The sequence below is a fragment of the Odontesthes bonariensis genome, chromosome 1 (genome assembly GCF_027942865.1).
Source record: "Odontesthes bonariensis isolate fOdoBon6 chromosome 1, fOdoBon6.hap1, whole genome shotgun sequence".
NCBI classification, from domain to species: Eukaryota; Metazoa; Chordata; class Actinopteri; order Atheriniformes; family Atherinopsidae; genus Odontesthes; species Odontesthes bonariensis.
The window spans coordinates 30,820,378-30,964,556 of NC_134506.1; the positions used below are offsets into that span (position 1 = coordinate 30,820,378).

The 144,179-nt window shown below is 39.6% G+C and overlaps 1 protein-coding gene across 2 annotated transcripts; it reads right to left on the reverse strand.

The window, feature by feature from the left end:
- Nucleotides 1-42,243: 42,243 nt before the first annotated feature.
- insyn1 (inhibitory synaptic factor 1) lies at nucleotides 42,244-93,430 on the reverse strand. 2 transcript variants are annotated; one of them, XM_075464191.1, is made up of 3 exons: nucleotides 92,877-93,430; nucleotides 90,766-92,402; nucleotides 42,244-43,176 (listed from the first exon to the last, which is right to left on the reverse strand). In XM_075464191.1, the coding sequence occupies exons 2-3, from the start codon at nucleotides 90,907-90,909 to the stop codon at nucleotides 42,352-42,354; spliced, it is 969 nt and encodes a 322-aa protein (XP_075320306.1). In that variant the 5' UTR covers nucleotides 90,910-92,402; nucleotides 92,877-93,430; the 3' UTR covers nucleotides 42,244-42,351. The 2 variants fall into 2 exon arrangements, with proteins under 2 accessions (XP_075320306.1, XP_075320314.1); XM_075464199.1 differs by lacking the exon at nucleotides 92,877-93,430 and adding an exon at nucleotides 92,663-92,760.
- Between the last annotated feature and the right edge of the window lie 50,749 nt (nucleotides 93,431-144,179).

Genomic DNA, 144,179 nt, shown 5'->3' on the forward strand with positions numbered 1-144,179 from the left:
CACAAAATAGAAGGCAACAAGATCTACAGTTCGCAATATTATGCTGTATGTTCTCACATGAGTCAAAATTCTCCAGATCTGCTCATGGCCATGATTCTCTCCTGCTGAGGAGAGGAAGAAGGAAAAAAAAAAAAAAGAATCTGATACGATTATTCAGATTCAGAGTGACATGTTACATCTGCTCCATATTACTGAATGTGACAGGGCTAACGTCAATGCTGTCTTGAGGTCAGTCTAAATAAAAAAGAGAGATTACTTAGAGAGGAGGATAAATTCTATTCTTTGGGTCGTCCTGCTATTATACCAAAATGAAGCAGTCTTTAAACCATTTAAAATTGATCCAATTAGGAGAAAGCTTTTTGTCAACACTCGTGTAACTGTGTAACCCTAATTTTCTATGAATGGATGCTCTGACAGAGTTCTGTCATTTTCCCTAAGCCTCTTCTTTCAAGCAAGATGTTGAAATTAGATTTAGTCTGAGCTGATGAAATGCTGAAAGTACTATAATGGACACCAAGAGACAAAATCACCTTCTTCCAGTGAAATCCCTTTTAGCTTCTACATCGCAACTTGTTTCTCAGCTGACATGTTGCAGTAAAAAGGGCTGTGGGATACCTACTCAGGCGGCTACCTTCCAGAAGAAAGATGTTTAGCTCTCACAACGCTGAATTAATTTCATGTCATCATATGATTTTGTTTTTAAATATTATTTGCTTAATTTGTAGGCTTACGTGTTAAGAAAAGGCTGAAAACGTTTAAATACTAATGTAGAGTATTTAAATTCAACCAGTATGTGTGCCTGCCATCCCCCCCACCCCCCCACCACCCCCCCCCCCCCCCCCCCCCTCGACCTCATAAGCAGCATCTGCAGTCTAAAGCCCCATAAATGTTTTACAGCAAGGCATGAAAATGTAGTGACGTCTGGCTATTCCATTTGAACCTTGACTCATGCCACAGACAGAGACTGAAACATGTTGTTCTTCAGCCAATGTCTGGGAATTTATATAAACACTGTCTTACAGTGTTTTACACTTTGTTTTCTTCTTACAATGAAATCTGTACGGTAACATGAAAGAGTCGGTTTAGTTTTCCTTGTCTTCATCAGTGACAAAAAGAGGGCATTTTAATTTCACCGATGTGATCATCTGTGATGAACATGAATTGTTTTGAATTCTAAGCATAAAAAACTGGATTAAGGGAGGATGAATGTTGAAGAGTGTGTGCGTGTGTGTGTGTGTGTAGGGGCAGGGGGGTTCTGAAATTACTGCAGATAGAGGCAAATCTCTTGCCTTTGATCTTTGCAACCATCAAAGAGATCCGTGCCCCCAAAGTCAGACACCAAGCTACATGCGGTGCTGCCTTTCTGAAGCCTTGAGAGACCAGCGAACAAGCATCTCTTCATTTCTTCCTCACTGCCCAGTAATCTCTGTTTAGAAACACTGTGATGCTACCTACATCAGACTGCCAGCCACAAGCATTTAGGTAGCACAATGGCAGATGTAAAAGCAAGCACTACATACAGCAATTAGTGTGTGGATATCACAACAGAATCATTGTTTAGTTTTTACATATACTCCTTATGATACATCAAACAGTAAATCCATTTTTCACATGTAATCTTTTCAGTCGAGAGATTTCTTCATGTCTTTGTGCTGTTGTACCGTTGATTCAAAAGACTAAACATTTTGGGCAAATCAGTCTACAACCCATCTCTCAAATATCCTTGCATTTATTTTTTAGACACCTCACCTTTCTAATATTGTACAACTTGTAAAAAGCTCACAATTTAAAAAAAGCACAAACGGACACAAACCTTTAGGAGTCCAGCTGATCACTATCTTGATAATCCAACAATCTTCTAATTATTTATAACAATTTGGATTTCATAATCTAGTACATTACTATTTCTGGTATCAACGCAGTTAGCAGTTAGCAGTATTTTCAGCAATTTGTAGCTTGCGCTCCTGACTGCTGAAATGATATCACTGTCTCTGCAATTGCTCCATAAAATATTCCTCATCTTATGATACAGGGATTCTTTCGTGGTGTAGCAGTATCTGTAAACATGCATTACATGACCTCTTTAGATACTCTAGGTTAGTTTTGTGTGACGCATTTAATTGGCCCTTGGTCTGCATTTTATTCTAAATGATAGTTTTGGAGAGGCAGCATGGAATTGACATATTTCAGCCACATCAGCCTTTTTGTCAGTCCTTGTTTAACTGAATAGAGGGCATTCATGCCTATCAGTGACATTTAGATGGCAAGAGTGTCAGCTTTTCAACTCAACAGCACACAATAACTGAACATTATTGTCTCACTGCACCCACAACCACCATCGACCCATCTTCTGTTTCTGAGATTTCTTGAAACATTGTTCTGCAGCTCTCTCGAGGCAATGGCTCCAGCTTCCTGCTAATGGCACGCCGTATGAACTGTAGACAGCGATTGGTTATTTTTTCCATAAAGGAAGAGACGACTAAGTGAAAGGACATTTAGAATTGATCTGTTTGCTAAGTATGGGAAATTGAGTCCACTGCAGGGTTCAGTTGGTTACCTTGTTTAGCTCTTGTGCTCCATACAAGACACACAAATCTGAAGATATTCATGTTTGTGTTATATTTTCATAACCTCAATCTGGGGTAGTTGTTTTGATCCTAGGGGTAAAACTTGACAGTTTAACACCATTAAAGTAGCTCTGATTCTGAATGTAGTTTTTCAAACATATCAGCTGGCAGATTGTGGCATTTTTGCTCGCCATGCATTCTCTGTTTGTAATATTTAACACTGCATGATTATCAGTATAAAGTTGCCCTGTAGCCTGTTTGTTATTTATCAGATAGCATTTGATTTATTAAGACATACATGTGTTCTGTTTACATTTAAAGTTAGAAATATATGTGGTGGATTTTTCAGATCCAACACGGAACCTCTAACAAAAAACAACAAATAGATTATATTGTTTACATGCATATTCGCAAACATGCAGTTTTCTTACTCCCTTGTTTTTGCTTTATTGCCGCATTTCCTTGTTTGTCACGGTCACATGTTGTGGCATACATCTCCCCCTGATTAAAAAGGGACAAACATCTATCAGCAGTGACTAAATCTCTTGGTAAAGGAGAATAAATAAATGTAAATTCAATTACCCCCCTATGCTTTTGCAGGCATTCGTGCGATATTGGGCGAGTACATGTGGGGATTTGTCGTTCAGGAGACATTGATTAATTATGCCACACACAATTAGCCCATCAAATCGAGTGTGTCCTCCTCTCCTGTGGAAAGGTGATGTCAGAATGTTATGGGGCATTAAGCAGTAATGCTCCTTGTTTTCCTCACAGAGCGCCAGAGAGGAAGAGCTCCGGGGGAGAAGTGCATGTGGAGGCTGTTTTGTATGAAGAGGGAATTATGAGGCCTACAGGGTAAAGAGAGGGCTAACCGATCCTTTTAGACTAATGTCAATACTGATACCCATCACTGTTTGCACTCCCAGCAGGGTTCATGGCCTGCCTGTAATGTCTGTGGCATCGCAGTGATTGAGAGAATAAATGACAGTGAGACAAATGAGAGAGCAGGCAGAGATGGCTGCCCTTGCAGCTCCTCGGTACTGAATGCAAATAATCTCTTAATACTCCCCGTTTAGGCATTTCATAGAGACAGAGCTAATAATTATTACTAAAAGTCTAGTGTGTAACATTCTGCTGGCAGAAATGTGATAGAATTGTGGTGTCATGTCATATGATATTCATTACTATATTTATGGGTACCCAGTAGTCTTCTGCTTACAGCTGATGCTCATAGATGTCCCATAATCTTATACTCCTTTTAGTGTAAAGGTTCTAACATTGTTTTCAGAACTTGATAGTACAGTCTCCATGTATAATTACCGGTAAGCTTTATGGCTTCATGTAGGGTGCTGAAAGGAAAGAATATAACAATTGTTGTCATAAACAGACATCACAACCACTGCTCACTAAATGGAAGAACTATTTACCTGTTTCTCTGCTTTTGCCAAACATTTCTGTATGGAATATCCAATGTCTGTTTGTGGGAGTTGCCAACATGTTAGCTCATCAGTTTAAAAAGTCTTTGGGAAGTTGTAATCTGCTAAATTATTTAAAATGTCTTTCATCTTAGTGATGAACCATGGTGGCTTCACCCTGCGGAGACCAGTTGTCAGTCATACAGTGGAGTGAAGACATGTGGATCCCTGGATTTTCTGCTTTTCCCCCTTATGGCTTAGTGTGATGGCCACTGCCTTATGCTAAATTACATACTCTTCCTTGGCTGCCCTCTCCGGGGGAGCCTCTCTCCCCCGGTCTTCTAGACACCCATACCCCTCTCCCTTCTGGCTCCTGTACACAGCACACATTCACACACGTAGGGTTTGAGGGCAGGTGTGCTCTGTGGGGGGCAGCGGATGGATCCCCTTTGCTGCACTCTGCAGCCCCCCGCCCTTGTTTTAATTACACCTTAGACATTACTAATCATGAGACACACACACACACACACACACACACACACACACATTAGGTTTTGGGGGGTGATAGCACTGAGTGGTATCTGGTGGGCGGGGCTCTTTGGGTATGTAGGCTGCCCGGAGGGCCACGCTCCCAGTTCCACAAGGTTGCTTGGCCCTCAATTTTAAATGCTCACTATTAGAAAATATCAAAGAGCCGGAGGGGGGTGTCTTCCTGGACCCCTGTTGCCTGGTTGCTGCCTGGGGCGGGGGGGGCCAGGAGGAGGAGTTGTCCTGCTGGTTCGGGGTCTGTGGTGGCTGGGGGGCTGGGGGGCTGGGGGGCTGCTGGCCCCCGGATGTGCCCGCTACGCCACACTCCAGCGGAGTTGGGGGATGGATGCATGTGCTGTGCGAGTGTTTGTGGATGTGTTTTATTTATTTATTTATTTTTTTATATTAATGTATGTATGTATTTATTTATTTATTGATTTATTCTTATATGATTTATGGGGTGACTGGGTCTGGGTCCTGGGTCCTGCTGTCCTCTGGCCTGCTTGTGCTGTTCCTGATGGGGGGGGGGGCATTGCTTCTCCCCGCTGCTCGCAGCCTCACCCACCTGTGGGCACGTCTTGACTCCCGGGGCACTTGCCCGTGCGCTGGCCCACTGCGGTTGGCTGTCTGGGGCGCCTGGCCCTCTCGGGTGTTAGGCGGGGCCACTGCCGGGAGGTTTGGTGGCGCTCGGGCTCACGGGGGCCGGTTCCGGCGCGCGGCCCATGTCTGGGTGGCGGGGGCCTGGCGGGGCTGGTAAGCTGCCACCTCTGGTCGCTGAGGGGGCTCTGCCCGATGCTTGTGGGGGCTCTGTCCGGGGGCTTCCTCTGCTGTCTTCTGGGGGGATGCGTGGTCGTCCCTATGGTGGGCTTCCTGGGTTCTGTGCTCCTTGGGGGGCTGTTGGTGGCCTGGGTCTGGGGGCCCTCTCAGCCTGCTTCTGATTGCTGGGGGGGGTTATGGCCCTATACACTGATATTTAAGCATGGTTATTTATGTGGGACCATCTATGTGTATTGCATGTTCATGCACACACACACACACACACACACACACACACACACACACACACACACACACACACACACACATTCATTAGCCCAGTAGCATGTTCACTAAGCAGTTGTTGTGCTGTCCTGTGGTTTAAGGTCACCTGTGTATTATATGAGATTGCTGCTGCTTGTGTTTTTTTTTTTTTTTTGGTTTGTTTGTTTGTTTGTGTGTTTGTTCTCTGCTTGTCTGCTTACAGGTGCTCCTGGTGCTTCTAAGGCTGGATTCCCCACAAAAGCCGTGAATCGTCTTCAGTTTTGTTTTTACAGGTGTAGCAGCTGGTTGTCTGATTTTTCATTGTTTTTTATGTTTGTCTCTTCATGTTTCTGTTCCTTTTTTCTCTTCTTCGCTCTCCCTCTCTCTCTGTCCCCCGGTCCGGTTCGGCACTATTATCATATCATGTTAAATATTGTAACAAAAATAAATAAATAAAAATGAGGAGTTGATGGGCATCAAGGGGAGCTTTATATTCATAAAGCTTCCCTCGGCATAGCAAATGTGTTTAGCATAAACGTTATTCAGATTACAATTCTGCTTCCATAATGCTGGACAGGACAAGGGAAAAAATAAATAGATAAATAAATAAATTACATACTCTTTGATCTATTCAAAAAGTTATTGTTCTTCTACATGAAATGCAAAAACTCATCCCTGAAGCATGAGATGTCTTCCCGATTCCCACACCAGCTGTGTCCAATAGGGTTGTAAATGTAAAATTGCTGGGCAGAGCAGATGCAAATGTGCTATACTCAAAGTATGATAATGGCCATTTTTCAAGTGTTGAATTGCTGCAGTGTTTATGTTATAGCATTAAAGTAAGTTTAATTCTGAAGTCCCAGTGGCTCTTTACTTGTTAGATTTTTACGAGCACAGTTATGAATCACTAGTGGGATTCATTCTGGATTATAAATGTATATATATTTTACTTCAAATGACTACTGTAAGCAACTTTTCCATATTTATGTGTTATCTACCAATGAGGATGCCATAAAAGAGCACCATAAAGTTTCAAATAAATTTCTTCAGGAGCTCATAACAAAGCTCATTCAGGCAGCTTTAGGGCTTTTGTCTTTGTTTTTGCCACAGCAGATGTTTTGAGTTCTCAATCCAAAAAATGTGCTGCAACGTCATATTTGTGTAAAAGAGCCTTTTTTAACAGAAATTCAGTTTTTAAGAAAAGAAAACTAAAAGAAAGAAACACCGTTTTGGGATGCACTTGTGTTGTTCATTCATCGTTTCCCCCTTTTAGTTTGAAAATCAATGCCAATCAAAAGTCAATCGGTACAGGTTGTGTCCTGAAAAGCCAAGAATTTCCATGACAACGATTTGCTAAGCAACCGACTATGAATACACAGAACAAGTCAGAAATGTGTTGTTCATAAAAGAATGTAGCTGGTGAAAGTAAAAGAAAATTCAGCCCTTTCAGTGAGTTTGAAAAAAGAAAGAAAGGAAACATTTTCAGGAACATCAGCTGGTGATCAGCCAGGCAGTTGAGCTGTCTCAGAATGAGCTTTAGCTATCCACCCGCTTTACTGGGATCACTTTAAGGAAAAAGAAAAAAAAGCTCAGTGTATGGTCTCTGTGCAAACATGTGTAATTTAGTCCATTAAACATATTTATATCTTTGTACGTATTATACATTTGGATGCAGGGTACATACTTCAGGCTTTTTAGTTCTGTCATTTAAAAAGTTAGATACTTATATGAAAAAGGTGCATTGTAAACTAGACTTGGTGTACCATCACAGCCTGTAGCATTCTTGTGGGAAACTATTGATTTCCCCTTTAATGTGAAACATGGATCTACACCTTTCAATGTGGTCAAGGATAATGGCTTTATAAAGTGTGTATAAATACTTGCCAAGCTACCTCTTAGAGAGCCGTGCTAAAAGTTCATGTGCATCCACAGCAGGATCCTACATGAGCTGCCCAACATGGGTAATCTTTACAATGGTATTAAATTACATGCTCAGATGAACGTTGGATTTTATGGTCACTCTGTGCATGGTGCTTTCTCTTGTGCAAATGGCTTGGAGGGATAAGGTCTGCTCTGGTGTCAGGGAGGGGAATAGTTATTTCACGTGATAAATGTTACTCTCTTTGCCATTATTATTCTGCCTCTTTCCAGAATATAACAATAACTCCCTGAGGCTAATGCATGTGCGCACACACGTCTGCTCATGCTTGCATACACACACCCTTATTCCATAGAGCATCAAAACACTAAAAGGCCTTCCTGGATAATTTTAAGTAAAGCAGTCATTCTTTGCTGTAAAGCTTTACAAGATGTGATTACACCAGAGTGAATCTGATTCCTCCTGGATAACTATTGATTTTATATAGAATATAGTGTCCAAAGGGGAGCTGAATTAATGTACACTTGGTGTTGACAACAGGAGACGTATGATCATATTTAATTATAAGATTTTCCAGAAAAAGGGTCACTCTTTCTTTTGTTGATAAGACGCTGCATTTACCTCTACTTTGCTTTGACTTCAGTGGTAAGTGATGAAGGTCTGATGTACTATTTATTTGTCCAGTCCCCCCAGGCAGACTGTGTATAAGCTGTGCCTGTAGCCTGAAGTAAAGCCCTGTCTAATCCTCATCCTGTGCCTCCAGTCAAGTTCCTCTTCTTCCTCAGTCACAGAGAACGGAGCTTTTTACTATTAATCCCTGCACCTAGAACACATCATTATTTAATACCAGCAGCTTTGCACTTTGAGCTTCAGTTAATATGTGGGGATGTATAACAGACTGGCTGTAACCTTTCTTAGACAGTGTGTAAGAAATAGCAAAAATACTTATTATCTTATCCGTCATTAGCGATTATACATGCATTTGTGTCTTCGCGTTTGGACTATTGTAATAGTCTGTTTTCATGTCTGAACAAGAAGGAGCTGTCTCGCCTGCAGTTGGTGCAAAACTCTGTTGTGAGAATTCTGACCCGCTCATATAGGAGGACTCACATAACTCCTGTTCTTAAAGCTCTTCATTGGCTACCAGTTTCCTCTAGGATAAATTTTCAAATTTTGGTTTTAACATTCCGAGCATTGCATGGTCAGGCTCCACCCTACATCAGAGATCTGATCCAGTCTTACACCCCAGCTATGGTTCTGAGGTCTGTGGATCAGAATCTTCTGATGGCGCCACGCACGCGTTTCCGGACCAGAGGAGACCGATCCTTCCAGGCTGTTGCTCCCAGGCTTTGGAACGATCTTCCGCTCTCTCTGCGCTCGATGGAGTCTGTTGACGCCTTCAAAAGGCAACTTAAGACCTTTTTATTTGTTCAGGTTTTTTCTTAATTTTCTTAACTTTCTTAATTTTCTTTATTGTCTTGGGCTGCTATGATTGTCACTGAGTTGCTTTGGCCTTTTTAAACTTATACTTTTATGTACTCCTTAAACTGTGTGTTTTTTTTTTTTTTTTTTTTTTTCTATTGTACCTGTAAAGCGCTTGGTGACCCTGGTCTGTGAAAGGCGCTGTACAAATAAAAATGACTTACTTACTTACTTACTTACTAGCGTGTTTATTTTTGATTAATTTTTGATGAATCTTTTTAGCAATTAATTTCAGCTTTTGCTTCGATATCAAAAGTTAATGTTGTGGGATCTACTTCACCCTGCCTTAATTCAGTGTGTGTCTTCACAGTCTGCTTCCTCTAGCCTCCTTTTTCAGATAGCAGGCAATAAATGTGTCACTCTGCAACCAAGGCATGGCTCTATGGGAAGTCTGAAATCCCTCACAAATCATCCGTTATAGAGACAGAGAGGTCAGTGAATTCACAAAGGTTGTTTTGTGTTTTTTCTATGTCCCCCACTCACCCACATCCATCTGCCCCACAGCCCAACCCACTAAACTAAAAGCCTGTAGGAGAAGGAGTGGGCCTGCAGTTGTAGGTGTCAAGCTGCAGCCTCTTATTCTGTATTATCAAGAGTCCTCTAGTTTCAGTCTAAGTCAATACACTCACCTGTAGAAATCAATGTGAGGTGTAAAAATGATCAACATGAACAAAGACCAAGCAAATAAAAAAAAATTCAAAAAAGCTAAACAACAAAAACTCTTCTCCGTTTTAAGAGGGAAGAATATTTTAAATGTTTACCGTTTTTTACGCACATTCATTGTTGGAAAAGATCAAGCATGTTGGAATTTTTCTTGAAGTATTCCCACTTTACTAAAGAATTAAAAAAAATTTGCTGCAGCAGCATTTACAGTACAATTAATGGTCATCACCAAGGAGGGAGTTTGTGAGGCTTTGCTGGACTTAACTGCTGGTGTCTTCAGTTAATGTTTGCTCGTGGATCTTTCTGTGAAATTAAACTGTCAGGTTGGCTCATCTATTCAGATGGCCATGTAGCTAGATCCCTCTGTATCAACCATGGCAATGTTTTTGTGTATTCTAATCGTCCAAAAAAAAACTTTTGTATTAGAAGAAAAACTTTACATGAGGTTGGGTAAAAAAACAAAATCACATATTAGAACCTTTCCGATTATATCATGGAGACATTTGAATGATAGGTAAACAAAAAGGAACCACCTGACCGTTAACTTGCCTCCATACGATTCTCTTAAATGCATTTAGTTTTTGAGAAGCTGACAGCCTTTCGGCAAACACAAAGGATGTAACATCTTTAATCTAGCAAAACCAAAGTGAAGGTTTCTATCTTTTTGTTTCTGTCATTCAAATCAAACTGAGGATGAACTGCATTTCCATCTATTAGCTGACTCGCTCAGCTTTATCCAAATCTTACCTTTTACACATGGGAACTCTGTAAATTTAAACCACTTTCAAAGACATACTGATTGCATTCAGATGTAATTTCCAGTAGCAAGTCATATATTTTGTTTGACTACAGTCATCTATAGTTTGATTAGACAAAAGCTTTGTTTGCCAACTGAATTTTGGTTCGGCGAGGTAATCAAATTCAGTAAGGCAGACGTACAGAAATATCTCAGACAGGTCTTGTGACTTTGTTTGTGTTGTTATATGATTATTAAAGCTTTTATTACAGGGATTTGGTGGCACTTCAGCTGCTCTCAAGACTCCTGTCAAAAAAGCACCTCGTGTGTAAAATTCCAGCCTGCTTGCAAAAAATTTGTCCTTTTGGATCACGACAAATTCACCGTCTGGAACACACTGAAATAGCAGCACATATGTCAACCATGGCTCCTAGTACATTGTGGCTCAGGCCCACTCCTGTTAGCCCATACAACTCAAAAGTATGTTTCCCACAGTTTCGTTTTGGTTCCATCTGTTCTGACTCAGTGAGGGGTTTGAGATATTATTTGACACCCAAGGTTAGAGAAACAGACTGCCGACCTTTGTGAAATGCTGGATGTGTGCCGTACAAATATAAAGAGCTAAATGTGGAGCTTCTAACAATGAAGCTGCAGACTGCGAACTACTATGATACCAGCAAACTTAAATATCCTGTAGATTCCTTAAAAGAGGGGACTTTAATTCAAGGCAGTACAGTGCTTTTTCAAAGGCAACCAACCAGATTGTGTTGCATTCATCGTTACCTATTACTGGCATACTTGTCCACTGTTTTACAGACTTTTGACGATCAAATTGTACTTTCAAGTACCTGTAATACTTCAGAACAAGATAACCACAAGTGCTTCACTAATAATACATCAAAGTGATCGGCAATCATTAGATGAGTTGGAGCTGTAGTTCAGAATGCCAAAAGAGGACGTATTTCCAGTTTACTCCTTGAACTTACCACCAGTTGGGCTGCAATCTGTCTTTTCTCTTCTCACCACTTTTGTGAGAAAATAATCAGGGATAAAATTAAAATGTGCCACTTATTGGACTTCTTTGTGAGAATAGTCTCCACTTTCCAATAACCTTATTTCAATAAACAGAATAAATACTGCATGACATCCAGAGTTAGCGCTAAACATGCGTAAGCAAAGCCTGGCAGATATCCAATGTTGTAACTCTTTTTACAAAAGTGATATCAAAAGCTGAGTACAACAATGAGAACTGTAAATTTATTGAGCTTAGACATCACAAAGTAATGAGTTAAGCTGATAGGAGAGTGATGTGGCTGTTTCAAATGTATACGATTTTAAGTCTTTAAGGAATTAAAAGCTTATATTTGCTGGCAGAAGAATGCTCTTGGCCTCTTGTGCCGTTTTTCAAATTAGTTCTGTCATGAAGTGATGCCCGAAAGTAAAACTGGTGTCTTTAGCGTGAAGACACAACCTGAGATTTTGAAATCAGAATTTTTATTTTTTATTTTTCGTATGGCTTGCAGGCTCCAAAATATGTGCTGACTTTTAGACTTCGGGGGCCACCACACTGAGACACTAGGAAGACGTAAGATGATTGAGTCAGACCTTGAAGAGTTGCAAATATCTACTGAAGTGTTGCCTACTTATGTACTTTGGTCTCAGTGGTGGTAGCTCAGGTGCTGTTTGCAGTTTCTGATGCGCTGAACAGGGGAGAGAGTGCGGGAGAGCTGTCGTGAAAGGCTGATGGATTCATTTCTCTCAGTTTACCCTGGATCTGTGCCAGAAATAGTCCTGTCTTTAATTTCATAACCACTCTTTAGTATATCTGTTTATTAAGTGACATCAGGGCTGGAGTTTCCTCACTGTGCAAGCATGAGACATTGGTTCTAACTCTGATCTTTAATAAGTTGTGCACTCAGTTCTGTAGTATTTAGCATCACGCCGAAGCCGACTACTGCATGTTCGAGCTGGCATGTGTATATAATGTAAGATTACAGATTTTAATAAAAGATGCCTCATTTCCACTGATCACCAGCTGTTGGGTCAATGGAATAATTAAGAATTGAATTAAGCTTAATTTTGGATTGCAATCTCCTAATAAAGTCTAGCCTTGTAGCCTAAGCATCTGTACCAGGGATCAAATAGGAAAGGGATGATGTTCCAAGGAGGAATTTAGAGATGTGAGCTCTATAATACACTGAAATGGAAAGGTCTGAAGTGGCTTATCTATTTGATCTCTGAATCCTCTGGTTCCACTCCACAGAGTTGGGCTGGTATTTTTCAGCTTGCCCATATTATACTGCAGATTCCAGGGCAACCCTCAAAGGTATGCAGCATTTCAGCATGTTTTTGTTTTTTTCCCCTTGGACTGCTGTCCTCATCATTGCCAGCATGTAATACAATACTTGCTATCGACTTTTTGGGAAGCTGCTCTCACGCTGAATTGACTTTGGTGCTATGGCGTTAAAGTAGGTTAATTTAACTCAGTGGTACATGGGTAAATATTACATGAAGCTACTGAACCCTGCAATATGAGAATATTGCTGGCCAAGGTATGTGTCCCCATATGTTAGCTCAAATGTCTCAATGTTTGTGCAGAACTGCTCATCCTTTGGGGTTTTTGACTGTGGCTTTATATTAAAACGGAGTGTCCCAGCCCAGGTATGCAGGTTGCTCAACTAAAAAGTAAGCCATATATCATCATGTCTTAATTCATCCATGCATCTTACTGCATTCTTATCAAATCTCCAAAAACACATTGATGTTTGAGAAGACCCCACAGGACAGTGTCAGCTATATTTACATAATCCTGAAAAAAACAAAAAAAAGCTATAGACACATGTATATAGATATCTATATGTATGTGTATGTACAGTATTGCAGCAGTAACTCATTGTTCCTACGGCTGTGGTGGGCACTGCAATAATTCACAATTTTCATCAACACAATGCTGCTAAGATGCCTTGAAACAAAATTAATCCTGTTTACATGAAAGGACTTCAGGATATCTATTATGTAGGCTGTTAATTTAATAAAAAGCTATAATCGGGGCTTCCACAATGAAAGAATTTCCCCAGCAGTGATTTCTGGTGCTCCAGTAGTGCTGCTTTCAATATTAGCCATGGTTTATTCATTTGTTTGTTTATCTATATTTTTAAGATTCTGAATTCTGAGTGGATTGCTGTACAAGCAAGCTTTATTTTTAGGCTGATTTTAGGTTTGTTTTTGCTTTTTATTTCACAAAGATGACGCATTGGGGATAGCATAAAGCAGTGAGGCGTCTCTTGAACAAACTTTTCTTCTTTACAAAAAACCCCATAAACATTGAGCTTAGGTTAGATGTAAGACTTTCGAACAAAAGCAAAGTAAGATATAAATTTCATGTAATAAAATGCTGATCGACATATTGTTATGAAACACATGTTCTTACTTTACTTTTGCGAATAAGTGTAGGATTTAGTTGTCTTTAAATACAACAGCTTTTCAGGATAAATCTTTTTACCTACTTGTAGTCCCACTGCTTGCGCCGAAGACTCTTTGGCCCTGATTTACTAAGCATAAAGACATAAAAGCATCCGTGTTAGTCTGTGTTAGTTTAAATAGGCATAAGTATTTAACAGAACATGATATAGATGAGAAGACATAGTTTATGTGTGTGAAAACAGCATTATGTTGGGAATAAAATAACTGCACAGTCAAATAGCCACTTAATATTTACTTTACAGTGTAAAACATGATCAAAATGAGGAACCTCCATGCCGAGGTCTCACCTGTTTGAACAATGTTTTTATATTTCATCTGAAGCTACTGCCAGGGTGCCTTCTCCCCCGCGAGATTGCACCTAAATGAAATAAATGAATGGGCTACCATTCAAGCAGTTTCCCTGTAATATTATTGTGATTGCAAAGGAATACATTTAAACTTACACTTTTGCTGCTGCAGCGGTGTTGCACTTATTTCTAAAAACGTATTGAAACTCGCCTTGTGAGCGCATTAAGATTTACAATTCGAGGTTGGTGAAAAACGTAGCCCCTCCTCTTCCCCGTTGCCATGGTGACACGTCGAATCGGGGCTCCATTGATGCTGGCTTTTTAAAGTTGTGGTGCACACGCAAAACTCAAGGTGAAACCAGGGCCGGTTCTAGCCCATTGGCTGCCCTAGGCGAGATTGAGATTTTGCGCGCCATTCAGCATACATATATTCAGTATTACATTTTGCAATTTTTCTTTTGAGCAGCAATCCCACCCCCCACCCTTAAAGGGATAAGCCAACAAAACACACAAACGTAAAAGTACAATTATGAAAATGAAAAAGGGAAAAAGCAAAAGAGAAAATACATGTAATCATTCTGATATAGGTACACTATGTTATATGTATTATATGCTGTACATTTATATTTGATACATGAACTACAAGCAAGGTAATGGTCTCAGAACAACCAACTGCTCACAATGAAACACGCCTAGCCTTCCTAATCGCAAATTCATCAATGGTGTCATCGAATGATATCTGGCTTGACACGTCTTGGTTTACACTTATAAGAGCAAGCCCATTGAGACGTTCTTGGCTCATTGTTGACCTCAGATATGTTTTTTATCAACTTTAACTTGGAAAAGCTTCTCTCTGCAGAAGCTACTGTTACTGGAAGGGTAGCAGCAACTCTGAGGGCGACCCACATGTTTGGAAAGATTTCTCCTAATTTCTTCTCGTATAAGAAAGTTAGAAGATCCATAGTGGTCATGCTAGCTTTTGACAAATCAGGGAATTAGTTTTACAATGACTGGAAGTGTGAGTTCATATTTTGACTGTATTAACATACTCCTATAATAGATGATTATAGCTTTATTATGTATAGCCCACTACTACTAAAACGAATGCTATTATTACCAAAAACTATAATAAATAAACTTACAAGATTCAGAGAGAGGTGAACCTGGGAGATCGGCTGAGCTTTCTTCAGGTGAAGGTCTCTGCAAAAATCTCTGGAGTGCACCTAGACATTTTAAAATATAAAATAATATGAGCATAACACACCACTCACCAACACAATCACATTTATTACAATTGTGTATTCACATGTATCTACTATTTACATGACCGTAGCAGATTCAACCAAATATGTCTGTAGATCCTTATCTCTAAAAGGTGACTCAGATTTGGTCATTCTCTTCCTTCTTCCGAAGTTAACCATGATTTATTCATTCTTCACTGATAAATTTGGATAGCTGTGTTACCACAATAATTGTTATTGTTATTATTATTATTATTCCTATTATTATTATTATAATTATTTCTTTTTTCTTCTTCTTTTCGTTGTTGTTTATGCTTCAAATATTTGATAATGTTCTGTCATGGTTCAGATCTGCATTGAAATGCATCTTAGAATTGAGAAATTTGACTGTCATTGAATTGATCGGATAAAAGTGGTATTAACTTAAATTGTTCGTTGTTGATACGCACACTTTATTGGCAGGTAGGCTGCTTTTTACTCGTCTTTAAGTTCGACCTCTGTTTTACTCTTGTTTACCCCAGCTCCTGTCATTATGAGAGGCCCATCGTTTAACTGAATAATGGGTTTTTATTTGAGAATGACCTATAAGGGATTTAAAAAAAAAGAAGGTGGGAAGAAAATAAAGAAAAAAGCATGAAGAACTGTAAAAAGAGCTGTCTTCTTCTGGCATTCCACATGTGTTATAAATTTACATACTCTTTTGTAAATGTATCTCTTTACATAGATGTAAATGCTGTCTTGTCCATGTGAGCATTGTGATTCCACTTACATTTTGGGTCTTACATCTGGGACCAAAAGTTTGTGAAAGGCAGTTTATACTTATTCTTCAGCTTTTCTTTAAAGTCTATATAAAGGAGTCCACGTAATGAAGTACTTGAATATCTTGGATACAAATTAATTTACAAGACAATTAAAAGTTTTTTGCAAATATGTAGTTCTCAAATGTGCAATAAGTGCTTCCGTTTTTCTTTCAGATAAGCTCATTGTAGTCAAATGTGTCCCATAGTGTGTTCCCTTCTTAATGAACCCATCATCTCTTTTTATTTTGGACCTTATTAGTAATTTTGTTATGGAATGTTTTATAAAGTGCAAGTTATTGTTAAGCAAATTAACGCTGCCCTGTCTTCCTCTACAACAGAAACTGGTCGATTTGTAATTTCATCGTCTGTTTCAACCTAATGTCAGTGGTAGCTCTGATCTGTGGAAAAGTACAAACATCTCTTCAGATGCACAAAAACACACACGCATGAGCATAAAGCCTGTCTGATTTACTGCTTTCTACACATTGTGCTGACACTGAAAATCACACTATGCATCACAGCACCTGATAAATAGACCCAGTGAGAAATGATGGTTAGGTTGTAACCTTATGATGTATGCAGGTTACAAAGCTGCATGAAGGCTGCTTATGCATAAAGCACTATTTCTGGAGCAGAGGCACAACTTTACAGCCCTGGGGTCTTGTAATCAACACTCAGATGGCAGCTCCAGGGGCTGGATGTCAAAAACGGTGTCTCTGACCAGTTGAGATAATATAACAGACCTCTTGTTAAAAATACCGTGATCATTTTTAGATGACTCAACTGAAACTGTTAAAATTCTAAAATCGGTTCTTAACCTTTTTAAACATCTCATTCTAAGCCCAACCCAAAAACATTTATGTCTGACAACACACTTTGCAAACTTTAGATGCAGTCAGAGCAGTCCAAACTGCTTAGAGCTTTGCTGGTGGTTGTCTGACACCTCCTTACATCTCAACTATATATTCTAATTACCGGTATTGACCCACATAAACTATGTTATACATGGTAATTCTTTAGTTTGATGCAAAACCTTAAACCTTATAATATAAAATATGGTATGTATTGAAATACTACCACCCTACCCTTTTATCTACTTTTTTGTTGATTATTTATCCTGTTACCAACAGACCAAAGGGTTTCCTGCAGGCTGGGCTCAGTTTATACAGTGGGAGTTTTTAAAGTTTTGTCTGATTCTGGGCTTTTATCATGTATGCACACACAGACAACAACATGAAAATCAGTGACTATCTGTTCTCAAATAGTGCACATACTTGAACTGCAAGATTTGAAGATGGCAGCACATGGCAGGCTACAGGATATTACAAAGATTATCTCACCAGCAGGGGTACGCACTACCTAACAGGCTCATGTGTCTTTCCCTCCTCCTTTTTCTAACTCAGTCACAGATGTAGACACACAGACTTTCCTCATGTTTTTTTTTCTTTCTCATCACAAAATCGTTTTACCTGCCAGTCATCCTCACTTATTTATATTCAAACTGCAGCAAAATTGAAGCTGGCAGTTTTGGCCACATTTCTGCTAGTCTCTAACTAAACTGTGCTTCTCCTCATTGTTTTCATCTACAACATTCCTTCATTGTCCTTCTTTTTGTATTTTTACTGATTGTCAAATGAGTCCATTGAGTGATGTTAGACTTTGTGAGCAGTAAGCCTGTGGACCATGAAATCTTATGATGAAAACAGCACGAGTCATATGTCAAACTGTAAAACAGAAATAAAAAAATTACTGGAAAATGAAATCGTTTCAGCCAAACAACTTTATACAAGTAAATGGAAACAACTCTAAGAACTGAGTAAAATGATAATGGGTAAGTAAACACTATCAGGAAGTAATATGATAATTATATGAATATTTCTTAATTTCCTGTGGCTTGCTTGTAGCCTAACAACTTGTAGCCAGCTGCCAAACCTCTGTGCAGTTTCATGAATAAAACTTTGAATGTATAAAGGCAGAGGAGCGCATATGCATTCTATAAAAACTGTGCTTATACTCGGTGTCGTGTAAAAATCTCAGTCATCGTAAAACTCTACGCACGCACACGGCCCAGATTTCCACTCTCTTCTTTCTACATTAAAGGGTGCAATTCTCTAATTATTTAAAACATTGTTTGTACCACAAATGAATATATATGACAATGAAAACACAGCAGAGAAGGAAGTGCAGTTTTACTGAATGTGAATTAAGACACTTATCAGTGAAGCAGATAAGATAATCTTTTTTTGGTGATTTTAGTTCTTAAATCTATATTTATTTGTTTAAATCTGCTAAATGGACTAGATTAACAGAAGCTATCAAGCCAAAAAGTTCAAAGGACACTCTGGACAAGTTGTAAAAGAAATGGTTGGATCAACAAACTGACTAATTTGTTAAATTCTTTTATGTTAAATCCTCTCACCTTTTTTTTGGATTTCCTTTACATTTTACCATATCAGATGAAAATTGTTCAAAGAATGTGTTGATGGTCTATACAATGCACTGTGAGAATGTGCACACTTTCTTATAGCACATTGATTATTATTATTTTATATATATATATATATATATAAATGCCAGTTTTTGTGTAGCAAAAAGCATATGCATGTTTTTAGTGTGTGCCAAAGAAATTCTTTATCCCACAATTATGCACGCTCACACTCACTCCTTTGGACAATTTAGTTTCACCAATTAACAGAATCAAATCTGATCAGATCAAGAGCTGTTTCTATGGTAGAGCTTTGTGAATGGCTGATAAAGTCAATAAGATAGCAACAGATATGCATTGCTGAGCAACATGTGGAATTTCTTTCTAAAGCTCTGACAAGTTTCATTGCAGCAGTCTTTAAGAGTCAGTTTTGGAGCTTGTTATTATTACATTTTATTCACTTTCTGTGTATGTGCATGTAAGTGTTTCTGTGCCAATAATTGAAATGAACTACAACACGTCAACTTGTGAACATGTATAACAGGCACAAGGCCAACATATGGTTATTAATGCATCTAATTTTCAGTAGGATGCCAGCAAGACACGAGCACAAGGGAAAAGAAATAATTGAAAAGTTTGCTCAGTGTTATTCTGTAAGGTATTCAACCAGTAGATGAATCAGGAAAAAAACTTAACCATATATAAAAACCAGGGGAATAATAGCCTATATATCCCTGTTAAACTGGCAAGAAGCCATTACTCTCAAAGCAACAAAAAAAAAAAGCCAGATTACAGTTTCCAAATGCACACAGGGGCAAAAAACTTAATGTCCTCTGGTCAGATTAAACTAAAATTGAACTGTTTGACCATAATGACCATCGTTACATTTGGAGGGAAAAGAGGGAAGCTTGAAAGCCTGAGAATACCATAACAGCAGTGAAGTACGGGGGTGGCAGCATCGTGTTGTGGAAGTGTTTTGCTGCAGGAGGGACTGGTGCACTCTACAAAATGCATGACATCATTTCAGTTTGATTGAATTATGAGCAAAGAACATTTTGTGGAAATATTGAAAAAAAAATCTCAAGACATCAGCCAGGAAGTTAAAGCTTGGGTACAAATGGGTCTTCCAATTGGACAATGACTCTAAGCATACTGCCAAAATCATTTACAAAGTGGCTTGAGAACAACAAAGTCAATGTTTTGGAGAGGCGTTTACAAAGCCCTGATCTTCTATGGGATCTGATCTCAATCCCATAGAAGATTTGTGGGTAGAGCTGAAACAGTGTGTGTGAGCAAGGCAGCCTGTCAGGGTTCTGTCAGGCAAAATGGGACAAAATTCCAGCAAACCTTTATATATACCCAAAACGTTTGACCCAAGTCAGTTTAAAGGCAATGCTACCAAGTACGATGGGAATGTATGTAAACTTGGGACTCTGAAGAAAGTTGTAAAAAATTCTCTCTTTCATTATTCTAGCATTTAGGAAATATGAATAATTTTGTTAACAGACCTAAAACAGGGAACGGTTTAGTCTGGCTTAATGTCAGACAGTGTGGAAAAAAAGGGTGTCTTTTTATTATATGTTTTTTCAACAGAAACAGTTTTATTTTTACACTTCATTGTCAATAAAAAATATATATATATAATCGCTACTACTGCATATTAGTGCTAACAAATTACAAACAGTGTGCACAATCTTTATAGTAGCACTTTTCTGAAAACTTGCATGGATAAAAGAGCAGTGCGTTGGATTTGGAAACATCAAGCAGCAAAGTTGTAGATTGCATGCAGCACCTGAACTACAGCGCCCTCTCCTTACAAGTGTCAAAGAGAAATTATGGATGTAGCCTTAAACATTATCAAAGGGATGTGGCTCAGCTAACTAACGCAAAGAATGGTCTTTAATTTGTATGTTTAAATGTTTATTTAAAGAAGCTTGGTTTCATATCAACCAAACATTAATATTATAAGATCATCCAAAATGTACATATGTATTTTCTAATCATAGTTTACCCTGCTTGGAATGCCTAAAAGTTAAGGTTAGCTCTGAAGCTTACCTGAATTTTTGAAACGATGAAAGCAGTTTATGTAATGTTTTATTACCAATAAATTTGAGAAATTTTATTGAGGAAAAGAAAATCCTCACTTTGAGGCAATGTATAAATGCACGCCCCAGTCATGTAAAAAAAACAAGCTGAAATAACACATATAACCCATTTCCTCACAATTAGACATGCTTCTCAGCCGCTAAAGGGATTTAAGACATGATAATAAAGATAAAAAGAGACAATAATGATTTTTTTGTTATGTTAATTAAAGGCAAGAGGATTAACAACAACATAGGAGCCTTGTAAAGCAATAAAAAGACAGGGCTCTGTTTTTTTTCCAAAACCATTAATAATAGATGAATTTGGTCCCTGCTGCGATCAAACAAAATATATTGGACAAGTTGAAAAAAAATATCATTGTTACTTGACTAGAGGGGCACTTTAAATTAGAATTAGTAGTGTCAGTATATAGTAACTCCGAGCTAATTTTTTTGCTGTACTTTAGCTGTTAGAACATTTGACATGCCAGCTTTAGGTAGCCATCAGCAACAACACTGTATTTATCTAAAGACACTTCTCTTACCTCCAAAGAAAACAATAAACATGCAGTATTCTGACTCATTTCACTGTTTTATTCAACCTTCTTTCATCTAAGGGTGTATTTGCCACAGTGGTACAGCTTGAATCTGGCCTCAAATGCAGGTCAAATCTCTGCATTCTTAAACATTTGCCTCCAAGAATGTAATGGGAACAGTAGAATAATTTCTGCAGCATGTGATTATTTTCCTCCTTGGACCGTAAGCCTCGGTGCCGAACATAAAACAGACATTTTGCTTAATTTCAATCTGCATCTATCGCTCTTCAGCCGAAACAGATGGAACTGCAACCCTGATCATGTTCAGTTGTGGACTTGTTTAAAAATAAATTATGTTCATTAAGTAAGGAAATGATTACAACCCATTAGTGAGGCTGCTAATCAGCCAGCCCTTTACTGTAACCTGCAGCTGCGCCTCCCTGCCTGCCTGAGCTGCTCTCTCCCGCTCGGGCCATATTCCAGTTCAGATTCACCCATATACATTTTCAGATGTAGTAAAACACTACATAACCTTTATACACAGCATAGCTTTTACAAGCTCTAGCTTGTAAACCGTCTTGACATCATTGTGTGAAGAAAACCACAAACCAAAGTTTTTGTTGTTTTTTCTTTTCTCTCTACCTTTGGAATTGAGCACCTTATGACTGCCACATACAAACTGAACACAATTACCATCACTGCCTCAAATTGTTCTTGCCATGCTTTTCTTAGACACATTACTGTAGGCAGCTGTGGTGAATACCCTGCGTTTTCCCACCGAGAGTCGCATCATGTCTTGAATCTGTTTAATTTTTCTGCCCTTTTTATTTCAACAACTTAGTAGTTACTGCACTAGAATTAGCCCTGATTTGACCTGAACACACCTTTCTACTCGAGCAATGCTCTACTTTGGTCATGCCTTCTTTGATTTACTCTGTTTGAGGTTACTCTGACATTTGTGTTGTAAATTGACTTGTCAAACATGGCCAGTTTTGACACATTAGGTAATTTAAGTGACAGGGCCTCAGTGTTGTGAATGTTGACTCGCTGTCATGGCTTTCACACAGACACGTACACACCTTAGTGTAATAGAGCCATCGTTGTCATTAGTTATACCTGTGCCTTTCCTGCAGGTCAAAATGTCTGCCATGAGAAAAGGCCTTTTGGGTGTTTAAAGGTTAATGAGTGTAGAGACATAGATGCTTTCATGGACACACAGCCTGTGGGTTTTACAACAGCATACTCCTCTTCATGGTCACTGATTTGTAGACAAATGTCATGGAGAGCTGCGGACAAATTGAAATGGTAGCTGCTGGAAAATTGCAGACAGTGTGAAATAGACAGAGGAGTGAACAATGTTAAGTGTAGTTGTTGTGGTCACTTCTTTTTGCATGTAGGAGTGTGACATTTGCACCAGCTATGTGTGCTTGAGGGGGTGTAGCCTGTTCGATGCATGAGCCTGTGTTGGATGATGGGCTCTCAGATGACCCCACTGTTGGAGGGGTTTTTGGATCTAGGTTAAAGGTTTATCTTGATCAGAGCATGTTGATTTATTAGCATTGATTTAGCATTTGTTAGCATAATGAAATGGCCAGGCTGAAAATATATTTGTTGACAGCTCATGCTGCTCATGAAATTATAGGTGTATAAGTGATTTTTGCTGACCCCCACCAACCTATTGGGGATTACATAAAGACCCCAAAGCTTCCCTGTGGAGAGCCTTATAAGTTGCATAACTTGTAAGTATGATAATAACATTTTGCATGAATTAGGAGTTCTTAGTTTCCTTTAATGCTCAAGCAGAAAGCATTGGGGTTTCTTTGAAGGTGTGTGCTGTTGTGCAATTGATTTGATCTTTATCCTCTGCTTTTGTGGGTGTTTAAAGCTTATTAGTTTCTATGCTCTCAGAAAAAGAATCGCGCCATGTGTCTTGCACCATGTCTTGAGTGCAAAATCATAGCTGCGCATCAGAACAGCTGTGCTTATTTCTGAGAAGAAAGCATTATTAAAATCACATTCGCACCTGGGCAGTGGGCGTCTCTCGCAGTTTAAATGATTCTAATTTCCCAACAATTTGAATTAATGTCTAACGCTATATTCAGTTTTAGGATTGGCTGCCTGCAACAGCTGGCATAGAGCTGCTTGTCAAACAGCCATGGCTGATTGTGCCTATGCTCCTGGTCTCATTCAGTTTTTCCCTTCTCCTTTTCATTTTGGAGAAAGCAATTTCTGCTTTCCACCTCACCATATCTAGCTTTTCCACAATGAGGAAATGTGAGGTTCTCTCCAATTCTATCAGAAGCAGGTGGTTGGACCTGCAGGAAACGACTACTGAGGTCTTGGTATCACAGATGGTCACAGAGCATGACATGCTTATTGACTGAAAAGATTGGAAACGACTTTTTGTTTTCTGTGAATTCTGTGTGCTTGTAGGAAGTGGTGAAAAGGGCATGGAAAGGAGATGGCTACTGGGATGACCCTCTGGGGAATCACATACCACCCAGAGCATACCCATAAAATATATGAAAAATGATTAGGCTGTTAATAATTACCCGTTTAGTGCCGCTGAAAGTTGTTAAACAGACCATTGACTTTTAATACCTAAAGTAAGGAATGGGATTAATTAAGCAGAAATGTATTCTTCTACTCTGCCAAGTCTCTTTCTCACTTTCTCTAAAAACACTGTGTGATGGGGTTTGCACCTCGGGGAATGGTCGGCAATGGTCTGAGAGAGGGATATCCTCTCCACAAGTCAGAAACTCTGTTTGGGTGACTGAAGGAATGAAGAAGTACACGAGCAGCTGCTGCTATAAAATGGAAGGCAGAGGGGAAAAAAGTTTAGCAGGCAAAGGATTTATGACTGCATTACTGTTCCTTCCAAATGCACGATGGTTTAATGGAAAATCCATAATGGTTTTTAATAAATACATCATTAAAATAAACACAGTATATATGGTTGAGAGTAATGAAACACACACACACACACAAACATTACAAAAAAAATTTGATCAAATTGTATCAAGACCACAACTAGATCCAGTGTTTGTTTTGTCTATGCTGGGCTTATGGTAGAACCATGATGATATAACATGGTGGACATATCAGAGGTCCGTTTCACGTAGCAGGTTTAGTGAAAACTCTGAGTTGGTTAACCCTGAAATGAGGGAAACCCTGAGTTTTCCGTTTCACAAAGGGAGGTAACTCAACCCCGAGAAAGAGGGGTAACTCTAGCCTGTTTCACAAAGAGAGGTAACTTAACCTCACGGTCAGTTACCGGAGTAACAGACTCTCTGAACCTAACCTGGTCGGGACCAGGTTTTATTCAAGAAACCTCGAGTTTATCTCTGTCTCCGCCCTCTTTCAGCCACACATACCATTTGATTTCCTCATTCATTCAGTCAGCAGAGCGAGTTCTTCTACTTCTAGAAGTCCATTAGGCACAGTAGGAGACGACTATTTTCACGAACATGTCCTTTTGACAACGATCCCATGGATGAAGGTGCAGCATTATTGCGCAGAGAAATAAATATTCGTCGGAGATGGTTATCAGACCGCGCATAGATGTTTACATTTACAGATAATTATCTTTTTGAGCGGCACCATCAGAATGTGTTGGGACAAAAGAAAAAAAAACATAAAAGACAAATAAATATTTGTATGAATAGGCTTAAAAAAGACATAGGCTTATTATATTTTATAAAGGCACTTGTGTCTTGGGGGTGGATTCCCTCAGCCACTGCCCTCCCGTTAGAGGTGGTGGTGCTGGGCACCACCCGTTTTACGGGCATCTGCCTTCTTTCTGTTGGCTGAGTAGAAGTCTGTGTTAGTTTAAATAGGCTTAAAGGGGAACTCCGGGGCATTTGAAGCGCATTTCCATTGCTAGAGGTTGTCAAATACTCACGGTAGGACACAGACCGGTGCAAATCGGCGCTCCCTGTGCGGCGATTACGCTGTTTGCGCAGCCTGTCATGCTAACCAAATACGTGGTGGCTAAGGGGCAAGAGCTAAACCTTCCACGTAAAACAACAACTTGCACACTGCAGAAATGTCACACCACTTTATAAACCATCCGACAATAAAGTCACAAGCCTTACCATTAAAACCATACGCATGGTTCTCACATTACTGGCATGGGGACGTTACAAAACAACTTTATAAACAGCATGTCACTTACCTCTTGTCGGTAGGCGCGCGCATGTTGAAGCCCAAAACAGTCAATGGACGATACTCTTCAATACAAAGCAATTATCTTCTCTAGAAAAACTGCGTTCAAGTATTTAAAACATTACAACAATATTACTGGGCATGTATTTTTGTAATGTTTTAAATACTTGAACGCAGTTTTTCTAGAGAAGATAATTGTTTTGTATATGGGATTATCGTCCATTGACTGTTTTGGGCTTTCACATGCGCGTGCCTACCGACAAGAGGTAAGTGACATGCTGTTTATAAAGTTGTTTTGTAACGTCCCCATGCCAGTAATGTGAGAACCATGCATATGGTTTTGATGGTAAGGCTTGTGACTTTATTGTCGGATGGTTTATAAAGTGGTGTGACGTTTCTGCAGTGTGCAAGTTGTTGTTTTACGTGGAAGGTTTAGCGCTTGCCCCTAGCCACCACGTATTTGGTTAGCAGGCTACGCAAACAGCGCAATCGCCGCACAGGGAGCGCCGATTTGCACCGGTCTGTGTCCTACTGTCAGTATTTGACAACCTCTAGCAATGGAAATGCACTTCAAATGCCCCGGAGTTCCCCTTTAATTATTTAACAGAACATGATATAGATGATGACTCTAAATTGTCCTTAGGAGTGAGTGTGAGTGTGCATGGTTGTTTGTCTCGTTTGTCTCTATGTGGCCCTGTGATGGACTGGCGGCCTGTCCAGGGTGTACCCAGCCTCTTGCCCATTGACCGCTGGGATAGGCTCCAGCCCCCCCGCGACCCGACTGACGGATTCAGCGGTATAGATAATGGATGGATGGATGATATAGATGAGAAGACATAGTTTATGTGTGTGAAAACAGCATTATGTTGGGAATAAAATAACTGCACAGTCAAATAGCCACTTAATATTTACTTTACAGTGTAAAACATGATCAAAATGAGGAACCTCCATGCCGAGGTCTCACCTGTTTGAACAATGTTTTTATATTTCATCTTAAACTGGTGCCAAGTGCGCTTCTCCCCTGCGGGATTGCACCTAAATGAAATAAATGAATGGGCTACCATTCAAGCAGTTTCCCCTGTAATATTATTGTGATTGCAAAGGACTACATTTAAACTTACACTTTTGCTGCTGCAGCGGTGTTGTACTTATTTCTAAAAACGTATTGAAACTCGCCGTATTAGCGCAGATTTCCAATTCGAGGTTGGTGAAAAACGTAGCCCCTCCTCTTCCCCGTTGCCATGGTGACTCGTCGAATCGGGGCTCCATTGATGCTGGCTTTTTAAAGTTGTGGTGCACGCGCTAAACTCAAGGTGAACCTACTCAGAGTTGATTAACCTCACTCAAATCAGCGTTTCTGGAACCGAAAACTCAGAGTTTTCTATCTCAGAGTAGATCAACTCAGAGATCAGGAATAGACTCAGAGTTGATTGAACCTGCTTTGTGAAACAGACCCCAGGAGTGAGATCCAATTGTTTTTGTTTTTTTTAGTTATAAGTTAATGTAAAGAAAAACACAATAATTCTTGTTTTCAAGCAATTTAATTGAGCAATCATTAATATTCTAGCCTTCCATGACCAACATGGATCAGATATCATCCCATTCTTGTCTTCCATAAGGCCTGTCACTTTATCCAGAAATCAAGTTTGAACAAATTTGAAATTAACGTGCAATTCTTCAGATGTGTGGAAAGTTGTCACCTCATGGAAGTTAAATTCATCCCATGTTTTCTTCAATATTTAAGGCTATGTGGCTGGGACTGTGGCTGTGTGGGCTCCTTAGTTCAGAGTACATAAAGCAAGCCTCGCTGAAGGGGCCTGATATAAGAATATCCAAATATCAGGCTGTAAGTTAATGTTCAACACCTGAATCCTGACATGCTTCTGTTGTGGTACTCCCACCTCAGTCAGGTGGCAAGCTAGCAGGTGAGTCTGAAGATTTGTTTTTGAGTTGCTTTGGATTGTGTCTATTGTCGTCCTATCCTCCACATTTTCCAGAACTTTTCATATGCATGAAAATATGTTACATATACCCCCCACCACCCAAAAAAAGAACAAACAAATAAATAGATTACAGAAAATCTTATCTAATTATTCAAGATTTGCATTTGGCAACCATGGCAACACTCATGTATTTGTCAGTGTGTGTGAAAGAGGATCAAATTGACTGTGTGTATCATACTGTGAATAATTGTCTGCTCCTCATTAAAAGTTTGTAAAACCTAAGCAGAAACCGCTTTCATTATTGGACAGTTTCTTAAAAAGTGCCTCGGGCATTGTATTTTTAATTGAAATATAAATAGGCTGATTGCTGTTACAGAAATTATATGGTGCTACAGTATCATCCCAGTATATTGACTGTCTTCGAAATTCAGCAATTATAAGGAAATTGTTGCTTTTAAGAAGTAGTTCATGTAAATAAAAAAAAAGATGCTTGAAGCCATTTCTAATGACCCATTTTCCAAAAAACTATCTACACTGTCCACATTTTAAGTTTAGTTTTCATAGAAATCTCATGACAACAGACAATATGCTCTCCACTGCACTGTCTCAATTAAAATGTGTAATTTCATCCATTATACAGGGGGTGTTGTTGTTGTTGTGTCTTGGTGAGATATTCACAACAGTGTTTATTATTTGTGCCATTTTTATGCACCTGGAAAATGTGACTTGGAGTGTTTTTTTTGTTTTGTTTTTCTATTTTTAAGCCAAAGTGTTTGTGTAAAAAAATGATAAATTTAGGGTGGAAATCTGTTTTAACTGTGGTCTGCTGCTCTTTGACTGCATTAAGTCCAAGGGCGTCAGTTTGGTTTTAGAAGTGGTGGGGACAAAAAACGTAATGCATTCTATGCCCCCCACGGACCACCCACCATCCAGCACATTAAAAAGTAACGCATTCTAGATCTCTTCCAGCGTCATGTTTAATAAGCGGCCCTTTTTTTGATGAACGCATACAGAGTTTATAAATGATATCCTTTAATTTCATGTTTCCATATCATTATGATCTGATTTGAAATTATGTATTTATTCATGAATTAATTACTGTTAATTAATTACGCTACTGTACTGTTTGTAAGAAAGAACAGTGAAAATGATCTGAACAACAGAAAAAGGGGAAAAGTACAACTGCAACTGCAGTTGTTAGTCCGGACAGACTATCAAAACAAACACAGACTTCGGCCAACGGGCCCTATAACTAAGCAGAAACCTGTAGTCTGTGGGGCTCCTCATTCCTCCTCATCGAGCCTCTCACTATCACCTTTCCATCAACTACATTTGACACTGAGCATATACAGAATGTTATTTTCAGGAGTTGCCAAAAAAAACAAGCAAATAACTAGCTTAACGTTTCCTTGGATAACCTAAAATGCTAACGCTGCACACGGACACTTCATAGCCACCATGGCAAATTATATTCATAATATTATATTCTACACATAATAACAAATATTTTACACACATTTCACACACAGACAATATTTCAGATGATTTCTATGGATCGTATATTTGCTTATCATTACAAAACATGAATGTGCAAGGCTATTGAGTAGCCTACTGATAAAAATAAAACGTTAGACAATTTACCTTGATAACTGTGTATATACTCCACAAAGAACTTGTACCCTTTCCTCAGCCTGGACTGTGGTGTTGGTGAGTGTGACTCCACGATCCTGTGTATATCCTCAAAAGTTATCCTTGGAAGAACCACCAGCGAAGTTGCGAAGAAACGCTGCATTTTTGTTTGTGTAGAAGTAGCGCTAAATGAGTTTCGCCGGGAAAGCGGTTTACCAGGGGTCCGTTTCACAAAGCAGGTTCAACATACTCTGAGTCTGTTCCTGAACTCTGAGTTGATCTACTCTGAGATAGAAAACTCTGAGTTTTCGGTTCCAGAAACGCTGATTTGAGTGAGTTTAGTCAACTCTGAGTAGGTTCATCTTGAGTTTAGTGCGTGCGCCACAACTTTAAAAAGCCACCATCAATGGAGCCCCGATTCGATGAGTCACCATGGCAACGGGGAAGAGGAGGGGCTACGTTTTTCACCAACCTCGAATTGGAAATCTTAATGCGCTCATAAGGCGAGTTTCATAACGTTTTTAGAAATAAGTGCAACACCGCTGCAGCAGCAAAAGTGTAAGTTTAAATGTATTCCTTTGCAATCACAATAATATTACAGGGAAACTGCTTGAATGGTAGCCCATTCATTTATTTCATTTAGGTGCAATCCCGCGGGGGAGAAGCGCACTTGGCAGCAGTTTAAGATGAAATATAAAAACATTGTTCAAACAGGTGAGACCTCGGCATGGAGGTACCTCATTCTGATCATGTTTTACACTGTAAAGTAAATAGGCAATGCAAGGCAAGGCATCTATTTATATAGCGCATTTCATACTACAGGCAACTCAATGTGCTATATTTAAATATTAAGTGGCTATTTGACTGTGCAGTTATTTTATTCCCAACATAATGCTGTTTTCACACACATAAACTATGTCTTCTCATCTATATCATGTTCTGTTAAATACTTATGCCTATTTAAACTAACACAGACTTCTACTGAGCCAACAGAAAGAGGGCAGATTCCCGTAAAACGGGTGCTGCACAGCACCGCTGGGGAGGGCAGTGGCTGAGGGAGTCCCTGGAGGGAGTGCACCCCCAAGACACGAGTGTCTTTATAAAATATAATAGGCCTATATAATTTTTTTTTTAAGCCTATTCATACAAATATTTATTTGTCTTTTATGTCTTTTTTTTCTTTTGTCCCAACACATTCTTATGGTGCCGCTCAAAGAGATAATTGTCTGTAAATGCAAAAATCTATGCGCGGTCTGATAACCATCTCCGACGAATATTTATTTCTCTGCACAATAATGCTGCACCTTCATCCACGGGATCGTTGTCAAAAGGACATGTTCGTGGAAACAGTCGCCTCCTGCTGTGCCTGATGGACTTCTATAAGTAGAAGAACTCCCTCTGCTGACTGAATGAATGAGGAAATAAAATGGCTGAAAGAGGGCGGAGACAGAGAGAAACTCAAGGTTTCTTGAGTAAAAGTTTCCCTCATTTCAGGGTTAATCAACTCAGAGTTTTCACTAAACCTGCTTCGTGAAACGGACCTCTGGTGTGACGTCATTGGAATGCACCGACTCCGCTGTCATTTTACAACTTCATGTTTCTACAGTGGCTCACAGTCGGCAAATTAAACGACTAAATACCAAATTGGGGTTTTCACATGTTCGTGCGCGCCTATCGCATGATTTAGACTCGACGATTTCGGTTGAGTATGTGGGGATTTTTTTTCGGTCACATCAGAGCACATTTTTAAAAGTCGTGGGGACAAAATTCAAATCATAGATAGTGGGGGGGACATGTCCCCACCGTCCCGCCCGTAATCGACGCCTATGATTAAGTCAGTTAATAAAGACAAGTTGATTCCAAAGTTATAAGAATATATAAGAACCTATATTTTAATCCTGTCTTTACTACTTTTTTATTATTGATGAAGTGGAATTAATTTGCAGAAATAGCTCTCATTGTGCTGACAAAAACCTAATTTTACAAATGGGAAACATTAAACTGCAGACTGACCTTCTGTCTCTGAGTCATAAGAATGTAATTTTCCTGTTTAGGTCCTGGTGATGTACGTTTACAACCCCAACCTTCGTGTTCACGAGTTCAACCTGTCATGTTCGCAGACGTCTGATCTTTTACCAGATCAAATAATTCAAACTTTATGTGTTAAAACACACTTTCAAGATTTATTCATAACGAGCATTTATACTTGTAATTATAATAAGATTGACTATGGCTCTGCGATACGACTGTGGTATTCTGACCACTGGTGCACAGACTGAAGCCTTCACTGTCTTTAAGAGGAATTAGTCTGGACTCCCCACTCATACAACCGTGAGTTACCATGTTACCATTTATGTAACAGCAGAGTCTTAAAATATCCAACTCAGAAGAAAGAGTTGCAGTGTAGGTTCGATTTCAACTGTTTCTTTTTTTTTTTTTTGTCTAAACTTGGGATGAAAAAAATAACAATGTCTACCTCCATTTATTATATAGTACTTTCCAAGGGTCTTAAGCCACTCCTAATTTCTTTATGTATTTCCAGGAGTACAGAAAAAGCTGGTCTTCAGGAATAGTTATTCAGGAATAGTTCTCCAGGCTTCTTGAAGGACATTTGAAAGCGCTACCTTGGATGTTGGTAGCCTTTTGTTCTGTAATGTCAAGATGATCCCAAACTGCTTCAATCATGTTGACGCCCAGGCTCTGGGGAGGATTCATCCCTCCATAAGACCCTTTGCCACTCATTTTCAGTCCAGTTCTTGTGTCATTTGGCATACCTCAGCCTTTTCTCCCTGTTTCACTTCCTTAAGAATGGCTTCTTGACAGCCACTCTCAACTGTAGATCGATCAACTGAAGGGCCAGATACATCTCTCAGGCCCTGTGTCAGGTCTTTGTTGAATTTTTTTCCTAGTTCTTCAGGACATCACTTTCAGAAATAGTTGATCTCGTGTAGATAGTTTTCAGACCTGTCGCTTCTTCTGCCTGTTTTTATGTTTTATATATATATTATTTATTTTTTCACCCTGCGCACACTGTGCTGAGATATGCCAAGTATTCAGCTAAGAGTTGTTTTGGGAATCACCCTGTCTGTCCAAAAATATAATGTCCTACCTGCTAAACTGTGTTGCCTTTGATATTTATTGTAAATAGAGCAAAACAGGAACTAATAATACAGTATGTCTCTGTGACACGGTGCTAGTACTTAAAGTGATAGTTCGGAGTAGATTCAACCTGGGGTCATTTGAACCGTGATATCCAGCCAAGTAGCCCACCCGAAGTTTTTTCGATATTGGCTGAACATCAGCTGAGTTACTGAGTTATCCCGAATAGCTTCCTACAAGCGTTAATGGAACCTGGTCCGTATCTCCAAAATTACCACACTAAAATCACATGCCATGACACCAAACTTTTACAGTAGTACAAATATGGTCTGTACTCACAAAACGATACATTTGGAAGTTTGAAAATAGTCCAGGAGTTTATTATTATCAACACAAGCCTGATAGCTTCTCTGCTGCTAAAGCTGCGTCGATGTCACTTCTGGGAGCTGGGAGCTTCAAAGTAAGATGAGGGTTGATCTACTACTGTAGACAACAAAGTATATGCTATATTCTACATGTTTTTTTATGAATTTTTATGTTGTAGAGTTGTGAATTTATTTTGTCAATGGAGAAATTGAGCAGCCTTGCTTTGTTGTCATCATAGGTGTCTTAATTTTAATTAAAAAATTTTCTTTGGGCCTTATTGACCTTCACATTCAACCATTGGAGAGATGGGAGAGAGGGGGACATGACATCCAAGTTCCGCACACATCAGAACTTGAACATGATACAGCTGTGATGAGGATATAAGCCTCCATGTCGCCCTAGATGTCTTCAATTGTTTGGGTATCTGGGTGTTCCTTTGCCTGCTTGAACTATAACAGGTAAACATATTGATGCATTTTGTTCTATTTGCGTGTGACCTGATTCAAGCATGTGAACAGCAGACAGAACAAAGTGCAGGGCAGTCTTGCTTTGCTGGAAGGTTGAGTCGCCAAAACATCTGTGTGGTTCATATGTGATCAGATATGTCCCGACAACAGCAAAATGTAACTCCATAGCTGGACAATTTTGGAATTTGACTATTAGTAGATTGGCAGGCAAATTTGGACTAAATGTTTGTGGAATATTTTCTATTTGGAAATTATGTACACTGGTCATTCCAATGGTGGGCTGCCATTTCAACTGTCATTGAAAAGCTTTCCCTGATTTCTAATTTCTTCATGTCAATAGGATTCTGGTATGGTTGGCTTCTAACAGACCTAAACAAGGTGGTAAACTCAGTGTAGAGATGTCACGTCCATAGGGTTTTCCCCATGTTTTTAGTTTTATGTTTTATTATGTTTTAGGTTGTTTTATGTCTTGGTTTTTGAGTTCATGTTTTGCCATTGTTTTTTCCCCTCACTTCCTATGCCAGGTTATTAGTTCCACTCACGTCACCTGTTTGTCATTGTCCCCAGCTGCACTCACTCACCAATCACTCCCAGTTCCCTATTTAGTTTCCAGGCTCCCCTTTCAGTTTGTGATTTCTTTCCACGATCTCACCATTCCCTTGCCACACCACGCGTCGCTTCGCCTTGCCTTTAAGATAAGTGTTTTTTCTATGTCATGCCAAGTCTTTTGTTTTCTTTAGTCATGTTCATGTTCTTGTCCCATAGTTTAAGTTTTTTTGTCATCCGGCTCAGCCGCTCTTTTTGTTTTGTCTTAAGTTGAAGAATAAACCAAGTTTGCTTTCTCACCTCTTGAGTCCGCATCCGTGTCCTGCCAACCCAACACCACACGACAAGAGACAACAGAGATAATTCTGTCAGCTGCAAGATTTGCACTTTACATTGTCTTGAAGTCATGTTTCAATACCAAAGGTGCCGGAAAGCCCTGCCAGATAGCCAGACACCCGGCCAGCGGTGAGCCTTTTTACTGCTTTGGATGCAAGGACACAAGAAAAAAATAAACCTTGATTGAGCACTTGAACAAGGCCAAGATCCCCACCTTAAAACTATGGGCTGATGATTTAAGTGACAATATAGGCCTTTTTCTTCCTTAGGGCCAATTTTGATTCGAAGGATTTTGTTTGTTTATGATGGGTAATTACAATGTTGCAGGAGTTGTTTTATATGTATATATATGTACGTAATTTTGTATTTAATATATTTTTATATTTCTAATCTTGTATAAAATTTCTTTGGGATAAATAAAGTATTTTGTTTCGTCATTTTCCAGCATCATGTTTGCAATCTACTTGAAATTAGATTTTGTTCAAATATAGCAGTCGTCATGTTTCAGTTTAATTTTTTACTTCATTTGAAGAAAACTATTGAAGTGTCACTTGAAGAAAAAAAAACTAATTTGGCACAATTCCAAAACCAGGTTTGGAGTAAATAGACTTGTAGTTTACCTTGCAAACAAAACCTCAAAGAAAAAAATATGAGAGCCATTCTGGATCTCAGTACCCTTAACCACCATTTGAGTAAATACAAATTCAAGATGCTGACGCACGCCTCTTTACTGCGGTTTGTGCTGGAAGGCGTTTGGTTCACATTAATTGACCTGAGGGACGCTTATATCACATTCAAGACATCGAAAATATCAGCGACTCACTTTCCAGGGGATATTCTAAGCACAATATCAGTGAATGGGAGATGATCTCACATCTATTCCAGCTGTTGACTGAGCACCTGGCTCTGAAGCATTTCCTTCCCTGGCTGAGAGGTCATCATGCCTTCGGTGAGGTCAGACAATTGCACAGCCATCACCTACAATAAGGGGGACTGAGGTCCACCCAGTTGCACACTAGCACACAGACTGATAGTCTGGAGCAGTACACACCTTCAGTTTCTAAAGGCAACTCATGTAGCCTACCAGTTGTTCAAAATTATGGTTAAGACCTGTTATTCAGGGCCAACCCATTCTACGCGTATTGGAGGCTACACCAGATTTGGTTGAGATTCGGTCAGGCCGCCCTGGTCGTGTATGTGTCAGTAGAGAATTCTTGCTTCTCTTTACAGTGTTTTTACAAGCTGGATGTTACAGCTTCATCCCTGGTGCAGTCTGTCGTTGAGGCAGGCACTCAGGACGTGACCCTTACCTTAGCGATGACTGGAATCAGTTGTCTTCTTAACAGGCATACTTCGCAATTCAGGAGTCAGTAGCCCCTTTCACACTGCGACCCGCTACCTTAGCGGGTCCAAATTGCACCTTCGACCCGCGTCGAGCAATGTGAACGCTTGGCGTGTCAAGGTCACCCGTGTCGCCTGAAGCCGAGTTCAGGGGGCGTTGCCTAGTGGCAGAGCGTCACACGAAACACATAAAATGCTGGGCGTGTACAATGACGTAGGCACAAGCCATGCGTCGGTGGTAGGGTTAAATACACCTTGAGGACTCGTTTTTGCAATTGTATATGCAGTTCATGGAGATGTTATTTTACGGGGTGTGGATGGTTACAACGTGGGATGCCGCCGAAGAACATATGCGGAGAATACAAGAGCACTATAGTCCCCGAAATGTGGCGGTAAATAACGTCCTCTGCTCGGAGGCTGAGGAGCTCGCAGACCTCCTTGTCTCCCCAGTTGGCCATGTTAAAAAATGTCTCGAACTTGATGTAGGCTAAAACAGAGTAAAACTTGTCCTCACCTGTCGCTGTTGTTCTGAATCAGCTGTCCATTCTGTCTTTTAAACTCCTCACGTCACGCCACGCCCACTTCCGACCCGCGTCGATTGCGTTCACACCAAACTCGGCTCGGCAAAAAGACTAGGGTCCGACGCGGGTCGAAAGGTGAGTCGAGTTGACGCGGCAGCCCGGGTCGGCAGTGTGAACGCAACAGCGGACACGCTAAATTCGCGGATTAAACGCGGGTTATTCGTCAGTGTGAAAGGGGCTAGTGACTCACTCCATAGTGAGACATGAAACAAATGCCATGTAAGAGAACTTAAGGTTATGAATATAACCACGGTTCTCTGATTAGCAGGAGTGTATTTCTCATGTGAGACACAAGGGTCATTCCTTGCAAAAGTGAGGCAGAGTTGAGCTCGTTTTGAATGATGTTTGATTCTATATCAGCCCTATATATAGGGTGAAAGTTAAGGCCCCTCCTGACATAGACATTATTAGTGCCAGCCACTCAGGGCTGGCGTAATGGCACTTGAGCTTCTGACGAGGTCACGCAGGAGGTGTTCCCTATAGTGAAGCACTCACTTGTGCTAATCAGATAATGCGGTTATATTCACAACCTTAAGTTTTTATGGGTTGAAACAGATTAAATGTCCTTGTTGCCAAAACCTATTTTTAGGTACAATGTCACCAGTTAATTTATAAAAGGCATTTTGCATGCATATGATAGATCAATGTGTTAATGCTAGTTTGATTTGATGTCTATTATTGAACTTGAAATGCTGAGCTTATTCTCATTTTATCTTGACTTTGAAGCATTTTGACTTTGTCATTGACATTTCAATTTTGTTGAATTTTCCCTTCTCTCAGTGACTTCAATACTCCATTTAACAAATTATGGCTTGGCCACACATTATTAAAAAAAAAAAAAAAGTTCTTCAGGAACATTTTTAAATTTAGTATTTTTATAATAATAATTATAATATAATAGTAATATTAGTTATTTTTTCATACCTGCTCTTAATGGGTATGTTTCTTCTCTAGAAGTTGTTAAATCGATCAATCATTCTTTTTTTTTATTGCATCACAGTTTACTTGCAGTATCCATACATTAATTGTTTCTCAAAAACAACAACAAAAAGGAAATGATCTCAAGCCAGATTGAGGATTATTTTTGAGAAATTGAGTAAAGCTTTTTAGAATTTTGCCATTTTGCTAAATCACTTCAACATGCACAAAAAAAAAGTTGGAAACAGTTGAAAGCTATTGTCAGCTGGGTCTGTATTACTGAATAAAATGGGCACTTTTTGACGACCATGCCTGACTATTGGCCAAATCTAAAAAAGGAAGCAAGTTTTTATTAATTTGCACTCCGTCCTCCAGTTACTTTGCAGCACTTTTTCTAATGAAATCGCGCAGCTATTAATCTTTTGACTTAACTCCGAGCCACTTTGTCAGCAGACCACCGTGAGTGCAAAACCCAAGCCTGACATTTGACAAATTGTGGTAATTTGAGAATGATCTATGCTATAATCTATTGTAAACACACAACAGCTTAAGATAACATGTAGGCACCCCTCTACAGCGTACGCCTGGTGACCCACTTTGTAGCTAGAGTAAAGAGGAAGCTGAAGACATTCTGGAAAACTCAACTAATTGGAGCAAGGTAAGTACAGTGGAAATGATTGTAATTAGAGCTTTTTTTTTTTTTTTTACATGTTTCAATTTGAGCAGAGCTTCTGCTGGAACAACCATTGGCAGAAGTCTGCTGCATAAAGTGAACTCCACCTTATTCCCCTCATCTCTGCTCCACAGAGGAGGCACCGAGGATTGACTCTTACCTGTCCTTGCCACCTTCCAAATGGCTGATTTTGATGAAGACCTCTGTCACAGCCTCCTGAGCACGGGTGAAGAGCTCACTACAGCCAGAGGAAAGCATCAGAAGGAATGAATAGAGGAAACTGAGCATGTAGGTGTGTGTATGAGAGCGTGTATAGGGTGTGCACCGTGGAGAAAGTAGTAAATATGAGTGATGGGGAAAGCCCTTTGTAAGGTGAAATAAGGCGCACTTGGGGACTCACTGTTAACATAGCACCTGTCTTATCATCATTTAACTTTTATTTGTTGGCCTAACTAAACTGTCAGCAATTCCCTACCTTCTTGGCCTTTACCTGTACAATGCCATGGAAATGCTGACAGGCTGCCAAGCCAGAGTGGCCTGGAAAGGACTGCTGCTGCTTTTTATTGACTTCTACATTTTGTCAGAATTAAATGTACGTGCAAAGAGGCTCACTTAGCTGTATTTGTATTCCACAGATTATCTATCAAATGCAAATCCATTTAACAATGGCTCCTCTAATTGATTATTTCCTTCCTCAACTCATGAGGAACTTTGTAATACCTGTTTTCTGAACATTTCGTTCACTGGTTACATGCTCTTCCTATTCCTGCTGTCTGTCAGCAATGTTTCCTGTAATTGTATATTTTTCTGGACCGATTCAATTGTGTAGTGATGTATTCCTCGCTCAGCTGAGCATGTCATTACACACATCATTTGTGTGCAATTGAATGCAGGATACAACAAGGTTCAATTTCAAAGGTTCAGTTTGAAGCCTCAAAGCATTTCAGCCACAAACATTTCTCTCTCAGTCTGTCATTTTCACCCTTCCTGAGAAATTACTTTAGCACTGATTCTGCACTCCTCTGTATCACCTGGTCATGCCACATTATAACTTCACATTTAGAACTGTTCCAATTATAGTCAGGCAATGTGATAAAAATGGTAACACTTTCTCTCTTTAGCTTGGGCTTGCTGATAAATTCTTCTCAAGGGCACCACATCATGAAATGATTATGTTTGTTATTTTATGTCAGTTTAACAGATGTAACACTTTGGGTATTTGTACATTTTTCATTTACATATGAGCTGTGACTGTTATTAGAGAGTGTTTCTGGTTTCTGGTGAACTTAAATGTGAAGAACTTCAGTTCTCCCTGGGTCATAAATCATTATCTGCTTAATTTTTGTGGTTAATTCTACCTTTCATTGGCAACAAAGGGACAGTTTATTTTTTGTGTCTGGTATGAAAACAACATTTTCCAACAGACCTGTCATACAGTAATTATTCTCTTGTGTTGTGTTTCATGTTTTTCTGAATTCACTGTTGAGTTATACCACTATGTTGTGTGAAAGTGATGAGGTTCTCATTACCTTTAATTACAGTGCCAGACATCTGAAGGCATTGTGTTGTCCCAGGAGTCACTGGGTCCCCCCCCACTGCTAGCCACAGGCCCTGCCCCTTCATCACCTGTGAAGGTCTAATCTTATCTGCAGCTGTTTCATGGCTCTTCATTAATCACTCCCCAAACTAATCAAATGGTGACCGATAGTTGATCTGGCCTTGTCCGGCCATCTCTTGGGTGCTGGGGGTCTCTGTTTGGTTGGCTGGGGCATTATGTCTTATAGATCTTGTAGCCGATTTTGACTGCTGCCTGTGTTTGCAGAAATGCAGCAGTGTCCTCTACGTGGGCACACCATATGCAATGTAACCCTGCTCCAACTGTCCAGTGCACCAAAGGTTCAGGACATTATTTTGCTGCTGCTGACTCTGGCTCATCAGGAGCAGCGAGCTCAGAGACTGACTTTGCCAGAGTTTGCAGTATTATTATGGTACCATACATTTTTGCTCAATGACAGGACACTTTTTAGTTGTTTGAATGGAAACTGAGACACTAAGTTACCCTTCAACCTCTTGAAAAGGGTCAGTGTAAGATGTGCAAGGAACCATAAGGAGTGTATGCACTAAAAGGAGATGGGGTAGTAGGCTACTGTATGGGAGGCAGAACAAAAATAGTTTTCTCTTTTAGCAGCAGGATATAAATGGCCCAAAGCTGAAAAAAATCAACCTCAGGTACACTGGCTGTTAGCCAATCCATAGTAATCAGTGAGACTGTGTTGAGCTCTCCACTTCATGGACCCTTACCAATCAACAAAGAAAACAAAAATCTGTCATCTGTTTTCTTCTGCACACTGAAAGAGACAAAGGCCAAAAATTGGAGTGGAGTGATTATATATAAAGTGTAGGAAAGGAAACTGCTGGGTTTTTTTTCTTCTGCATTTTAGTACCACAATCACCCCTTTAAAGTAGTTTGTTAGTATCTCAACAGTGTCCCTCAGGCTGTTATTAGAGAATTGATTAAGGATGTGAACTAATACATGACCGGCACAGATGGCATGACTCACTTTGCAGCTTCTGAAAGAGATTTTGTATAATCTTCTCTTATGGACTAGTCTAGCCAAATGACTTACAGGGGGATGTGTTGCATCTATTTGTATCGATCTCCATTAATTGCAGTGACGATAAAATATGAGATTAAAACATGAGGGTGATAAATTCAGAAAATATCACTCATCACTACACACAACTTGCAGGAGCGACAGCAACGTTGACACAGACAAAAGAACATGCACATATGCTCATATCCACAAACAGAAAACATCTGTTTTGATTGCAGAGGCATCAGAAAATGATCTTTCTGTTTGGCAGATGATTTGGCATCGGTGTGCTCAGGTTTCCATAACCTTTGGATGCCTCCTCTCCTTGTCCTGTAGAGAACTGAGGACAAAGCTCTGCCTTATTAGAGATGAATAATGAGCCTGTTGGCAAAAGAGACATTGCTAATGTTTTGTCCAAATATCTCAAATCTGTCCCCAATGATAATGTATTCTGTGCCAGTGCCAAACAGCTATAAATTTGAGGAGGTGATTTCATTGCAAATATGACTTACAAAATCTTCAGAATGGAGAAGACCAAAATAAATTCCTCTTGCATTTTAATGTCTGGCGGCTGCATAGGCATCACAGTATAAGCATTGTTTGTTTTCCTGTAATTGATGCTTTGCCTGTGTGGTGGCATAGCTTTGTTTGTTTATGCTAATGGTTGTGATGACCCATTGGTCCCCAATCTAGCAGGGAAATGGCAGCCAATGCTTCAGGGAGGGAGCCATTGATCTCTCTTCAGTGCCTTTTTCTTCACAGGTACTTGGGATTAACTGAGGCAAAGCAACACAAAAGAAAACATTTCAAAACCAGAAAAAAACTAAAATTCCTAAATGACTTCTGGTCTATGCACATATAGCACATCAACCTTAGGCTAATTAATGATTGTGTGGCCTCTACCTAGCTGTCTGGTGTAAAAGTGCACAGTCTGCTCTTCTGTTACTGGGCTTTTGAGGCTTGATGCTGTCTAAACCGCACAGCTGTAATTTCTTTAAGCAGTGCACTATGCAAGAGCTGATACATAAAAAGTAGAAGTGGGCTGTTAATAGTTGAGTTTCTTTAAAAAAAGTCAGCCTGATTTGGTTAATTAAAGGTTATTTTAGCCACATTTTGACCAGTTACTGCTTTTGTCAATTTGGAGTAGTCAGGAAGAGTATATGAAAAACCAACCCCAAAACATTCCCCCTGTGTAAGGTTAAATCCCCGTTGGATGATAAGAGTCAGAAAGGTCGGCCTCACCAGACTCAGCATGGATTTTCTACTTAAAGACTTCAACATTTTAGTCTTTCTTTTCAAACTTGAAAACACAAGGTGAGGGGACCATGGCTCACAAAGCGGTTCCCCAGGGTAGATTATTGCTCTGTGGGAAAAAAGAGAAAGTAGGAAAAAAAATCATTGAATGGGAGCACACTCTCTTTTCACCATCAGCTCTCTCTCTTGGACGCGCATTTTTTTCCAAATGTCAGTTCTTTAGAGAAGCAGTTCTAATTTTTGTTCTGCTCGGTGTAAGTAAATAGATCTGACTGTGAGTTTTTGTTCACAGATCCCAGGAGAGTGGCGTGCATGCTCAGCAAAGAGACCTCTCACTGCAACCTCCCTCTAACATATTGATCAGGAATGGCTATTGGCTGTAGTCCTGAATAAAATGCTGCTCTACTCAGTCCAATTCCCCACTGGGTGACTGAATGAAGAGACAAAGCCTTTTGAAAAAAATGGAAAAATGTGTTAGACAGCCATTTAGCTTAGCTGCTAAGTCTAATGACGTCACCAGCAGGCTAGAAGGAAAAGATATATTGGAAATGTCACTGTTGTGAACACAACTTATGAAATGTCTATGTATCTGTTTTTCTGCCTGTCACTCACATATTTCAGCCTCTGTGGCAGACCAAGAAGAGACCACAATGGGATGTTTTGTAAAATCAAGGGCAGGTAAATACTGCTGTTTTCTGACTCTCCACTCAGAGGCTTTTGTCGACATCAAAGAGATGAGGAAGAGGCTTGACTGTGCATCTAGACACATTTCCCTGCTGGAAGCAATAATCCCCTTGACATTTGAAATTACTGGAACATGAAAAAAGACAATGTTTATACAGATTCAGAGTACAGAATGAGCAACATTTTGTATCCACATTATAAGAACAAGCATTTTCTTTTCTCTCTTTGTGACTTCTATTATTGTGTGATGAGGGAAAAAAACCTCCTCATATTTCCAATTTTAAGCATTTTAAAATGTTCTGATAAAAATGTTTACTTTTCTAATCTCTGTCAGTGTCTCAAATGGTTACACTTAGGAAGTCCATTCATTTTGCCTTGTAACATGAGAACGAGTACGAACCTTTCGGTTCACCAGTAACCTTCATCTTAGTGATCTGCTTTCATCGTGTTTTCCCTGAGCCTCAAAATGACTGTAGGTAGTCGAGTGATTTCCCATATATCATTTATTTATTTAGTAATTTATTTATTTGTGTATTAATCTATGAGCTATGTATTTAATAATAAATAATGCACAGTTCTCTTCATGAGATTCATGTAACATCAGGTCTTTTCAGTGGTCCTTTGTTTTCTGTTTGGTTGGAATATAGGGCAGTACAGTTTGGGTGCTCTTGTCTGAGACAGTTTGTGTGCTGCTGTTTCGTAACAGTTTTTTGCGGCAGCCGGGGTTTAAGAGACCTTTTCTGGGTAGTGTGTGAGCCCCTGTCATCACCTTCAATGGTGAGGAGACGTAGGAGGGGTCCAGACAGTTATGGAGGAGTGAGTGCTCAGAGGAAGAACGTTTGGGGGCAACTGGGCTGGCTAGGAGGCTGGGCTCAGTATCGCTATCTGGTGTAGCACAGCCACTCTTGTCCTCTTGTAACTCTTCTTGCTCCTCCTCCTCGTCATCGTCACAGCACAATGCATGGTACAGAATTTTGTCACTGAAACGGACTCTTTCTCTCGTGCCAGATGTACGGGAGGTCTTTTGGCTGTGCGTGGAGCTGCTGGCCTCCTCGCTGGATGAATCTGGAGTAATAATGCGTGGCCCGTTGGGGATGGGCAGCCCGCCGTTCATCTGGGAGTACACTGAGGCAGTGGTGGGGGGTGGGGTGGGGGTCTGGGTCTGGGTCTGGGTGGGGATAGTTCCACGACCCAGCTCCTGTCGCAGATCCCCAGGTTGCTCACTAGATCTGCGGGCAGTTGCACCAGTGGCCTCTAGGTAACTGCAGAACTCCCAGCTGTCAGAAAGCACATCTGCATTGAGGAAGTCCAGTCTAAAAGCCTCTCCCAGACCCCGCTCACTGCTGGATGTACTGCTGGCTGTGGCCACTGTCCAGTCATCCGGCTCCAGGTCAAAGTCAAAGTCAGACGTTAGTTTATCGATTTGACCCACCACCTGGAGACGAGGAAAAAAACACAAAAGAGGAATAATGAGATATTGTAGAGATGCAGACAAAAATAACTACAGACAAAAAGTGGAATAGGATGAGATATTCAATGTATTATACTTTTATCCATATGAGCACCATTGCTTTGTGGGTGGGTTAGAGCAGTTGGTTGAATATCAAGACAACGATTTAGGAATTACCATATTGTAGCGAACATGGAATAACTGAGCCTTAATCTCTGGGAGACCCATTAACATTCCTATGTTGGAGTTATTGACATACAGATCTGCACACAAGTTTACACAGATCCCCAGAGGCTCCACTAGCTAGGAAGAAGACATACACTCACTTCTTGGAATTGTCCATTTGCAGTCGAGATGACTTTAAAATTCCTACTCTACTCCGCAAACCCCACAAATCTGCCACAAGACCAACCAGATCAAAAGACTTAAATTATGTCTTAGCAGCTAAAATATAAAAAGGACATTGAAATGTAGAGGAGGACCTCAGACCAAAGACTCACCATATGCTCTCTCCTATCTAAAAAAGGAAAAGCTTGCAAATCACAGATCTTCTGACAAGACCTCTACATCCTGCTGGAGGGAAGGCTCCTAACACTGCCCGGACTCTGCCACATTCCAAAGTAATTCCAAAAGGATGTTGTTATGTGTACCATTTTCATGTGCATTATTTAGAATAGATCAACTAAACATAATATCACTGTACAGGTCATTTAAGTGTTTTATTGAGATCCAGAGCTTCATTTTGATACCACTTACAAGATCGTATGATCGTTTAAGAAAAACATTTATTAATTAAAACATGGCTAATTTGTCCATGGAACCACATTACCATCTAGTGGTCAGTCACAGAGCATTTAAGCCTAAAGTAGTGAGTTAATAAGACAGCTGAAGACAACTCATTTATTAATCCATTTTCATGTTATGTATATTTCTTTGTGTTAACATGGGATACAATGACATGCATTTTAGTTTCCACCATTAAGAAACGTAACTGTTCATGTAATTTAAAAGTGTCTCTATTGTCTATTTTGCACGTAACTCGGTACTTGTGATGATTGTCGTTAACCTCGTTCTGCATATTACTAATGTATTTATCAAACCCCTTTGAACTAATATGTGTTTTAGCCAAGATAATGGAGAATTGAATGATTTTTCAATCTCAAACTTGAGCACTAGAATTCAACTTTGAACTGTATCTTTACACCTCCAAGACAAAGGCCATAAAGATCCTAGTCATCCCATTTTCCTGAAATTGGAGCCTAAGTCCGCCTCCCATTCCGCCCGCAGAAATTAAAACTCCGAAGCTGAGTAAGAGAAGATGGGAGAAAGAATTTCGAAGGAGAAAAATTTTAAAAGAAGTCGAAACAAAGAGATTTTCAAAGAGATGTCTTGTTCGTCTTTTGTTAGCTACTTGTGCTCTATGTATCTTGTTTTCTTCGCACATTTTAACCTTTGCTGCTGTGTTTTATGTTACATGGTAAACTGGAATTTTTCATGCAAAGAGCAATTGTAGTTTGTATAGCTTATTTTTTGTTTGTTTTGATTAGCTATTTATTTTTTTTAACTGAATTGAAGTTAATCTTACCATGGTCGGCTTATTTTTACCAACCAAACTAACTTCAAAACTCAAAATACTCAGGTGAACGCACCTATATACATTTTGTTTCTTGACGTGACGTCTTGCAACATCAGCCCGAAGCTGCGTCTCTGATGTGAGAACCTACCCAACACATGCCATCCTATTCAAGGATCCAGGCAGCGGAATCAGGGAAACAAGCTCCCTTTGCCTGCTCTGTGGGTCATCCTGGCTCACAAGAAACTAGGTGTTTCTGGGTGTGTGTGTGGCTACGACGACAACCAAAGTAGGATTCATCTTCCTCTTTTTCAATGTAATGGTTGGTGGAAACTGTTCATTATCTAAAAATTACGAGCTGTTATTTAAGATCTATTTTAATGGGTTGTTGTGGTACCTTTTGTAAAACTGAGGTCATTTCAAGGAGGAACTACTGAGTAGCACAGTGAGGCTGTTTCAGATTAATTATGATATTATTCTGTCTTCGAAGATGGTGCCCATTATCGAGGTTTTCTTTTGTTTTTCCTTGATTTAGTAGTGACTATAAATTCTTTAGAGATTTACAGTTCTCAAAGGATGAAGCGCCATTATTAGTTCACTTTTGAATCAAACATAACTTTAGATTACATAAGATTAGACTTGATTATATAAAAAAAAAAAACTTCAATGACCCCTTCTCTCCCCATAGAGTACATTTATCATCCCTAAAATATAATATCCCTGAGCTGCTCTCTAACCACCTTTTATGATAGCAGATGAGCTCATTAGTAAATGAGAGTAAGTTAACATGAGCTTGTACACACTTTTTTTTATCAGAAAAACACGTTAGCATGCATGTGACAACTTTTCAAACAAAGTGAAATTCAAGCAACGTTAGTTGACTGTTTCAGTTGGACTAGGTGATGGTTGCAAAATTGGAATATGCAGCATTTGCACATGCAGAATGACATGTTAACATCAGGGCTCTTACGCACGTCGCACTGTCACACACCCACGTGTTGCAGTAAAAAAAAAGAAAGAAAACAGCTCATTATGACCTCAGAGCATAAAAACGGGAGACTGAGACTACTAGAGTTGCCTAATTGGGGATTTGCTGCCCCGGCCTCTTAGCCGTTTCCACATGTCTCTCTCTGTCCCAAAACTACAGTCAAAGTGAATAAATTGGTTGTATAGTCACACCTTGAATTGGACTTACAAAGGCAGGAGAAAAATCCAACTTGAATTAGCATTTCCACATGAGCAGACATCATTCTCAAGTGTTTCCTTTATCAAGCCACAGAGTCCTTTTAATCAGCAAGGCTGGGTGGCGAACTTGCACACATTGCTCTTAACCATGAAACGCAACTTCCACCCAAAATTTTATAACTATTTTTTTCCAGGAGCACAAAAACACTTCACTTGCTGGGTTTTGGCAATGGCATTATTTCCTTAGAGTTGGAAATTAAAACAAATCGGTTGCGCTGAGAAAAACTATCATGTAAGAGCGCAATTACATTCTTTTTACAACACCGCCATCACCTTAATGGACACCATTTTGTTTCTTTTCATGGTGACATGTCAACAACTCATCATGTCAATACTCTTCCTTCCTGTTTAGCAAATAATGTTGCTTAAGGTAAAAAAAAACAAAGTCCTGTTCGGTGTTCAAATCCATTCTTTGTATGATGCCCTCATCACCATTTTGGCATCAACAAATTTGACGCTTCACATGCTGTTGCTTTCTCAATCTCTAAATGTTGCATAATTTCATATAATTTTAAGGCGGCTTTTTGTCTGTGTGAACAACTGACCCATGGGGTCATTTTTAGGAGGACAATCCACTCTACGTCTACTCTCCTGCGCTATCAAAGGTATCGTAATATTTTCAACTTATTTGGATGGTGTACTTTGCTATATGACACAGCAGTTATGTTATGTCATTCTTTGATAGTGACTGCAATTTGATACGTTGTCTCAATGGTCTACTTTTAAGTCACAATTTCAGACCAGTTTTGCTGTCTGATTTAAAAAAAAAAAAAAAAAAAAAATAGAAAAAATATTTCAATGAGAGCAGCTTTGTTGTGAATTTGGCTGTATTAATATATACTATGTGTGTGAACCGAACAGAAGCAAATTGATGTAAAAGCTTGGCACAAAACAGAATGCCAAATGTGATGTCCGGACTGACTGACCGAGGTGGTCATGTTCAGAGATCTAATCCAAAGTTGTACAAAGACAAAAATTATTTTCATTTTCTAGATGCAGTTTAGAAACAGGAATCCCGATTAAACAAGGGAGAAAAATAAACTTAATCAAAAGTAATGATTTCAAACTAGCTTTAATGTAAACCTCTATAACAGTTTTACTACATTCTAGATTGATTTCCATCCACTAAGTTGAGATTTATTCACAGCTGCTAATAGACCTGTGTTTGCCATTAGTACTTGCAACCATGCAACTTTCGTCCATAAATTTTTAATTGTTTGTCCATAGTTTGTTCTTTGAAATAGCCTTTATTTCCACCATGGCCCTCTGAGGACAGGTTTTGAAATGACCTCTATGCAACATCAAGACAGAATGTGCCATATCTTTTTTGTCTTGTGTTGGACTGTAGCTACCAGCATGAATGAGATTAACCTTGACACACACACACACACACACACACACGGCTTTACAGTATGAACTCTTGACACATGCTTTTGTTGCTTCTATGTTGATGTTTATGTAAATCCCAGGGCTTTTTCTAATGTCTGTGTCAAAGGAAGTAAACTGAAATGTTCAGCTACTGTGTGGAAATATATCACTTAAAAGCATTTCATTTATTGTTACCTCAAAATTGACCTCAGTGCTTCTGCCATCAGCAGCCACAGTGTTGAGTGCTTGATGAAAAGAATGCACTTTAGTTTAAATTATGCTGGTTTGCTGACAGCACCGAAAATCCAAGCCCTCTATACTTGACATTTTAGCGCCTTCAATCAGCATGTTCAGCTCTCAACAACACGCTATTGTGAAATGAAAACACTCGACATTAACAAAGCTTGTAAATGATACATTTCCCAAAACTATTCAGCAATTAAGCACAGTGTTTAGAGCCCCACCCCTACACACAATGTGAGCACATGTGTTTGCAACATAATTGCAGGTGAACAGCAGAGAAAAGTGTGTATTGTTACCTTGAGATTTGTGGAACACGATTCTGCTTCTTTTTTTTTTTTCTTTTTTTTTTTTACCCTGCCTCTATAATTATTTGCAGTGTTTGCTTCTCTTGGGCTCTTATGACTACAAAATGAGTATGGTTGTATCACATCTCCAAATGGGACCCCTGCATGTAGAACTCCAGTCCTTTTTTTTTTTTTTTCTGTGTACAGCCTTTAAACAGATTTTGTTTGGTTATTGGTAAACAAAAGGACAAAGTCAATCATTTACAATAAAAGCCAAAAGCTCAGGAAAAGTCTTGAGAGTACTCAGATTGTTTTTTTTTTGGTTGTCACTGGTAAAGTAGAGCTTTAGTTTACCATTTCAAGTAATCAGTTTCTAGTTAGATACTTAATAGAATAATAAGCAATCAGTTCCTGTTGAGTCTTTATTGTATATGCCTGCATATTCTGTTTCAAAACAGACAAAAAAAGTAAGAGAGAAACAGAAAGTAAATACCCAACATTATTTGTGTATTTTTGCCCTGCACAAGTCAGAATGCATGTGCAGCTCACTCAAGCAAGACGACAGAGATGACAGTGTTTAACTGGTGGAATTCCTCATATTATTCTGAATTTGTGAGTGAAAAAGACAATAACAACGAGGTGAAATGCATATTGGGGCTGTGTGGCAGGTGTCTTTAGAGCTCAAAAAACACCTGCAAGCTAAGCACAGCCTGCAGATGCAACAACGTGATGTGGCAGAAGCAATACATTTTAATGTAAATGTACTGCCTTAGCATTTTTACAAAAGCACACGCAAAATTGCAAAAGGGTCTTCATGCAACTCAGACTCAATCTCTATCAGGTTACCTTTGTCGGCAAGTAATATAGTAATCCAACTAGTTATTTTTTAAAGGCAGTAATCCTCTAATCTAGTAATCTTTTGAACGTAATGTCCATCATTGCTGGGAAATAAGATGTTTTAGTGGACAGTTCTTCTTTGGTTTTAGAGGAGTGATATCTGTATAAATCCAGAGGTTTGATTGGGTTGGAATTTATTCAAATTATTCACCCATAATCTTCTCACAATTCAAACAATGGTAAAGGAAAACATGTATTTTACATTCAGAACTTTTGCTTAGTATTTGGTTGAATCATGTTTGCCAGACATTCTCAAATCTCCTTAAAAATAATCATAGAGTCACAAATTTTCTTATTTTCTTAAAGACATGTTCACTCTCAACCACACACAGCTATTTTCAGGCGTCTCTAAATTCTTACAGCTCTACAGTTCTCCTGACCTCATGCATGATGAACATACATCAGTTTATGGAATTGCAATATAAACCATTGGACCTTGTCGCCAGTGATGTTATTAATTATATATAAAAATAATGAATTGAGTATTATTATTAATGAATTCAACTAAGTACAGTTGAAGAGGCACTTGCATACAATGAAACAGAGCTCGCTTGAGTGATGAGCGGATCACAATACTTGTGTAAATGGGATATTTTCGTCTCCTTTTACTGAATTGACTTGAGAATTGTGTGTGGACTAAGAAAGAAAAATATCTAGGTCTGTTTTGAGTGTGAACGTGTGTGTGAAACATCAAAATGTGGAAAACTTGAAAGGTTCTGAAAACTTTGTATCAGCACTGTAACTCTTGAAGTCATTCCTCAGAGACATTTCATGCTGTTATGTCAGACCACCTGCATTTGAATTGAGCTGTATGGCTTTGCATGCACGGAACTGCCTCATCTGTCAATGAGCTTCTCTGCCGATCTGCCAGCCGTGGCATCGTACACCTCACGAGGACCTGGACTGTGCTTTCCTGTTGGCAGACTGCCTGAGGGAATCGGCCTGTGTGAATTCTGTAATACTTGAATTACTCAGCCTATTTGCTGTGTGATTTGCAGACTTTTACTCATGGAGCTGTTAATGTAAGATGCTACTCAGAGCCAGGGGGAGTCTAAATGGCTTTGTTTACTTGATTACACAACTCAGTTTATTCAGTATGTTAAAAAAATAGTTTATCAAGTGTATTTCACAACATCATCTTCACACAAAAAACAGGTTTGTGGGTAGTAATTGTTATAAAAAACAAGTTGTATTTATAAGTCTTATCATCAGTCAACTTTAACACAATTGATATACTGTAGAATGTAGCTGTATCTCGTCAGCAGATCATGAAAGGTGCTTATTTTTCTCTTAAGAATAATCTGTGTGCTTCAACTGCTGCCTGACCCCTCCCTGCAGCATGTTGTAGGCCAATTTAGCTTCATAACTCTCTTCACTCAAAGGGTCTGCGGAATATTTCTAGGTCACAATGCATGCTTTATGCAGCCACGATGAACTGTGCTCTTTTCTTCCAATCAGAGAATGTGTGATGATGGAGCAAAGGAGTGAATTGGATGAGCAGACTACTGTGGCACAAAAGGATGAATGAACACATTAGGAGCAAGTTATTAGCATTGCGTACCATGTTTGAAATGGAAAATGTATTATGAAAATTGTAAGACTCAAAAATAGAAGGGAGTTATGTCATTGTACTATTAAACAGTTAACTGGTTACTGAGTATCACCTATTCGAGTGTCTGAGAAATTTGATTGCGCAAAAAAAGCCAGTAAATCAGAAACACAACACATGGGTGGACAGTGTCACCCTGACAGCTGTTGCCGTAACCTCTAACAAAGTCTGTCAATGGGATGTTTATTTTTGACTTCCTATTTACTTTGTTCCTCCAAAAATGTTAAATTCTGAAAAATCAGCTTGATGCTGTGACAACCCCTTTTGGTTTTTATGGCACTATCATATGCAGTTTATAATGCAGAGATGGCCTATTCTCATGACTGAAAGGACTCAATTTACAACACAGTTAGGCAATAATGTTTAAATATGGATAGAAGTGGTGAGGATTTTGCTCAACGCAAATGGTTTAAATGGTTTAAGGTATGGTATGATAAATCAATGATTATGAGCAATTTTTGAGTAGAAATATAGAGCATCGATCCACAAACACAGCAAACAGCACACACATATGAAATGTATACAGTCCAAACAGAACAATAAGTGGTTTCACTGCACACTATCAGCCAGCAGCGATGAGTCAACTGTGGTCACAGCACCTGATCGTCTCAGAGCTCAGTCATATCAGAGCTCTCAGAGGTGCCTTAAAAGAGAGTCTGCTCGGCTTCTAGGGTTTATTACTGTACCTCAACACCTGTCTGAGATGATTGGGCCGGGTAATTGAGGGTCAAAATGAAAGAGGGGTCTTTGAGCCTTGTGTGTGACAGAAAGTAAGAGTGATGGGAATGACGAGCCACGATTATCCAACACAAGGCCATCATCAGTATTGTAAAGACTCTTAAAGAGCCTCCTCTCTGGAAGAGAGGAGATATGGGAAAAGCAATCGGTACCTTGCAATGTCATGAAGACCTGTCTTGTGCATAAACTTTTTATCTCACAGAATTAAGAAAAACAATACATTTTACAATGGGATAGTTTGATGCTGCTTCTGACAAACTGTTTCTCCATAAAAGCCGTGCCAGTGATTGCATTTCTCCTCTCACTGACCATACAGCCCCCATTTACTTTTTGTGTTTATGAGCAAACTTTTCTTCACTTATTAACAACTTAGCAACTTAAACTTTTCTTCACTTATTAACAACTTAGCAACTTAAACTTTTCTTCACTTATTAACAACTTAGCAACTTGTCTGCAATTGTTTGCAAAAGAATCAAGCATCAAATCTTTTTTGGACTAATGGCTACCTCTAAGTGGCGGGAGCAAATTCAGCTTACAGCTGCATGTACATGTGAACTTTTTCATTTATCCTTTTGCTCTCACTGGAGCGGTTCACAGCCGAGTGTGAAGCGGCTGGGATGAGAATCAGCACCTCCAAATCTGAGACCATGGTCCTCAGCCTTAAAAGGGTGGAATGCTCTCTCCGGGTCGGGAATGAGATCCTTCCCCAAGTGGAGGAGTTCAAGTATCTCGGGGTCTTGTTCACAAGTGAGGGACGAATGGAGCAGGAGATTGACAGACGGATCGGTGCGGCGTCTGCAGTGATGCGGGCTCTGCACCGGCCCGTCGTGGTGAAGGAGCTGAGCCAGAAGGCGAAGCTCTCGATTTACCGGTCAATCTATGTTCCTACCCTCACCTATGGTCACGAGCTGTGGGTAGTGACCGAAAGAACGAGATCGCGAATACAAGCGGCCGAAATGAGTTTCCTCCGCAGCGTGTCTGGGCTCTCCCTAGAGATAGGGTGAGAAGCTTGGTCATCTGGGAGGGGCTCGGAGTAGAACCACTGCTCCTCCGCATCGAGAGGAGTCAGATGAGGTGGCTCGGGCATCTGGTTAGGATGCCTCCTGGACGCCTCCCCGGTGAGGTGTTCCGGGCCCGTCCCACTGGGAGGAGGCCCCGGGGAAGACCCAGGACACGTTGGAGAGACTATGTCTCTCGGCTGGCCTGGGAACGCCTCGGGGTCCCCCCAGAAGAGCTGGAGGAAGTGGCCGGGGACAGGGACGTCTGGGTCTCTCTGCTAAAGCTGCTGCCCCCGCGATCCGACCCCCGGACAAGCGGAAGATAATGGATGGATGGATGGATTTTACTCTCGTATGCAGACAAAATTAAAGCATAGCCTTCTGCTGTATTTTTCCTAGATGACATTGTATTTGTAAAAATCTAAAGCTGCCTTTTATGCAGGCGAAATGGAAAGCGTTTCAGTCACTATTTTACACTTGTTGTGTCTGATAAACGGGAAAAAAGTTACAATATCTAATTGGAAACTGCTTTATCGGGAATTCAGCTGTATTAAGTTACCGTATTATAGTCAAGAGTGGAGAGTTGGAGAGAAGATTACAGATGTTAGGGGATGGCTGGCACTGGCTGAAACTGGAAAATACTTGGTACTTAACAACACTACTATCAATATGAATTTTATTAATGCATGTTCCAATCTCTAGGTTGATCTTTTTACAGATATTTAAGGTCAGGAGCTTATTTTGTTGTTCATTCTGTGTGAGAAATTCTTTGCTTGCTGCTGAGTAAACGATTGGAAATTGTCATCCTTTGCAGATCTTATATAAAAGTGTATCTTTACCAAATTTGTAATTGTGCTAGTGGAAGAGTTATCGTGTTTTGACATTAATATTTTAGTATTTACTAACAGCGATGCAGTCTATGCATATGTACAAAATAAATCAGGTGTGATTTACCATAATAGTGTAGACATAACACCCTCACAGGGTTCATTTGAAATGTTCACCGTGTGAGGGGAATTTTCTGTGGATCACTTCAATATGCTGCGTTCAGTTGGTTTCTCTCCATCTGTTACTATGACACCCGTTCTTCCAGGAGTCATTTTCAGAGTAGACAGAGAGAAGTTTGCAGTGCTTGTTTGTTAATTATGCAGCATCCAGCTTCCAGCATGGCTTTACTTTTTTTCAAAGGAAAATCTGAAATGTTCAGTGGAGCCCTTCAGATAAATCAAAACAAGCGTTATTTCTTTCTCAACATGCCACAGTAGATTTCCAGCCTGCCCTTACGCTGCTGTTCCAGTGCTGGAAGCGGTTAATGCCAGTTTGAAGGTTTCAGCAATTATCAAAATGGTTTGCATGCTGGCTTCAAGAGTAAATCAGTCACAAATATTGTTTTTAGTGCATTTAGCTCCAGCAGTTTTGCATTTTTTTCCTATCTTTATTTCCACAAGAAAAGAAGAGGTGAGCATTCAGGCCTCTCATGTTGTAGAGATAGGGTTTATCTTATCCCCCAGCAGATAATTTATCATCCCTAACTTACTCTAATAGGATATATTTACTGAATTCACAAGAAAAAATGTCTATTGACTTGCAAGCATGTGCAATCCTTTCAAGAAATCTCATTTTCTATTGGATGAAGAAGCATTTTGGGATTTGGATATTTGGAATTGTGTTGCATACTTTGGAACATCAACCAGTTGTATGTGAATTTCATAAAACATAGAACTACTCAGAAAGGCTTAGCTTGAACTGCTTGAATATATTACAAGAAAGCTATGTAGGTAGCTCAGCTCGATGGATAGGCAAGCTGACAGTCTGCGGGTGTGAATACCCTTTACTGGCAGGTTAGTCAGTTTGATGCACGTCATGAAATGCACAATTGCGGGCCGACAAAGCTTCAGAGGTACAAGACAGTCTACCTCAGAAAGTATACTTTATGGGTCCTTTAGCTGCAAAAATGTGCTGCTGATCTTTGACCATTCTGTACATTATGCTGAGCAAATGAAACAACGCCTGAACAAGGCACGTTAAGTGTTGAAGTGTTTGCATATTTCTATGTTTGTGAAGCACATACAACCACTGCATGCTCCACTCGCTTCATTAGCATGTTTCATCTTGTCAGACTCTGTGGGACCAATTTCTAAGTATGCTTCTGTAGAGATGTTAGCAAGGCTAATTCCTGTATGCTTACTGTTCGAGTTAGTATATTTAGTGTAGTTGGGATTCCAGTGCAGTTGACTCCACAGAGATACAATGTGTAAGCGAGTGGACGGCATTATTGAGAAGCCAGGGAGACTTGATTTAGGTCAGGCCATCTTGATTGGTGAGATGTGTTGCGTGGTCTTGGCACGCGGATGAAGTGTCCTTTGAAGTGTTCGCTGGAAGCATTTGGTATAATTATCCTGTCATGAGAGTGGCTGTAAGCCTGAGACTTCATTAGGCACATGCCTGCTGCTTTTTCATCTTTTCTCAAAAAACACTCATCTTTATGGAGGCCTTAAAGTGCTGAACAACACTGTCATGAGCATCGTGCTAGCACCTCCTGACAACTCACTAATCAAAAGGATCATTACAAACTTCAATATATAATGGGCCTCATTTATCCCTCAGGAGCTTTAGAAGAGGTGGAGGTCTGCAGTCCTAGAGGCCTGGGAAATCTTCCTCTCTTCCTCAAATTTAGGTCATTAGATTAGACAAACTTATTTAACGGCCGTAGGACAAATTTAGAGAGGTTTATGCTCTAAGCCTGAAGAGGTTATGGGTTGTACAATGTGTGGGGGAGCAGGATGGGAACAGCAATAGGGAGGCAGCAAATGCAGCATGTGTTGTTGCTGGCAGAGCCCACTGATCATTTATTGAGGTTCTCCTTCATTGCTTCCATCCGTGCTGAGAAGCCTAGTGCCGGTAATGACCAGAAAAAGATGGTAAGGCCACGCTACGGGGCTCCTCAGTCTGTCTGCTTCCCTGAGATAGCAGACGGATTAGGCCTGTGTACTGTCGGGTCAGGCTGCTCACATGCGCAGGAGAAAACAAAAAAGAAGGTGCAGCCAGGCCACACTGGCCCAGTTTAATGACTCAGAAAAGTTTTCATTAACTAGGTTTTGTCTTTCTTCAGTAGGGCACTGACAGTGTAAAAAGAAAACAAATGTTTGTGTGTGGGGTGTTTGTGCAGTAAATGTTGCTGACCTGGGCCAGAAAGATGAAAGAATCTCTTGGCCAGTGGGGAGAATGCAACACTGGGAGCTAGCTCAGTCCAGTCCAGCAGTAAATCTTTCACCCTGATATCTCACACTGCCAGTTTGTCTACAGGCCAAACTAGTAAGCAGATAAGCAATAAGATTGTTCTTGAAAGACAAAAAAAAAAAGAGATTCAGAGCAGTTCTACAGCTATGTGGTTATCCTATTATCCTATGACTGCTCATAATTTCTGTATTGTGAAATATTACAATTCGCTTTAGCTACCGTTGATTTGATTTGTTCCTATAAAAATGCCTCACATAATTCTTACTAAGGCAGTAAATTGATGTAAACATGTTTGTATACAAAAATATCACTGTATGATACAGAAAAAGATATATTTCCAGGCTGTCAAAGCCTGTTTGAATCACATGCTGTGCATGGTGAAGTACAAAGTTAATGCCGACTGAAAAATGATTATATACACATCTCATTACAAACTGAATCATTATATTGGAATAATTGATTTGGGTGCATCTTGAGCTTAGTTGTTAGTCTGTGCTATATGCGGTTTAGAGGCACTGAACCATGCAAGCAGCAGTTGTAGCTCAAGCTGTAAATCACCTGATAGGATTGTGGTCAATATCTACATTTCTAAAGAACAGAAATTTGCCAAAGAATAAGGTGCAATTTGAAATCTGGCAGTTCACTTCCTCACTTTAAAAAAAAGAAAAAAAAAAAAAAGAAAAAAAAAGACAGCATCTCTTGGCAAAAGGCACAAATATTTAAGTGCATTTCTGAATATGATTGCAATTCAGAATTGGTCATGAAGAGAGGACCAAAAGAAAGATTAAGGAACCAGGCAGAGGGTATTGGCAGAAAATCATCATCTTCACCCACACTTAAAGACTTTTGTTTTTTTTTAAATACAACATATAGATCTAGAATATTTAGGATCTCATTGTCAACTTTCTTTCCACTTGTACACTTCTCAGTAGGGCATTAATATCTTTGTGAAAAAAGACCTGTAATAGAATCTCTTCATAACATCAGAGTTGATTAGCACCTTGTTAACAGTCACATTATCACTCTTATACAGTCACACGCTGCCATCAATGTTGAATTTAAGTGAGAATGAAGCTGCAAATTACCCTCTTAGAAAATTATTTTGCCATAGTTTGTCTCTTCTGAGTTCTGTTTATGATTGTGTGAGAAATTACTCATGTCAAGAATTATCATGCAAAAGCTATTACATGTCTTCTTTTTCCATTAAAAATCCTTCTTGTCAGGTTCCCGTTAGGGCTCCTATCGCAGCCTGTGTTATGGTCACAGTTCCAGTAGTGTAAATGGATTTGCACACACCCCTAAATCTGGAATTACACATCATGTTTCCAAAAACTATCATGTTGGTTTTTGGATTATTTATTTTCAGGGTTTTTTTCTAAATAGGGGAAGAAACTGTTTTTACAGTGTGGGCTATGGGATTCTGCCATATTAGTGGGGAGGTAGATGGGAGAGATGAATATAAAGTCTGTCTGTCTGTCTGTCATATGGGGTTGTGTAGAGCTGGACAACTCAGACATGCAGCTTACTGTTAATCACTCAGGTATCGTCAATGACAACTTCTGGACTGTTGAGATAACTGCCATTTACTGCATGTCAGCACGTCACAGTTGCTGCTGTGCTAACACTTTGGAACCCACTTGTTCTTGCTAAATAAAGGCAGCAACATCACATGGTGCTTTGTTATTGATGCAATTTGTCTCAAGTCTGGCATAAATAGCCAATGAGGGGCTAATTTAGTCAAAGTTTCTGTAGCTGGAGGATGTTAGTTGTTAAAGAGTCTACAATTCTAACAATTTATCTTTTTTTCTACCTTTCCTCTATACGACTTGCTAATGTATAAGTATGGAAACGATAAATCACTATGAGCCAGATTTACTAAGCCAGGCAAATAAGCATGTGGACAAACACAGCACTGAAGGGAGTCGCCATTTCTGTGGGTAAGTTTCTAACATTGAAATGATCTATGAACACAGCGACAACCATCTCTTCTCAATAACCAAGCAGTCTATCAGGAGTCTCAAAGGACTCATGCAGAGTCTCAAAGAGGCATACCTGTTGATTATCAGGGGGCTGGAATTTACAAAAAGCTCAGGCACAGCTTCTTTCTTGTACAAACAAAGTGGGATATATAAATATATCCCTGCTCACCTTTTATATTGATGAAAATATATGAACTGAGCTGTTTGACTCTGATTGAAATACACTGTTCATCTTCCCACTTCATTGACTAAACTCTTACTTTCACATAAAAGCACCAAAGCCTGAATCTTATGAAGCTTATTGACTATTAAATATCACTTTTTTGTTTTGTTCAGAACATGCTTTGTCCATCCATACATCCATTTTCTATACCCGCTGAATCCGTCAGTCAGGTTACGGGGGGGCTGGAGCCTATCCCAGCGGTCATTGGGCGAGAGGCAGGGTACACCCTGGACAGGCTGCCAGTCCATCACAGGGCCACACAGAGACAAACAAGACAAACAGCCACACACAATTTTTTTTTGCTGTGAGGCGACGGTGCTAACCACCACACCACCGTCCACCACACCATCATTTTTCGAATTGTTTTTTACTATTTTGATTTTATTGCCATTTGACTTTAATTACATTACCAATATTTTAAATTGTTTTTTGTGTGTGTTATTCCTTAATGCTTGTGATTTTTTTGATTATTTTATTTAATTTTTTTCATGTTTGCTTTTGCTCAGTTAAGCATTTTGAGTTGCATTTGTGTTTGAAAAGTGCTAACAAACAAAGTTGTGTTGAGTTTAGGGCCATAAATGGCATTGAGAGATTGTTATAATATGAAATGTTGTTTTGTATATAACGCACTGCAGTAACAACAGTCGTTGTAGTCCACCTCTCAGTTCCTGTAAAAGGTTGCTTGTGAATATAAACTGACTATAACCCCTGAGACACTGCTAGAAAAAGCTCCTGGTCATTAGGAAGCTATATTTGTCGCTGTACTATTTGTATTCGTGATCCTAAAACCAAAATAAAAAAAAAGGATAAATGTTGGTTTTGAATTCTCATCTATAAAAATGACGGTATGTCATTTTAAAGCAACAGAATTCTTCATAGATCACTACAAGAGTAGCTTTCTGCTCACTGCAGTGCCTTGTCCTTGCAGCAGTCATATCAAGCACAAATTTTGAAGATATGCCTCTTTTGGCTTAATCAGCTGTGCACTGCATAATGCAAACCTTTATAATTGTGTTGTTCTTTTGATTTCTCTAAATATTTCTCCCCAAATATTGCGTTGTGATAGAGAAAACCTATGTACATGTGCAACAGGGACAAGATTAAAAAAATGTATATACTGTGTTTATGCTATCTACCACTGTCTCTCTTGAATAATCCCAACAGTCATTTTTAAACACAAAAAACGGTTTGTGCCAGATACAAAACTGTTAGAAAATCTCTATCCTGTGTTAGTAATAGGACAAATTGTAAAATGTGTTCTGAAATGTTGTCATTTTTCCACCAAAAATACCATCCTGAGCCTTTTTGTTGCAGTTGAAACAAATTCACCGGCATCTACCATTAAGAAAGGGGAGTTATAATGGAACATCAGCTGTCAGGCAAACATTGACAGAAGTTGTCTTAGGCATATGAGCGACTGGTGCTGTTAATTTCCTGGTGACATGAGCTAGTGATATATAGTATGCACTTAATATATTCTGTCAAATATACTAATAGTGATGCATATTCAATTGATGATTTATCAAATATAGCATTGCATGCCATGACACACATCTAAGATATTCAATATTCTGTACCAGCTGCAATTGTAGCTCTCATCCATATACTATACTACACACTGAGTGTTATGAATTATGAACTTCTCTTCATTCCAAAGACAGCCCTAATTCTATGTGGCTGGCTATGTTATTCATGTATTTATTTAGTGCTGGTTAATTGTGCTTGGTCTGGACATCAGTAGCAGCTGTAAGAGTAGTAAGATGATGTAGGACTAACTAACATTCTCTCAATACTAGGGCTTGTGTCTATTGCATTACAGTTGATAACCCTTATTAGCTGGCACATTGTGGGATTATTGATCAGTATTTTGCCACTGTGCTGTTACAGTTTTATTTTTACGATGTGTTTTCCTGTGAGTGTAAGTGTGCAGCACATAATATAATTTTTACGAAAAAAAGGCAAAACAAATCAACAGAATGTTAAGAAATACAAGCTATTATGTATACCAAGAAACTGCAGTCAGCTTGTTGACCAACTGGAATCAGCCTGCACACCGAGTAATGCCACTTTTTACCTCAATTGTTAATTACATTTAGCGATGTACAAAACTTTTGGACAACTACCACTGGAGAGCAACAATTTCAGGCTAGCAACCCCAGTGACTTAAAGACATGGTTGGTAATTCTGTTCAGAAACACATTTTGTAATACTGGGTGAAACGGTCCGTCTATCCTGAGAGAAATCTATACAAGATGTATTTAGAAAAAGGGACGAAAATAATCAGACCTCTGTGGCAGCTGCAGGACTGAGAAAAAGCTGGATTGGAGCGCCTGCAAAAAACCAATCAGATGCCTCTGCTTTCTGCCCACGCCCCCCTCTGTTGGCTCCCTGCTCCGTGTGCGCACGCGGTTCTACCGGCTTTGGATGAAGCACTGACGGAATGGGGAAGGGGGGGTGGAGCTTAGAGGAGGGGCCACTTTCGAATCTTGCTAGCTCTCTTGCTAGCTCTCTAGGATTACCTACCATAGCTTTAAAGTGTAGTAACATGTATCAAGAACTAGGTTTTTGGAAAAAAATGTTAAAAAACTGTAATGATAATATTTAGAGCTATTTTAGTATCAGAGTTTTGTTTACCGCTCAGAATGAGAGTGAAAATTAAAAAATGTGTCAATGTAAATAACAGACTACAGTCTTAGAATTACAAGCCTGATAGGTGGCAAAAAGACCAGGAAAAAAAGGATTGGGAGAAATATCACCAATCTATAGTGTTCGGAGAACTAGTAGAGAACTGAGCCAGTGTGCTAGTAAATTAGCAACGCTGGCTAAAATAGAGGTGAAAACGTACTGAAGGAGTAGGATCAACAGAATCTAATGCTAAAGAATCATCTGGAATGCTATTGGTCACATTACTCAGTCTATAAAATAGGGAAGCTCTGCTTTATGAGACCACCTTGGAGCAGGATAGGCAGGATAAATCAAAAACATGAATGATTAATTATTTGATTAGAAAACAAGACTTCAGTGCACAGCTTTATCTCTGTTAGGCTGTATCTCAATGGTCCCTCACTGTATGTACTTTGGTCTCGTCCATTGGCGTCCTGGCAGTCTGATGCTGATGGAGTAGTGGTACAGGAGAAGAACCTGCACGGAGTGAAACTGCTATCTGCATTTAGGTTCACACAATTTTGGCTTATGCATCACATCTAGAACTCCATCAAATCTTGAGGTACACAATAGATAATACTGATCATCTCCATGCAGTAGGAGTGTCTGTGGCTGTCTTCTACACAGATTTGAATATCCCCTGAGTTAGTTGAAAAGCAAAAATGTATCCATCATGATGGAGGTGGTCAAAGTATCTCAGGGCTAAATAACTGAAAAAATGAGTACCGCCGTCAACTATATGATTTTTTAATGTAATGGAAATACAGTATGTTTACATGGCTTCACCTCAAAACCCGCAAGCCAATCTTCTTTAATCCCCAATCCCAATCTCAAACCAATCCCCACTTCTAACTAAGCAAAGAACAATATTGTAGCTAATTAGTGTGGATTTAATGTGGATCCGAATCTTTGGGAGGGCCCATTGACATTCTTGTGTGGGAATGTTGACTCAAAGATGCAGACGTGGGACTTCCACACCAGGAGGAAACAGACACTACCTTTCTTTACAATACCCTTTGTCCTTGGGAGACGAGTTGATGGACTCTCTCCTACCAGACCTGTGCCATAACTTATCTGGAGGACATTAAAATACCAGCTAGCAAAAGTTATCAGTGAATAAACAAAAGAAACATTTCATGTGTAGGCAGAGTGAGGAGCCTCAGACAGACTTCATGTTCCTCCCCCTACCTGGACATGTGAATCAAAGAATGCCTTGACATGTATCCCCCTTTTATCTAACAAGACAAGAAGCAGACCTCTCACACCTCTACAAAATATTTTCTTCAGATTCATTCTCAGTTGGATTATTAAAACTGTGTTAAATGTGTTTTATACCTTTGAACAGGTCCTTTAAGGTTTTCAGTAATATCATAAGCTGCATTTTGATAACTTTTTCATGATCATACTTGGCATAATAAGGAAGAAATCATTATTTAGGAAAAGTACAAACTTTTCTATGGAGCCATATTGCCATCTAGTGCTTTGTAGCACTGAGTAGTTACGCCTAAAATAATTAAGGAATCAGACATTTATATGAAGTAACTCAACGGTTAACCGATGTTCCCTGTTGTTTCTTTTTGTGCTCAGGAAGATAACATTGTTTGGTTCTTTATTAATTTCGTAACTTTACAGATATCTGAATTTGAGAGGTATCCACACCGTAACCCCTGTTATTTTAGTTCAGAGTATGTAGTTTATTTCACGTCTTTTTATTTTATATGTTTCTTTCAGAGGGCTGTACGGTGGTGTGGTGGTTACCACTGTCACCTCACAGCAAGAGGGTTCCAGGTTCAACTCCCAGCTGGGGCCTTTCTGTGTGGAGTTTGCATGTTCACCCCGTGTATGCGTGGGTTCTCTCTGGATACTCCAGCTTCCTCCCACTGTCCAAAAACATGCATGTTAGGTTAATTGGTGTCTCTAAAATAAAAAAAATGTCCTTAGCAGTAAGTGTGGTTGTGTGGTCCTGTGATGGACTGGTGACTTGTCCAGGGTGTATCCTGCCTCTTGCCCGATGACCGCTGGGATAGGCTCCAGCCCCCCATGACCCAGCAGGTATAGAAAATGGATGGATGTTTATTTCATGTCATGTTTTCAGAACCCTCTAGTGTGTTAAGACAAACGAATGGAGAAATTGAGTTTTCTTTGATTTTTTGAAACTCTTACCACTAGAATTAAAACTTCTGCTTTGCTCCCAGCCAAACGCCAAAACGTTTTCATGCATATTATTGGCTCCATCTCCTTGGCAACGAGAAGCCTCAGTGGAGAAAAGAGACCACAACTTGCCAGGCACGTTGAAAGTCCACAGCAATTCATCCGCAAACAGCTAACAGCCGAGAAAGGCCCAGAGACAGCGGATCCTAGAGAGACCCACTTGGATACCGTTGGCCACTAACTGGGCTAAGTGTCAACCAAAGTAAGGTCTACGATCTTGTTCACCTTTTTGGACGGTACGGTGGTGTTGAGAGAATTCACTGTTAAAAATCATAAATCACTGAATAAAAAGACCCAATTTTAGCAATTCTCCATTTTCTTGCTCCTTACCCAAACCACAAGGTGTTCCCTATACCGCGATACATAGTCCGCACACTTCTCCTGTCTGTACTTTAAGGTTTATGTTTGGTTACATCTTTCAATGAATACTTAATACAGTATATACTTTAAAAAACTTTGGTGAATGGTTCTTTATGTAATTTATGTCAATTCAAACAAATTGAAGTAGCACTGTGAGACTGATTAAGATGAATGAAAATGTTCCTTCTGCCAAACGATGGTGCCCCAGTTATCGAGGTTTAATTAATCTAATAGTGAGAAAGCTACAATATTGACTATTTAGCTATTTAACAACCAAAGGCAATCTAGAATATTTTGCCTTGAACACAACTCAGGCTATAATATGATAAGAGAACTGGAAAATACGTTTCAAATATCAGTTTCCTACGAATATATTTACGTTAATTTTTCATTTGCTTAAAATTGATGTTAATTTTGATTGCAGCTTATGGCAGTCAGACCACAGCTCGGAGCGCCTCTCCAAGCATGACGGTGCAAGCTAACCCAACTATCTGGTGGAGGGCATGGAATCATTATTGCCACTGGCATTTCTAGGTTTTCTTGGCCTGCAGCACTCATCCTGGGGGTGAGCTCTGTCTTCTTTTGTAGGGTTAACACACATAGATCATTACCCAATAAATATAGCCCAGTCTACCACAGGTTAGTGAATACCCCATTAGCTACATTGTACTATATTTTGGTAGGAGACCATAGCCATGTTGAGATGCATCAAATTAGCAAGCCAAAGTATATAATAAAATTATTTCCAAAAACATTTTAGCTGCTACAAAGGCACAAAAACAACATAGACCACAGGAAACATTTCATCAGCTGCAGAAATCAATGACTTGCTTTGTACATGTCAACATATTGATTTTTGAGTTTTAGAATTTGAACCTGTCATGGTTGACTGTTATCGCGAAACTATATGTGTAACACAGTTTGATAATGTTTATCCTTAGATACCTATTTTCACACAATTGCTGCACAAAGTAGTTACACAGGAGCACTCTGTTCGCACAAACAGGTCCCGTCTCACCTTTCCTCAACAAGAATTTTTTATCCTAAAGCCCCTAAATATGACTCACTGCCTGGAGGATTCCGTTGGTTAAAAAAAAATAACTATTACTTCCCCTCTCGCGGTTACTGATATGATACAGTACTTGACCATTTACAGCAATGCAATAGTCCAAATTGTTACTATCTTTTAAAGTTGTGCTCAGCTGTATAAGAGTTTCTAAAGCAGAAACTGATTTTGCTTAATGAGAATATACTGCTATGAGTAAGTATAAACTTCCTGTTTAATATTCTGACCTTTGTAAAATAGTCACAGATGTAACAGAAGTCAATAATTCTAAGTATTGAAGATTTTGGCATATAAAAACATGTGGCTGCTCTATTGAAAACTATTTGCATATTGGATTTGTACACTGGTAAAACGTTGTTTGAGCTCTTACACCCAAATGAGTTTTATTTGGTGTGGTGCTAGTGCTTATGAACCAGAAAATGTGCCCATATCTCTGTGAAATCACTCTGGCTGCTGTTATTCTGTTCACAATGTAGTACTCACAATCTTTCAGTGGAGCAGATCATGTTTGTTCATGTACACGTACTTCTGTAATGTTGCCATGCTATAAATCAAAGTGAAAAGATATGGTTTCAGCGTTGTGGCTGGTTGGTGTTTATTTACAGATCTTCAGTTATTTCTGTCTGTAGAAAGAAGCCTATGCACCAAGGGTCATAACACCTACACATATCGTGGGGGGGAAGTGAAAACAAAGATTGTGAGTGATGGCTAGCTCACGTTCTTGGCTACCACTGTGCTCAAGTAGGGCACAGATATTGGCATCACTGACTCTCCTGCTTCTCTCTCTCAAAACAATTTGTCATTGCTTCCAGGTTTCTGCCATTTCTATCTGTGACAATCTGTAGGGCGGTCGCCTCAGAGAGTGACAAAACCTGTCACAGTACCTCACGTTCACTCTCTCTCTATCAAGCGGCGGGACATCTTTGAGTCGGCAGCACCTTTATCAGATATGGCAGTTCCTAAAGCTCTGCCTATAACAGCGAGTGAGTCAGAGGAGAGGAGTCGGTGACTTTACAGAGACCTATTTGCAAACAAAATCTCTGGGAGACATTTCCCACAAGGCACCATCTGGCAGCCACATATACCTGGTTCCAAAGCTCCCTCGCCATCGCCGGCTCCTCTATTTATAGATGCTCTCCTGTCCACCCACCCACACATTGCATCTTGTAAAACAGCAACCAAAATCTAGCAAACCGAAGCGTCTACTCCAGGCAATCAATCATCAGGGTGACAGATGTCAACACGTCTCTCCTGTAATATGCGGATAACATCTTCCTAACAGTCTGCCTTCGCTATCAATAGAAATATACAACCATCTCAGTCCTTGGCAGACCTTGGGAAGACTCTGAACCCATCAGTGACCTTTTTTGTCATTATCTGAATTTCTCTTCTATTTTTAGCTTGGCTGTGTTAGAGTAAGTTGTGTAGATGAAATGTGGAATAAGATGAAGCGCTTTTGAGAGTGTTGTATTAATCGTTGTGTATTCTGAGTGATGGCTTTTGGAAGCCAGCAGTCAACCATCATCGGGCTGTCAGTTCTATTGATAAAACAATTAGTGCTTTATCTCTGAAGGGAGAATGCTGAATTATGTCATTGGTATAATGTTATTGTATTGTATTAAAATTTATACCCCAGAGTTGGGATCATATTGAGAGCCCCTAACAGAACACAGATGCACACTTGCAAGCTTTTCAGACATTTGCTGCATTTTGTTAAGTTTCACTCTTGCTGTATTTCAACTGCTGCACTCTGAGAATTCTAACAATTCATCATTTGAGAGTGATTCAGAAATGTCATATATAATCAAACTTGAGTGAACAATGGCTTCAAAATACTGCCTGACTAATGGATCCAATTACAGTTTTGCTGTATTTATTTGCACATGTATACGATTATTCCTATTTATGCTGAATCCAAATTTTTATTATTTCTGAACAAGAAAGAACTTGAACAAAATTCCTATGTAGAAAACAGATTCTGAAATGGAAATTAAAGATCAAAATCCAGATGTTCTGGCACAGTTTCTTTGTCTTCCTTTAAAGATAGATATCATCACCCATGTAATGTGGAAAACAATTGGTCAACGTTCGCAGATCACCTCCTTCAATTCAAGATGAAAATGCTTTACACCACTCATAAGCTCAAAAGCATATGGATTACTTGCCTGAATCCTGCAAAGAATACATAAATGTAAACCCTCGGAGCAATATCACAGCATATTTTCCTCCCAACAACTCTTTTGATTTGTGTTTTAATGTGTGTCTCTGTGTGTGTGTGTCTCTTGAGAATTGTAGGTTGTGAGTTGGCAGGGAAACATGATGGTGCACAGAGAAGCACTACCTCAGTCACTCACAAAATATGCTTCTGGCAATAGAAGCCTGATAAACAAAGTGAGAGGAAAAAAACACCAGCTGTGTTTTGGTGCACTGATAAAGTTTTTCCACTTCTATTTTGGTTTGATTTTTGAGCGTCGTCAGTGTACAGTAGGGATGGGGGTTGTCCAGAGAAATGCATAACATTGGCCGGTATGCATACTCATGAAAATATTACATCCAACCTAGCACTTTTGCATCGACCAAACTAAATGTCTGCCCTATAACAGAAGGATAAATGCTATTTCAGAATGGAGGTAACTGGACTGTTTAATTCATATGGAGGATGACAATAGAAGGTCCATGAGTACCCAAACAGAATATAGTCCCTTATAACAAGCACCATTCATCCATCTGATATCTTTCTTTCTGTTACATTCTGCTCGACTGTCTTGTTGGAAGGAAAAAAAACAACAACAAAAACAAAACACAGTGGGGTTCTTTACTTTCTCCCGAAACATTAAAGTGCGAATTACCATGGACAAATAAGCAATGTACAGTGAGGTGAACGACAAGAGAGACAATTTTCCATCCTTTGTGCTTCTCAGTTTGTCTTTTGCTCTGACGCTTTAAATTGCCAGTCCATAAACAGTGGGCCCATTTTGCTGTTCTGTTGACACAAATTGCAAATTTTGAAGACAAGAGATATATTATTCTATGTAAAGCATTTTCATCTTTTCCACAAAGTTAGCTTTGGCAGGGAAGGCAAAGTGTGAAGCCAGATGTGGCATGTAATTGGTTGGTAGTGGTATGGTACGTAGGCTATCTTGAATCAGTGGGAACACTTACAAGCATCTCTAACTGAATGGTCGCTGCCTTTGCAATTCCACCCAACACCCCCCGCTATATCCTCAAGCTCCCATGAAATTCATAAGACCAAATATCGTGCCTGTTTTCTTTACATCTGCATAATACAACAACCAAGTATTCACATCAAACCACCTTCACTTGCAAGGTTCACCCTTTTCACACACTGTTCTACAAGGTTTCTGGACAATTTGAAAAGGGGCTACATTAATAATCCATGGATGTGTAGTCCATGCCTAAATGCAGAGCCAAACTACAAGTGCAAGACCTTAGATTGCCACACTTTTGACACCTTTGAGAGCTTCTCCCTCTTTCTCTCTCTGCCAGCAGAGCTTTGATTGATGACATCAAAAGGAGTGGTGAAATCTGGGGGCTGGATGGAGAGATAACTGACTGGCTGAGAATGACTCAGTCTGTAGCAGAGAGTCCGTCTGCTGCAGCCTGGAGGAAGAGAGCACGCGGGGAGCAAGAAAGGGAGAAGGTATCACGGAGTAAATGAGGCCTTGCAGTTTGGTGGCGCACATAGCTTCATCATCCTCAGCTCATGTTTGGGAGGCAAACATGACTCTGCTAACGTTGCTTTTGTTTGGGGAGGAGAAACATTACTGAGTCAGAGGGTTGTGACCAAACAGTGGGCAGGGCTTCACCAGCAGCATTCTATCTAATCAATCTACTGCGGGAGGACAGAAAACATACACATGCAACACGCACTAACAGAAGGTCGCACACCCACAATAGACACTTGCACAACTAGTATTTGCACACACTCTCATACTCTCTGCCAACCTCATACCTTCTGACAGATACTCCGACACCCACAAAAACACATGCATCAATCACTGGCTTTTTTTTGTCCCTCCCTCAAATAAAAACACACTGTCATACAGACACAGCGGATACATTTACAACACACGCCAAGTCAGTCTGACTGCCAGGCTGGCTCATGTTACTTTGATCCTGATAAGAAATAGGGATTATTTGGAAGCCAGCATGCACACCTAACTCTGGGCTGTAGAGTTTTATTTATGGGCCAGCAATAACCCTCACAATTGGTGTGGCAGCTCTGACTGCATCTCTGACATCATTGCACAAATTCCCTCTTGTGCGACCTTGGATTTTATGTTATGAATTCTACACGGATGCAGAGAACGTGCAATGTGATCAGGTGATGAGGTCAGTCTCGGAAGAGGAGAATGCCTCTACTGTAGCCATCATTTATGAAAGATATATATATACATATATATATATATATATATATATTGTCACAAGATGATGGCTGCCAAGAAAGTCAGTGGCTGTGGGTGAAGAGTGGACATTGGCATCGGGGGCTTTTTGGCTTGCTCTCCCTCTTTAAATAGCCCCTGATCTAATCTGCAGACAGCAGCAGACTTCTGACAGATCCTGCCTTGGTGCCTCCTCCCACTAGGTGACACATTCTTTATTTATTTTTCCTCTCCTCCGCTCTGGTATTCACTCCATGGAGTACTGGCCCCTTAAGCTATTGTCAGTTCTGTTCTCCATCCATGTCTGAAAAACCAAATGGATTTACAGGGTTTACTGTCAACCTCTCCCTTTTTCTGGGCTTATGAATGTGGCACAATCTTCCTTTTCCACTCTTTTATTTCCACACTATCTGACCCCTCATGATGACTTGGTCATTCTTCTTATCCGTGGAGCGCTGTTGTGGCACCAGCTTTCTATTAAGCGTATCTTTCACAGGTGACCTCATAATATGCCCTGACCTGTGTACAATATAGTACAGTCTGAGCTCAATATATAAACTTTATGAGGCCTCTACACACTCTTGGCTGTTTTGAACGTTAACCTTTAAGTGTGCTGTTTGTTTCTTATATTCTATTACTTATCAGCTTGGGTTTCATTTTGCCCCTGAAGCAATAGCCATATTAATGAAGGTTACCTGTCTTTAATCAAGTAGTTTCAACTAAACCGATTAATCCAAAAGAAATATAACAATATAAGATATAACAAAAGAATATAACAACTGCTCTAAAATAAATCAATGGGTCTCACAAGCCCTTTATTTATTATTATCCAAGAGAGAGTTGTAACAGTTTTGGAAAGCTGTGACAACATAATGCCCCTACCAGATCAGAAAATGCTGTCGTTCTCACTGAGCAGTGATTTTGTTTGTCATCTCTTGGATGGCTGATAACCATCTAGAGCGTTTGCATCCTCAGGCTCTGCCACAACTTGTTTGTTATCGTCAGATAATTATTTGTTAATCAAGACAATAAAATGGGCATTATTTAATGAACCCCTTCCCATTCCAGTAAAGTTTTCTTAAAAAGTCTATCCATGTCATAAGAGCTATCAGAGAGCTGTTCTAGAAAAGAATGTAACCCCAGAAACTTTAAAAAACTCCCAGAGATGTCAGTTGATGCTTCTTGTGCATGAGTGTACACAGAACGTACAAATGATTTGCTGTAGTCATGTTGCTTTTCTTGTTGGATGTTTTAATTCAGATATGCAAAGAATTTCATTGACTGTTTGGATTAGTCCTCAACATGGTCATTTACAGCCAGCTCACTATATACTCAGCAGAAGATACATTCCTCAGAAGAGAGCCACCCACTTTCTGCGTGCTAGTATGCTCGTTGGGTATGGTGGCCTGTGGACACGACGTTTAAGCTCTTATAGTCTAAGACAAAGTGTCAGTTAAAGGCAAAGAAAGCTGGCTATATTTTTACATGCCAACTGGACTTGTGATTAAAATAAAATCTGTGAAATATTAGGTGCTGGCAGGTTCATTTGAAAAGGTTGCAACAGTAATCATTAATGAGACCATTGTTAAAAAAAACAGATATGATATGTGTGTATATTTGTTGAAATATTGATCAGTGGATCATCAGGAGGCACGTTGCCTTTATAGGGGAGTTGCCTTAACCTTGTGTTTTTTTAATTCATTTTATGGTTGTTAGCTCCGATACTTTCTGTTGTGGTCACCATATTGTTAAATGCTTTGCATTAATCAAATCTAAAGCTTAGCTTCCATAAGGTATCTTGCCTGTAGAACCACTGATACACAGCATCTAAGTACACAATAAAGTAGTGTAGAAAACAGCTGACAACCCGCATGCGGTCAGTCTTTCAAAGGGTTAATTGTTAGTTTTCCATTAGGGGTCAGCAGATACAATACAAAGTGAAGTTAAAATATCCACTACGGTGTCAGATTATGATTTGTATGAGGCATGTTAATGATCATTTAAAGGGATGGTTAAGGGTTTCAGAGAGCAGCAGAAAAACTAAATGTTGAACCGGACATTGAAAATGTTGTGAAATAAGTTGGTGGTTACGGAATTTCTTCAAAGTTTGCAAATCCTTTAGAAAATCGTATTTTTAAAAATAAATTTGACCTAAAACCATAATTGGATTTATACACAAAAGTACGTAAAGAGGACCAAGTAGAAGAAAAAAAATGAATTTACTTTTTTTTTGTGGAAAATGGTCCAATGTTATGTCTATGAGTGGCATAAATATAAACTTTTTGTATTGGCTGCTATGTAAATTAAAGGAACAGTTCACTATTTAAGACCTTGAGTCCCAGTTCCAGCTTGTTTATCAAGAATAAGAAATGAGGAGACCATTTTCACAACAATAGCTCATTTCTATCCATTTTGGCTGTTTTCGCTGGTCCATCCTGCTGCTACAGACAGGGTTCCATTGGGCACTCTGTTCAATGTCCTTAAAACAATACTAATGTTAATTTTAAAGAAAAGGTCAACTCACCGGGTGGTTAGTGGTATTAAAAAAAAAAATGTCGGCGCATTTTATGGTTTTCCATCCGTGTAATCCGTGTTCTTTGCTGTTCAGGAACTATTTTTCATGCTAAATCACGACAAACGTAAACATCCGCTCTATATTTGAGTCTGAGGCTCTAGCCCTGGCGCAGTGATCTGACAGTGAAAGTGAAAAGTCTTCCAAATGGAATACAATTGGATTACAAAATGCTAAATAAATATTCTTGATAAACAAGCTGGAACTGGGACTCAAGGTCTTAAATAGCGAACTGTTCCTTTAAATGTTTTCAGTTGATGAGTTGATTATTGTGTGAGTGGCTCATCTGTTTTATTGTAAAACTAAAAAATGTTTGGAAAAATGTTCCTCTTTGGCACCCCACTAAAGTTGTGGAATGTAAGCTGCTGTCGTGAAAAAAAAAACAACAAACTGCTCTATCTGAACCCTGTACATGCACAGCCATGCATGTGAATATGTTGTTATACTTTAGCTGCTTACAAAAGCTACAAAAAATTTCAAGAGAAAAGGCAAGTTAATGTTACAGGACTTAACAAGAATAAGACTGTCTATGTTTTTCTATACTAGTGAATAACAAAAAGACATAACAAAAAATGTGTGTGTTCTAGTGTGTTTGTAATGCAGTTTGTCTTTTCTGATTTACATTTTTGAATGATTTGAATGTTGTATATTTGTGAAATCAATATGCAACAATGTGCAAATTAATTGCATTGTATATATAACAGTGCAAGATAGGTTTTTACTTGAAAAGAACTTATTTCCATGTTAGTTTGATATGGAACTGAGGCTTCATCGATGAGGCAGAGACGCTAAAGGTGAGGTTATAACTCCCCCTATGACACTTAATAATCTTCTAATTACCAAAATAACTCTCTCAGATTGAGTAAAGTTCATAAGTCTATAATCAGGTGAACAATGAACAACATAGATTTGGATTGGAGAGATACGAGGTGACACCTCTCTCCAAAAGGAACATTTCTACTCATCTGCAGCTTGCTAAAGACCACGTAGATAAACCATAAGGTAGTTGGAAGTTTTTTAAATAGTTTCTACTTTGAATGGCAATATTTATGTTTGGAGACACTATGTTGGAACATTCATGCAAAAAAAAAACACCCTGCATTCCATATGTTAAACATGTTGGTGGTTGTATTATGGTTTGGACCATGGACAGAACAATGAATTATATAAAAAAAATGTTGTCAAGGCATTGTTTTTTTGGGGAAAACGGGTTAATGAAGAATAAACTTAAGGTTTTGGTATAGCAAAATATTGAAAAGTGTTAGAGCTGAACCTTTAATGAGCAGCTAATGGGAGAAAACCCATCAACACCGTAGAGGTGAAACTGTTCTGTACAGTTAAATCAACTGAATGTACTCCAAGAAGATGTGCAGGACAGATCAACAGGTAACAGAAACATATAGTAGATATACTGTTAATTCTGTATAAAAAACAGTATCAAATAGTTAAAACAAGGGTGTATTTACATTTATCACACAGATATGTAATACTGGCTCATTTTCCAGAATATTTCAACAACTAAGTAAAATATGTTATTTTACATGATGCCCATTATCTGCTTCTGAGGACTTGAGTGAAAATCTGACAATTTTTTCACTTATCTTTGTGGGGGAATTTAGAAAATTCTAAAGGGTTTGCAAATATACTGTCAGTAGTCTGCCAAATGCTTTGGGTTGTGATTTTATGTTTCCCTTTTTACCATCCACTAAAAGAGTAGCCCTTCTTTAATAATTCCTGCAAAGTTTCACCTTATGGTTTAAGTGTTTAGGCACAAGGAACCACTGCACCAGCAAAAGACTTCAAAGCCATGAGATAATCCTAAAGCAGCAGTCTTGTCATCTGTTGACTTGCTCAGCCATCTCAATGTAAATTCGGTACATACCAGCCTTCTCCACTCCATGGTGACAAGCCTGGAAATCAGCTAATATGCAATGCAGTGCCTCATTTCTGCACTGCAGCTCTGTGTTCGATTGCAAGCAGCAGCTGTGTGTACGTTACTGACGTGAATGAGAAGAAAACAAGGAAACAGTGAAACTTCATGCAATTGTGTGTTGACATGGTTATATGAGGAATTCTCTCGACCCTCCTCACTCCATGCACAATTAATTTGACACAAGCTGCAAGCATAAATCCAAGATGATTATGCTGCAATGAATATTTTCATCTTCTCTGGGCTCAAGAACACAAGTAGACAGGAAAATTGGTTTCCTTGTATTATGTAGATGACGGCTCATTCTGCAGCATCGGCAGGATTCAGCAGTTGAGGTGTGTTTTTGTGTGTGTGAAAGTTTGGGATTCCATGAGAGGCAAATAGGTTGATGTTATTAAACTTAAGCATACTTTCTCTATTTATTCATTTTAGTTTTTGAAACCTGTCTGTTTCTCCTTCTAGAGAAAATATAATATAAAATATAACATTTTGAGGATTGTAAGTGTGGCAGTTTATGGATTATTATCGGACAGAGCCTCATTAGCTTTATGTAAGTGAGATAAGACCCCCCCCACACACACACACACTTTTCTCCGTCCAACAAAAACACAATTAAAAGTGCAGCTATTCAAGCTGGAAAGTGGCCAGCTGTTGTGGGTTAATAGATGGGTTTGGCTAGACGTCTGTGAGGTGACCGCTAGCTGGCAGCTTGCTGGATAAGGTTGCAGATTGTAAGTGGACATGTACTTTGCTTCCCTCTGTGTGCAGTTGTCACTGCATGATGAAGCACTCTGAATCTCCCTCCTTCTCTGTGTGTAGCTCCCTTGTCTTGCCCTTATTCTACCCTTTCTAACCCTTCTTTCTGTTGCAAAGGCCTTGTAAGTGTGCTGACACGTGTGACCCTGGAGAGGAGTGTCTCGATTGACTCGGGGGAGTTCAAGGACTAAAAGAGCAAGATAAGAGAAAAAGACACAGGAAGACAACAACAGCAGAAGCTAGAGACTCTAAGATACCTGTCTTTCGTCTCTCAGATAGAATTACAATAAATATTGCCTGCAGTGATAACTTGGAATTGCTTACTGTACTTACATGCACTCAATCAATACAGGCACAAGTGTTGTAGCTTTGACCTGGAACTGCATGAAATGGTATGCTAAAATATGTACATTGCTCTAAATATTCACCCAGTGTGTCCTGGTTACAGCTACTTCTTATTTCAGCACTGCTCTGCTTAGTGGTTTCATTTGGCATCTGCTCTCATTTTCAGAGCAAAGGCAAAAAAAAGAAAAGAAAAGAAGAGAGCAAGATGGGGGGTTGGAGTGAACTAGCTTTTTCTGTAGCCTCTGGATTAGAGCTGTGCTGTCATTGTTAAATGGAAACATTGGCCAGAAATGTGCAGTAAAAGTCCTACAGACGTACTACCTTAAAAATTGCCAGGAAGGTCTCCTATACAAGCACTTAAGGCAGGATGAATTATCTATATGTTACTCATCTAAGTGATTTAAAATCAAATATTGGAAGACACAGTATATTTAATGAGCGGGTCCTTTTAATATTAATTGATAGCTTTCATTCATCAGGACAATTTTTTTTTATGTTAAGTTCCATCAGCAGTATCTGTGAATATTGAGGTAAAAAAAAAAAAGAAAAAAAAAAAAGCCTGAAATATAACGATCAAGAGGCAGAAAATGCTGATACTCCATCTGCTGCTCTATCTCTTCAATGATGTATGTGAATATTCTGAACTTGCTAAATTATTAATATGGTCAAATAAGTGACTGATCATGCCTCAAAAGTATTCACTCTCCCTGATGCAAAAAAAGGAGAAAATCAGAGTGCGCGAGCAAGGCAATAAATAAATAGGTAACATTTTAGGAATCTCTATTCAGTCCCATCAAAATGCAAATGACATATTCATTTAAGGGGTCACACTTTATTTGGATTGTCCGGTGGTTAGTAATGTGTCACTCAAATGCCTTGGGTGTTTTAAAAGCTGCTGATAATTGTGCTTGAAGAAGTCAGTGTGTCTCTAGGATACAGTTGAACTTATGCTCTAGGTTACACAGTGTCCTACAGGCCTCAAAGCATTAATGCAGTAGATTGGAAGGAAGAATATCGGAGTGGAGTCTCTTGCAGCGCTGGGTTTGGCTTCGCACTGGCCTGATTAGTATTCTGTCTGCAGCATAGGACACTGGTCTAAATTTAACGAGTAGCAAATAAGAAAGTGGCTACACCGTCTCGAAGAGAACAGATCTGAGCGGATCCGAACTGCTTCTACACCTGCTGCTGCACCAGTGTTACTGTGTTTTTGCCCATGGCCATGATTCTGGCACTTGAGGAACAGTCCTCTATGTGGGCTAGATTGGGCTCTCCTAATGACATGCCTCTGTGCTGTTGGCAGGTTGCTTCAGGCCCACACTTACACCAGCACTACCCTGCTCCTGCACTGCTGTTATTCAGCTCAGAGATGGTTCATTAATAAATGCTTACACTCTCAAGCTGCAAGGCTTTTGGGACGTACTTTAATCAGTGGCATAAATAAACATGTGAACATGTGTATCAAGTTTACATGTGCAGAGTTGTAGTTAAACAAGCACTTGACCACCGACACAAGGATAAATAAAGAAAATAAATGCAAGGAGCTGTTATTTATAGTATAGCACCTAGAACTTTTATTTTCTCATTTCACTGAGGCAGTTTGAACATGTCATCAAGTGTCTTCAGTTAAGGAAAGGCAGACCCCCACCACAACCAACACACACACACACAAACAAACACAGTCCATTAACTGTCAGGTACTGAAGACTGATCTCAAAAACTTGGCAATAAATAGATAGCTTTGTGTGGAGCGACAGAGAGCGAAAAAATAAGGAGCATCCATCTATCAATTAAATGACAGGGGCACAGCATGCGCAGTGAATTAAGAAAATACGATGGCCTATTTTTCCTCTCTCATTGGAAATCATCAACACTAAGTACAGCAATAGCAGATAAAGGCAGGCAATCCAATAACGTGTGAAATGGAAGCAAAATAACAGCCACTGGCTGTCACAAAAGTTTACAGCAAGTTTGTCTTCTGGGTAGAAAAAAAAACACCTTCACTGCTGTAAAATGAGTTCTCAATGTAAGGTGTTGCCTCGACTTGCTGTGGTGCACCTTTCATCAAATAAATGATGTTTCCAAATTGAACTGCTATGCCCAATTGTTTTATTGTCCTCAATACTGTGAGCACAACACATCTCTCTCTAAGGCCAACAATTTTTCCAGCAGTTCAGAGGCACAAAGCACTTCTGACAGTTATTTTGACAATCCAGAGTGAAAGGAGGGTAAAGAGTGGGTGGGTGGGCTGAATGACGATGCTGTTAGCAGTGCCAGCGCTCCTTTTTCCTTCTTTCCTTCTTTCCTTGAAGCTTGTTTTTGCCTTTAATGGCTCAATGCCCCTCAAAGAGATAATACCCGAGGCAGTCTCCCAAGGTTTTTTTTTCTCTTTCTTTCCCTTTTCTTAAAAAGAGAAAAAAAAAGAAAGCTAATCAGGCTGACTTTATCTTTTTCTGTTTTATTGGTCTATCCACGATAAATGACACCCACATTGAGAGATGTACATGTGTAGAAATAAAATCCAATTTATTCTTTTTCATGGATCAGAGGTTTTAGTATCTGGAGCACGAAACCAGTCATTCTAAGATAATATGCTCCAAACTAACCACTGCACATCTCATTGGAATGCAAAACTGTTGACATTGCAGTGCTTGGATGTTTTTCATTTAATTACCAGTTTGTTCACGAATGTGGTAGAAAGTCTGAGATCTTAATTGTACCAGATCTGTGTTCAAATACCCTGATACAATTGTGTTCACAAAAGTTAACTTCAGCTCTGTCACAAAGTTAGCTTTTCGTCAAGGCTATCCACTTGTGTTCAATCGAAAGAGATCAATAATGTATCATCTGCCTCTACTTAGCTCACTGATAAAAAAATAAACAATTTATTTGTGAAGTGAAAGCAACATTTATTGATCTTTGTTATCCCCCCTTCTGTGTGTAAGTCCATGAAAACTGGTTTGAGCAGACATTTCTGCAAACAGAATGACTTTTCAGGTGACTTTGACAAATTGAAAATTCTTCTTCAAATTGAAGAAGAAGCATTGGATTAAGCTAATACACTTCCCTTAAAAACTATTGCTATAATTTGATATATATTGGTTAAAGAACAGTCAGACCATATGGCTACATGACAACCCATTCAAAATGAAAAGTCCTTTAGCCCATGAATGGTTTCCCACTCCTTTCTTCTTCCTTAGCTTAGACTCATACATATGTATAGTGCTGAGAGAGGCAGGCAAGAGTGGGTTGGGAACAGCATGAGTCTGTGTTTTGCACTGTGTATATCTAATTGCCTGACCACCAACAGTTATAGCCAATTTTAAATCCAGAACTAAATGTTTCCTGAGCTGTTTTCCGCATCCCAGTCCTAAAGCCAACTTCCTCAGAGCCCCATGGAGGCGGGGCAAAATGCCTTTCTACCTGCGGCGAGAAGAGATCACAGTCGACCTTTAGCAATCTGTCAATCAGGCAGGAACTGTCAGAATGAATTTCAGAGCATTAAGCCCCCGCTACCTCTCCTGCAGAATTTGGCTTCAGAGCTGTTTCTCAACTGCCAATGTTACGTCTATGTGATTACACTGAGTGGGAGGTAATGGTGTCACCCTCCTCCAGGTGGCCGAATGGGCTACATTCGGTCAAGAAGAAGAGAAGCATTTGACGGGGTGAAAATTTCTCAGAGGCGGACCACACAGGAGTGAGACTCTTCACATAGATATGTCCAAGCAGCAGTATTTTTGTATCTTTGTGCTGCGGGCGTCACTTAATGAATTTGGAAAGCTTTGTGTGAGATTTACATTCATATGCAAAAGTTCTGCTGTCTCTTGTTTGCTGAGAATTTCTGAGAATGAACGGTATCAGTTTCAGAACGCAAGTGGGTATCAGTAGGTACATTATTACCTAAAAGGTATCTTTAGTTTTTGCTATTTGCATTGCCCCTTGTTTATTGTAAACCCTTTCTTCAAAAGTTTAACACACGGAAAACACAGATCCCTTTAAAAAGTGTATGCCACCACAAATTTAGCCACTGGCAACCCATTTAATATATTTATTTAATTAGGTCATAGCAGATGTCATTGACTAAATGTAGACCAAAGCTATTTTTGGTTGTTACAAATGACTCGGCAAAGCGATGCTGACGCAAGACAGAGGAATCTTATGCTTCTTCAGGGCAAGAAACTTAAATAATACCAACTCTTAAAAGAAGACAGTGAGGATAGGCAAATCTTTCATGCTTCTTTCTGTACCCTCTTTAAAATATGCTTTGACTAAAAGCCACTTCTTCCTTTGCTGATGCTGGAATGACAGCTGTCAAATAGGGAGAACCAGTAGTTTTATTGCTGCACATCTGACTTCCAGTCACATAATAATGGAATGAGCTGCTGACCCTCTCTGGATTATGCACCCTGAAGAGGACCACACTTACCCCCCAGCTGTGTGCACTCGGCTTTGGCTCTGAAAAAGAACTGTTGTCTGCAGGCCAAGAGATAAGCTCTCTTTCTTTCTCCTCCTTTCTTTTCTCTCTGGTTCCTCCTCTTCTTCACACTCCTCACATCCTCACTTCATCTCTTGATTCACTCTATCTAAATATTTCCCCCTACACACACAAACTTACTTGCACTTACAGACACATATACAGACTGCGACGGATATCGTGCGCCCTGCTGTGTTATATCCTCCTGTTTTTCATTTAGTGCTGACAAATGTGTCCCTTTCTAAACCCCACAGTGGATGACCTGTGTGCCTTCACCCTCACCTGACTCGGAAAGTCCTGACTGCGGGCGAACCACTCCATCAAGCTGCCCTCTTTGCCAACATGTACAGCTGATTCTAAGAGTTATTGTTTCAGCTATGACCTTGCCAACCACCCTGGAAGTCACCATTGCAGCTTTGCTCTGTCTCATCACTCCTTCCTACCTCCTTATAATCCCCGCCGATGCCTCTGAAACAAGCAACGACAGGCTATAAACATGAGGTCAATTAGTCACATAGTTTGCCTTTTGGCTAGTCACAGATGCACAGAGAATTTGTAATAAACCTCAAGCTGTAGATTAGGCTCTATGATTTATGTAATGGTGACAGAAAATGTAGCCCTTTAAGAGTCAATATAGTCATGAATAACCTTAAGTCCTTGATCTCAGAAAAAATTGCTACACATATTTCTTCACATTGGACCACCCTTTTGATCACCACAATATTAGTTAAAACCAGGAATTTATTGTCTTTGATTAATTAATTGAAGGTGGATCTAACGTAGGATTTAAATTTTGGCCATCCTAATTTCTCAGCATAGCATTAAGGGATGGCATAGTAAGTTATCACATTTTTAAAAAATCGGGATATATCTTACCCTGGCCAAAAAGTCATTTTTAGTATCCGTACCAACCATCTCCTTTTTACTGAATAGCTGCTCTGTGGGAGCACAGGAATCTGTGAGTCACGGTTGAACTGAGGACACTGGTGTGTATTTACACCTCTGCTACTTTGTTCCTTTCCTTGCAGATATAGATTTTGCTGTGTTGACGTGAACATGTTGTATCCATATACGTCACTCGCAACTCTACATATGAGTCGGTGTGGATGGACATGAAGGTGTCTTGAATATTGGACTCAGTCATGGTTAGGATGATGATGGACTACTGTAACTCTGCAGGCTTTATTTGAGGTATTTTTTTTTCATGAATGGAGAGTGACTGAAGCACTAATTACACAAAATTAGTCAATTGAACCTTATTAATTTCAATCATACTTTAGAGTGAAGTATGAAGGTGACCACCATCAATAGTCTTTAATTAAAGTGGCTATTTTTAGTTGAATCTTATCTTTACATTAATGAAATTAATTATGTAGTCGACCTGTAATAATGTTACAGTTATTGCTGTTAATAGTGCTTTCCATTCTGTCGGCTCTATGATGAGGCGGACATCAGAAACCATAAGGTGTAACAAACCATCTTTCTTTGCACTCTACGAAGAGAAATCACAAAGAATATTACTGTTTCATTTGCAGATTACTTGTAATTCTTTATTTTTTGGTCCTTAAGATCAAGCTGATCTGATTTCTGTTAGCATCAACAAAAATGTTTAGTTGACCACATTTTAAAAGCAACGTGTAATTTTTGCATGAAATTTACTTAAAATGCTGGCATTATGATTTACTACAGTATTTCACAGTAAAACACTGAATTACATTTAATTTTTTAAAACATTCTCCAAACAAACTCTTCTCCATATAGCCCTCTTTTAAATCTCTGCTGGTTTTCTCTGTGGTCCTAATATTCAAATATATATTGAACTGACAATACCGGTTTTGTTTTTGACTTATTTTTATTATACTGTTGCCAAACATCTACTTGCAAGATAGATGATAGAAAACTAGCTGAGACTAATGGTAATTTCAGGGCTCTTAGCATTTAGAGACCCTTGATCAGATCATTCTCTTCATAATCATACAGCTATTTGACAAAATAGCTGCTTCCCACAGGCCTCCCACTTGTGATCACCGTCAGTTGTATTCAGTGGAGCAAAACGAGCAAGTGGCCACGAGTAAGCATGTAACACTACAACCAGTCGCCCACAACAGCTATCTAATACTCCACATTGAAATAAAGTAGGATAATTGTAATCGACAACTGCGGCTACAAACACTGGAAATATATTTTCTGTAAAGCACAGATGATAAATGAGAAATACTGTATGTAAAGAAATACAGGATATATCAAAGGTTAAAATTTTGAGCACTATATAGAGCAAACGGACCATCAGCATCAGTTGAACTCTTTCAACATAACTTGTACAATTCGAATAAGTAAACTTCTAAGAATTTTCTCTCTTATCAAATATTTTTTAGCCTCATAGACCTTGATGCTTTGCAAAAACATCAGAAGTCTTCATCATCACTGCCATAAACCGCCAACTGCACAGGTGACTGAGTAGAAGACACAAAATATTAATCACCCAAATAGTCTGTTGACATGTTCTGTCTCATTCTGCTGGTAGCTGTGTCTGAATAATTAGCCTGTCCTTTCTGCTGTGCCTCCTTTATTTTGCCCTGCCTTGCATTAGGTGCTGTGTTGTCATGCTGTTGACAATGACAGTAGTGGCAGCCATCCATGCTGCGCCACTGGCAGAGTGTGAGCTGCCAGGGCGAAACAATGACAGAAAGAGAGAATAGGGTAGATTCCAGGAACATGGAGAGCTGCCTTTTGAAGACACTCAGCATGGTTTAATTTCCCTGGGATTAACGATTTACAGCGCCTTTCAAATCTTTGTGTCTTTGCTTTTTTTTTTTTTTAATTGTTGCTTCTTACACAAATGAGCTGATTTCATACTGGAAGTATAACTTGTCATCTTGGCCAACTTTTTCACCTGCAGCCTCAGCACCTGTTCCACCAACATTTACTGGCACAAGTCTCACTCAGCTTTGGATAGATGACACCCCCCTTGGATTGCATCTCCAGCAAAATCTAACACCAACCGTGTATTAATCGAGCCAGCAACTTGCCACATGTCCAAAACAGTTAAAGACGTAGTACACAAAGAGTTCCAAAGCAAAGACAGACACATGAGGAGCCTAAAATCTTTACCCACAATCTCCTACGCCCTGTGTAAGCTCCCAACTCTAAGCATGGAGAGAGCTGAGTTAACAGGTGTTCTGCCTTGATGCAGCTCTGTCGGGCATGCTGTTTTACTTGGCTTATTGTCCATGTAAAAGCTTGCATATTGTGATTTATGGATTGAGCACAGATGCCTGAGACTTTTTTTTTTTTATAGAATTCACTATTTTTATGATGTTCAAAATCTCATTGTTCAGCTTCGACCGAGCTGCCTCAGGGTAATGATAACCATCCCAAGAACTTGTACATCAGTTATAGTCAGGATTGTTGTCTTTACAAGTGGGACTTGTGTAAAATGTGTAAATTTGCAAGTGAAAACAAAAATAATTGACATTTTTAATAAGAAATGTGCCACTTTGGTCCATGATGCAGATAAGCTATGACACCGTAGGCCAATCTCAGGCATGCCACTTGGATATTCAGACAGAAATCCCCAGCATAAAGAGAAGTCATTAATGACATTTAAATGTTATGGATCTTGGTCTAGTTGGCATTAATTAAGAGGATTAGAAACAAATCCCAGCAAGATAATCTAATGTTTTGGCATTTCTAGACTTCTGGTGCTCACATGGCAAGGTGCAATACCTCTATGTTATCTTATTATTCCCTCCCAGAGTGTGTGATCTTGAGATTAGAGAAATGACAACCACATCATCTAATCCCTGTGCTTTGCTGCTACACACAGTTGCGTCTTTCCCTAAATGTTCAGAAATTAGAAAAGGAAACAAAAAATGAATGATTGCAAACTGACCAACTCACACACAGATTGACTCATGCATGTGAGGCTTTATTCCCTCTTGATTCCTGTTTCTGAAGTAGTTCATGCTTACATGCTGTGCACTTTGAATTAAAATTTCACCATTTCAAATGTGGAACTAGCAAAACCTGAAACTTACCATTTTATGTAAGAGCATCATGATAGGACTGACAACCTTAAATCGGTAGGACTTAAACCTTTGAAATCTTTGGTCTTTGCAGTTTTAAGATGGGAGAAAAAGCATTTGAGGTGTTAGCACTCATATCAAAACATTAGAGGTCAAAAAGATACTTCTCTGTGAATATTTATGAGGATCATATTTTTTGCTCTTTTTTCCTGTTGAGAGGACTTAATAAAAAAAAAGAAATTTATTTTAGTTTTGGGTCCGTAAGTCTTACAGTTGTGCTTAAACTACTGTGTGCATCTTGGTGAATTTCTGCTATAAGAGATTTATAGTAAAGTTGACTCCATTATTATAGAAAATACCATAGTGATGGCTTTACAATGATTTGTTAGAAGAATTCTACTTGTAATGATGCCATAGCAAAATAGTTTTAAAGGCCAAATCAAGCCATAGCAATTAAGTGAGACATTTCTCTTTTATGTGCTTTATTGAGACGACGCCGTGGTAGTAATTCAATGAAAGTCAGGCCTCTATTTTGTTGAAAAGTGTGGCTAAAAAATATATACAACTCCTCAATAAGCAATTATCTTTATTTTTCAAATCACAGTAGTTGTGTAGTACTTGGTTACTGTGTAGTTGTGTCTGTTGGTAACATTAGTTTGTAGCATACTAGTGAGATTCCTGTAAAGCTAAATTAGAATTTTACACAACGCTCAGTGATGATAAGACAACAGAGCAGATGTTGCAAAAGGATAATGTCAAGAATCTAGACTCTAAGAAATTAATTTCACATCGCAGCATGTCCTTATTTTGTCCTCTGTGTGTGTTGTTTTTCATGGCACAAAGATTTTATGCTTGGGGAAATGTGCTTAGTAATAAATGGCCAGACTCTATGCTAATGCATAACTCTGACAACTTCCTTATAGAAACCTTGGCCATTTGTGTTGCGTGATAATAAGATCAGAACTCAGCACAAATGCACTTTGTGACAAGGTAAACAGAAGGACGAGCATCATTCTTCATTATCCCATGAAATGTTGTCTAAAAGGCATTAATAAAACTGAAATATGGCAGTACACTTTCCTCCATCGTAAACTCACAAAGAAGAACAAAGACACTTATCAAACTACAAGCACTCATAGAGTCTTAGTCACTTTATATTACTGCATATGTCCCAAGATATCTTGTTAGCGCGCAGGGGCTTATTTGTTTTAAAAACGAATATTTTAAGACCTCTTTTGATCACATTTAAATATTTCTTCACTGTAGTGAAAATTGACAGTCTCTAGCATTTTACAAATTTAATGTGGCATGAGAAGCTTTCCGACAATACTGAATGTGTTTATACCTTTTAGCTAAAAATACTAATTAGCAAGCCAAGTAGTGAAATAATCCGGTGATCTTAAGGAACCACAGAGAGAGTAATGCTTTAGAAAACACATATTCCCATACTTATAATTGCATTTTGACTCAACACTGCAAGACAGCGAAATGTCTTTTTGCTATGCCCTCACTCATTTTCTACTGACCTGAAAATGCCATTACAGATGCCATGCCAGAATCCAAGTCAGAGAAATGAGTCATGCTGTTATGACTTGTTGCTTTTCTTACTGCAAAATAAATGACCAGATAAATCATTTGTTCAAATGTCAGACATCCTGAATGTTCAGATCACTAAAAATAACCCCCCGTGTTCTATGAGACCACGTGCTTGATGTTATGTGTGAGACATGGTTGATTTGTGATGCACCACAGACTAAAGCTAAAAATAAAACAAAGGAGAGAAAACTCAAAAATGTAAAAAAAAAACAAAAAACCTTTTGTTGTTGGATAAGTTGCTACCCTGGAGAGTGGGTTGGTCCACGCTGCCCTCAGCGAAAAATAGGCATTTCTTCCCAATCCGATCATGAATTTCTTTTTCTCATTTTGCCTCACATGCTTTGGTGCACTTGGTGAAAATGAGTGTCCACACCTGGTAAAAGAGACAGTTTGATGGCCTAATGGAGAGAAAGCGGTCCCTCCGTGTACAGTGTGCTTTGACACAATAAAATGATGCAGCTTTCTTGGAAGCTGCTTGTGCACTTCGATGGATACCATTTTTCACACCATTAACTACAGCCTCCTGGTTTTATTCACAGCACAAAGATAGGCCAAAACAATCTGAAACACGCCCACGAACGAGCTCAATTGCAACAATTGATCTAAGCTGTTCCACCCAGTCTGTCGCAATTCAGTGCAGCAGGAGAAACCTTTATCTTCATCCACACTTCATCTCCCCCTCTCTGACTCTTTCTCTCCTGCACACATGCTCTTGTCTTTCTTTACTCTGCCTGTAATACCCTCTCTTCATCCTATTCAGCAAGATCCTTGCCTTGGGACAAGCAAAGGAGTTAGTGGATGAGTCACAAAGTACAAGCAGGCATGGTAAAAAATTTCACTGCTTTATCTGTAACTAGCCCTCAGAAGGTGTGTTAGGTGATAAAAATCAATGAGCACAACAAGCGCAATTTTTGGAGTGTTTACCTCAGCAGAGGTCTAACCTAAAGCCCTCATTACAGTGTGTGCTGAGTGCAGGGTTCGCGGAGGGAGGCAGAGCTCAAAGGGCCAACTAATCCAGCGGGTCTTACAGGCATGATGGGCTAGTCAATATGCTGGGCCTGCATCCTAAAGAAGCCGAAGCTCCACAGCAGAGCTTGGTAAAAGAGGCTCAGGGGAATGCTTTCTGTGGTGCAGTGTTTCTTTTTTTTGCTTTTTAAATTCTCTTCACAGCCCTCAAGGTTAGATGCTGGTAAAGTCTTAACCCATTCTTTACCTCTAGTCTTCTCTTCTTTGGTCATTTCGGTGACTTTTTATTTTCTAATACGAGGATCTGCAAATCCTATAGTATGAACCATGCATACTGGTCAGCTAAAGGCACAAGATTTTTTACAGGAGTCTTTTTGAGGCAATCATATTTGTATAAGCTTATGTATGACTGTGGACTACATAAAATCATCTCAACAAAGAGATGATTGTACATTGTACTTCAACTCCCGAAGCAGTATTTCATCAGTCCAGAGAATAATTGAGACTCTGATTCACTCCAGGAGCTTAAAAAAAAAAACCTCAAGGCAGCAACACAGGTGTGGATATGGCAGAGTGTTTTGTATTTAGCAAAGAATAGATACGGCTGGAGGTGCCTTGTTCTTGTTGTTTTCCTGAGCAGAGAGAACTCTGCTGGAGGCACATCACCAAGTTTAATTTAGGACTTTAATTTCCCCACACAAAAGAGGTCCGACACATAGGAACAAATTGACAGACGCAGTAGGCGGGCACTTGTCATTTTTTTTTCCAAATGGCTTATAATGAGAGTAAACCCTTTGGTTCAAGTATGTCAGGTTGAAGGGCATTTTTCTTTTTTGTGTGCTTAAGCTTTCAGCGTTTCCCATGAAGCAACGTTTGCCTGCCGAGCCGGTCGACATGTTCCATGTTCGGGAGTGGGCCAAAGCCTGCCTTAATCGAAAATAAATGGATTCTGTAGTGGAGAACAGGTTGTGCTGTCCTCAGTGGAGATCACTGGGCTGTGGTCAGCTGAACAGTAAACCCACAGCGCTGGCAGCCAAATCAAAACGGTTGTTTTGTGCAAAATGATCCATCAGAGCACAGCTTGGTGACTGATTGTAATTTCTGATTGTAGGTGTTCATTTGGACAAACAAAATAACTACAGTCACCTGCCAAGTTTGTTATTCAGTCATGTCAAGTCACCATTAATAGTTGGCTTATATTACATTTCTATTCACACTTCAATTACTCCAGTAATTTTCACCCATATAGTACAAGAGGGAAATACTTTTTTTTTTGTGTAATTAATATTATCCTTAAATGTTCCCTAAAATTGTGATTAATAAGATCAAGAATTCTATCGAATGAGAGTGTTTATATTGTGCTACTATCTTACTGAAAGTACAAGTGATTACAAGAGCCCCCCACACAGTTATATGTTTAACTGTTCTTGCTAAGCAGTTTTCTTTTCCCTGCTCTGCTCAGCAGCAGTATCAGCAAGGGAAAACAGAGTGAGGAGAGAATATAGCCCCATAAGAGAAAAGTGGTCCTTTGATATTGGTTTGAGTCTCCCCTGGGGTGACTCTGTGTCTGGGACAGATTCGTTTCAGCCTCAGCAGAGTGGGACCCTCTTCAGCCTGGCGAGTGGTTGTCATAACTGGTTTCAGAGTTAAGGCGAAAAGACTGGCTTGGTCAGGTGTCTGTAAAGCTCTGCGGTGAGGTGTTTGACTTCATGACTGTTCATACCAGGCTTCAACAACAAAGCATTTCGGCATACCTCAGACCGGTAAGGCCACTACACAGAAACCTCCCCTTACAAGACAGTTTTTTTTGTCAGTTTCTATCTTTAGCACAAATTTGCTGATTTGCCAGGCAGGCCAGAGGACCTATGCTGCTGGTATTGAATAGATCAGCAATTTGTGCCACTTGCATCTGACATTTTTTGTCTTTTTTTTTTTTTTTTTTGTCCAAAAACAAGTCAAACCCTAATAGCAAAGGCTATTAAAAAAAAGAGCTGAGAGAAAGAGTACACTGATTTTACCTGACACCGGTCTTTTGCTGGTACCTCTGTCCTTCCTGTAAGGCCTTTAGTAGGCCAGTCTCCAATATTACAAGAACATATGCTTACAAATACCAAAAGGCTACTCGTAAATGCTCTTTGTCAAGCTTTTATTCTTCCCTCTCTCATGGAGCTGTAATTCTACAAGTCCTGATTGCCTTCCTGTGTTCATTTGTCTTGAGATGGGCACAAATGTGAAGCATCGTCTGCTCTTGCTATCATTCTGCATTATAACCACATCCGCATAATAACACTCCATCATTCCCTGTTTGGTTCCATATAAAAACGTGTGGCTCTCTCCCAACCCCTTCTCCCTTAAGACCATGCCTCTACTATTTTTTTTTTGTATTTTTTTTTTTTGGTATTTAGAGTTTAAATCATTTCTTTTAATTTACTGAATCTCTGTAATAATCAACATGGGTTCCTTCCTACATTTATCTTATATGCAATAGTTTAATAGCCCTTTTTTAAATTAGAATTCTGTTTTAGCACAAGTAACAACTCAGGTTTCATTTCCATTCTGGTCAGCAGTACGTTTTTCATCTAGTTTATCCTTAACACTTCTAGAAAGTCCAAGGTTGACAAGATATTTAAATGAATTATTTCTTCTGGAGATGCCACTCCTGCCAGTACATTATTACAAATGGAGTGGTTTATCTGTATATTACCTTCCAATGTCCTTCCTTTGGGTCCATCTCATTTTACCTGTCATGAAGCCTGTAATGGGATTCACAAGTAAGACAGGCTGCAGTTGACAGTAATGGGCTCTTGAAGGGAGCAAACTAGCTGTGCTCTGTGAGTAGTTTTAATCTTAAATTTGTGATATGAGCAGTGATACTCTCTATGATAATCTGATTTCATGTTTACAAATACTATTAAGAATCTAGATTGTATTGGTTCACTATGATATTAGTATTTATAATATTTGTATGTATTAGAACTGCTGTAGGTGTGAAGATATAATTCAGAATTGATAGGACTCATGCCCTGAAACAGAAAATTGCATTTTGATTTAACAAACATTGCTGCTTCTTTGTCACGTTCCATCAAATGGATCAGTGTTTTCTGGGTTGTTGCTAAAATTGTTTTCTTGGAAAAATGTTTCTGAATGCATTGCACTTACCACATAGTCTATTATATTCCCATTTGCAGTACATACTGTGACGATGATTATAGTCAAATAGTAGGTTCACCAGTGTTCATTCAGACCTTACTGAGTGTTACTGCAGAAACACAAACTCTAGTTAAAATTATTGTGCTGTTTTTTTTATTTTGTTTGGGTTTTTTCTTTTTCTTTGCCAGTATTTAAGGTGTGACTTGGAAACATTCTCATGGGAAGGGATGTTTAGTAACAAGGGAAATACCATACCACAGGAAAGCAAACGGGGTTAAATCAGTAAAAATGGTGGAATTTCCCTTAGAAATACCACAACAGGTACACCAAGCTAATTTGAAAATTTGGAAAATTCAGAAGCACGTGTACTGTTGATTCTGTCCATATTAAACAGCCGGTCTAGTTGCTGTTCCCTAGGGGTCTCACACATTGAGTCAAAAATCCAGAAACGAGTTGACAAAAGATAAACATAAACTGTTTTCTGTGTCAGTTAATTTTGTGGAAGGAAGTTCCCCTTTGGGCCTTGGTTAGTTATTTCATTGGCTCCTAAAATATATTTATTCAATTAAAATTTGCAAACTTTTTCAATTCTCCCTTGAATTAGGAACCTAAAGGCTGCTCTGCTCTTCCCTGCTCTTCAGTGGCCCAAAAATTAAGAAGATATATTCTTAACAGATTATGCATATGACTATGATCACCAGAAAGCTTAAATCTCTTTGAAACATTTCGATCTAATTGGCATTTAACACCGCACACTAAACAGAAACTGCAATATGCACCGGTCCTTAGAGGAAACTGACATTGAATGTCGACAGATTCTTTTGCAGTGTAACACAAAAAGTGTTAATCCTTTTTTTCATCACTTCTTGGATTGAGATTTTGGCACAACAACACTGTACATCTTTAAAAGCAGTAGCGATAAGTAAATTTAGTAACACGCTTCTTAATTTCTAAACAGCTTGTGCTTTGGAGTGTTGATTTTAACTCCTCAGAGGAGTGCAGCGTCTCCAGTTCCCCTAAGACCTTGTGGGTGATAATCAGTCATTACTGCTCGTTCACTGAGTTATTTATTTCATTGCATTCACGTGGCAATGCATCATTTATTTATGTGACAGTTGTTATCTATTACAGTGTTTCTTTCATGTGGCTAAGAATGAGATATTTTATGGAACATTAGGCTTCCATGTATCTGATGTTGCTACACGGATTCTGTTTCCTCTTCTCCCTGTGATACAGTCTGCAAACTCATAGGTCAGTTAATTGCGGGATATTGATACCAGTATTATGACTGCCACTGCAGCGCAAGTGATTCCTGAGGCATTTCAATATGTGGGATTGTGCTCTTCCAATAAAAAAATGACATTTGAGCCACTTTGCACAGCCTTCTCTAATGGGGTCTGGGATAAGAATGGCGATATGCGTTGGAGCTGGCAGAGGCACGGGCTGTGTTTTTGTTTATATATAGTATCAGCCAGCATTATTCCACTTGCAGTTGTCCCATAATCATCAATCATTCCCGCACGTGGGCCGGCTTCTGCTGCTAACCACAGAGAAGATAGACTGCGAGCTGCACCCTGGCACCTCCGACTGTTCAAGTAGAGCGAGTGTGTGGGACCGCGCTGGGAGTTGGTGGTGTTGGTGGTGGTGGGGGGGGGGGGGGGGGGGGGGGTTCTTGTTTGGTGATGGAGTGAGTTATGACAGCTTTCAGAACCCCCCTCCCATCCCCTCCTCTCCTCCAGCTCATTACATGCACCAACGTCCATCAATTCCCCTTCTTCAACACATTTACACACACACCCGTAGGTACCCCTCCCCAAACCGATCAGGAGCAGTTGGGAGGCTAATCATGTGATATGTTTAGAGGATGTGGGATGGGTCAGGCGCAACTGTTTTCTCAGGTTTCATTTGTCTCTGTCTCTCTATCTGCTTCAATCTCTTTCTGCGTAGGAGCTTTGCGAGAAGAGCTCTTGGCTTTGAGGACACTGCAGGGGGAAGATCCCAAAAAGATTTTGCAGTCTTGCACGCATGCAAAGATGTACTCCGATTATCAGCAATCACACACATTTCATGTACGGTATTCGTACATACGTACAAGACCACATAGAGTATATTTATTTGCTAATCTTTGCTCAGAGTTTGTGCTGTATACACAGACACACACAGGTACACAAATATCCCAGTGTTACCATGGCAAAAATACAGTAAGAATCCAGATGATCCTTAACAAAACGGTTATATAACTATTGCGGCACCAAGTCCTCTTATCTAAGCCTTCGTCTTTATTTCCTTTCAGCCTGGCTTTGCTGCTTTTCAGCAGCTCTTTACTTCTTCTGCACTTCACACAAGACATCACTGAACACATGAAGCACATTTGTAATTGCAGATGAGCCACTATTTTGTTGACTGTAAAAAGAAGACAGCTTTGTCATGGTTGTAATTAACAATATCCTCAAACTTTAAACAAAAATGAAGTGAGATTTTATTTTTAAATCTTGATAAAAATCTCCACGCTGTAGAAAGAATTTTACACTTAGTTAGATGCGGCCCACTTGAGAAGCACACCCACATTCTCTCTCTGCCTGCCTCTCATCATTACCCTTTTCCCTTATTACTCACCCCCCCAAAAAAAGCCTGACATGCGTAAGTAGATTTTGAGCCTCACCTCCCGCAGTTCCTTGGCCACATCTTTGAGCTCTTTGAGAATGCCTTCCAGCTGGTCGATCACCATCTTCATGTGGCTGCGGATACGTTCTCTCGGGCTGGGGGTCTCAGAGGTGTCCCGGGCCGGAGCTCTGCTGAGGGACATCCTTTACAAAGCAACGTGGGGCCAGTGGCCAACAGGCTGAGGGCGTGGGGGAGCCGAGCCGGGGTCCATGTCTTTGGCTACGAGGAGCCTCAGTGCTACTGATCCGAACAGGGGCCCCGCCACGCAGGGAGACCTCAACATCTTAAAAGCACCTGGGCAGCCAAAACACCTTGCCTCGCCCGCACACTCGGCACAGGGTCACACTCTGACATCCATGCCCTCTGGCAGACGCTTCCAAAAACGAAGAGAAAATTAGCTTGGGAAAAGTCAAATGCTGTAAATCCATGGAAAGAGAAGAGGGAAAATACATGGGCTGAAGCTGGTATGAAACTTACATAATATTGTTGAGCCAACTCATCTCATGTGTCAGTGTGTATGTTTGAAATTGTTCCCGAGGAGGTGCTATTTAAAAATGCCTGTCGATACAGGAAGAATACTTTTTCCCTCTTCCACTTTTCCTGTACAATCTTTTTCACTTGTGAAACACAGTGACATCACAGCAGACTAACATACAAAAGTGAAAGCAGAAAAGAGGTTTTTACGTTAACCTTTTGTCAGAGTAAGTAAGATAGGTTGTAAGCTAGATAGAAAAATAGAACTTCCAGCAGTGGCTCAATTTTGAAAATGATCTTTTTCTATTTTATTGGTAGCCAGCGGGGACAATATTTGCCTTCTAAATATAGTCCCTCAGTAAGGGGTACTGTCTGTGAGGAGAGAATGGACAGATCCTGGTTGAAAAAGGGAATATTCCTCTGTGCAGTGTTTCGTTTCCTTCTCCAGGATAAAAAGAATTTTCAGTAGAAACTCACATTAAAATAAACTTTGCTTCTTGTCCCTTTTCTTTGCAGATGATGACCTAATCGCGTTGTCCTTCATTTCTCGTCCGTGAAAAGGAAGAGCGTCGGTGTGTTTTTTTTTCCAATCTCTACCCCCAAATGCAGAGCTCATTCCAGGTGGCGTGTGATCAGGATGAATTGATTTCTAAGCACGCTGAACGTGACTTGTGATGAGAATGTGTGGAAGGATAACAAAAACAGAAATTATGGTGCAAATGAGACACAGTAACAAGGGGGCTGGAAAGCAAATGAGCACCGTCCCCTGGAATGTGGGTGGCAGCTTGTCTTACAGAACATCGCTCTCCAAGTCCCCTCGCAAAACACTGACCCGCAGCAGTCCACAGGGGTGTGCCCAAAAACCAAGGGAGCAGAAAAAGAAAAGGATTCTCTTGTCTCCTTCGGTTGTTGCTAAGGGAACCCAGTCTGCCTGCTTGTGCTGTGATTGGATAATTATTTTACTTCTTATCCATGTAGTGTTTGTTTTCTCTGTGGACTCTCTTCAGAGAGGCAGAGAGCTTTGTGCCATCCAGCAGCACAAGATAAATCCCATGAAAGCTTCCCAAAGGAGCCCAAGAGAACAAGCAGTGGGAAGAGCTCCTTGCCAAATCCAGGGCGATGCCACTGCTACAGGGTGTGCTGGCCAATCACACATGGCACCTGGTCAGACGGGAAGGAAAGCAATCACTTATTCTGTCATGTCTCATCTTCTTTTCCTCTCTATCCCTAATGTCTTTCACCAGTTTTTAGCAGCAGAAAGAGCAACATCAATAATGGTGAATAAAAATCATACATAGACACAAATAAAGAGTTTTCTTTCTTCTTTTTTCTTAGATGTTGTTAATACATCTCTTGCTTCAGCTGTACCTGTCTCACCTCCACACTCATGCACACACCCGTCGGGACACACACCTACTCACCTTCCCGTGCATCACTATGCTGTTGCTATGCTCAGAGCTCACTGTCCAGGTACAGCACCATCACTCAGGCTACACACAACCTGCTGGTTCTTTGGAGGTCCCTCTGTCGCACACACTAACATCTTCTCTTCTCACACTCTTGCTGTTCTCTCTTCCTCTCTCTGTCTCATACACACACACATGCAGTTCTCTCCCCCCCCCTCCCACTACTTACTGTCTTGACAGAGAGAGAAGCTTCTATCAGCAGGGTTATTTCACTCTGAGGTTGTGGCTCATCAGAGGAGGAGTAGAAGTGGAGGATGAAGCTGTGGAGGAGGAGGAGGAGGCAGGGGGCATGAGATGTGAACGATGAATGGCTCTGATAGCACTCTGAGAATGGAGAGAGGAGACTGAGGATGACTAAGAGCCAGAGGGGTTAGGAGAACTCCTGCTTTGGATTGTGATGCAGCCTCTACCATCACTCAGATAACTGCGCTGCCGAAAACACACCGGCCGTCATCCCAGTCAGCCTTCATCCGCATCTGGAGGCAGCAGACAGAGCTGCTGTGAAGAAAGAAGCTGTGTGATTCTTATGACAGCCTCTCCCTCTTTGTCTTTTGGCCTGATTTAGTCTCTTCGTCTCCCCCCCGCCTTTCTGTCACTCTTTCTCCGGCCCCGTCTCTCTGCCCCTGCGCCCTCGCTGTGTCCTCGCTGACTGCCGGATGAAGGGAAGCTGATGCCAGAGTTTATCGTGGGGCTCAGGCTCCTGCCAGCACCACTCGGCTCTGCTGCTCGGCGGTGTGGAGGAGGGGTTTGCTGCTTTAAAGGCACAGTGTATCACGCAGCACCTCCTCTGCTTCGCTTCTCTCCCATCCTCTCCCCTCTGCTGCTGTCGACACTCCCTCGCTATCTCCTCTCACTCTGCCTATCTAGCCTTTGTCACTGCTCTGTTGAAGGTGTTATCTCTCTCTTAAATCAAGTTGAAGTCTTCCTCTGTTTCTTGCCAAGCAGTCTCCAGGGACAGAGTGTCCACAGATCCCTGGCTGTTATATCATTAATATACAAAGCAGGTTGGTGTTTGATGACCTCATCTGACTGTCAGACATAGGAGGGAAGGACCAGCATGACTTTTTCCTCTCCCTTGTCCTCTTCATTAAGATTTTCACTTTAAACACAAGACACAGTCCTACATAAAACACACTGATATGAAATTAGTTTTTCGAAAGCAAATTTATAACATGGACTTCTTGAGCAGTGCTTTCCAGTTCTAAAAAGGGTTTTGGCAGATAACTGTTGTAAACAGCTAGAGGCTCTGTGCATTCCTTTGCATAAATGTAAAGAGAAATGAGGAATGGATTCAGGTTAGGTTGGTCTTTAATGCAGATGAATTTGAGCTGGTGTCCTCTGTGGTTTCTACCACTAGGATCACAGACATTAAGCTGATGCTGTAAGGCTAATTGGGGGAAAATTCTGCAGTATAATAAATTCTCTTTTGAATGTTTTCTTTGATTAATAAATAATCAAGTTTTGCTTGGGAAAATATTGTAAAGAAATGCTTTAAATTCCATGTTATCCTTTTATAAATGTGCAGTAAAATTGTGTCATCTTAGGTCTTCATCAAAATTTTAATATCTTGTCACATCTTAAAGTACACACAGTGGCTCCCTGTGGAGTTGAGGGACTGTGTCTTTTCTCGCGTTTACATGTGGTTTGTGCCATTGTGCAGAGATATGATGCTTCTCAAAAACTGCTATCTCCAAGAAGCAAGTGTTCTTGAGCATGTTTCCTTTAGAGTCTAAATGTCTTTGTTCTCTATTCACATACGGGGAGGCTTCTCTGAATACAGCAACAGTTTGCATCATTTTATGTCTGTGCAAAAATACCTTTTTAGGAGGGTACTTTTGTGTATTTAATGGGGCTTTTTCTTGAAAGACCGAATGTAAACTAAGTGACAGACCTCTCAGTGGAAAGGTTCAGTTGCACAGAACCGATAGCTCCGTGTCAGTGATGCCTTCACTGCAGGGGAATTAGATTTTTTTCCCCGAAGTAAAACACATCTTTAATGCTAAGGTCATTCTCACTAGTGAGTTTTCCTAGAAGTCTGGAGTGAATCCAGCAAAAATATTGGTTCCACTTAATATATCTGTCGTGGATTTATTGTGTCATGTTGTTCATAGAGACATTTTATATGTATTACTTTAACTTTTTTGGAGTTTGACACAGGCTGGTGCATAAACACAATAAAGCACAAAAGCTTATGCATTTAAAGACCCGCAAACACATACTTGAGTACAAACATATAAACACCAAAGAGGGTACTCCAGTCCAGGGACAACTACAAGGGTAATTTCGTATGAAAATAATACAGTTTAGGAGAGATTATATTTGACATGCACTGTAGTATTTAATTTACTGCAGTAAAGTGGCCTATAGCCTACATTTTTGCACACAAACATGCCCATCCATAACTGCATGGCTTTGTAAGATTATGTTGGCTTACGATATTTAAGAGAAGCCACACTTCATTCAGTTTATTAAAATAAAGAAAAGCCAGATGTAGAAAACCGCATATAAACTACATTTTCCAATCCTTAAGACAAAAACATACCAAAGTTTACTGGTCATGTTGGTATGTTTTACAAAACTTGGAAGGACATCAGAATTCTTTATTACACACATTTCATGCTGTGAGCTGCCCACTTCATCGTATATGTCGATAAAAGGAATGAATAGTTTGAAAAATGTACCGATTCCCTTTATTGCTGAGAGGATTAAAACCACTCTCATGTCTGTAAGTTAATCACTTCGCTACAGTCAGCAGCCAGGTGAGTGGAGTTTACAGCAAATTCTGGTTCTATAGCTGGAGGAAACCGGTAACCTGGATCTATCAACAGACAACACAAAATAAATAAATAAATCACCCATCAGCACCACTAAAGCTTTAATACGTTGCTTTATTTTCACCTAAGGTTCAAATGTAAAAACAGCCCTTCACATTTTTTCAGTCTCTGGGGCTGGTGCAATCCCAGAGACTTTGACAAGCAACCAGCACAGGCTTTAAGAAGTTATTGTGCTTCACCACTACATCAATCTTCATGGCAAACTTAGACCATTTCAGTATTTGTTGAGGTATTTGTGGAAAAAGTTCAGTTTCCTTTAATGATGTTTGGAATTGAAGGCTGCAAATTTCTTTTCAAAAGTCTGTCTATTTTTTTAATTGACTTCAGTCATACGTGTGGGATCACTGTCCCTCTAACCTCAAATGTGCACATTCTTATCATCTGTCTTTCTTCTGACCTGTAGAAATCCTTTCCCCACAGAACTACGCAAAAAAAAAGAAAAAAGGCACAACTCCTCTATTTTCAGCATCCCATCTTGATACAGCGCTGTTGTGACACACAAACAAGGTCTTGTCAAACCCACTTTGAACTGATCCCAATTCAGAGGTTATCTTTACTACAAGTTTCAGCCCAATGTGTTGCAATGAAAAAGAGAAAAGTCACAACTCGTATTATTCCTTCAGTTATGTCCCCACAATGTTTTTTTCTCTCCTCGCCATCGTGTGGCACTGTTGTGTAGTTGTGACGTGCTCCCTTTTCTCTGCTCTAATTCAAGGCTAAAGTAGTGGATAGAAAGTTGAATGTTATTGGTGCTAGACTCATGTCCTGGATTGTGTAGTGTTACATGGCACAATTACAGTGTGAAGAAATCCCATGTAAAATGTAAAGTAGAATCAGAAGTGGATTCATTGCATTCTTAAGCCAACTTCAATGTACACTAGTTGAATTATTTACGTATTTTGCATTTGGTTTGTTTCTTGCATAATTTAATCAAAAGAATATAAATAAATTAAATGATTTCACTAATAAATACACTCACTAAGAGGCTTAAACATTTTCCCACATAATCCCTGCAAATCACAATTTTGTGAGGCAGAGGAATTGTAAGGCACATCTGGCAAATAAAATATGCATGGCCAAACATAGGCCATGTAGCTTGTTTATGATTTCTAGTAGTGTCCTTAATTTCAAGCAGACAAACACTGTGGACAGAGAGCTCAGCGCCATGCAGCCTGTCTTACAACGACACCAGTCTGTCCTCTTGTCTGTCTCCTGACCTTTTGATATTTCACTCTGCACCCGGTGTGAATGTGTTTTTATGTGTGTCTGTTTTTTTTAGGAATCATGCAGCATGCAGAAGAGGTTAGGATGTCTCCGACTGTAATATGCTGTGATGAATCACTGCTCTTGCACAACGAAAAGGGGCTTAAGTGATTGATTTCTCATTTCTTTTATTTATCTGTGGTGACAACGTGAACATGTACCCCGTGATGCAAACAACTTGCTTTTCAGCGAATCTCACAAGTCTTCAATTTTAGTCCCAGTAATTGACAGAAACAAACAGTTCTAAGTTTCTGTCATGCTCATTTGAGCTAATTCAACGAAACAAAAAAAAATAAAAAATTTACTCACATTATTTTCACATGATGCACTAAAAGAGAAAATGTTGATGCGAGAGATTTTACGTTTTCTCAACTCTGAAAGCTTTTGTTGACCTAACTAAGGTTTTCAAGTTTGATCAAGAGTTTAGTCAAGACCCCTGGCAACTTGGAGCTTCTTGTTCGGCCCATTAGGGTAACCCCATAAGGCTAACAAACAAATTCTTGCTTCAATGCTATGCATTTCTACCTTCATTAAACATAGATATTCTTGTTAAATAAACACAGCGCATTTTACCTTGGTAAATCAAGGGAAATGTGCGTTCCTGTAAATAGATACTGAATAAAACAATGAATGTTATCTGAAATATTTATTCCATTTAACAGTGAACACGGGTTAAGCGCCTCACATTAAACATTTGTTAAAAAGAAATTGTTTAGTCCCATTTCAGTACGAGGAAATGCTGAAAGTGTTTTTGTCTGTCTGAACACAGTTAGAGCATACTGGGCCTCGACCACTTCAAAACATTTTGTCTTTAACTTGTACACTGAAATTAAACAGCAATGTCTTCCCAGACATCCTTGGTTGGTTACTCAAGATAATTCACAGACCTTGTGAGAAGTTTCATGAGGAAACTATGTGGTAGAAAATAGTTATGACATGAAACAGCTCAAAGTAGGATTGTCATGGGTAACTTGGCCATCATTTCTTTAAAGAGACACTGCTGCAGCTGAAATTTTGGGATGAACGTCCCCTTTAGTAACATTTAAAGCCAGAAGAAGAGGTGTTGAAATTAATAATAGGCTTACTGAACACGTACATGGTAATTATTTCCCTCCCTATGGTTGGTGGCCTCTAAATTTACAGGTGAAAAAGAACTTCTTTCAGAGATTAAAAGACAAAATTAGTCAAGATATAGACTGACTGGTTTATAACATTTGACCATTTTTTTGCATGCACACATTAAAGTTTTACTGTGCAATAATGAATCAAATAGTTGAAACACTAGACATGCGCCTCTTGGTAACTGGCAAATGTTTATCTGCTTCAGAGGCAAAGGGAATTGGCCGGGGATTTTTTTTTTACATGACATTTAACGACAGTGCACTAGAACAGGCTACAGAACATAGCTTAAAGCCATATCTGGCTTTCCTATTAACAGTCGCAGCAAAAGCTTTGTTTTCAGAGATCTTCGAGAGCCACTAAGCTCAAAAAAGATGGTCGGAATTGCTTTGAAGGTATATCTCATCTGTTCTGGATAATAAATGTTCAGGGCATACAGGCCAAAGAGGTATGCTAAGAGAGGTTTGGAATGTTAGGTTACAATGTCCCCTTCCAACATAACTGTCTGGTCTTGCACATGTATGCCGGCTTTGTCATCTTGTAGGACGGTGAGAGTGACATCAGACACACCCTGCAGCATTGGTTCCAAAATGTCAGAATCCTGAAGAAAAACAACAAATGCATTATTGAGAGCTTACAAAATTAATTTTTGACTTGACATTTTAGTACCATGCTACTGACTTGTTATTCAAATTGTGGAGTTTTTAACCAGAAAAAGCATTTCTTTAATCAATGACTATAGCTATCATGACACACCCACCAACCCTGTGATGAGTTTTATACAGAAGTATTATCTACTAAGGAACACCAGCCAACCAACTGTTTCCTTTAAGCAGACAAAAATGGAGTAGGGTTGAAGTCATAAAAAGCTGCAATCCTCCCCCTAAAATGATCTGGATCGATAAACTGCACTGGGGAATAAGGAATTAGCAACACGACCTGAACTACTTCTCTTTTTTCCTACCGTTACTATTACTTGTTTAATTATTCATTTAAATGGAGGGAAAATGCATATTTATGAACATTTGCATGTAAATGCATAAACTTACCGAGCACTTCAGGAAAAAGCTTTGTTGCATCTTCCTGGAATAAAATGGGTAGGCCTCTCGGTGCTGCCATCTTTCGGTGGGACACAATGTCCGAAGTCTAGGGAGTATCCAGTGGAAAACACAAGTATTTCAATTTGTATAGGACTGTAATGAACCTCTAACAAGTGCAAAATATCAGGCAAATGAGCACATCACTCGTCAACACACATCAAGTTTATCCAGGTTTTCTATCTCCCACCCTTCTTGGATTGGAACAGTTTCTGAAGGCTGGGCATGAATTTGTCAAGGGGTGCATTAAACTTTGCTTGTGATCGGAGGGAATTATTCAGATATCTAAACAAGACCATTAACGAAATATGGCCATTCAGAGTCTGCACCATATGAAACACCTGACCACGTTACAAAAAGCAAAACATATTTCAAAAGGCTAAACTCGACGTTCGCAATGGCCCTCCATGGAAGTAAGATTGTTAGGGTAAGAATATTGGGAAGGTCACAGAATGTAATGGATCGGACATTTCAATGTAACACTGGAAAGAAAGAATGGCAATTGTGTAAAAGTGGATTTTGATTAAAAATTCAATAAAAATGTGACTCTGACACAACTACTAACAAATGGAGTAAGTAATGTACTCTTTAAGAGGACATGCAGTAGAACCCCCCCCCTGGTATTACAAATTTTGGGACTGATGGTATAGTGGGTGCAGTGTGAAGGAGGGGTCTTGAATCGAGTGATGATAAAGTTTGTCAAAACATTTCCCAATTATGTTTTAGCCTTGGCATAGTTGGCATGTTGGATTACGAAAAGAGTGCTCCTAATAAGTTTAGCCCAAACAGTCTAAATAACCATTCTGAGCTAAGGTAATGTAACGTCATGTAAGTAAAAACACACTTTAATTACCTACTTGAGCTCCCAATTCTATCCCAAATCTCTTCATCTTAAAGATCTCATTGTTAGATATTTTCACAACTTTGCTCCCAAACTGCAGGTTTACTTGTGGTTCCCAGAGTTTTCAAAAGTAGAATGAGAGGCAGAACCTTCAGTTATCAGGCTCCACTCTCGTGGAACAAGCTGTCGGTATATGTCTAAGAAGCAGACACCCTCTCTAACTTTAGGCTTAAAACTTTCCTTTTTGATAAAGCTTAGGGGTGGCTCAGGTGACCCTGAAACATCCCATAGTTAAGCTGCTATAGGCCTAGACTGCTGCTATGACACACCTTTGCTCTCTTTTTTCCCTTTTCTTATTTTCTCATATGACATTATGTACATTTGGCATTCTTGCTGTCATTAAATTGTGTTTCTCTTTCTCAGCAGGTATCCTTTGAATGGAGTTATGGTGTTTGTTGACCCCTCTTTCCTGTCCTCTTAAACCCCTGCTGGTGGAGGTGGATGGCTACTCTTCCTGAGTCTGGTTCTGCCAGAGGTTTCTTACTGTTAAATGGGAGTCATTTCTCACAAAATAATGACTCCCCAACTGAAGTTGACATCTAACTCTGGCCATGTTTGATCAAGTTTTTTCGGGTTTTCTGTTCAGGAAATGTCTGACAGAGAGCTTCTTAAGACCTGTTCAAACTGAGGCGTGTGCATGCGTACAGACAGTCATGCTTTTTGGCAGAGGTGGAAAGAGTACAAAATTATTTTACTCAAGTACAAGTACTGTTACTCTGTTGAAATTGTACTCAAGTACAAGTATATTTACCAGTCAAAAAATCTACTCAAGTAAAAGTAAAAAGTAAATAATTTAAAATGTACTTTGAGTAAAAGTAAAAAGTTACTTTTTCACAATCTGTGTTTTCTGCCTCTACTGTGAAGCCCACATGGGACATCGAAAGCCCACCTGGCAAATTCCCATTGTCATTGTGACACAGCACACAGTGTTCACTGCACACAACAAAATTGCATTTATACCTCACCCATGCAAGGGGGCAGCCCCAAATGGCGCCCCAAGGCAGCAGTGCAGTGAGACGGTACCATTATACAAGAAATGTGAAAGTCAACTGTGGCGCCGAAATCTCCTTGCTTGCCTGTTTGCACCAATCGTTCGTGAACACATGATAAGCCCAATGTCACTGCTACAAAGACAGTTGGTTTCAGCACCGAAAATCGTCATTGGCTACCCCTGACAGTTTACATATCTGCGGTTATCAATTCAAACATTGGGCTTATTTGTTTTGTTTAATATTCTTTCTGGCCTGATGGACGTATATGTGGTAGGACCAATAGTTCTCGAGGTCAGTGGGTAAGACGGATAACGACAGGTTAGCAAGCGGACGTGCTCATACTATTAGCCAGCTGAATAAGCACATTAGTTGGCATAGCTAATTGCCGTTACAGTGCCAACAACAGGTTGCTAATTCAATATTATATTAGCAGTATCATACACAGTTTTCGGGACATGGCTAGGACTCCTAGCCTTGTCAGTTTAAACATGGAAAGGGAACGAGAAACATGACTTACCTCAACGTGCTTACGCAGATTAGATGTCGAATTCTTGTAAGCCGAAATTTTGGACTTCTTTGGTACACATAGTGTGCACTCCATAACATAACTATCACCCCGTTTTTCCGTGAAGCTAAACATCTTACTCAGATAGGGCCAGGGGTGCACTAGGTCAGAAGAACTGCTCTCCGTATTTCCATTGTCCGCCTCCATGTCTGACTCTGCCATCCTCGTCTGAGTGAGTGACAGTTCGCACGCGCCAACACTCTTTATAGTAGGCTAGAATTCTAGAGCCAAACCGGCGCAGGGGCACAACGTTCAGTATTTGCATCCCATAATAATTCATTACCAGAACGCAAATTTTTTTTTACTCAGTAACGCTTGTGCTGTAAAATGTACCGAAGTACATAACTTGAAAGAAAATGTACTTAAGTAAGAGTAAAATTACACATTTTAAAAAGTAGTTAAAAAAGTACAAGTACACAAAAAAGCTACTAAATTACAGTAACGCGAGTAATGTAATTCGTTACTTTCCACCTCTGCTTTTTGGTCTTTTGCCATGCAGTACTGCCACACATTGTATTTCTCACGCTGAAAAAAAAATATTCTATAAATTTCTATGGCGCATTGCTATCGCTGTGGAAACGGCAGGAAACAAGCACGTCTCACATGAGTCTGAGCAGAGCAGTTGTTAATAACAACAACACTAATAATATTATTGTTAATCAGACAGGTTTTTTTAGGTTGCATATAGCAAAGCATTATTTTTGAGTCTGTTTAAATTGAAAACTTTAATGAGATCAATAATTACTAGTTATCATTCTTCGAGTGTAGTTAAGTTTGGCACGACTGTGTCTGACTCGGCAAAGAGCTGCATGTTCCTCTTTGAACACACAACCTCCCCCTGCTCTGTAGCTGATGTATGTTATGTTGTTTTAGCTAACTTTATTGTAGTCCGAGCAGCTTCTCTTAGGCTGCAATTTCATGTGTCAGTTAACACAACCGATCAACTTGTTTATTCGGCCAGATAATTAGGGGAAGAAATTATCGTAATAACAAAAATAAAATTCCATTGTACCATTATAATTTATTAATGTGCTATAGAGAGAGTATATATATCTTATCTATCTTTTTATCTTTTATCTATTTACTTTAGATAAAAAAATCATAGCCGTGAGGCCAATTAATTAATGAACTACCAATCAGTCTTTAAGAAGTTTTGTTTCAATTCTCGTGCTCTCCATTGAGCTTCCCATAACACGGTGTAGAACACAAGCTGTCCTGCTTTTAGTTAACAATTCCAGTACACCATAAGGTGGCTTTAACTGTTTAGAAATCACCTTGACAGCATTGATTATTTATCAATGCCTATTTTGGCTTATATGTGGATTTATCTGCACCTGCTGGCTGGAAGGTTCGAATTGTTCTACCACTGAGAACATAACCGAAGCAAAGTTGTAGTTTTATTTTTTTGGCATTCATCACCACCCTTCATCACAGGGTTAATGTGAAAAAACTTTGGTTAGGTTTGGGTATTTCTCCTTCTTCACCAAACATGTGTGACCTTACATGTGGTCTCTCAGTAAGGAGCACCCTGTGTCACATTGAGCACGTACTTTGTGCTGGAACTGTTTGCTCACCTTTGACCAGTGTGGCTGAAATTTTTTACATTAAAAAGACATCAAACGACATTCAAATGTGAATGTCACCAAATTCATTTATTTATCCACTTCATAAAGTGAAAGAAACAAGAGACTTTCAGGAACCGCAGTTAATGTAGACTTGGTAATGTTTTAGTAAAGGTATCTTTAAAAAGTCTGCATTTCAAATCAGCTGCAGAAGAATTCTGACTGAAGTCTGAAGCAAGCTGCACAGTAATAATATATCAGTCTCATCGGGAAAATATCATAGAATTGGACTGATAAAAAAGAAATTTTATCAAGCTAAGAGGTGACTGTATGCTTCTTTTTTTTAATATAGATTTCAACGTTTCTGTCCGGGTTACAGCGACCAGTTTTCTGTTTATCTTTTCAAGTCTCATGAACTAAACATCCTATTAATGCTTTATTATGTTTTATTTGTACTCTAGGAAGAGCTGATTAGTGCTTGTGTTTCAAAGGTGAAGTTTATTGCTACCTAACTAAACATTTCATTGCCCAAGAATTCATGTGCAAAATCATTTTTGCACGAATATCTAACAGGATAAAAACCATTAAGTCACTGCCTTTTTTATCGGCAAGGTTAAAGGTAAACATTTTTTTATGTGCCAAGAAAACACTTACCTAGCCATTACAACCATAACTCAGGAATATCATAAGACTGTGACCACATCTCACTTTTTGTTGGACTTCTATCATGGTTTTCCACCCTTAAAACAATGGTAATCGTGTAGATCTACTGTTTTGTTCAGCAGAAAGTCTGTGTGAAGCTCTCACATTTATATTATTGTCTCTTGTATTGGCTCCAATTTTGTGTTTTATTAAAATTTGCTGAATTGGCCAAGCACACAAAGAGTTCTATAAATAAATGTATACATATGTTAATGAGCTCTATAAATGAGAAAAAGATAACAGTTAGACATTGTGCCCATTGTTTTTTGCTGTGGGTGTTTTTCATACAGCATTGCGCACCTGAACTGACTGTGACTATTACCGGGACAACTGCCCCAGTTCTTGCTATGGTTCTAACAGCTGGGTGATGAACCATACTGCTCCAATCAGATGTTACCATTTTTTATTTTTCATATATAGTTTACTATTCATTCTCAAGCTGTATTTGCTATTCAATGTAGTAGTAATATGTTTATTTGATTATAATTTTTATTATTTCTTTCATACCGATTGTCATGATTGCTATTGTTTCTAGTTGTTCATAGACAAACATCTTAGAGCATCTATTAAATTTTGGAAGATGTTTAGCTTCTTTCATTTTTTCCACCTCTGGCCACATCAGCTCAAAGGTTACGAATCAATCACTGGTAGGCGTGGTTCCACCTTAATGGTTCCTACCTAATTTCTGGAACTGTTGTCATCACATCCCTCTAGTCTCAATGGAAGTCCTGCTCCGTAACTCAGTATCTGACATTCAGGGAACAATCAAATTTAATGACAGGATCACAAGATAAATCAGAGTATGTTAGATGATTATAAAAACATCTAAATCAGGACCAAATTTTTAAAATTTTCAGTGGAATATTGGGTAATATTTGTCCTTCTCAAGTGGAAAATGATGAACTGTAATGAGAGGTACACTTATTATATATTTAACCTGTAATTGAATCAGCAAATTTGCTTTTGCACTCAACTAGAGAAAAAGTAAAAAGCAATAGACAGTAAAATAAAAGTGAATTACAGAAATATTGTAAAATTTATTTCAACCACTGTACTTGTCCTAAAGTACTAAATTAGTTTCTCCCAGCATTTGTATTCTTTTGCTGATTTGCCATTGCAGAGCTTATAATATGGAATTGTAACGAGTAGTGACCATCTCCCATTAACTCCAAGCAGTGGCATGAACACACAAGTCGACTCCACCATTTAACTGTGACATCAACAGAGCTCGATGGAGGATGGAGTCCGTCACGGTTTAGCCCTGCTTATTGAGGGTCAGTGTGGTTATCTCCTATTGTGAGGATGCACTGAAAATAGAAATGAGCCCAGCATGGCGAGACATTATATAGGTTTTCAACTGCTTCAAGGATAGAAAGCCAAATGCAGTGGGAAACCTAACTGCAACATTCCCCCTTCAGTGACCATCACTGGTTGATTTCTCATTTGAAAATGTGTTTATTTTTGTGCTACTCATTAGTATTGCTTTTATATTTGCTCAAACAAGTGAGTCTAATATTAATTGTGCTCCTATTTTCTCAGCTGGTGTCTATTAATCAGGTAAAACTATTGCTGTTTAGTGAGCCCTTTCCTTTCCTCAACACAGCAGAATCTAATTCTGATAGGACATTAAGACCGATTGCTGGTGGGTAAGGATTTTATGTGTTCATCTTTTCCTGTGATGGTAGATTTTGTTTGATTGATTCGCCTCTGCACTGATTGTTGTTTTACATGAGCTGTTAAGAATTGTAGAATTCATACTGCACTGTGGAAGACAGTGAAAACAATTAACCTGATCAGATGTACATCATGCCAGAGCAAAGTCAAGTGTGTTATCTGGAAGTTATGGGAGGTAGGATAACGGAAAACCTCAAAGCCATAGAAAATGTCTTCAGTAAGAAGTTATGCATCTTGTTCATGTATAACTTGATTAGCAGCTAAATATAGAAATACAATTACAATACAGAAATGAACATAATTTGAATCTTTAGAAAAACCTGCATCAATGTTAAAGGGATAGTTCGCCTCTTTTGACATGAAGCTGTATGACATCCCATATTAGCAATATCATTTATGAACATTTACTTACCCCCCACTGCGTCCTGTGAGCCAAGTTCCAGCCGAGTTTTGGCGTTGACGAAGGTAGTCCGGCTAGTTTGCTAGGGTCCCGAAAATAAAGCGTCTTGCTTCTCAAAACAATATGCGTTCAAAAGAGTAATACATTTGCATCACAAAATCCTCCCTCCAGAAAAAGTCAGACCTCACAATCGCTTGGCGCTATTTTTGCCTCCCTTCATATCAATGCGTTCAGCCATCTAGCGATTGCCGCACCTGTTACGGTGTTTCCTGCTCAGAAGCAGGGGACTGCTCAGTCTGCACTTCGGTCTGCACGGTTTACACAGCCCGTAATGATACGAAGGGAGAGAGAAATAGCGCCAAGCGATTGTGAGGTCTGACTTTTTATTTTCGGGACCCTAGCAAACTAGCCGGACTACCTACCTTCGTCAACGCCAAAGCGAGGCTGGAACTCGGCTCACAGGATGCAGCAGGGGGTAAGTCAATGTTCATAAATGATATTGCTAATATGGGATGTCATACAGCTCCATGTCAAAAGAGGCGAACTATCCCTTTAAGGTCTGTAGCCATGTGGATATAAAAGCTGAGAATGTTCTGTCATTTTAAAACACCTTAACCAATCATGTTAGAGCGCTCTAAGCAGCTCATGTTGCATCATCTCTCACCAACACACAGACATGAAATGAGGGGAAGAGAGGGTTACTGTATCAATGGGGTGCATAAACTTCAGCTTTTCTGGTTTTACAGCTTTTTGAGGATAAAAATGGTTGTTTGTATGTCCGTACTTAGTTTTAAGGTCAAGGTTGGAATTAAGGTAAACTACCATTACCTTAATACCCAGTCCCCACAAAGATTGCTTACATGCTTGTACTCCCCACAAAGGAGTACAAGCATGTGTGTGTGTGTGACACGAGTCGCTAATTTGCAGGTGCGGCAATCATCACCACTCTGCTGTCCAAGAAGCACCAAGCAACCAACTCTGCATTTATATTTGTTGTGACAGTTGCCATGTGTCAGACTACCACAGCTCTAGAATCTGGGTGAGCAAATTTCAGTCAGTATTTGCAAAATTCATGCAGACCAGGGAGATTTCTATAGATCCTCCCAAATTGTGCCAGGAACAGCACATAAAGATTCAAATTCACTTTGAGATGACAAAAGCATAATCCATGATAACCTTTAATCCCTTAGCTCTCTTCACCCTGTTTGCTCCTCTTACCATTCATCAGTACACTAAACCAAGTTTTATCTTTCCATCTGTTCTTTCTTCACTGCTCCAGTGTGTTCACTTTGCTGAGAATGCCCTCTCCGTCTCCTTGTGAAATGCTAAGTAGCCGTCCCCCTTTAACCCAGCCCTTCTTTCAGAAGCTAAGGTATCTTTGGTGTGCTGTTTGCCAAGAGCAATAAACAAGTGTAATAGAATTGCAGAGGGGGTAGCTGAGATAGCCAACTGTGCATCTCCCATCACCCCTGGCTCCCCAGCCGTGTGCTAACAAGCCCAGCAGCGTCATTGTGAATTCATAACAAGTTGCACCAATGTGGGTCATCTCGACTGGCTCCACATTTTCCTCACTGCCCCTCCTTCCCCCTATTTTTCCACCTTTTCTCCACACCTGTTTGATTGTTTGGCAAACATATGCCTCAGCTGTGCTTGAGACTCCAGTTGATAAATGTATTCTCTTACAAGTCAACCTCACTCACGGCTAGAATGAAATGATCGCTGATGTATTACCTGTATAGGCGAGAGTTTAATTAGAGCCCTTTACAAGAGGACTCTTTTGGATAAATAGAGGATGATTGAGAGAATTTCTTAGAATTGCTACCATTTTTCTTGTGTCATACTTGTTAGATTTGTTGTGTAACACAATGAATCCTTTGTGTCGACCTGGAATTTAGACATTACTTCTAAAACAGCAGCGCATTGTTCTTGCAATAAACATGCTGCGGGAACAAAGCTAAAATGAGGTGGACAAACAAAGTGTGTCTACCGTATGTCACGATTTCTTTTTAAATCTTTTAGACTCTGCATGATGGACATAATGAAAAAAAAATCTTGTTATTTATACTTACATAGAGGTACCATAATGTAAATGTCAGCTTTTCATGATTCAGAATCGGAGTTTAAATTATCACTGCTTAAAATGCAGACCTATTCAAACGGATGTCATCAAATTATCAAATGCTTGTTTATTACCTGTTATTGCCAGAGAGCGATTAATTCTAATTATTGGCCTGAGCCAAGCATTTTAAAAAATTGAAAAGATCACAGATCTTTTTGTTTTCTTGGAAAGTCTTGAAAACTAAGGTGCCATTTATACTAATCTGTTTCTATATCGTTTCTATCGCGGATGCACTGTCCATTTACATTAAAATACTGGAATACGACTTCATAGGTGGAAGGATTCAAAGACACCGGAGCCCACGTAAGCATTCGCATACGATGCTGATTTTAGCAGTTGTAAACGGTGAAAAACGAGGATCCGCAGTGCTGAGCTCTAGCTACTCGGCTTTTAAAATGAGAACCCAGCCACTGCAGCAACGCAAGCCGTACATGGAGCGCCGCTTTTGGGTTGGACCGGGAAGAAGCAGCGCATGGTGGGACAATTTCGTGGACCAAGTTGTTGTCACCGAAGAATGGCGCGAGAACTTTCGAATTTCCAGAGCAGCCCTGATAAATCTGTTAATATAAAGCAGTTGCTCATGCTCCAGATCCAAGGGCGATCATGTGATGTGATGGCTGATTAGTCATGTGACTAGCGAATCAGCCGATCCCCGTTTCAGTGTAAATGTAAATAGTTTGCAAGACGCCGACACAAAGAAATGGTGAAATTAATTAATGTAAACAGAGCCTAAGTTAGCTTTAGGGTTTTTGCTCATTAGGGTTCAAGTCTTACTTAACAGACGACTTTTATTGATGTTGTTGTTCTCTCTTTGGCCTGTCTTACCTTTAGTGCTCTTTATATTCTCAGTAGACTTCTTACACAGATTATGTGCAAGTGTGTGACCCATTAAACAGCAGCAAAAACAACAGAACAGTCAACCCAATAGTAGAAAAAAAAATGTGCTTCAAGGCATTCATGAGAAACCTTGCAATGAGGCACCTTTCTACGGTGTTGTGCTAAGGTATTGACACTTTGTGCTGTAAAGTGTGAAATGACTTGGCCACTCTGATCACAACCTGCTCTTATTAACACCTCAGTATGTTCCTAAAGGTTGCCTGTCTCCACAAAGTCTGTGAGAAGGTGGAGTCAGGAGGCCAGTGAGGCTCTGCAGGACTGCTTTGACATCCTGGACTGGGATGTGCTTTGTGTGTCACATGGGGAGGGCATCAACTCAATCACAGACTGCATCACAGATTACATTTACTTCTATGAGGATGTCACCATCACATCCAGGACCGTCTAATCTATCTACCTACCTAATATATTTTATGTACATGTATACATAAATATACACATTCACACATACAGACTTAAGTCAACATTTTTTACTGGTGAAGACTGACTGTGAAACGACCGATTGCTCAGAACTGAATGCCCCAAAGTTTGTGTCTTGTGATAAAAACCAAGACGGTCAGGGCCTGGAACCACCCTGAGGTCCGTAAACTCTGTGGCAAGGGCAGCGCTCAAAATGCCATTTTACTAAATCTTCTCAGGTCACTGTTAATAAATGTCAAAATTGACATTACCATGGAAAAATATTGGTTTAGTCATACTTTTTATTTTTTGAAGATAAGAAGTACAGTTTTTTCTTTCTCACTCTGTTATTGTGGGGTCATTCAGCAGACAATTGAAAATGTGTTGTTTTCAATTCTTAGATCTAATATAATTTCACATGTAAAATAGTGCTAAAACTTACTATATTCCCAAATTGTTTTTACCAGACAGCTGGCTGTGCTTGCAGCTACAAATTCTTCATCAACATTACAAGTGACTGTACTTAAAGAGTTGATAAGAAAATGTATCACCTTGTTTTTTTATTATTATTGTTGGCTCATTGTTTGAAACCATATTATTTCTGGATTATTTATTGTTCTAGTTTTTCTCAATTCTTTTTGGATGTAAAAGGAATCACCTTTAAAGCAATACAATGTAACTTCTCAAAAAGCCCACTCTGGAGCTCCCCCTACAGGCTTGGAGGTAATGTACGGTTACACTGTCGTAAATACAACACTCTTTCACTTTCACTTTTCACGTTTGTTGACTAACCGGCGAGGAGTTAGAAGGTGCAAGCTATGCGACCAAGAAGGTAAGAGTAATCAAATGTACCTGGGAGCGTGAGAGGGGTCTATTTGTTTTTGCGGTAGGTGTGCCAGAAAGCAAGTCAAAGTACTTCCGCTCAGCTCCCGGGCCGCCACCGGGCTATGGCGTGATCTTTGTGCCACCAGGTTGAGCGCGCAGTGACACTGATTTGAGGGCACAGATCTATCTGAAGGAACAATAATTTTAAGCGTGTGCGTATGAATCTCACACACGCTCGCTCATAGGTGCTCGGACACGCGCTCAACTCTGACAAACTGCTCGCTCGAGTCGAAAGGCTCACTCTGCTCGCGCTCGGCTCTATCTCTCTGCTCGCTAGAGCTGTAACAAAATCCGGGTTATCCGGTTTTCAACCCGGATAAATACGTCACCCGGGCAGACCGGATGGTGGCATGCATTTGATCCGCCTTAAAAAAAAAATTAAAAAAAGATTAAACCGGAATATATATATATATATATATATATATATATATGTATGTATATGTGTGTGTTCCCTCTTTAGTTGCCTACTAGGCTACGGTCTTTCTCAAGCATGGTGTTCAGTCACGAACACAGTAACAGACACACTGAGTGAAACGAAACCTAACTCCCGCCCCGTTTGTCACGAGCCGGTTAAAGCTGCAGTCTGCAGGATTTGTTGTTGTCATACGTAAAGTCCTACTTTTTGGCATTTTAAGAGTTTACATGATCTATCAGAACGCTTGAAGTTGAAAACGGTGACCTCCGTAGTCGCAAAATGCAAGAAATGCTTATTTTTTAACCGAAAAATAAAAAGTTATTCAACTTCCTGTCCCGCCCCATCAAAACACATGAGAACTCGTGCACGTAGACGTGCACGCCAGATGCGCCTACACGACTCCTCATTCATCAACTCACCTGTCATTTGCGATCATGGAAGACACAGTAAGTAGACTAGCCCGTAATGAAGTTCAATAGTCCAGATAAATAAGCGTGGGGACGAGCCTACCTTGTATCGCGCGTGCACAATCGGTGATTGACAGGCAGCAGAGCCCAGCTCGTAAACCTGATTGGTTACCTTTTACCGGTCTGCAATTTTGTAAACAAACCTGCTGGCTTTGGAGGGACCTAGCGGGACATATAGGGGACCTAGAGAACTATTTTTTTTTGTATTGGGGTATTTAATGTACTACTTTCAGAATCCCCGGACAGTTCCCGGCATTATGCTTGAAAAAGAGTTGCAGACTGCAGCTTTAAGTGAGCCATGCCCCCTACTGATCCGTCCTGACTTGCGATCCGTCCGGACTGGACGAATCCCCGCTGACTCGTAACTGCTCGAACGGCTCACTCTGCTCGCGCTCGGCTCTATCTCTCTGCTCGCTCGCAACTCTTAGTTGTATAAATGAGCCAGACCACCACTTATGTTCCAACTTCGTAGCGTTGCATTTTTTTCTCTCGTTAAAGCTGCAGTCTGCAACTCTTTTTCAAGCATAATGCCTGGAACTGTCCGGGGATTCTGAAAGTAGTACATTAAATACCCCAATACAAAAAAAAAAAGAATTCTCTAGGTCCCCTATATGTCCCGCTAGGTCCCTCCAAAGCCAGCAGGTTTGTTTACAAAATTGTAGACCGGACCGGTAAAAGGTAACCAATCAGGTTTACGAGCTGGGCTCTGCTGCCTGTCAATCACCGATTGTGCACGCGCGATACAAGGTAGGCTCGTCCCCACGCTTATTTATCTAGACTATTGAACTTCATTACGGGCTAGTCTACTTACTGTGTCTTCCATGATCGCAAATGACAGGTGAGTTGATGAATGAGGAGTCGTGTAGGCGCATCTGGCGTGCACGTAGACGTGCACGAGTTCTCATGTGTTTTGAAGGGGCGGGACAGGAAGTTGAATAACTTTTTATGTTTCGGTTAAAAAATAAGCATTTCTTGCATTTTGCGACTACGGAGGTCACCGTTTTCAACTTCAAGCGTTCTGATAGATCATGTAAACTCTTGCCAAAAAGTAGGACTTTACGTATGACAACAACAAATCTTGCAGACTGCAGCTTTAAGCCAGCCACTTTGACGGATCCTTGCTCGGTCAGATCGTATATTGTGTTGTTTCTGTGTGGAAGCGGGTGCCTGAGTCTGGCGAATCATGCCGGCTCTGGGTGACTCACGGCCAGCGATTCAGCGGTCAGACGGGCAAGTAGCGGATCCATGCCAACTCGGATCTTTTTAAGTTTCCATTCTGCCGGCAGCAAGGATTGTCGACTCGTCAACCCATCTGACTGCTGAAGCCTCTGTACCTCGCTACAGGCTCGGTTAGCGTGGCTTCATGCATCTTGTACAGTCGTTGAAAAATAATCATTTAGTGATATAGGGAGGGCAAGATCATTCCATGTTGTTTACTTCTAGGTCTAAACTCAGCATTGCCTCTCCTAATGCTACCACATTTGTCGCTGTGTAAATGCACACACTAGCTGTTGTGTCTGGCTTTCAGATAAAATGGCGTTGAATTATTACTTGACAAAAATAAATTAATGAAATTGTAGCCGTAGGCTGCTCTTTGATTTATCAAAATGAATTGATAAATGGGACAAAAAAAAAGGCGAGGCGTACAGCCACTAAACGGCAGAAAGTTTTTTTGTTTTTTTTTTTTTAATAAGTGACTCAAGTGATTCAAGTGATCCGTATAACTCGAATCCCCTCCTCGAAATGATCCGATCAGCCCGGATCGCCCAAAAGATTCGAGTTAAGCATCTCTACTGCTCGCTCGCGGCTCTGTCTCTGCGCTCGCAACTCTGTTATTTGTATGTAAATGAGCCACGCCACCAGCCAATCACTGCAGAGTCTGCAGTGCAGACTCAATTGAACTTCTACCATCACCCTAAAGGAATTAAACTAGATGTTATATTTTTTTGTCAAACCAGTAACCATTACAGATTAAACCAATAACACAATTGATCAGTTTAAAGTTTAAAAGTTTAAAAAAAACCACTGTGGGTCAGCTGCTATAGTTCATAACTTACTAGGTAAAAACAACCACTTCAATACTACAAACATTTAATTTCCTAAGCTGGTGTAGTTTTATATTTCTACCGTTTTAGATTTTGATCAAATCAAATTTATTTGTAGCACATTTCATGTACAAAACAATTCTTTACATAAAATAAAAGCATTGCAGCAGGGAGTGGAAGAAACATTAAAAATACATGAAAGAATATAAAGAGAAACAAATAAAAAAAGTTGATGGTAGGTTTCTTTCTCTAAAATATTTGTGACACCCTACAACAGTAATCAGTAGGCTAACTAGCTAGCACCCAACTACACCAGTTTTAACATGATTACTACAATTCTTCCTCCTTATTTTTTTATTATTTATCACACAAATACCAGTCTGTGAAAACTACCAGTCTGTGATTGGCTGGTGGTGTGGCTCATTTACATACAACTAACAGAGTTGCGAGCGCAGAGACAGAGCCGCGAGCGAGCAGAGAGATAGAGCCGAGCGCGAGCAGAGTGCCGTTCGAGCGAGCAGTTTGTCAGAGTTGAGCGCGTGTCCGAGCACCTATGAGCGAGCGTGTGTGAGATTCATACGCACACGCCTAAAATTATTGTTCCTTCAGATAGATCTGTGCCCTCAAATCAGTGTCACTGCGCGCTCAAGCTGGTGGCACAAAGATCACGCCATACCGGGCCGCTCCAGCAAAGTTACATAGCACAGTTTTTCCAACTCAGACCCCCGAAGGGCATAGGAGACAGGCCAATCGTAATATTAAAACTCATTCTAGCCACACAAATTTTTCAAGCTGTTATTTTAAGGTAGAAATGTTACATAGTATTGCTTTAATCTTTCTGATACTAAAAGGGGGATGGACTTTGAATGTATGCATAGTATCATCATTGCATACGACTCTGCTGTAACACATCAACCATTGAGACTGTTTTCCTAATCAGCATTGACAAAGTCCTGACAGTGCATCAGACCCAGCCTTCAGGTGCACAGCTAATGATGCTTTTTTAATTCCTCACAAGGAGTCATTAGTTGATTCAGATATTTATGGGGTCTGAAAAGGAAGATACAGTCAAGATGTGGAAGAGAGGAGTTACTTCGAATACAAAAAAGTGCTTTAATCCAAGAATTGAATTATTTAGCTTGACCCTCAAGCCTACTGCTCCTCTTGTTTCATCGCCAAAGGCAGCCCAAGTTTCATTAGCATGGTCTGTTATGTATCAGGAGACACAATTCACATCCTTTACATAGCATTTGTAGACTGTAAATCCTGATCTGCTGTGAGGACACAGTCATCTACAAGTCATATGAATCAGTGCCATCAATCATTGTGTCAAACTCGCTGCACCATTCTGATGAAAATACCTGTTTTCTAACAAGTTTATATGCCATGTTATCTCCTTTGTTTATGTTAAGATATTAATGGGGTCTGAAAGGGAAGATGCAGTGAGGAAGAGGAGGAAAGGAGTTGCTCAGATAAATGTGTCAGTGAAATCAAGAATATGATTCTCCTGAATCCCGGTGTTAGCCTCGATAACAATAATTTTTATGTCCTATTCTTTTTCTAACTGTGCCTTTATGTTTTCTCATAAAGGTACAGTTACTTTTCAGAATGGCACCCCAGGTCACAGTTACGTAGTCGAACACAGTACCAGCTGCCGAACATGCTGGTTTTGGACAGGACCCAATTGGACTCCTATTTGGGGTAACATTGAGAATGAAGCGGTTGATGCTGTGTAGAACAATGAGAGATTTTTTTTTTTCAATGCCTTTAATTGAGCTCCATATTTAGGGGAATACAACTGTAACCAGATTACCTCTCAGTGCTGTCAGAAAAACTACACCCTGAACTATTTAGCAGGTGAGGGTAGATTACACATGATGCCTCTGGATTGTCAACACAAGTGCTTTGGCACCTAAAACTTCCCCAGTAAACGTGGACTAGGCCTCAGGAACAGGATACTTGACGTGATCAGTCTCATGATCAAATCTCATGTGAAAAACAAGTGGTTGTAAATGTTGACACGTTTACTCAGTTGACCAATGTCTTCTGGTCAGTGAGCATTACTACTTCCCATCTTAAATCACTGCATGTTCATACTGCACTTCTGGGCTGTGGTCGAAACATATGGACCCTGTCCTGAAACACACCCACAAGGACAAAAGCAGCACAGAATGGTCCAGAAATCCAGGGGACCAACTCTACAGTGTATGTAAATAAAATCTCATCATTTTTTTGGGGCACAGTAGGTCAGTGCTTAAATGGAACCTCATCAGTTTGCTCAAAGGACATGGAGATTGGTAAGAGAACATGCGTAAGAAAACAAGTGCAACACATTACTTTAGTGAAATAGGCCTTTACATTCAAATTTGTTTTGCCTTTTTACATATGAAAATACAGAGGGGAAATGGGAGGTTGACGTTGATCCCCAGTTCATACACTTCTGTGTTGGCAAGGGAAGTAGTCACAGAGTTTGAACTTGTGTGAAAGCGAGAACCAGCATTGTGTGTGTTGTCGTCACTCAGCTATATCCATGACCTTGGATTGTTGTATGTAAAGCACATACATAATGCTTCTCCGTTGTATGTGTGAATTACCAAAGGAAAACTGTCGCTTAACAAGGATGTCTTGAAAATTGTCAGATCTAAAGAGCATAATATAATGATGGGGAAGGGATATTAATAAGTTTACAAATTCATGCATTAATGCAATTTTTTTTCTCTTTTATTGCCTGCCTTTGTTTATGTATAATATGCAAATATAGTATAAATATATGTAGAGATAGATGATGTGTGTGAGTGTGTGTTTGTGCATGTGTGTGTTTAGCATGAAAGCCTACAGAGGTGGAAAATCGTGGGTTGACTTACCACGTTTATAATCAGATTTGTGACGCCTCTTAGTAAGATTTTGATGGTCAGGGTTAGTTAAGCCAGCTAACCAAACTTAGGTTGAACCTGCCTCATATCACAGGCCTCAGATGATTTAGGATCAATAACTGTGAAATGCTGTTGTACTTATATTTTCATTACAGCATGACAGGGGTTTGTTAAGTGTCAGCTTGTATCCATAGTTTGTGATGAATCATGTCCCCATATAACACTCACTGTACATTTTCGCAAAACTCAAGAGTCTGGGTTCAACAGATTTTAGGCCGAGGGGCCATCCCCCTCTGAGTCTCCCCGCTCTCATCAATACATCACATAGACAGAGAGCTGTGGCCCTCATTCTCACCCGCCTCTCTTCAGTGACTCATCAACCGCCGCTCAACATGTGTCGGGCTAGCCAGCGGCCTCCATCTGTCTCCCCTAGAGCCAGCCAGCCATGTCCATTCCAGAGAGCCACACAGGCAGAGAAAAAGTAATTCCCAAGACAAAGTGCGTTATGCCATGCAACTGCTCCCCTTGAAAATGAGAACTCCATTTGTGGAGCAGGCAGGCCGCTTGTCTGTGTATCGGAGAGGCTGGAAAACATGGCCCTCGTCATACAGTGGAGAGCTGCATGGCTGTAGATAGTGAGAAGAGATTTGTCACCTTGAGCCACATGCTCATATCATAGCAAGCTGTTTTAATATGGAGCAACAAACGTACACAAACTCAAAGTGAGACACATGGTTATACACACACGGTCAAACATAGTATAAGTATATATGCACACACTAACAAAAGACAGAATTATTAAAGTATTGGTGCTTTATCAGTTGAAAACCTATACCTATCTACCTACGAGTCTTGAACCGCGCTATCAAATGGCTTTGTTTCTCAAGATACTGTATATTTCAGTTCAATTTTCTAAATGTCTTTTTTAATTTCTTCAGCAAAAAAAAGAAAATTCAGTTTAAACTTGTTAAATGAAGTCTGTATAAATGGTAAAAATGCAAATGATATTCTATCATTTCAATTTTTTTTCTTTGGCAGTGCCTGGACCTTTTTTTTCCTTTCCTTCAGCACGTTTGGTTGTTTTCTGATCATGTAAAATGACACGATACTATTTCTGTAAGTCATGATCAAATTAAAAAACCCAGATTCCACACCAAGAGAAGTTATTTTCTCCCCCAGGAGACACTGTGTGAGAGAGTAATTGGTGCCTTGATGGCGGTCGAGGCTTTTTTCTCTTGCTCATCGACATCACCATTAAACTTATTTGCATTATGCCTGCCAAGTGGCTAGTTTGGCACATCTTGAATAAAAAGCGAGTCTGCATCACATGCACCTATTTTTGCACATCAGAGCAGACTGGGCTTTTCAGGAAGAGGGACTTAAAGACAGAACATGACAAGAAGTATCTTGAATTTTTTTTCTTTTCTAAACTGCATCATCATTTTATCGCTGTAAACATAACAACCCTCTATCACAAACAGGGAATCATATTTTTAATCAAGTGCCAGCCTTAAAACTTAAAGTTGCTCTGAAGTGAATTTATTTGATCTGAAATCCTAAGCAGTCAAGACAATCATTACAGTTTTTCCATTTTAAAAATAAAAATAATTTATAGATGATAACAGCAGCATCTCATGGTACTTAAAGCCAATATCTCGCTCATACATGACTAATTCAAGTAAACAGGAAACATAAATGTCAAATAACAACCTTAGATGATGCAAGGTGTAAGATTACATTACCATTAGCGGTGGGTATCAAACTCCATCACATCAGCAATATTGTACTTAAAGGCACTTCCACATCAGCATCACGTCTGGCACCAGATGACTACATCCATCTTCTAGTCTATAAAACAAAGCAACACCATTTAAAAAAAAATATTCCAATGAAGGTCCAATCTTTCCTGGCACCCTTTTTATGAATAAACGTGGCGGTAACATAAACCCTTTCACGATCATGGTGCATAACCATACATACAGTTTATGGTCTATTTCTCAAATATGATTTATGAATTGACTGTAATGACCACTTAAATATCATCGGGTCACTACTTGTGCAGTAAGAACATGAACAATATGGCCGAATTCCAATTCTGTTTCAATTCGTACTCGCTTTGAGTTTCTCTTTAAAGGTTGATTATTTCACGAGTTAAATTCTCAAGGAGGCAGTCTGTTGAAATGAAGTACCAAAAATACCGGCCAACCCTCACAAAACACATCTAGGATTGTCTCATCTCTGATTGCAGATGTGAAGTAAATCAGATGATGAGCAGATGATGAGAAATATGAAACAGAAGCCTTGAAAGACAATGTAACTAGCTCAATTACTGTTACACACATTTATTACCTTTATTATTGAGAACCTAGAGACACAATAAGACAAGAATTTCAAAGCAATAGAATATTTAATTAACTCTGCAAGAATTTAAATCCACTCGGTTGTATTTTTCTTTAGTATTTCGTTCATTTTGAGGAAACTCACAGCTGGTATTTTTGGAAAACAAACAGCTCTCCCCCCACGTGTTGCCTAGTTAGTCTGATCCAGCTTCTGGCTCTCTCTCTCTCACACACACACACACACACAAAAAAAAAAGCTCAGATACAGTATCTCAGCAGGTAACCAGAGGAAAAAACAAGAAGATTAGTACCCACTGTGTGCTGTCTTTTTTTAAATTTCAGATGTAAAATATCTAGATGCATGGAGCAGACATTAATGCCTCCATCCACTGTGCTAACAATTGTGTGAATAACATGGGCAATGATAAGAAGGGTAGGAGATTTGAGCATGGGGCTGCGGATGTCTCCCGAATGACACTGTTAATGCTATGGTTCAGGCTGGGAATAGATAAGACAAATTTAAAGAAACATGGGGGAACCTTTCTTTATTCCTATCTCTGTTGCCAACACTTAAATGTTTTTTTCTTGTTGATGACAAGGTGACATGGAACCATCAACACACCATTGACTGTTATCAAGCCACTCAGAACAACTAAAGCGATGCAGGAATCTTCACACAATCTTCACATAGAAAGTGTTGGTGCAAAAAAAAATAAAAATAAAGTATCAGATCAATTTCAGAGCCTCTACCTTTCTTCTGTGACCTGAGCAAAGTTAATAAATAAAGCAAAGTCCTTGCTTGGATAACATATATCACAATTTGATTAATATCTGCCGACAGTAAAGACTGTCAGAGAAGATATAGCGATAGGGGTTGGAGATATGAAGAAAGTGGAGAAATTTTTCAGCCACAAAAAATATCAGTGCCACTTGCACAACGACAGCGGTATAAAACATTCACCTTATCAGTGTTGTGCTTAAAATTAATCTTGTAGCTTTGATTTATTTTTAAAAGAACATTTTCTTGAAAAATCCCCAATCAACTCAGATGGCATTGAAAAAGGAGTCATCTCGCTGGAGGTGTGCTTATTTACTTATAAATCACTTTTCAAGGCAGACTGCAAAATGAAAGGACTTATCAAGATGTTTTTGCAGAGCTCACCCTACATTATCACAAATTCCCCTTTTTGTGTTGAATGATGGTGTGTTTGTTATGATTTTTTTTTTATATATAAAGAACAACTAAACCTTGCAAGACAAAGAGTGAAGTGAGTAGAGTACAGTGAAACATGCAGAAACTCCCAGACTCACATTAAGTCCACACTTTTTCCCTTGAAAGAACCCCAGTTTTATATTGCCCTTCAGAAGGAGATAACATTGTCATCATAGAAGTATTCATTTCCTCTATATGTACAGTATCGATGTAGGACATACTCAGGGTTGTGCTGACCTTTTCAATCTTCTGTCTTCCAGTTTTACAGCTTGATATCAAAAACGCATATGGTCTGCTGCAATATTCATTGACCCCTTTGTCCCATATCTAGAATATCCACAGTCTTGTCTCATTAAAATTCTCATACTTGTACCAGCTTACCAATTGGGGCTCATTCAATTTTAAGAGCAGCACCTGCAGTATCTGAAACTGGATCTGTCAACGAATGTGAGAGCTGACTGTTACTTTGTTGTCAGTCTTCTGAACTAACAAACGAATCTCAGACAAGCACCACTGGCTTTCCTGTTCACAGTCCTCTGTGGATTACAGCTCGCTCAGTGATGATGCTGATGGTTTTTCTGTGGAGAAAGATCAGGCTATAAGGCAATCTCGCTGACATTCAGGGTAAAGCCAGTTTTTCTTAGGTCTAGTAATCTCAAGGAAGCACCATTTATTATGGCGCCCTCCGAATTTTATGTAGGCTTTGCATTAATCACAGACCTCTCTGGCTGAAGGTCCTCTCAGTTTAAAGATGGTTTATTGCTGAGGTGCTAAATGTATGAGTCTCAGGTTGTGTAGTTCTGGCTTTGCTGATGTGAATTGGCTTGCATTTTTAAGTGTGCCACTGCTCTCGCTCTCATATATGCATTTACTTTCCGTCACAGGAGGAAAAAGAGCAAGAGAGGAATGAAGTGCTACAGAGCTCCATTATATGAGGTAGCTGAAATAAGCATGTGATGACTTGTAAGTGTGTGAAGGCCACAGCCATGATAGCTGCAAGACAACAGTGTGTTTGTATGTCGGTATGTGTGTCTTTATTGGGGTTATTACGGAGTCGATGCATCTATCTCTTCCTCAAAATTTCTGCACGGATTCAAACACATTTACATACATACGTTTCAGTCCTTCTGCATCCCCTGTTCACGTCTACCTGCATCAGTGAGTGGCAGTGTGAATGAGGAGATGTGTAGCATAGATGAGGAGAGCGTGATTCTTCATCCTTTCTCAGCCACTTGAGGGTCAGACTTCGCACAAAGACAGCAGGGGTCCTAACCGGGCACAGTCACTCAATGCCAGTCTGTGATGAGTCTGTCACTCATCACTATTAGTCTCCTCCGTCTCCTCACTGCTCACACGCTGCCCTCTGCTCAGCTGTGTCACTGACCGGCAAATAATGAGAAGTGACAGCCAAGGACAACCCTGTGCTCAGTTTCAGCCTTGGAATTGAGTCACCATGCAAAGTAGCAACACACCCACAAACACACGCATGCTCACGACAGGTAGCCAGTTGTACTTTTTCACAGACAGGCAGTACACATGCGGGCCTGCATTTAAAAAATTGCCCAGGCACCCATATAGTAAAAAAAAAAGATGTCCAGCATCAGCTTTAAAGTAAGTATGTCTGCTTGTATCAATGGAGGATAGCATGAAAAGATTAAATCAGCTGCATTCTTTGAAAATTATTTCATGCTGTTCTTTTGAAATATATTAATAGAATTGATTAATTACTTTAAAACTTCTCAGCAGAGAGGCTAATTATTCACAGCTTCACACCCTCATGTTGCAGTATTTGTCTTTAATGCAGAGAGAAAACAGAAAAATGTATGACGTGATTCAACAATGAACCCAAGTCCATTATTTACCAAGCAGAGAATGGTCATTTATGACAAAAGGTAATTGCATATATTCCACAATTATGCTTGCTTCGTTAGTTAGTATGTTTCCAATACATATGACATTGATAAAATGCTACCACTTATTCATAAAATTAGTGCTACTGTCAAACAATTTTAATGAAATGTGTCTCACGTCTCATGTTTGCTGACTGTATAGGTTGCAGCTGTAGAAATGGATTGAGTCCTCTTCTGATCAAAAACTCCCTGGTCCACAATTCACTGGCACTGTCAAGCATCACAAGAGAGCCACAGACCTACAAACAAAGAGCAAAGCATTTTGACTTTTGTAAGCTCGTCCATAAACCTAACGATGCGTGGTCCCCTCAGCTGACACTACATGTAGATTATATGCTGATTGGTTGAAAGGGGCTATGCACCAATACAGAGATATTGCAATATCTCCAACCCTTAGAAGTCTATATACCATTGGAATGAATTGGAATCTGATCTTTTAATACACAATCCCAACCTACTATTGCTTTAAGTGGAATGCTCAATGAAATGGGGGGTATGATTTTGCTGAACATATAGTGGTTATTAAAGTGCTATTAATAGTGCAACAATGTGTGTGCAGTGAAACTAACATTAGAGCTCTGGCTCTATCTTGTTGGTGCAATATCGATCAAATACCTCTCTCCTATTATTTTTAACCAAACAAGACTAGAAATCACATTAGAGTCTCCCAGGTGCTGAAGTGAAACAAATAAAACTACATCTCATTCCTAATGAGACTGTGCTGAGCATCCTTCAAAAACAAGGTTTGTTATATTAAAGATTTATATGTTGAAAGAACTTCTATCGAAGTATGAATTTGTTGCTGAACTGGTAAAGAATGCATTATTGAAAAAAATATCATGGCAATCTGAGGAAAGTAAAAACCTCTCACATTGGTCTGATTAGTGCTAGTGCTGCTAAATACAAGGGGACATAACAAGCAAAATGGTGAGCGAAATGCAGTTAAATTAATAATGAATGAAGATTTTTGTCTCTGGTGGTGAAATGGGACTTGTCTGTGTAATTTTTCTTCCTCATTATAACGGAAATGTGTACTTCTAAAAGCCAGTGCAAATTTTAAAAGCCAGGGGAATTGTGGATACAAATTTTAATGGCAGGATCTGAAAACCTCTTGCATATGCTTTTGAGGACAATTAAAGTGGAAGCTTCATAAGACACTTAATTTGAGAGCTGATCGCCTACCACATGATTCAATAAAAAGGAACAGACCTTTAACTGTAGTATATTGCACTCATATAAGAGCTCCATTTTTCAGAGACAGGTGAAACAAGACCTTTCTGTGAACAAACACAACAGCCTTGAGAATTAACATCCTCTAAAGATGGGTATACTGGCATCTTGCAGAGACCCTGATACATTCAGACATGAAAGTAGTGAGTCTGGGATGACTTCACAAACTTCGGTGAGCTCCAGCAGTGGTTAGCTCCCTGGGGCACAAAACAGATTGTCTCACACAGGCTGAGTTGGAGTAGGCCAGAGAGATGCTTGGCCTTGGTACACAGGAACTGAGGTCTCGAGGGCTTAAACACCAAGCAGCCGACAATGATGTCCTCTATCCTTCTCTATTCTCAAAGCCGATTAGAGTACCGGGGGCCTGGGAGAAGTTACTATATCATTCCTGTCCGTCTGGAGACAGCTTTTTCTCAGCCAAACCTCCAGACACAATCTGACAGCAGTCTGAAGGATTCAGCTAAAATCACACAAAGAGCAGTGCAGTTTAGGAAATTTTGCATTGATGTGGCATGGTTAACCTTGGAGGAGTTATTGCCTCGATCAATCATACTGTGTATTGACATATAGAAATCATCTGAACAGGTGGATTTAGTTTTGACTGAAATGTATATGAAAGCAGGTTTTATGTTATTTAAGCTCTGTCAAAAGGAATGACAAACGTGCACAATCACCATAGATCGCTACTGAGGTGATAGCCAAGTCTTATATTTGAGTGGGAAGAACTCATTTTTCACTGACATCTCTACTCTACCGTTTTTCATGAATGAAGCTTTAGTTCCTCTTTAAGTGGACATGAATCTAACAGCACTTTTCTATGTTGTCACTGCTCCTCCCCAGGGTTTTCATACTAAGTACTACTAACTTAACGCCATGGTTTCAATTGTTAACATACTGTATATTTATTTTCGATTACTCTAAGCTTGGATTAATTTTAGGACATTCTGAAATGAGTAGAACAAATGGGGTACTCAAGCACACTCCTTAGGCTCCCCAGTTTTTAACTGTTCGGTTTTTGTGTTGGTTTACAATCAGATAAATGTAACAGAGAATCCACATGATCAAGGTCAGCAAAATTATGAGAGGCCTGATCAAAAAGATGGCTAATTTCAGAAAACTGTCTTACACTATCTTCAATGAGAGGTTTGAGATGTTAGAGGATGTGCATGAATAAATCCAGGCCGTTATCAGTCTTCTTTGGATAGCCTTGATGGATTAGGACTAGATGACACAAAATACTGTACTCTACTCTACTCTCTCTGTCTCTTTGCCAATGCAAGAAGTTTCAAAGGTTAAGTTTTCAAAGTATAGGCACATAAACATTGGAGGACCTGAAGGAAGATTCAAGAGTAAGGTGTGGGGAGTGAAAAATGAAATAAAATGTAAACTGTTGATTGTTAGAAAATTACTATCATACTCCTCTGACAACAAATTCAGTTACTAAGACAGGTTCAGTAAGGATTAGGTGTAAATGCTTGTATCTATGGCTCAGGGTAAAGTTGTTTCATACTGCAGCTTTCACTACAATCTGTAGGACAGCAAAGCAGAGGAACAAGGAGATGCTATTGTGTCAAAGCCAAGTGAAATGCAGGTAAAAACTAGACATAGTTGAAACATCGGGTCACTTTCATCCAGATTAAAGTTTGATTTGTCTCTTCTCTTCTTGCCCATTAGCCTTACAATGAGTTATGACAGCACAACAGACCAGCCCGGAAAGTCCTGTTGGACAAGGTTACAAGTTATAGAAATATGACAGAAAGCTCTGCAGGAAAATTAAACATTTGATGTATTGTAGAGATAATGTCCTCTTCTTGTGTAAGCAAATAAATAATATCTCTTTAATGTGAAGTGGAGGACAATTTTGCCTAAATATAAGGGTTTCTCAGGGAATATTTTTCAAATATAATGTATAATAATATATACAAAATGTGAGATTTCTTTTTTTTGGAGCCATCTTTACAGGACAGTTCAAGCCAGGTTAAACCACATGTGGCCTCAAAAATGTACTAACACAACAGGGTAGCGAACAACATCATTTAGGGAATATAATGTTTGCATAATATCTCATTTCCAAATATGGAATAGCCATCCATCAAACAAATCATTCCTTTAATAACCATTCCTGACCGTTGATGATGTTATCTGATAACATTAAGCATAGTCACAAAACAGAGTGAAATGAGCTGGGGAAGAAGCTTGGTAATGTAGCAGCCACTGTACCTAGAGAACTTTGACTTTACTAGCCAACCTGGCCGGGCTTACACTATAAGTTATAGGTCATTTTCAAGATGAACTCTTGTTGGTGAAAAACTACGCAAAATACTAAACCAAGCCGAACATTGCCTGAAGGCTTTCCTTCAGTGTTGTATTCTAACAGTCATAAATGAGCATTGTCATAATGCTTCCTTAAGTTTTTGAAGATAAAAGTAATACAGACTGTTTCTTTTTTATTTCTAATAAACCATATTTTGCTCAGCATACAGGCACTCTATTCATCCATCTATCTGTCTATTGTCTGACTCTGTGTCTTTGCTTCTCTGTCCGACATATCTATCTGAAAATAGCTTTCAGAACAGAAAGGACCAAAGCAGTCTACTAGTCTTTTGTTCCCTCTCATGTTGTTCTGATGGCTCGGAGTGAAAAGCAAAACCAGTCTGCTTTGTGAAGTCTCCAATTGGATATGCAATATTTTGTTCTCAAATGAAAGAAAAAAAAAACTGAATATGCATCCCGCTCTCTTTGTCTGCTTTATTCTTTCTAACCTTTATATTTCTTGCTGTAGGTCCGGCATCAGACTTGGCACACAAATCACACCATGCAAGCTCATATCAATCTATTATCATACATAATGAATAGAGAAATGACCAACAAGTAAATTAAATAATCATTTACCTGTTACTTAAATTACTTTAGTCACTCTTTACTTTTACTACTTTAATGAGTATTTTTCCCACTTGATTTTTTTTTTTCACAAATACATCTCATACCTAACATTCAATTGCAGGTTGAAATGTTGGTTCCAAATTGCCTCCAGCTACATTTCCTATACAGGAACACTACATTAATTTAAAGTGTGGGCAGGGAAGGTAAAAGAGTGTTCAATACAGGAAGCCGCACCACCAATTGTTCCAGGAAATGACCAGTCAGTACGCAGAGGTCTGTCAGCTTAATTCGACCTTAAAAAGTACGACAGACTGACAGGCGCTTTAAGGCAAAGGTGCTACTGTCAAACCAAGACACCTACACCAACTCCTGCATAATTCTATTAGAAAGAATCTTGTTCTGAAATTTTATATTAGGAAAGTACCGATAGGCTGTAATTTGTAAAGAAATATGGGTTTATTTATGTTGTACACATGTACTATCCTTTGTGAAACACTGTTTTAACTCAGCTCTGTGTTTGTACTACTTCCAATGATGCCCCAACACAAGATGTATAAACTTTAGTTGACGGCATACCCATCTTTACAACCTCACTTAGTGAGTCAGTGTTCTTCTATCCTCTCCTGTCAAATAGCAGCAGGGATTCTTCACAATAGCAGCAAAACCGGTTTGGTTTTCTCTGATGGATTCTGTGTAATTATAGACCTATAAGCACAGACACGAGGTGTATTACTAAGTGTTGATGAGATGAGATTCCATGGATCAAAACACTCTACATAATTAATTTTAGCATGTTGCTTGTGGAGGGATCAAAGTCCTTAAGCATTTACCTTTATTATTTTCATTGAATTTCATTGCTCATACTCTGTTTTGATAGTTTGGCAGAAGATTTCAAGGCAGATAAGTCTGATTAGAAGCGATGCAAATGTCACTCAGCTGAGATTTGAAAGTGTACATTCACAGTACAAACATCAGCACTCAGTGGCAATGAAAGTTACATCTTCAACAAATTAACACAAAAAACGAGTTTGGATGAACATTTCCTTTTGAAGCAAAAGCTTATTCTAGTCTGAGTTACACAAATTTGATTTTAGCTTAAGTTTAGACTCCACAACATATGCCTGAAAATAGCCAAAACATAAAAAGTTTCAGGATCTGAAAATGCATGTCTGGCACAATTACTTGCTAATTCTTCTATTGCGAAACAGAGAAAAACAGAATTTGAGCCGATCTGTACTGTTTGCCCATGTTTACTTCTTCCCTTTCTTTATTTTTGTCAGGTTTGGATGGGTGCGAGGCGTAAAAGGACATGGATGCGGACTTCAGAAAAAGCAAACTGTCATGATGCGTTTCAGGCAAAATAAAGTTAAAGGATTTATTTGACAAGGGAAAAAAACCAAAGGCGCAGCAAAGCTGGAATATCACAAACTAAACTGGACATGAAACTAGAAAACAACAAAACACTACCAAAAGGACAGACGAGGAAGGCGGACTAGAAATAACAGACATGGGGGACAAAACCAGACCATGGGACATGACAAGACTAAAGACCAAAGAATCGAAGACCATAGTTGTGGAGGAAATGAAGAGGATCTGGCAAGGAGTGGTTGGACTAGACAGACTTATATACTGGGGAGGTGATTACTGGAGTAGGAACTGGTGGTTGATTGGAAACGGGTTGCAGGTGAGTGAGTGAGAGCAGAGGGCAGGAGAGAGACTGAGGAGAGAGATAGATGGCAGAACACAGGGGGCGAGGGAGAGCACACCAAGGGAATACACAAGGAGAAAATAAAACATAACTGAATAAACAGAACTAGAATGAAACAAAGACTAAATCTAAATACAGAAAACACAAAGTACTGAATAAAGACACCAATAACCAAGTACAAAATATAACCAAGAATACAGATCCTGACACAAACTGCTTTATTTCTCCAAAAACAAGGTTAACACAAAGCGCGGCTGAGCCGGATGACAAAACCGAACTGTGACAAAACAAAACATGACTAAGGCTATGAAAAAACAATGAACTTGACTTGACATGATAATACTTAAAGGCAGACAAGACCGTTTTTTTGACATTGGGCCCTTGATTTCACATTATAACATGATGTTCTACTCACCCCTGCTTGTTGTTGGTAATTTGGTTACTGTAATTTTGAATTTTAGCCGAATGAATAAATAGGCAGCAGGTCTGTGGGCTGTCTATGGTAGTAGCACGACGATGACGTCAGTAACACCCACTTTACAACAAAAAATCAAAATTACAGTAACCTGGATTTTTTTAAGTAAGCGACGCACCTCCACGTTATCAGTGCTAGTGTACAGTAATTAATAAATTATAAACAGCGTAGTTTGTGCCTGTATAACGTTGCCCATAGGAAACCGTTTCATGGCCGAATATCTCAAGAGAGCAGCCAGACGCCTCTGGAATATCTTCGGAACAGCTCCAAATTACCAACAACAAGCAGGGGTGAGTAGAACATCATGTTATAATGTGTCCTTTAACTTGGCGTGGCGTGAAGGGTATTGACTGGTAGGATCTGGCAAAAACAATGAGGAAACCTGGGGTCCGTTTCACAAAGCAGGTTCAACCAACTCTGAGTCTATTCCTGAGCTCTGAGTTGATCTACTCTGAGATAGAAAACTCTGAGTTTTCGGTTCCAGAAACGCTGATTTGAGTGAGTTTAGTCAACTCTGAGTAGGTTCACCTTGAGTTTAGCGCGTGCGCCACAACTTTAAAAAGCCAGCATCAATGGAGCCCCGATTCGACGAGTCACCTTGGCAACGGGGAAGAGGAGGGGCTACGTTTTTCACCAACCTCGAATTGGAAATCTTAATGCGCTCATAAGGCGAGTTTCAATACGTTTTTAGAAATAAGTGCAACACCGTTGCAGCAGCAAAAGTGTAAGTTTAAATGTATTCCTTTGCAATCACAATAATATTACAGGGAAACTGCGTGAATGGTAGCCCATTCATTTATTTTATTTAGGTGCAATCCCGCGGGGGAGAAGCGCACTTGGCAGCAGCTTAAGATGAACTATAAAAACATTGTTCAAACAGGTGAGACCTCGGCATGGAGGCTCATTTTGATCATGTTTTACACTGTAAAATAAATATTAAGTGGCTATTTGACTGTGCAATTGTTTTATCCCCAACATAATGCTGTTTTCACACACATAAATGTCTTCTCATCTATATCATGTTCTGTTAAATAATTAAGCCTATTTAAACTAACACAGACTTCTACTGAGCCAACAGAAAGAAGGTAGATGCCCGTAAAACAGGTGGTGCCCAGCACCGCCACCTAACGGAAGGCCAGTGGCTGAGGGAATCCACCCCAAGAGATAAGTGTCTTTATAAAATATAATAGGCCTACATATGTCTTTTTTAAAGGGTTAGTTCGCCATTTTGCACATTAAGCCATGTTTTTAGGTAGTCTGGGTTGAATTATAGATGTTCTGATCACAATTTGGACATTTGGTGCTGAACAGAGCATTTAGGTATCCACTGCTGCAGCCCCCCCACCTTTGCATTGAGTCAATGACCACTCAAGCAAACAATCATAAAACGGCATTAAACTTTCGTTTGCAGAGACATGAAACTCACCGTGTGGTCTGTGGTGGACAGCGATACGTTGGCTCAAAAATCACCGCGAAATACCACAGCCCTTTTACAGACAGCCGTTCCACTTCCTATTCGCCCCATTATAAAAAATTTGGCTGAAGTTCAGTTGATTTTCTCTGGGGGCGCTGGCGAGCGAGTGCAGAATGACCATTTTCCATAGGGCTGGCGCTAATAACTCAAAAAATGTCCCCACTAGCGGCTGAAACCTGAAAATAATACTGTGATTTCTGACAGAGGAATGTGGATATATATCGAAAGTACAATAACCTGGGAGTTATAGCTTTCTGTTTTCTTACAGGTCTGGCATTTGCGAGTCAGTATCCGCTAGCATCTAGCTAACGGAATCTGAAGAACGCACGGCTGATTACGACCGGCTGCTTTACGGCACTCGTCCACTGTGCCAGAGTGCTAACCTGGTGCCGCTAACAACAACCAAAGCTAAACCAGAGGCTAGTCAGAGAGTATGTAAAAGGGCTGTGCTGAAATCTGTAACTATTTGAGCTAACCCCTCTCTGCTAGCTCAGCGCTAGGACTGATCATGCCGTAAAGTGATGCCACATGCGTGACGTCACTCGGGATGCAATACTGACAATAAATGTGTATTTTAAACTAATCTAGTGAGTCTAAAAAATCAAACCAAGTGCCGTTTGAAAGGATAATTTATCCTGCCTTTAGGAAAATTAAAATGAAAAAATATAAAAAATTATATCCAAAGCAATGGCTGCATCTAAGGTGGATTTCATAGTACCACCATAGAGTTCGGCGTGCTCTGCACTGCTTCGTTGGCGCCCCTAGAGTGCAGTACCACCCGTAAATAGCCGCCAGTTTTCCCTCTCCTCATAATAGAGACTCTCTGGAAATACGCTTCCAGAGAAGTTATATTACCATTATTGTCCATCTTCATTGATTTGTATTGTACACAAACAACGCACTATCGCCACCTAGTGGCTGGATGTCTTGCTGCTGCTATTCAACGGTGTCCGGAAAAATAGGTCCACCAAATGCTAAAACAACTGAAGGCACATTTCGCTGCGATTTCGATAAATTGACCCGAAATTGACCTGAAACTGAACGTGAGCTTGAAAACTAAAGCATGGTAAAACTAAGAACTGAACAGGAACTAAAAACCAAGACACGAGATAAACTTAAAAACCTAATGAAACTAAAAACTAAGCAGGAACTAACAACATGGCGAAAAAACCCTATGGACGTGACAATTTTCTTTTAGTTGACATTCCTGAAAACAACATAGCCGGTGTGAGACACATTGCTCTGCACAGTGATGTTTGTTTCCATTCTTGCTTCTTGCTACTTTCCATTGATCAGAGACCACTGTGTTTTGTGAGCTTATGCAAAGTCATTGGGAGAATGTATGCGTCCATAATCCCTTAAGGTGTTGGCAATTAAAGAACTATGATGACTTCAAAAACCGATTTCAGGTATTAGTTTCTTTCTGCTTTTTGTGTGAAATATTTGTACAAGAAAAAACTACTTTAGGCTTTATTCTAGAACATCTCTCACTTTTTCTTCACACAGCATTGTAGAGTCGAGGTTAAATGTTATGTAGCTGCCTGCAGAATATTTTATCTTTTTGATCTAGCTTACAGCACTAATTATTTAGGTCTGCTGCCACCTTGCCATGCATTCAGCTTCACTTACTGTTAATCAACTTTCCCTTAATGTTGACAGAGTTTTACGGCAGTAAGAAACAGTAAGTGGAAGTGCATGTCCCACTAATGGGACTATTTCATTCCATTTAAAAGAGCAATATTCCGCCCAGCTGTTTAAATAAGCATTGCTAATGTACCTCAGAGGCTTGGTGATGGACATTATCTACCGTGCGGGGCTCCATCTGGCTGAGACACACAGAGTTTTATTCTTATCCCCTACTGTTTTCACTCAGGTTTTGTTTTATAGAGAACAGAGCAACATTATGGTTGCTCTGCTATGTGGTTTAAGAATCACATGGAATTGCCTCAAAAGCAAAAGCCGATCTAAGCTTGATGTATACTGTTTTCCCAACTTGCCCTCAACTTGCCAGTTGAGGAGATATGGGCAACATTGCAGCACCCTGAGGAAGGTATTGAAACCAGGCTACCACATCTGTGTTTGCTCAGCTGCAGGGGTAGATCTTGCTACAAGTCAAGGAGCTGGAAGCTAGGATGATGAGCTTGTGAGGTCTACGTTCAGCTTGGTCAGTTCTTCCCTGACTTCAATCAGATTCTCTGTTAGAGGAATTTAATTTGCATCACATGCCTCACCGGTCAAGTCTCCTATTTTATTAAAAGATTTTTGAGAGGCATCACCCCTGTAACTGCTCTTGGTCTGGACTTAAATGCACCTCTGCATTTACACCGTAAGACGGATGGCAATGACTTGGCTATTTTGTTTCAAAAGCAAAATATAATTTTTAATTTTTTATGATTCCTCTCACTGTATATTGTGGATCAGCTTGGTTGCACAGAAAGGCAAGCATGATGTCAAAATGACTTCACCCACCGGGGAACTGATTTTGACCCAATCTGTCAGCCCAGTCAGAGGTATACCTCCTCCCTCTCCGTCAGTGTGTGCCTATCACATAGAGGAGGCTGTGTCATGAAGAGGCACCAGCGTTGGATCACCTAATTGGACATGAAATGCTATTCGCCCCCGAGCTATTGTGGTTTAAATTGATCGGGGCTTGTCATTACATATTCTCATACACTGATCAAGGAAAAGTAAACCTGGATTATCATTCCTGCTCGAAATTATGTGAATTCCTTTTTTGTGACAGCTAAAATCTTTGTCCTATCCTGTGTCAATTTATAGTAATACCCGAAAAAGAGAAAGGTTTTACAAAGCTCTATCCCATGTTATGTGTACAACCCATCCCCAGTCTGTCATGTTTTCATGTGTAGTAAAGTATTTAAAGTAGTAAGGTAAACAAACTCTGGTCTGGTTTGGCAGCACACACCAAAGACATCCAGACTCCCTGTGCTTGATTCTTTGATTTTAAGCTTACCTGGTTCTTACCTGGTGAGAAGTAGCACTATATTGCCTACTTTGTGTGAAAAGTTTTTTCTAACAAAAATTTGAAAAAAACAAAAACAGTTGAAAGAAAATAGATTTATTCCCTCCTTAACTTTACATTGAAAAGAGAAGGCAGACATTTTGGTCACAAAGGCCTTTCTCAAAGGATGGTCAGATATCCTGCAACCTTTTACAATTAAATGCTGAGTTAATTTAGCCTGACACACAGCATTCCTTTGGAAATGTGTAAGTTCTTTCAATAAAATACAGTATATGTCACAAAAGCTGTCCTATCAGAGTGTGACCTATTACATTTGTCTTTTATCAACAATCTGTTGGACATAAAAAAAGAGAATTCCAGTGTAACATACAAAGCCGGGAAAGCAAAGCTTTGGTCTGAACCAGAAAACTTAGCTAAAAGTGTGAAAACACCCTTGAGGCACCCTCCACACACGCATGCAGGGTACCTAAAGGTTGTGATGGGTTAACAATTCCAAGATGACCTTATCTCAGCTTACCCATGTTCTGGCTTCTGTAGAAGCAAACATTTACAATCCTTTTCCGAGTCATACTCATGTAATAAGTGGGTGGAGACACTGATAAATAAGCCAATAAAGCACACGGACAGTGGCATTTTTGTTGAAGAAATCATTATTTCTCTCTAAAAAATTTTAAAGTTCAAACTAATTAATTTGCCTCATTGCTCTCAATTTGATTTATTTTCTGGCTACCAAAATATAAATTTTATTCGGGTGAAAGTGGAGTCTTGGCAAAATTATTAGTAATCTATTTTTTTAAATGAGAGATAAGTCTGAATGTAATCTTGACAGCGGAAAGTCACGATTGAAATGTTTTGTTGGTCTACATACTGTGTGTCTTGACTGAAAAGTGATTGTTGTCACACCAATGAACAAATCTTTCCCAGCACTGTTGTTGTGATGCAGTTTAGATTTTCTGGAAACCAGAAGACTCTAATAGTAGGTGTATGTTTTACAGTGAAGAAGAATGAATAAGAAGAATAAAACAATTTTGAGTCAGTGTGCCTGGTCCCAAGAGCTGGCCCGGGGTACAAAACACCAGATAAATCTTATTTTTGTATAGTTATATTATAATTTGTTACTGTATTCTACTTATTTACCCAATAGGAGAGTCAAACATTATTCCATCATGACATGTACTTTCCCAACACGTCTGTTTTTGGGTTTAGACCATCTTTCTTAGTTTACTTTTTTCCTTTAGATCGACAATTAGGCTCTCTATTTAGTGCTTTATTAGTCTTGTTAGCTGCTCACAGTGCTTTAAGAGACACATACTCCCGTACACATTTGTACAGCACATCCTTTTCTGCATATACAGCTCTTTTTTTCTCTGTGACACACAAACGCACACCAAAGACCACATTTGCAGCAGTGCTGGGTTCAGTATCTTGCCCAAAGACACTCCAGAGTGTGAACTGTTGATGTCAGGGACTGAAGATCGACCTTCTGAATGGTGGACGACAGCTAGACCCTCAGAAATGACTCAAAACCTGCAAACATTCAAAAATTCAAAAATTAAAATACAGCTGCAGATAAATGTTTTTATGACAATGCTAATGGATATTTTCACTTGAGAGTAACACATTGGCCACTTTCTGGCCAAATAATGGCATAAACAATCCATGTGAATGATTACTTTTTCATGCCAGGAAATGACACACATATCTAGATACAGTACCATTGATCTTGGGATTTTTTTTATTTCGGACTGACATTGATATGAAAACAAAACAATAAACAGTATGGATATTACCGTGTGATGCCTGCAGTATTGCAAATCAAAGAGCAACAAAGTTAAAACTAGGGCCAAGCTTACTTATTCAACTTGATTTAACCATGCTGTATTCATTTTAATGGATCTGAGAACTACAATCTGTTTACAGATGACAAGACCGATTTAAACAGCTAAAGAAACAAACTGCATTTTCGTTGGCAGTAAAATATAGTTTGGATTGAATCCCAAAACTCTGTGGCCTGATGTTATTTAGTTCTGGCATTCATTTTGTTTTTATTTGCTTCTCCTTGTATTTTCCCTCTGGCTGGTGTTGCCTTTCTCTGAGTTTATGGGAGCAGTGATGCATGGTGACCAGACAGCATAATTACCCAATTTCTGCTCCATTGTGCAGGAGAGCACATTGCTTTGCTAAAAGCTTGACCATTGAAATTTACACTCATAAGCAGGCAGATGAAGGAAAGCACAGGGAGACCTGTAATCTAGACAATCCTATGCGTCACCTGAAAGAACATCACTCAGATTGACAGATTTCTGTATGTGTGTTCGTATGTGGATGGGGGGTGGTATAAGCACAGGCATCAGAGAGTGATGAGCCGTAGAAAGTATTAGACATGGGATTTGTGGGACTGTTCATCTCTCCATTTGGGGGAGTAAAATCCTGAGGGGTAAGTGCCAAGTGTGGATACCCCCCTGAGGGCCCAGGGCATGGCAGCCTCTCATACTTGCCTTCATAGGACCTTGTAATGCTCACATAAGAGAGAGATTGATCCAAGCAGAAAGGCCCCAACAGAGTAGATTTTCCTTCATATCACTCTCCTTCCGACTGCATTTGTTCTGCATGGCATATAATCCTGCTCAGTCTCTTCTGCTTTGGCCCTAAGACTCTCTACCAGTCCCTTCTTGTCTGTCTTCACCTGCCGATACAGCTCCTCCGATGGAGCCGTTTCATTATGCCGCTGTTGAATAAACTGCAACCAATTGTGCCAAAGGAGTTGGTTTTCTAGAATATGAAAACCTGACCTCATCTTGCAGAGGTCATTGGCAATAAACACCTGACAAGAGGGTGGGCCGACAGAGCTTCAAATTCTAATTTTCTCTCAGCACCTTGTTGGTTCGCGGTGTTACCAGGGTCAGCTCGCTTCCCCCTCCCTGTGGTCAGTTTGAGCCAGAAGAGTGTGGTGCATTTTATTTCCAGGCCTCTACCTTCCCCTCTTCTTGAGCATTCAGATTTATTGATATTGACCTTTTGCTGAAATTAAGCGTGTAGATCCCTGAGCTGCAAGAGCAAAGTTTAAACCAATTAAAGAGCACTTCACCAATCAGCAAGCCAAGGCTAGAGCTGTCTCACAGGCTGGCCTGCTAAAATTATAATCATTTGCACTGTATCAAACCCTGTTCACAGGAGCAACTCTGCCTAAGTAATCTGATTAGGTGAGCCATCTAAAAAAGAGCAAGGGATTACCTTGAGTCTGTAAACAGTGTGATCATAATGACAGTAAAGAATTTGAGCAAAGTGCGTTCCCATAAGGGCACAATGTTAATAATATAAAGATAATTTTATGTCTGAGCGATAAAACAAATCAAATTACTTTGATTATGCTGTTTAAGTGTATGCATAATTGTTTGTGTTCATGCTGACTCCGTACAGCTGAAGAGAGGAAACACCCATGCTTCAATAATATGACAATACATTAAAAGAATTCTTATTAGATACTATGTGTATTGTATTCCATCTGGTTGCATGCACATTTTGAATATATAGTAGAAATAAATGGTAGTGCCAGGAAAGAATATTGTAAAAGGATATAGGCAGATTTGATTTAAACACTAATGGACACAGATTCAATTATAAAAACACTGTTCATTTACATTCGAATAAAGCAGATTTACTCTATATGTTTAAATGCGTCTTTAGTTATGCTATTACCTGAGAGTCTGCCAATAATGAAGACATAACACAGGAATAATAGCAGTCTTAGGGTTTTCATCAATAAGTACATGTTGCTGTAACTATTAAATCCAAACAATTGAAAAACCAAAATGAATAATAGAAAATAAATCAATAGTTCTAAATTAGTCCATCACCCAGCTATTTTATTGCTATAGAGCTCTTGCTCAAAGTGAAGGGGTTCAAATATCTTGGTGTATGATCATTGTGCTGGTAAGTGAGTCTAATGGTGCGTTCAGACCGGACGCACCGCACCGTGTTACTCGCGCGAGTTTTGCCGCGGGTGTAGTTGAATTTACTCGCCTTATTCGCGCGAGTAAAGAACGAGCGAATTTTCGCTCAAGGGGCTATCCATTTCATTCTCTCATCAACCATGGCTGATATAAGTACCATCGCGTCCTTATACCTGCTGTGGCAGTCCGAGATTCGTCGGAAACGCACACGCCGTCGTGTCTGGGTCAGTGACATCCTCCGGATGTGCACTCAGCTCGGAGAATTTCACCACCTTCTCCAGGAGTTGCGTCTGGATGACGGCCGCTTCCAGCGGTATTTCAGGCTCACCAGAACCCAGTTTGATGACCTGCTCGGGAGAATCGGTGCCGTGATCTCTCGGCAGGACACCAACTACAAGCGCTCCATTTCAGCTGCAGAGCGCCTGTCCATCTGTCTCCACGTCACTGTCGTCCAGAATCTCAACGCTGATAGGCTGTCGTGATACGAATATTTCGCCAAAGTTGGATTTTCTGAACTCGCGTGAATTCGCGTCTTGTCATTCGCGTGGCGGTATTCGCCTCATTCGCGCCGCCTCAAAACCGCCATTCGGGCCGCCGGCTCGAATCCGTATCTATTCGTGTCTTTGCATTGAATTTGTATGTAATCACGTCGAGCGAAAAATTCCGGTCTGAACGCACCGTAAGAGGAGTGTGAAATTGACAGGTGGATTGGCGTTTCAACTCTCACCTACAGTTCACGCTGCTGATCACAAGTATTTTGTCATAGTTTTAAGTTGTTTAACCGAGACTCCTCAGCTGTGTGGCAGAGTTCATAGGTTAAGACACTTAGAAAGCTGAAAGAACTTCAGTAATGAATTGCTGCTACTTTACCTTGAAAGGCGGTGGCCATTTTCGAAAATGTGAAGGCAGTAGTGATGATGGAGCAGCACTGTAAGCAGCAGATGCCAATGTTCGACCTTATCAGTATGTGGTGGCAGCGCTGGCGTCGAGCCTAGCAGCCACTTTCCAAAATAATTCTGTTGATTCCCATTTTTACTGCTATGACAGTACTTGTTGTCTTTGAGGAGAAGGCCAAGCTCTTGTGTCCTTCATGCGTGTCAGTCCTTCCTCACAGACCAATCTTGTTTAATTTAATGTAATTTAGCTCACTGTGGTTTTAACGGCTCTCCCTGCCTCTACTTTCATATTAAAAATCCCCTTCTCTTGTAGCTCTTGAGGAACTGGAGCAGACTTGTCATTGGCATCTGTTAACCTGTATGCTGTTACCATCCTTAGTATGTCCAGTCCTACACGTGCACCGACATGTATATTTATGTCTCTTTTGGTGTGCGTGAGACAGTTTGAACTTTTCTATTCTGCTCTGAGGCCCCGTTGCTCCCCAGGTGACGGCCGAGTGTGTTCTGCATACAAACAAAGCTGTCAGTGCATAAGACATGCTGTACAGTTTGACACAGCGCCCTGCCACTGTCAGAATACAGAGTTGCCTTTAACAGTGCAATCCAAACAGAGGAAGGAACATGGAACTGTGCCCGAAGTGCATTTTGATTGCAAATCAGGTCCTGGGATTGTAGGAGATTAGCAATAATTTAAAGCTCTCCATCCAACCACCTGTCATCACACTGTCATGGCCTGGTTTATGTATGTGAATACTTATATGCATTTGCATTTATTTATGGTGTATTTGTTCCCTTTCTTGTCACAGTGAGCAGGCTTCTGTTTGTGGACTTTGCAGTGAATTATCTACTTGAATTAAATATTTTGTTAACCCACTTGTTTAATTTTCATGATGGTAACACTTGTATTTTTATACACGGAAATTATAGTCCCATATTTTGAGATGGTGTTCATCCGCAACAAATTCAACTTCAATTCTGGATTGGGAACTTGGTAAAAAAGATATTGTAGTATGATCTTGGCTAAATTTGATGCAAATACACACTAGCACACTACTTACTGCTGGGCTATTGAAGCCACACGCCCTACCTTCATTTTGCATTCCTCCATTACATACATGGATGATTTCTAGTATTCTGAACTACTACAGCTACTCTTTTAAGTCGACAGCACTGACACAGTCTATTGAAGACACACATTTGATCCCAAACACTACATAAAGTCAAGTAAGTTTTGATATGTGAGGTAGATATAGTTTATATATGGTGTTAAAGTTTAACTAGCAACAAATAAATCAAAATGTATTCATACAGTAGCTAGCTAAATTGTAAACCATATATGCTAAATGTAAGCTAGCTAGTACTATGTAAGCTAGCTAGTAGCTCTTTGAGCCTATCATATTATAGTTTCTTCTGCCTCTCTTATGGTTTTCTGTAACCACACAAAATTTTACACAACATCAGTTGTAAAGTATTTTTGAAGACCGTTCCATGTCTTCTGCTAACTATTGATATATCTGCATGCAATTCTATGTATGCCATCCAATTTGTTTAGTTCAGTTTGGGAATTTTGGAAATATTCCCTCAAGGTCCGATGGAAAGTTTCTGGAAATTTACCGGGGATTTTCCTTCCCTTTGCAAATATATCAGATACGAATTAAACAACATTCCTCTCTCAAAGATTCAGCAGCTGGTCCCCACAGTTCTCAAACATTTACATATTGTTGGTAAAAGTGAAGGAGGATGCTATACCATGATAAACATGGCCCTGTCCCAGCTTTTCTGAGATATGTTCCATCAAATACACTGGATGATTTCTGTGGTCAATTGTTGATAAAACTATCTGGTCATGAGATCTGCAAATCATTTGATTCTGTTTTTATTTTTCATTTTGCAAAGCTCCCTAACTTTTTTGGAAGTGGGGTTATATAATTCGATTTATTTACCAAAACACACACAGAGTTTAAAGTTTACAATCTAGAACTTTCCAGCATGAGAATCCAAACAGAAGTAGTTACTCCATCATTGAGAAAGAAACCCTGGCTTTACTTTTGGCCCTTCAGTATTTTGAGGTATACCTAGGATCTAGTCCTGTACCGATTACAGTGTACACTGACCATAACCCCCTTGTTTTCTTATCGCGGATGTACAACCATAATCAAAGGCTTATGCGGTGGGCATTATTAGTGCAAGATTATCATTTTAGCATTAAACACAAGCGGGGTGCAGTCAACTTCTTGGCCGATGCTTTGTCTAGACGTATAGATTTAAATTGGTGAATGGAGGAATTGTTTGTTACCTAACGCTTTGGTTTAGGTTTTAGGAGGGGAGGTGTTTACGGCCAGTGGCCTTGTATGTTTCTTTTTTCTGTATAAGAGTAGGTTCCTGCCTGCTGTCTCCACTGAGGGGAGTGGATGCAGCTCTACTCGTGGCACTTCCTGGTTGAGGCCTACTCCTGCTCTGATTGGTTCTTCCTTCTTAATGACTCCATCAATCATTGAAGAGGCCTCCCTATTTAAACCTCCACTTCCTACCAGAAGGCGAGGCTGTGTTTCCTTTGTTTGAACAGCTTGCCTCTTTACTGGGTGTTTGTCTGATCATTTGGATAGCTTTATTAGCTTGTGCTGGACTGTCACTGTTTTTTTGTGTGTTCTGAAGGCTACTAGAACCTGTTGGTAGCTAGGTTGATGTTGAAGAGTCCTGTGTTTTGGTTTTGTGTTATTTTGACTAAAAACTGGTTTTGAAGCGTCTTGGTTTGTTTGATTTTGTTTTGGCTTAGTTTTAGTTTTGTTTGGAGTTTTGAATTACCTCTCATTTTAAGATGTAATTATTTGTTTTGGAGTTTTTGTTTTATTTAGGGTATTGTTTTGAGACCCTCTTTTGACTTGTGGATTGTTGTAAAAGAAAACTAAACAATAAACACTTAACTATTTTTACCTTTAAAACATCTGGGTATTCTTATTACTATTTTTTTCATTCAATTTTTTTATTATTTTCTTTAATGTCACACCCCCCCCGGCTGAGCTGGGTCGTAACACGTAGAATTCAATTAAAGTCATCCGACAAGATGAGTCTCTCATTAGGCAAGAATTTATAGTAAAGCAAAGTCACACACCTAATTGAAGCATGACAAACTTGTTTAGCAGATTTAAGCTTTCTATAGCACTTTACATCCATTTATTACGGCTTAACTACCCAAAAACGAAATTTGATGTTCAACAGTTTATTCTCTGGCTGTTGTGGTTTATCCTTATTTTACACCACATTTCCTAAACATAATACTGAAACTAAGGCTCTCAGTGGGCCATGCATCACCTGCTGTGGTTAATGACCACAACTGTAGGCTAGGAAAAAAAACTCTTATGCCAGCGGCAGCAATTAACCTTAACGGCAAAATTGAAGGAATTATTGACATTGTGTTAACACGGGAAGGCTGGAAAGTCATGTGGGCATGTCCTCAACAGTCTTCAGAAAACAATACCAAAGATGGACAAATGGTCAGGGAATGCAAGATGACAGCAGCAGCACTGATGTTAAGTGACAGAGCTTCCCTTCAAGGTACTGTAGTTCCACGCTCTTAACATTTTTATAACTGAATGATTGGCATTCTGCCTAACCCACCACTTATAAAAAAAAAGTTAACTAGACTTATATGCAGCAGCACAAGTGTAGCTTAGGGCTCTTCCACATAAGGTCCAGTTAATGGGAAACATTCCAATGTACAATTAGCCCTCACCACTCACGCTTTCTGGCCAATGTTCACGCATATTAATTTTCTTGTAATCCTGTGTAATTATGTCACCATCCACATGACTCCTATACACTTTAAAGCGGACTCCCATAATGCACTAGTGCTGCTCTTTTTACCTCCCTTTTCTTAATGAGGAAGACACTGAGTAGACATGCCTAATCTGTCAAACCTCATATGTCAGACATGAAAACAAGTGGTATTTGATTAAGACTTAAGACTCTAATGCACAATCTTGAGGAAACTGTCATCATCATCATTTTCTTTTTAAACATAATGAGCCATGTAAAGGGTTAGGGAATATAACCAAGTATATAATAAAGCAAATAAAGCAACTAATGGTGTAGTTTACCAACTCACTTTTAACTGTTTTTTACATTGATGATAGAGCTGAAGCAGCACTACTGAACATTTTGCAACATTTTGCAATTTTTGATGTGGTTTGTATGCGTGTGTCCTACTTTTCACAGGGATTAATATTTGTGCTACAATCTTGGTGTTTAATTAGGGGGAAAAGGCAAATGTTCAATTTATTTTTTTCGTAAGGAGATGTTTGAGGCTTACTTCTATATAGCGTGAGATCTGTTTGGACTGTGTTAGAGGAGGAGATGGAGCCCAATATCAGCATACTACTGTTGTCTATCATGACAGGACATTTAAATATAATGTCATGATGGACAGCTCTTTCTTTTTCTTTCACCAGTTTTTCTTTGATAATTGTCAATTCTCACACAGACTGCTTCAGCTCCGCTGTCGAAGGGACAGATACAGGAAATCTTTCCTGCCACATGCCATCACCCTGTACAATAACAGTTAAGTGTCATTATGGTATCTCAATACCATAACTGCATAACCGCACAACTGCATTGTTGCACTTTGATGTACATATATTTTTATTATATTTATTTTATTTTTATTTTTTTATTTTATTTTATTTATTTTATTTCTATTCTTATTTTTATTTTTACTGTCTGTACGCTGCTACTGCAAAATAATTTCCCAGCTGGGATGAATAAAGTAGTTCTATTCTATTCTATTCTATTCAAAATAGAGTAACAGTCAGACTATTGGCTTCCTGCAGCCATTTTGAAGAATGTTTTCTCTGATTAAGACCTCAGTATACTTTAGCAACCTTTCAATCTCCTGTGCGAGAAGACACAGCTTATTTGATGTCAAAGCAGGAAGCAGGTCAAAGAAGGAGAGATAAGGTAGAACTCATTCTTTTAGTAGCGCACATCAAATAAAGCAGATCAAAGTCAAACATTAAGAACAGAAATTCATCTCTGAATTTTCTTCCCACTGTAACTGTGTGTGCCTGGGTGTCTCATTTGTGTGCAGATTTGTGTGTGTGTGTGTGTGTGTGTGTGTGTGTGTGTGTGTGTAGTATTTTACTGATACTGATGAAGAAAATCTAACTAAAACACAATGTTTCTAAAAAAATGTTTTGTCTGTCACATGATAGCAATCTCATTTATTAGTGAAGTGAAATGAATTTCTATGTCTTACGTTATTCATGTATTCTTTTTTCTTTTCTTTTTGCATGTTACAAGTTTCCAAACTATCAGCACTTTACAGCTTTGTTATGAAGGTTGTCAGCAACTTTGAATCCAGTCCTGGAATCACCCTCCTTTCATCCCAGACACATGAGACTCTGTGTGTATTGCAATCCAATGCAAAGCTGCAAGGTGATTCAGTTGGATGTTTACAACCTTCTCATATGAAATTGATTTGACGCTGCATGGCTGCACAGGAGGCTTAGTACGCACTCTGTATGCTTGGTGGTGGAGTGCTTCTGACCTTCTATTGACAGTTCTTATAACTTGGTGTCACCTTGTGGATCAATTCTCCCTCAACAGTAGAAAACTGAATGCCACCCCCTCCTCTGGGGAGCCGGCACACACAGCATGTCAAAATTCTATATGGGTGATGTGGGGAGTAGTGAAAATCTAATCGTCCCCCAAATGCTCTGAATAAATCTGCTTGCAGAGCATTATTCCAATCAAAAACATAATCTCCTAAATGTTTGAATTCATCAACCCTGTCACCTCTGCTAATCCTCGCCTTTGCTTACTTCTCGCTGGCATCCTGTGCCTAAATGCTGCTTTCCACATAAAGTCATGAATATTTAACATTGTTGCTGACTCACAGGAGAACAATTTTCATGCCAGCACATAACAAAAGATTTTCATTTTTTAACATGTAAATATGGCAGAGACAATTACAAAGCAACAACAAGAGGCTTTTATTCCATCAGTGATTCACAACCCTAATCCCTCCTCTCAGGCGATTTGTCCTCCCACTGGTGGAGATTGAAAATGTGACGTATCTCAAGCTTATGGCCTAAACTGCGATACCCTTTTCCTACAGTATTTGTTTGTTATACTGTCAACCTTTTCTTTTCCCTTGGCCCCATGACAAATCGTATTTAATATGAAATGTCTTGACTGATATACAGCCCAGTGTGTTTTGCATACAGAGCATACCAAAGCTTGCCTGCTTATATGTTCTTGTGTAACATTTACTTTGAAGATGAAGAGACAAATTGAGTCATTCTGCAGAGGAGGGAGATGCTTCTGCCGTGGCACCAAAAGTCAGCATACCACAACTCTTATAGACTTGGCAGTAGTAAGTAAAGCCCACAGGAAGTGACTTTTCATGCTAAAGGGGAGGGATGAGAGATTGAGGCCAGCTTGAACAATGAGGGTCATTATCCCAGCATGAAGCCAGACTTACTACAACACAGTCTCACATCAGTGGGTGATGATCACAAATAGATATTTGTTAAATTGTGTGCAGGGGCACTACTTTTAGTTTTTTAAGGTTTACATGGACAGAGACATATCACATATGAGACAGTTTCAACTCATACAGACTTTAACTGGCAAAAAAAAAAAAAAAAAAAAAAAAAAACCTTCTGTATCTAGAGTTTGATAGTTTTAGTGTCATCAGGGAGTTTGTTTTCTGTTTGACCTGCCGAATTCTACACTGTATTTTGTGTAAAAATACTGTACTAACACCCATATTTCGCTGTTGTCTGATTAGGATTAAGCACTTAAACCCCCTGTTTAGGTTTAGGCATTAAAACTACCAGAGATCCTCTTACATCATCTACCACATATACCCTTCCTCTCTTAGGTTGAATAGAAACCTCCAATTTAAGTACTTTGCTATAAAACTTGTGATGGTTTTGTTGTGGTTGAAGTTACTTTTTGAGGCACACGGGGCAATGAAGGATCAATGATCCTGCAGCTAGCTTTTATTAATGGAGCTGTCTTTATGCTTATGTAAATATTTCCTCGATCTTGATTTTAGAGCATGAATGTTTTACAAAGTTTACATGGCACTCAAGTTACTATTAAACCTAGGTTTGTTAACTCAGCATTTAGAAAATGATGGCAGTGAGGGAAGTGTACAAATAAAAAATATAGATTTGAACACCAAGGGACATTATAATAAA

What these genes read in the sequence shown, in the direction of transcription:
- insyn1 (XM_075464191.1), bottom strand. Translation starts at nt 90,909, where the DNA reads ATGTCCCTCAGCAGAGCTCCGGCCCGGGACACCTCTGAGACCCCCAGC. An exon ending in TGGCCAAGGAACTGCGGGAG is followed by an intron (nt 43,177 to 90,765) that starts GTGAGGCTCAAA and finishes CCTCGTCTCCAG; the next exon opens with GTGGTGGGTCAAATCGATAA.